Genomic DNA, 129,912 nt, shown 5'->3' with positions numbered 1-129,912 from the left:
GGCCAAACGGCCTGTTTCTGGGCTGTGATGCTCTATGAATCCATGTCTGCATGACCCTCTGATCTCAGTCTCCGAGGCTGACTTGTGAGCATCCTTCAGAAGGGTGAATCCACAGAAAGCATCCAGCCCCGATGGTATAACTGGTCAGGTACTGAAGATCTGTGCTTATCAACTGGCTGGAGTGTTTACCGACACTCGAATTGAACCTGAGTGACAGATTTTCCCCACTTTGTGGAAGAGTTGTCTCTGAGGTCTCCTTTAATTTTTTTCCCCTCACCTTTAATCTATGCCCTCTGGTTCAATACCCATTTTCCTGGGGAAAAATAAGATTCTATCTCTCCTATCTATGCTCACAATATTAGAAACTTCTAGAAGGTGATGCTTCAGCCTCCCTCGTTCCTATGTGAATGTAGTCAGTCTATCGGATCTCCCTTTATACGGTCAGCTTTCCATTCCAGATAACGTCCTGGGAAATCTCTCTATTGCGACCACATCCTTCCTGTGGCATGGTGACCAGAACTGTGCACAATACTCTAGCTGCGGTCCCACCAACATTTTGTACAGCAGCGAGATGATATCCCAACTCTTACTCTCAGTACGTCAGCCCATGAACCGCCTTCGGCAACGCACACACAAGACATTGGAGGAACTCAGCAGGTCACACAGCATCTATGGAGGGAAATGAACAGTTGACGTTTCAAGGCGAGACCCTTCATCGGGACTATCCGCTGCCCTTTTCACTACCCTATCCAACTGAGTCACCACAGTCAGGGAGATATCGACTTCCATCCCACAATTTAAACTATACATTTAACCTATATACCCTTGCCTCCCAAAGTGCATTACCTCGCACTTGTCTGGATTAATTTCCAATCCAGATCTTTCTACCCCATGCAAACATTAGTCATAGTCATAGTCATACTTTATTGATCCCGGGGGAAATTGGTTTTCGTTACAGTTGCACCATAAATAATAAATAGTAATAAAACCATAAGTAGTTAAATAGTAATATGTAAATTATGCCAGGAAATAAGTCCAGGACCAGCCTATTGGTTCAGGGTGTCTGACACTCCAAGGGAGGAGTTGTAAAGTTTGATGGCCACAGGCAGGAATGACTTCCTATGATGCTCTGTGTTGCATCTCGGTGGAATGAGTCTCTGGCTGAATGTACTCCTGTGCCCAACCAGTACATTATGTAGTGGATGGGAACATTGTCCAAGATGACAGCATCCTCTTTTCAGACACCACCGTCAGAGAGTCCAGTTCCATCCCCACAACATCACTGGCCTTACGAATGAGTTTGTTGATTCTGTTGGTGTCTGCTACCCTCAGCCTGCTACCCCAGCACAAAACAGCAAACATGATATCACTGGCCACCACAGACTCGTAGAACATCCTCAGCATCGTCCGGCAGATGTTAAAGGACCTCAGTCTCCTCAGGAAATAGAGATGGCTCTGACCCTTCTCGTAGACAGCCTCAGTGTTTTTTGACCAGTCCAGTTTATTGTCTATTCGTATCCCCAGGTATTTGTAATCCTCCACCATGTCCACACTGACCCCCTGGATGGAAACAGGGGTCACCGGTACCTTAGCTCTCCTCAGGTCTACCACCAGCTCCTTAGTCTTTTTCACATTAAGCTGCAGATAATTCTGCTCATACCATGTGACAAAGTTTCCTACTGTAGCCCTGTACTCAGCCTCATCTCCCTTGCTGATGCATCCAACTATGGCAGAGTCATCAGGAAACTTCTGAAGATGACAAGACTCTGTGCAGTAGTTGAAGTCTGAGGTGTAAATGGTGAAGAGAAAGTGAGACAAGACAGTCCCCTGTGGAGCCCCAGTGCTGCTGATCACTCTGTCGGACACACAGTGTTGCAAGCACACGTACTGTGGTCTGCCAGTCAGGTAATCAAGAATCCATGATACCAGGGAAGCATCCACCTGCATCGCTGTCAGCTTCTCCCCCAGCAGAGCAGGGCGGATGGTGTTGAACGCACTGGAGAAGTCAAAAAACATGATCAGTGGAGGATAGCAGAGTGGTACAGCAAGTACAATGGCAACCTCCCAGCTTCAGTGGCCCAGATCTCCAGTCCTATCAGTGCTAGAGAGCTTGTACCTTCTCCCTGTGGCTCCACATTTTCCCCGGCTGCTGCAGTTTCCTCCCACATCCCAAAGATGTGTAATGGAAAATAGTTTTCTTTTCTTGTTCTTTCCTCAACAACAAGAGATACCAACAATAAAAGACGCGCGATACACGAGTTACCAAAGGAATGAAATACTGAATGGAAGTATAGTAACTAATACCATAAAGAAAAGAATAAAATAATACAGATCAACCCATGAACTGAGTCATATAATGCCAGAGACCCTCAGGTGCTTGACATCCTTTCTAAAATCTCTCTCTCTTTCTCTTTCCCCGTCTACCTATCTCTTAGCACCAGTCTCCACCCAGCCTACGAGAAGATTTTGACTAGCCCCTTTTTGTACCCTTGAAAACCCTAGTATAATTCTTATACCAACACTTCTCCTTTCAATCATGGTACCACTCTGTATCCCTTTTCTCCTGTGATTCTTGGTATCGGCGCATATCCCAAAGAGAGTGACAGCGGGACTACAAAAGGACATTCATCACCCGTATCTAATCTCAAGAACGTGCTCCCAAGTGCATCTTCAAGGTATTGCCATATTCCAAGCTGACACCGTTTTGTCTTACGACCAGCATTTGTTGCACACTTTGCACATAACCAAAGAGGAATCAAATTTCCCTTTTGTAAAATTTTCTTCTGATTGTAGGTTAGCTGGTCGGAGTGGGGAGATGGGTTTAGAGTGCTCACTGTTCGGTGTGGATGTGGTGGTCTGGTGGTCTGGTTTCATGTTCTATGTCTCTCTGGCTCAATGTGTAGGTGAGTGGCTGGAAAGTGTGGGAGGGGATGGGAATGTGGGGAAATTAAAACAGGATTAGTGTGGACTGGGATGTATTTGCGCAGGATTGCTGGTGCTCCAATGGGCCTGTTTCCGTGCTGTATGACGCTATGAGCTGGAGATTAGATGAATGTTGTACTTCTTCAGGAATCTGGTGTTGGCCATGTGAATGAGGTGCACATGAGTGAGATAGACCATCTTGTTGAGTGGAGTCAAGAGAACACACACCAGTCCTCAGTGAGAGGCCAGTGATGGAAAGACTGAGCAGCTTCAGGTTCTCAGAGGATCTACCCTGGCTCAAAGCACTGAGGCGATCACAAAGAAGGCTCACCAATGGCTCCACATCATTAGGAAATTGAGGACGTTTGGTACGTCGCCAAAGATACGAGCAAATTTTTACAGCTAATGTTGCAGAGCATTCTGACAGGCTGTATGACCGCCTGGTGTGGAGCATCCTACGCACAGGATCTAAAGGACTTGAGAATGTTGTAGACTCATTCGGCTCCATCACAGAATGAGCCTCCCCACCAATGAGGATATCATCTAAATGTGATGCCTCAAAAAGGCAGCATCCATCATTAAAGTCCCTCACCTTCTGGGACTTGTCTTCTTCTCTTTACTACCATTAGGGAGGAGGTACAGGAGCCTGAAGACCCACACTCAATGTTTTAGGTATAGTTTCTTCTCCTCCACCATCAGGTTTCTGAATGGCCCATGACCGATGAATGCTGTCTTGCTAATTTCCCTATTGCACAATTTATTTATTTATGTCCTTGTTTGTTTCTTTGTTTATTCCCATTATTGTAGTTTTTTATGTCTTGCACCATACAGCTGCCACACATCAAAACATGGCGTTCGTCGGCGATGATAAACCTGATCTGTTGATGTGGCCTGTCCAATGTAGTTCAATGGGTGCAGCTCGGGCCTCATGCTGGGGATGCTGGGTTGGCAATGGACACTGAAGTTGGGTCATTTATTCTTCCTGTGGATATGCAGAGGCAGTGTTTTGGTGATAATGTCCTAATGCCTTGAGAAGCCTTCTGTCGTAAATCAGGGCTCAGAAACAACCAGGATGGTAACGATGCCGTCTGGTTCTCATGAGTTTGAGGCAAGTACGAGGTCCAGGTCTTCAAAGGCACAGTTCCTCGGTCAACTAAAGGCAATGTTTATACACTGAAGGCACCAGTGAATTCGCTCACTGATATTTGCCATTTCTGAGCTCAGATATGTTCCCTCAGCTCCCAGGAGATGCCCTCTTCTCACTGCTACATCAGGGAGGAGGTAAAGAGGTAATGGGGCTTGAAGATGAGCACTCAATGTGTAGAAACAGCTCCTTTCTCCTGCCATCAGATTGCTGAACAGCCCATGAACCCCTCAACACTACCTTGCTGTTCCTCATTTGCACTAATTATGTATTTGCATTTACGTATTTATTTATTGTAACTTGTAGCAATTTATTTTGAGTCTTGCACTGCAGCCTCAAAACAACAAATTTCACAACTTATGTCAATGATAATGAACCTGATTGTCATTCTGTTTTCCAGCATATGCTATGAACCTTATTAATTATTACATAAATCTGAAAAATCTCAACATTAGAGGATTATATATATTTCCAATTAATGCCCCAAACAAGGGATGGGGGGAATGCTTCTCTGTAATCAGGTGTTAGAGCTGACAGACTGAGTTCAGTGACCTGTACCCTGTGTTGACAGTGTTCGATTCACAGGTACATGTGGAATCCCATGGTAAGTCACTTAGTCTTTTCCCCAGAGTTGGAGAATTAGGAACTAGTGGGCATAGATTTAAGGTGAGAGGGGAAAGGTTTAAGAGGAACTTAAGGGGCAATCTTTTTACACAAGAGGTGGTATCTCTGTGGGGCTGACTCTGCTTAGGCAGCTACAATAATAACATTTAAATGCTCGTTGGACAGGTATATGAACTGTAAAGGTTTAGAAGGTTACGGACCAAATGCTGGCAAATGGAATGTGCTTGTATGGGGCAACATGGGCTGTATATCTCTCTGAATTTATGACTCCAGGTTTGAACATCAGAGTTAATAACGGTGAACAAATAGGTCAATTGGAATAAGATTAGATAAAGATTAACTTTATTGGTCACCATGCACATGGAAACACACTTTGAAATGCATTATTTGCGAAGCGCAGAATCAAATATCGCTGTGATGATTGTGCGTTCTAGTATCAACTGTTTGGCGATAATAAAGTAAAGTAAATCAAATCTTCGAGAATTATGCTGGGCAGCCCACAACTGTTGCCACACTTCAGGTGCCAACAATGTATGCCCACAGCTTACCAACCTTAACCCCTCCGACTTTGGAATGTGGGATGAAACTGGAGCACCAGGAGGAATCCCACACAGACACAGGGAGAACGTACAAACTCCTTACAGACAGCAGCGGGAATTGAAACCCAATTGGTGAACCCTGGACAAGATTTAGAAATTTATAGACTAATTTCATTAGCCCACGTGTCACTTGGTTGCATGATCAATAATTGTTGACAGATCAGTGAGAAACGTGCCCAACAGGAAGGAGGAAGTGGGGTGGCAGTGAAAGTGCAGCCTGGAGTGACAGTACAGTACACAAATTAATACATTCACAGGCAGTGAAAAATCTTTACATCACTATTTCTACTATTTTCAGAAGCAAATGAAATCCTGCTCAAAGTTCAAAGTAAATTTATTACCATAGTACACGCAGGGTATGTCACCACAAATAATCCTGAGGTTCCGTTTCTTTGAGCGTACTTACCCACAAAACCCACAATAGAATCAACGAAAGACAGCTCCCAACAGGGCAGACAAAGAACCAGTTGCAAAAGACAACAAACTGTGTAAATAGAGAAGAAACAATTAATTAATAAGCAAGCAATAAGTATTGAGAACATGGCATAAAAAGTCCTTAAAAGTGGGTTGATAGGTTGTGGTAACATTTCAGTGATGGGGCAAGTGAAGTTGAGTGAAGTTATCCCCTCTGGTTCAAGAGTCTCATGGCTGAGGGGTAATAACTGTTCCTGAACTTGGTAGTGCACGCCCTGAGGATTCTGTACCACCTTCCTGATGGCAGTAGTGAGACGAGAGCGTGACCTGGGTGATGGGGTCCCTGACGATTGATGCTGCTTTCCTGTGACAGCGCTCTGAGCAGCTGTGCTCAGTGGAGGGAAGGGCTTTACCCATGATGGACTGGGCCATGTCCACTACTTTTTGTCGAATTTTCCATTCAAGGGCATTAGTGTTTCCGTACCAGGCTGTGATGCAACCATTCCGTATACTTTCCACCGCATATCTATAGAAATTTGTTGAAGTTTTAGATGTCGTGCCAAAGTTTTACAAATGCTTATGTAAAGGTGCTGCCATGCTGTCTTCACCATCCCACTTACTTCGTCAAGGCAGCCGTCGATCCCAGGGCTTCATGGGTTTGCGCCTCTGGTTGACTGGGTTAAGCAGCGTCTGCTGCGACTGTGGGAGTGACAGTCCTTGCCACGCTGTGTACAACAGAACGCTGAGACAGCTCTGTCGTCTTGGGCAGCTTGGGCACGGAGATTTCGGCGGGCTCTCTTTTCCTCTGCTTGCTGCATCAGCGTGGTCTTGTACCTCAAGAGACGCTTTTCCACCCCCCACCCCGTTTCCAGGCACACCTGTCTGAGGCGAGTGACTGCTGTGTGCTGGTGCTAGTAAAGGGTCTTGAGGCCCTTGCAGGTGTCCTTGTCGTGCAGTTGGGGTCTTCCTGTTGGCCTCCTTCCAGACTCCAGCTCCCCAAAGAGAAGGTCCGTCGGTATGCGCCCATTTGCCATGCGCAAGACGTGGCCGAGCCAGCGCATACGCCTCTGTTTGAGGAAGGTGAAACATGGAGGCGATGCCTGCTCTCTCGAGCACTGTGTTGTTGGTAAACCTGTCTTCCCAGGTGTTACCACGTATGCGTCTGAGGCAGTGCATATGGAAAGCGTCGAATCACTGCTCTTGTTTTGTGCGCTGGGTCCAAGTTTACACCTGGGCTTTGGTGTTCATGGTGAGTCTGTTGTTGGCCCTCTCTCTTAGTCAACCTTGAGAAGGTTGTGGCTGCTTTTCCAATGCGCTCGTTGATCTTGCTTTCGACTGACTGGTTATCTGAGATCGTGGAGCCCATATATGTGAATTCGTGGACGACTTCCAGCTCATAGTTGAAAATGTTAATAGACGGCTTGTCCTCACCGTCATACCCCGTCACCTGTGTCTTCTTCAGGCTGATGGTCAGGCCGAACTCTCTGCGGGCTTCTGCCAAGTGGGTCATGAGATCATGAAGCTCCTGCTGTGAGTGAGTTGCGACAGCTGCGTCATCGGCAAACAGGAAGTCTCTGAGGAACCTTATCTGCACTTCAATCCTCGCTCCGAGTCTCGACAGTCTGAAGAGGTTTCTGTCTGATCTTGAATGGAGATAAATGCCTCAGTGGCCTCCCCAAAGGCAGACTTGAGCAGGACTGCAAAGAAGATGCCAAACAGCGCCAGACTGAGGACACACCCCTGTTTTACCCCGCTGAGGATGTTAAAGGACTCTGACATGGAGCCGTCGAACACTATGGTCCCCTTCATGTCATCATGAAATGACCTGATGATACAGAGTAGGATTCGGGCGGGGGGGGGGCAATCTTGGCAAGGATCTCAATCAGGCCCTCTCTGCTCACAAGGCCGAATGCCTTAGTAAGATTGATGAAGGTGATGTAGAGTGGGTTCTGCTGTTCTCTGCACTTTTGTTCCAGTTGCCTGAGGGAGAAGATGATACCGATGGTGGATTGCGCAGCTCTGAACCCACATTGAGACTCGGGATAGACCTTTTTTGTGAGCAGCAGGAGCCTCTTTAGGGCGACTCGAGCAAAAAGCTTCCCCACAATGCTGAGAAGAGAGATGCCGCGATAGTTGTTACAGTTGCTCCTGTCACCCTTGTTCTTGTAGAGAGTGGTGATGTTCGCATCCCACATGCCTTGGGGTGCGCTGCCTTCTCTCCAACACTGGCAGAGGATTTGGTGCAGCTCTGGGATGAGGGTTTCCTTGGCACACTTGAGAACCTCAGGAGGAATGCCATCTTTTCCTGGTGCTTTCCCAGAAGAAAGTGCTTCCAGTGCCTGCCTGAGTTTCTCAGGTGTGGGGTCTACATCAAGTTGGATCATGGTGGGCAGAGGTTCAATGGTGTTCAGGGCTTTTTCTGTAACAACAGTCTCTCTGGCATACAGCTCCGAGTAATATTCTAGCCAGCATTATATCTGTTGTGTTCTGTCCTTGATGACCTCTCCCGTTGATGACTTTAGTGGGGCAGTCTTGCTCTGTAATGGACCGATGGCTTGCTTGATTCCATCATACAGTCCTCTGATCTTGCCAATGTCAGCAGCCTTCGGGATCTTGGAGCAGAACTGGAGCCAATAGTCATTGCAACGCTGCCTGGCAACTTGTTGAACTTTGTTCTGGGTAGACCAGAACACTTGCAGGTTCTTCTCGCTGACAGAGGACTTGTACGCTGTCAGTGCTTTACCCTTCTCCTCAATCAGAGGCAACAGCACTTCAGAGCAGGCCTCAAACCAGCCAGCAGAGTTAACTGTCTTTTTTCTGAACGTGGATATTGCGGTGTTGTAGATGGTGTCCTGCAAGTATTCTCATCTCTTGTTGACATTGGTGTCGGGAGAGACAGGCAGAGCTTCCTTCAGGGCTTGCACAAACCTGGCTATCTTTATAGGGTCACGAATACTGCTGGTGTCAATGCGTGGCCCCCCCCTCTTCTGGAACGCTGGAGTCTTCTCAGCTGAAGTTTTACCGTGCCGCACACAAGGGAGTGGTTAGTGTCGCAATCTGCAACCTGGTAACTGCACGTCACCTAGACAGTCTGAAGACTGTTGCATCTTGCGAGGATGAGGTCAAGTTGGTGCCAATGTCTGGACCTCAGATGTCTCCATGACAATTTGTGCCGAGGCCTGGTGTTGAAGGAAGTGTTAGTGATACAGAGGTCATGAAGGCAGCAGAGTTCAAGGAGGCGCGGGCCATTTTCATCAGTTTTTCCGGTTCCGAACTGTTGCAAACAGGAGGGCCAGCTGTGGTGGTCGCTGCCAACTCTTGTGTTAAGGCCACTGAGAATGAATAGTGGCTCTTGAAAAGGGACTTCTTTGATGGCAGCTCTGAGTTCTTCATAGAACTTGTCCTTAGCTTCCTGGGTAGAGGTTAGTGTGATACATAAGCACTGACAATGCTAACCAGGCCCACAGATGTTTGAAGCTGAATCCTGAGCAGCCTTTCAGTTCCTTCAGTTGATGGTGTGATGGCACCTACCGGCTGTTTCTTATGGTGAAGCCAACACCATCCTCCCTGGGCTCTTCTGGTGGTTTTCCATGCCAGATGAAGATTAAGTCTTCCTCTCAAAGGCTTCCAGAGGAAGAGAGCTTTGTTCCTTGAAGGGTGATGATGTCCATCTGCAGTTTGCTCAATTCGTTGTTGATGACTTGCAGGCATCGCTCATATCTTGCAGGTCTTCTTGCAAGGTCAATACGTTCCAAGTACCTATCTTGAGGGCTGGATAGTTTTGACGATTCCTCTTTTTGCCGGGTGTAGGGTTATCGATCCACCATCGGGGGTTCCCTGAGCCCTGCGCACCCAGTGGAGCAAGTGGACCGTGGCGAGGCAGCACCTATCTGACCAGGGACTGCGGTAGCTGCCCAGTGAGGTCCTAGGACCTCTCTCACCATTAGAAGCAGCCCCTGGCGTCTCACACTACGCTAATCCAGTGCAGTGGCTTATCACCGGTAACTGCTGCTTCCCATGTTGCGTCAACGCTGAGTAGCGATGCAGGAGTGTCCTCTCCAGGATGCGAGCCTGGGCAGGAAGATTTGAAGAACTGGCTGTTGCCCATGCAGAAGGGCAAGCGCCGATACAGCTTGGCACAAGTGTCGTTGCAGAGGCTGCCAGAGTAAAGTTGTAAACCACATCAAACTGCCTTAGGGATTCCTCTTACAGGTCCTCCGATATGATAAAACCGATGAATTTAAAGTTGCTGACCCTCTCCACCTTTTATCCCCCGATAAGAACTGGCTCATGGACCTCTGGTTTTCTCCTGCAGGAGTCATAAATCAGCTCGCACTCAATCTTGCTGACACGGAGTGAGAGGTTGTGGCACCACTCAACCAGATTTTAATTTCTCTCACATATGCGGATTCATTGCCACCTGCGACGTGGCCAACAATAGCGGCGTTTTCGGCAATCCTCAATCTGACATGGGAGCTGTGCTTAGCCACTTAGTCATAAATGTAAAGTGAGTATAGCAGAAAGCTAAGCACACAGTGTTGTGATGGGCGTTGGGAATATGGAAACCAAGTGCAAATAAAAGACAGACTCTGATGTAGAGGCAGTTCCAACAGAACGCCATTGGCTCGGCCAAGCGACACTGAGAGAGGTTTCATTCTCAAAACTAGGACCCTGCGATCAACGCCAATCGGGCACCAACTAAAATAATACAAGTAACACAGAGTCCCTGAACACATCAAAATAAATTTCGCAAGCTTAAACAAAAGGCATCAGGAGATCACATTACAAACAGAAAAACTCCCAGGAACTCTAAATGATTAATGACTGTCCATAAACAACAATAAACCATTTCAGGTGCTCTAAAAACCTTGGTGTCTAATGCTCTCTGGCTTTCTGCACAGAGCTGCAGAACTCACTGCAGAACTCCCCTCCCCAATGATGGCAGAGGGAGACCCAGGCCATCTCGAGGAGAACCTTGAGTGGGGCCCTACGAGGGAGCCTTGGGAGTCCTAAAGCTGGAAAGAGCCTTGGAAAGCTGGAAGGAGCCTTGAGAAGCCAGAAAGGGCCTGGAGAACCTGGAAACAAGAAACTGAAATCCTGGGGAAGAATCCTGGAAGAATCCTGCTCTATTGCTTTGCTCTTCACTACTTTTCCAGAGGCAATTACAATACTGAAGGCTGTACTCTCACTTTTACAGATTGAGACAGCATAGACAAGCTCTTCTTATCACTGAACTAGCTGGCTGCCTGTAGGTCTGTTTTATTTATTACATGAATGTACAATTCTCCCAGTCTGCACCACGACTGTCATTGAGTGGTTATATATAAGGTACTCCAGCTTACTCTTGATAGGGTTATTTTATTTGTGTGTTGACACGCTCCAGCCAGGGATCAGCTTCTAAAAATTTACACTATTGACTTGAACGCTGATTAGCTGAATCGAACAAATTTTATCGATCAGCTTGCTTGAAGCTCCCAGTTGTTATGCAGACTGGAGTCATGGAACCACCATCAGACAGGAGGTACAGAGGCCTGAAGTCCCACACCACCAGGTACAAGAACAGTTACTTTCCTTAAACCAACCTACACAGCATGAATCACTCTAGATTAGCAACACTTTGATCCCTTTGATCAACTTGCACAAAAATGGATTTTGTTCTTCGTCTTCGTATTGTGTTCTTTACTGTAAATATTGCGCCCAATTTATGCTTGATTAGTTTCCCTTGTGAAAGCTGTTTTTGTGATGCCGTGTGCCTGTGATGCAGCTGCAGGTTTTTCATTGCACCTGTGCAGGTGACAATAAACTTGACTTTGACTTTGACAAAAGTAGACCTGATTCTGGGATTGCATTCCCAGTAGATTTCTTCACGCAAAGTGTACTGGATGTAAGGAACACTCTGAATAGTGCTGAGATCATCAATAAATGTTATGGACGTGTACAAACCCCCTTTAACTGACTTTCTGAGTCCCACCTGGGCTTCAAAGAGTGTTCTGCTGAACTGGACCAGCCCCTTTGCATTTTGAAGACATGACGGAAAGATATGTGATTGAGAACGTGTCACTCTCAGAAGTGGTCAGCAATCTCGCTGAAAACTGAGAGGGAACAGCTCCCCAGTTTTCTCTCCAGCACTGAACCTGAACCTTCATCTCCCATTTTGTTCCCACTCAGTTCACTGTTTCCCCAACTCAACCAGCTCAGACACACTGTGGGTTAACAGTTTACAAGAAATGAAATGCACACAGATTCAGACCGATTGCTCGGTAGAGGTATCACAATTTTGGAGAGCGTTCCACCATTCGAGTCCAACACCACGCGTGCCTGGTCTGCAGTTGGTTGGAGAGAGTGTGAGAGAGAGCTGGGAAGGAGACACTGAGTCAAATTTACAGATTAGACGTCAATGTAAGCTGACTGGCCTGCCAGTGGCAATGGCAGAGGATCAGTTCTCACATGGGTCTTTTGGACCTGAAATGTGAACTCTCCCCTTCTGTATTTTCTGTATTTATTTCAGCGAGTTAGGGCAGTGAGCTCTGTTCAAGCAGTGGGCTTGTCTCCACACCAAGGCCGAGACGGCAATGTCCCGCTATGTTAACGGAGTAGTGTGGGCCCCTCAGCCCATGGTGTTGTGCTGACCCATACAAACCTACTCCACAACCAGCCTAACCCTTCCTTCCGACACAGCCTACAGCCTTCCACTTGTTTTTTTTTTAACATCCAAGCACCTATTTTAACTCTTACTCTTAAACGTCCCTGTTGTATCAGGCTCTACCACCACCCCCGGTAGTGCAGCCCAATCACCCTCTACACTTTGTTTAAAAGACAGGCTCCCAAAACCTTCCTCCACTCACCTTCAATGGCTATTAGCCATTGTCACCCTGGGAAAAAGACACTGGCTGTCCACTCTATCTATTCTTCCCATACTCTTATACACCTGTATCAGGTCGCCTCTGATATTCCACAGTTCCAATGGGAAAGGAACCTTAGCTTTCTAACCCTTTCCTACAAGGTATGCTCTCTAACTCATAAAACATCCTGCCTGAAATAAATCTCCTCTGCACCCTAGCTAAAGCTTCAGCATTCTTCCTATAATAAGATCACCAGAAAGGAACACAATACTCCAAGAGTGGTCTAACCAGAGATGCAACGGCTCTTGGACTCAAGAACATAGAACATAGAATAGTACAGCACATTACAGGCCCTTCAGCCCACAATGTTGTGCAGACCCTCAAACCCTGCCTCCCATATAAGCCCCCACCTTAATTCCTCCATATACCTGTCTAGTAGTCTCTTAAACTTCACTAGTGTATCTGCCTCCACCACTGTCTCAGCACGCACCAACCACTCTCTGAGTAAAAAACCTTCCTCTAAAATCCCCCTTGAACTTCTCACCCCTTACCTTAAAGCCGTGTCCCCTTGTATTGAGCAGTGGTGCCCTGGGGAAGAGGTGCTGGCTGTCCACTCTATCTATTCCTCTAAATATCTTGAACACCTCTATCATGTCTCCTCTCATCCTCCTTCTCTCCAAAGAGTAAAGCCCTAGCTCCCTTAATTTCTGATCATAATCCACACTCTCTAAACCAGGCAGCATCCTGGTAAATCTCCTCTGTACTCTTTCTAATGCTTCCACATCCTTCTTATAGTGAGGCAACCAGAACTGGACAAGTGTGGCCTAACCAGAGTTTTATAGAGCTGCATCATTACCTCGCGACTCTTAAAGTCTATCCCTTGACTTATGAAAGCTAGCACCCCATAAGCTTTCTTAACTACCCTATCTACCTGTGAGGCAACGTTCAGGGATCTGTGGATATGTACCCCCAGATCCCTCTGCTCCTCCACACTACCAAGTATCCTGCCATTTACTTTGTACTCTGCCTTGGAGTTTGTCCTTCCAAAGTGTACCACCTCACACTTCTCCGGGTTGAACTCCATCTGCCACTTCTCAGCCCACTTCTGCATCCTATCAATGTCTCTCTGTAATCTTCGACAATTCTCTACACTATCTACAGTACCACCTATCTTTGTGTTGTCTGCAAACTTGCCAACCCACCCTTCTACCCCCACTAATTAGAAGCCAGCTAATGAAGGCCAAAACACCATATGCATTTTTTACCACCCAATCAATTTGCCCGGCAACCTTGAGGGATATACCAACAAGATCCCTCTGTTCCTCCACACTGCCAGGAATCCTGCTATTGTTCTGTCCTCAGGTTTGATTTTCCAAATGTATCACTTCACACTTTTCCCGCTAGAACTTCCTCTGCCATTTTTGCTGCCCAGCTGCGTACTCTGGCTATGCCCCCTTGTAATCTACAGTAACTTTCCACAAGACAAACTTTCATGTCATCTATAGACTTACTAACCCACTCTTTCACATTCTCATCTGTTATTTATAAAAATCGCAAATGGTGGTAATTCTAGAACTGATCCCTGCAGAAGGCCATATTCCTCCAGGCAGGGTACTCACCAGCTGCTACCACCCTCTGCCTTCCGTGGGCTCCTCTATTCTGAATCCACACACAGCCAAGGCCTCTCTGGATCGCATGCTGCCAGATTCTCCAGATCAGTCTGCCATGGGGAACCTTGTTAAGTGCATATACTGTACTGAGCATATATCTGTTGCTAGGGTGCTTAAGGCTTTTGCAAAGTACTATATTTTTCAACAGGGAGCGAGAGCGAGTTTATAAATATGGCAGGAGCGATGAATGTTGGGAATGGTGAAGGTGGAACTCCACTACAGGGGGTGTGAGACAGGAGGTAGAGAAAGAGTGCCAGGGTTAGGGGGTGGCACGGGTGCAGACACACCCAGCCCTGAAATACCAGGCAAGGTCACTTGATTCCAAACAATTGGTTCATTGATCTTTACAAAATGTCTCGCAGGTGCTACCCATCCCTCCCCTCCCCCTTCCCCTTTTCCCTCTCCCTGCCCCCCTCCCCACTCTCAGTCCACAATGGTGGCCCGTATCGGAATCCAGCTTGTCATTTTTTAAAATTTATTCCTTTACAGGATGTGGGCATCACCAGCTAAGCCAGCATTTATTGCCCATCCCTAGTTGCCCTTGAGAAGGAGCCATCTTGAACCGCAGCAATCCCTGAGGTGTAGGTGCACCCACAATGCTGTTAGGGAGGGAATTCCATGATTCTGACCCAGTGACATTAAAGGAACAGCGATATGTTTCCAAATCAGGATGGTGAGTGACCTGGAGGGGTGTTTCCAAGTGGTGGTGTTCCCAGGTCATGAAATTTGACTTTTTTTTACAGCAACAGTATTGTTCAATACCTAAAATTACTAATGTACTGTGCAAAATTCTTATGCACCCTATATATATGTGCCTAAGATTTTTGTACATGACTGTACGCCATCTCCTTAACTCTACCTTCTTTGGTTTGTTTTGTAAACTCATCAAAAATTGAGTCAGACTAGTGAGGCATAGACCTGCCCCACACAAAACCATGGTGACTATCCCGAATAAGAGTATGCTTCCGCAAATACTCATAAATCCTGTCCTTAAGAATCCTCTGCAATAGTGTGTCCACCACTGACCATCTCTAATTTACACCCCACGCCACTTATGGGGTGAGCAGTGTGAGTGGTTCGAAGTTATTGTCTGTTTCATGATCACAAGGACTAAAGATGGGATAGAGTTTCTCAGTAAAATTGACTATGGAAGGTAGAGATGACACAGACTATCAGCATTGTAAAATGACACGTGGCCCCAGTCATATTCTAGGTAAACTCCCATTTTTTGGGGTTTTGTTTCCAGATGGGAAATTATTTTTGGTATCTCCAATCCCGTGTAATCAGAAAGGAGCCCAATAACCCAATACCCTTCCGCAGGTGAACAGCTGATGGATTCTTTGATGTTTGCAGACTCTCTGCAGACACACACCCACAACCCACTCAGTCTCATATCCAACATACTCCTCCCAGTAGTGCCTCCCAGGTGCGAAACTCTGCGAACTCAAAACACACAATCCTTTTACAAATCTTCTCGGGTGATCCTGAAGATTTTGTTCAATAGTCGTGTACTTCACACTCATCAGATCTTGAGAGGGGTTGAGATTATTCTGAGTTGTATCTGGGTCCAGCGTCAGCCGCTCTGGTACTGAAACAAAACAGTTACATAAGAAAACCAAAGTTCAAAGTCAATGTTATTATCAAAGTACAAACTGTACGTGTCACCACATACAACTCTGAGATTCATTATCCTGGTGGCCTACTCAGCAAATCTGTAGAATAGTAACTACAACAGGATCAATGAAAGATCAACCAGAGTGCAGACGGCAACAAACTGTGCAAATGCAAATATCAATAAGTAGCACTAAATAACGAGAACATGAGATAACAAGGTAAACAGTCCTTAAAGTGAGATCATAGGTTGTGGGAACATCTCAATGGTTGGGCAAGTGAGCGTAACTATCCCCTTTTGTTTAAGACCCTGATGGTTGTGGGGTAGTAAATGTTCTTGCCCCTGCTGGTTCGAGTCCTGAGGCTCTTGTGCCTTCTACCTGATGGCAGTAGTGAGGAAAGAGCATGGCCTGGGTGGTGAGGAGCTCTGATGATGTATGCTGCTTTCCTATAACAGCATTTCATGTGCGCAATGGTGGAACTGACAGGACCTGAGCTGACAATGATGACCATCAACTCCTCCCTCAGTCCAGGAAGTGTGGAGCCCCCGGCGGAGATTTCAATCCCCACTGCTCCCTCCGTCCTACTTAACACCGTACAATGTCACAGCGATTTATTTGTTACAGGGCAGTTCAATCCCCTTCCTCTGCCCAGCTGACTGTATTCTATGGTGTTTTATGTGGCTGCAGCTGACTTTTTAAAAGCTAAACGTGACAAGCCATGACAGCTCCATTCCATTCAGCTCCAGATATCAGACGGTATCATTACTTGGAAATACAGATCAGTATCAGAATAAGGGGCAAGGCCTTTGGATTTGAGAGGAGGAGAAATTGTTTCCCTCAGAAGGTGGTGAACCTCAGGAATTCTCTTCAGCAGAAGACAACAGAGATCAAGTCACTGAATTTATGAAGGATGGAGGTAGATCAATCTCTAGATATGAAATGTATTGGGGGCAATGTAAAACATGACAGATGATGAAGCAGATCTGATGGGCTGAGTGGACTAATTCTGTTCCCATTTCTTATGGTCTATTAGGAGAGAGCAGGACCGAGGTATTGAGACTGAGGATCATCCATGATTGCGTGTGTGGATCACCCACGATGGTCGCCTGCTCCTATTGTATCATGCTGTAAGGTTTCATTGCTAATGTAATGGCCTCTCTATAGCAGCAATGTTTGGGTTATGACTAGAGATAACGGGGCTCTGGAATGTGGAGACTATCCAAAAATAGAGAAATGTTGTTCTTTCTTGTGAGTCTGGAAGAGAGAGTTTCGTGGTCTTTTGCCAGGAAGAGAGGAGGAGAGAAGACGCAAATGGAGAGAGTCGGTAGACCGCCGGACAGAGTTGGCTTGCAGTGGGGGTCCGAAGGTCAGCGACGATCGAAGGAGGTCGATGGTGGACGAACAGCCTTATCAGTGAGCTCCAACATTGCACGGTAGCCTGTTTCATGAGAATGGGCCCTTTTCCTTTTTTGTTTTGTTTACTAACAAAAATTAAAAAGCTCAATCATTTAATCGCATATTGTGTACTGTTTGTTATTTCGTGGTACTGATTTGTAACAGGGGACACATCGCACAGCATCCACCCAAACGAGATTTCTTAAGTTTGTCCGGGCCGGGGGCTATCACCCCCTATATTAAGCCACTAGCCGAAGCGAGAGTTACACGATGTTGGCTGATAAATGTGATGGGTATGCAGAATTGGGCTTCAAATGTCCTGAAGGTTTTCAGTGGGCTGCACAACAAGGGACAACCAGTGGATTATCTGAGGAAACACTACCTGGGAGTTACAGTGGGCTCAGGTGTAACCTGCCTCTGAGGGGGCAAACAGTGGAGCAACACAAAATGACAAAGGTGAGATGTCTCTAAAATGAGCGCTCCAGTCCGTGGATCAGCAATGGAGGGGAGGGATGCAGCCTCAACAAGGGGGGTGGGGTCAGCTAGGAGCCGGCAGGGGTGGAGGGGGGGGTTGGGGAGGTTCAGGAAGCATTTTAGGACATTGCTGATGTTAGCTTGCGGGTGTTAGAAGCTGAAATGTTGCACGCACTGAAAATGTTGCACACTGAACTAAGTACATGTGTATTTAGTAACGCATGGAACTAAATACTTTATTAGTAACACTTTGTGGAAAAGAAACACTACAAACAATGAAGAGTCGAGTGAAGCCTGGGCTGACTCAGGGTTCAGGCGTGTGGGAGCGAGGTTGCAGCATATTTGAGAAGTGTTCGGGCTGAGGTCGAGGCGTGGCTGAGATGGCGTTGGGGCGGGCAAAGCAGAGGAGTTTCGAAGCCTGTCCACCTTAGCCGAGAGAGAGGTAGGATAAAACTCAGCGCTGGGTCAATAAGGAAAGGACGTGTACGAGCCGGAACATGACGACAGGTTCCAGACCCAGAGCGCATCGAAGCTATAGGGCTCAGGTCCCATTGTGGGGAACGACCTGGTGTGGGGACAATTTAAATTTAGAATGAAAAGGCCGGGTTTGGGATCCTCAGAGGCGAGGGTCGGGCTGGTTCTGCTCACACCTCTGGGCACTGGAGCTGAGGATGCTCTGGGCTACGAGCTCCGTGATCATTTGCTCTGCTGTGATGAGCTGAGGCTGAGATGAGGGCCTAGCTATCCGACTGCTCCAGGCTTCGAGTCTACGGACTCACTTCCATTCCGATGGCTGCTGCTTGCTTGTATTGTTTGCACGAAGTGAGTTTTTTTCTCTCTCATCGCACTGGCTGTCCGGTGGTCTTTCTTGAAATGGGTTCTTTCTGGTTTCTTGTTTTGCGGCTGCCTGGATGCAGGTGAATCTGAAGGTTGCATCCAGCTGCAGCTCCCTGAAGGCCGGGTTAGGGACCTAGAGCAGCAGCTGGATGACCTTCAGCTTGTACGGGCGAGTGAGGAGATCATCGCTCAGATTTACGGTGAAGTGGTCGCCCCGAAGTTGCAGGAGGCGAGTTGCTAGGTGACTGTGAGGAAAAATGGAAATGCAAATAGGCAGTTACCGCAGAGAACCCCTGTGGCCATTCCCCTCAAAATAAAGAATACCGCTTTGGAAACTGTTGTGGGGATGCCACGGAAAGCAGGTTACTGGCCCTGAGCATGGGTCCATGGTGCAGAAGGGAAGGAGGGAGAAGAGGGGAACGGTAGCAATAGGGGACTCAATAGTCAGAGGAAAAGACGGGATGTGAACGGGAGGCCCGGATGTTGTGCTGCCTCCCAGGTGTGTGAACGGGGTAGGTTTATCTCAGATTGCATCCACAGCATTTTGCAGATGGAGGGAGAGCGAGCAGCCAGATGTCTTGGTGCATATTGGTACTGATGACACAGGAAGGAAAAGCAAAGAGGTCCTGAAGAGAAATTGTAGAGAGCTGGGCAGAAAGCAGAGATGCAGGACCTCCCGGGTAGTAATTTCTGGATTGCTGCCTGTGCCACATGCCAGTGACGTTAGAAACAGGATGATTTGGTAAATTAATGCGTGGCTGAGAAGCTGGTGCAGGGGGCAGGGCTTCAGAATCATGGATCCTTGGGATCTCTTCTGGGGGAGGCATGACCTGTTCAGAAGTGATGGGTTGAACGTGAACCTGAGAGGGACCGATATTCTCACGGGCAGGTTTGTCAGAGCTGTTGGGGAGGGTTTAAATTAATTAGACAGGGGGGTGGGAACCGGAGTGAAGGGACTCAGGTTAGGAAAGATGTTAAGAAAGCAAAGATAGCGTGCAGTCAGACTGTCAGGAAGGGCAGGCAGATGACAGAACAAAATTGCAGCCAGCAGGGTGAGTATCAGTGCATTAGCGATGCAGAATCAAAAAGGGTAGCAAATACAGTACTCGAAGTGTATTGTCTCAACGTATAAGAAATAAGGTGGATGTTCTTCATGCACTATCACGGATTGTTAGGTTTTATGTTGTGAACATCACTGAATTGTGGTGGAAGGATGGTTGTAGTTGGGAGCTGAATGTCCAAGGTTACACGTTGTATTGGAGGGATGGGAAGGTAGGCAGAGGGGGTGGGGTGGCTCTGCTGGTAAAAATTGCATCAAATCAGCAGAAAGATGTGACTTAGGATTGGAAGATATTGAATCCTTGTGGGTTGATTTAAGAAACTGCAAGGGTAAAAGACCCTGATACAGTTATATACAGGCCTCCCAACGATAGCTGGGATTTGGACCACGGATTACAATGAAAAATAGAAAAGGCGAGTCAAAGGGGTAATGTTATGATAGTCATGGGAGATTTTCACATGCAAGTCGATTGGGAAGATCAGGTTGGTAATGGATCTCAAGAGACTGAGTTTGTTGAATGCCTAAGAGATGGCTTTTTAGAGCAGTTTGTCATTGACCCTACTAGGGGATCAGCCATACAGGTTTGTGTATTGTGTTACGAACTGGAGGTGATTAGGGAGTTTAAGGTAAAAGAACTTTTAGGAGACAGTGATCTCAGTATGATTGAGTTCAACTGAGAGGGAGAAAGTAAAGTCTTGATGTAGCACTATTTCAGTGGAGTAAAGCAAATTACAGTGGTATGAGAAAGGAGCTGGCCAAAGTAGACTGGAAGGAGATGCTGGCAAGGATGACAGCAGAACTGAAATGTCGTGAATTTCTGGGAAAAGCAAGGAAGACCACTGTCAAGGTGCCACGTGAGGCTGCTTACCAAGTTAGAAGCCTATGGTGTTACAGGAAAGTTGCTGGCATGGTTAGAGCATTGGCTGATTGGTAGGAGGCAGTGAGTGGGAATTAAAGGATCCTTTTCTGGTTGGCTGCCAGTGACTAGTGGTGTTCCACAGGGATCAGTTTTGGGACCACTACTTTTTATGCTTTAGATGACGGAATAGATAGCTTTGTCGCCAAGCTGGCAGATGATACGAAGATTGGTGCAGGGACAGGTAGTGTTGAAGAAACAGGAAGGCTGAAGAAGGACAGACAGATTAGGAGAATGGGCAAGAAAGTGGCAAATGAAATACAATGTTGAAAAATGCATGGTCATGCACTTTGGTAGTAGAAATAAATGTGTGGACTATTTTCTACATGAGGAGAAAATCCAGAAAACTGAGATGTAAATGGACTTGGGAGTCCTTGTGCACGGCACAGTACGGGCTAACTTGCAGGGCGAGCTGGTGGTGAGGAAGGCAAATGCAATGTTGGTATTCATTAGCACTTATTTCAAGAGGCCTAGAATACAAGAGCAGGGATGTGATGTTGAGGCTTTATAAGGCACAGATGTGGCCTCACCTTGATTATTGTGAAGAGTCTTGGGCTCCTCATTGAAGAAAAGATGTGCTGGCATTGGAGAGGGTTCAGAGGAGGTTCACAAGGATGATTCCAGAAATAAAAGGGTTATCAAGTAAGAAACATTTGATGGCTCTGGGTCTGTACTTGCTGGAATTTAGAAGGATGGGAGGGGAATGTTGAAAGGCCTAGACAGAGTAGATGTGGAAAGGATGTTTCCCATGATGGAGTAGTCTGGGACAAAAGGGCACAGCCTCAGGATAGAGGGGCATCCATTTAAAACAGAGATGCAGAGAAATTTCTTTTGCCAGAGTGTGGTGAATTGTGGAAATTATTACCACAGGCAGCTGTGGAGGCCAGGACACTTGGTGTATTTAAGGTAGAGATTGATAGGTTCTTGATTGGACATGGCATCAGTGGTTACGGGGAGAAGACCAGGGGGTGGGGTTGAGGAGGGGAAAAAAGGATCAACCATGATTGAATGGCGGACCAGACTCAGTGGGGAAAATGGCTTAATTCTGCTCCTGTGTCTTATGGTTGTATAATTTATACATACTTTGAGAATAAATGTACCATGAACTTTGAACATGCCTGATGCGAGATGGTAGAGTGTGGCATCTGGAGCCTTGGACTATCTGAAATTACAGGGGAGATGGCACAGCAGTGGGGAGAAGGGGAATTACAGAGAAAGGTACCTGGTGAAACCATGGCTCTCATTTCCTTCCCCACTTTGAGATACCTCAACCTTCCTTCAGCCACATCCTCAGGAAGATCGACAGACACCACCCCAGGACTGGAAACCGGCAACTCACACCTACAAAGTCAGGGTGAGGTATTAAAGACTGTCTACATTTCTCACTGCCTCAGTAAGCCAGCTAATGTAATTAAAGATCACACCAACCCTGGACATTTTCTCTTCTCCCCACCCCTCCCATCAGACACCACCAGGTTCAACAGGAATTTCTATCCTGCTGTTATAAGACCATTGAACAGCCCCCTTGTATGATATAATGGACTGAAGACCTCTCCGTCCTTTTACCACGTCATGGCCTTGCAGCTTATTGTCTGTCTGCACTGCACTCTCGCTGAGACTGTAACACTTCATTCTGCATTCTGTTGCTGTTTTCCATTGTAATACAATACTGTGCAGGAGTTTTAGGCACATTTATATAGCCAGAGTGCCTTAGACTTTTACACAGTACGGTGGTAATTTTATGTACTGCATTGTACTGCTGCCGCAAAAGAAGAAGAACGAATTTCATGACACATGCCAGTGATGACAAACCTAAAACTGACACGGGTTTCTATTGTGGACTGAGAGTGGGAAGGGGGCAGGGAGAGGGGAATTGTGGTTGGGAAAAGAGGAAGGGAGCGGGAAGCACCAGAGAGACATTCTGTAATGTTTAATTTATTAATTATTTGGAATCAAATGACCTGCCTGTTGTCTCAGGGCTGGGTGTGTCTGCACCTGTCCCTTCCCCTGACCCTGGCACTCCTCTGCCACCTATCGCATACCATTCCCGCCGCACTCCACCCTCTCCAGTCCCAGCATCTTTTTCTCCCACCAGATATGCAAACTCTTTCTCCGCTCCACAGCAATGTGTAAAAGTCTTAGGCCCGTGTATATATATATATATATATATATATATATATAGCTAGGTTGCCTAAGACTTTTGCATAGTACTGTATCTCAATAATCTGTACAGGAGTCATGCAAAACAAGGTTTCATGTAACAATAATAAATCAATTGCCAACATACATTAGAGACACAACAGCAACCTAGTCTCAGAATTTCAGCCAAAATTTACTCACCACTTCAAATGGGCTTGAATATCCTGAGAGGGAAGAGAGAGAATAGAATTGAGAGACACAGTCACTGAAAATCTCTGGAAGGATTCAGTGAGGGCTGGAGTACGAAGGCTAAACATTCAACCAGAGAAAAACATTTGAATGTTTTCCAGTTTTCTGTCTTTTCCTGAATTGGCTTTTGTGGACTGAATTTAAATACTGTTCCACAGCCAGACCCTTCACTCTGGGGTTACTTCTCCAAATCCACAAAACCTCTCTTCTCTTCTCCTCAGGAAATGAACTGTTTGAACAGCTACTGCCCTTCAATCATTCAGTTCCTGAAACAATCAGCAAAACCCAAATCAGTTTAGCATCACTTTGATCTCTTGAACCAAGATGGACTTCGCTTTAATAATATTCTTCCAAATAAAAGTTGTGTATAATTTATGTTTAAATTACGTTGTGAGGAAGGGCCACTTTCTAGAATCAGAAAAAGCTGCAGAAGGTTGCAGACCCAGGCAGCTCTATCATGGCAATCCCCCTCTCTCAGCACTGAGGACATCGTCAAAAGGCAATGCATCAAAAAGATGGCATCCATTTTTAAGGACCCTCTCACCTAGGTCATAGTAAGTGGTACAGGCAGCAATTCAGAGATTACTATACTGGAGTTTTTCAGCTTGCTGTCTAACTCTCTATATTCTCTCTTCAGGACCTCCTCTCTTTTCCTGCCTATGCAGTCTGCACCAATAACCACCACAACGTCCAGCTGTCACCCTCCCCCTTTAGAATATTGTGGAACCGATTTGACACATCCCTGACCTGAGCACCTGGGAGGTGACATACCATCTGGGTGTCACTTTCATGTCCACAGATCCTGCTGTCTGCTCCTCTAACTATGGAATCCCCCATCACAACTGCAATCCTCTTTTCCTTCCTTCCCTTCTGAGCCACGGAGAGACGGACCCAATCACTGTGGCTTCCCCCGGTGGTCGTTTCCCCCAACAGTATGTAAAATGGTATACTTATTATCAAGGCGAACTGCCACTGCGGTACTTGGCACTGTCTGCCTATTCCCTTTATCTCCCCTGACAGTCACCCAGGTATCTACCTGCTGTACCTCCCTGTATCTTCTGTCTACCACCTCCTCGTTTTCCCCTACGAGATGAAGGTCATACAGCCGCAGTTACAGTTCCTTAGCACCCTCTCTAAGGAGCTGCAGCTCGATGCACATAGACCATAAGACCATAAGACAAAGGAGCAGAAGTAGGCCATTCGGCCCATCGAGTCTGCTCCGCCATTTTATCATCTGATCCATTTTATCCTATATAGTCCCACTCCCCCGCCTTCTCACCATAACCTTTGATGCCCTGGCTACTCAGATACCTATCAATCTCTGCCTTAATTACACCCAATGACTTGGCCTCCACTGCTGCCCGTGGCAACAAATTCCATAGATTCACCACCCTCTGACTAAAAAAATTTCTTCACATTTCTGTTCTGAAAGGGCGCCCTTCAATCCTGAAGTCATGCCCTCTCGTACTAGACTCCCCCATCATGGGAAACAACTTTGCCACATCCACTCTATCCATGCCTTTCAACATTCAAAATGTTTCTATGAGGTCTCCCCTCATTCTTCTAAACTCCAAGGAATACAGTCCAAGAGTGGACAAACGTTCCTCATATGCTAACCCTCTCATTCCCGGAATCATTCTCGTGAATCTTCTCTGTACCCTCTCCAACGTCAGCACATCCTTTCTTAAATAAGGAGACCAAAACTGCCCACAGTACTCCAAGTGAGGTCTTCATGCAGATGTAGTTATCAGGGAGACTGGAGGTCTCACAAATTTCCCACGTCTCACACAAGGAACATACCACTACCACCAGATTCATTCTCAGTGCACTAGCTCCAAGTACTAACAGAGAGAAAAGGTTACTGGCAACTTTCTTACTTACCTAGAACTTCTGTTTGTGCCTGCCCAAGCCCATTCTCACCCAAGCATGTTGAGCCAAATCCGAACCACTCTAACAACGCACCGCTCACACAATAGCCGCTCTGCTTACACCTTACTTTTTATTGGCCCCAGGCTGATTACCACTGTATCACCAATCAATGACCTCTTACGCTTATATCAGCCCAATGATATCTACTGCAAAATCTACTGCTGTGCGCCCAAAGACCCGGGATCTTTGAGATCTTTGGGAACACAGCTTGGAAAAAGCGGTGTAATGGACTTTTAACATCATAAACCAGCGGATTGTTGTTATGTCCCCTACTCGCTGGGGAAAAAATGGAGACACCTCCTCCTCCCTTATTAGGGAGAGAGAGTACCTGCGGTATTTCGAATGCCGGCTGGAATGCAAAGTCTTTGAGATAACTGCAAGGCTGCGTCTTTGCTATTGCTTTGCTCACGATTGAGTGCTCAGCGGTGGGTGCCAATGCTTTTTTTTGCTGGTGGGGGGAGGGAGGATCGTTGCTCGCTGCCGCTTACGTGCGGGAGGGAGGGGAGCTGGTGGGGGGCTTTGGGGGTCTTACATTTAACTGTCGTTCATTCTTTGGGGCACTTCTCTGTTTTCGTGGATGTTTGTGAGGAAAAAGCATTTCGGGATGTATATTGTATACATTTCTCTGACATTGAGTTGGACCTTTGAACCTTTGAACTTTGAAAAGTTTTGAGTGAAACAGTTCTTTCTGCAGTTTACGTGAAAGTGCTCCCCCTGCATTTTGTGTGAAAACATTCCTCCTGCATTTTGTGCGGAAAAGTCCCTGCCACAATTTGTGTGCAAGAAATCACCCTGCATTCTTGGATAAAATATTCCCCAAACATCTTGTGTGAAAGAGTTCCCTCTGCACTTGCGTGAAACACTTCCTCCAGTGATCCGTGTGAAAGAATTTCCTCCAGCATTTTGCGTGAGGTTCCCCAAGAACTTCATGTGACACTGTTTCACCAGCACTTTGTGTGAAACAGTTCCTCTTCCATTTTGTTGACCCTTCACCCGCTGTGTCCACACTGACCATCGAACACCCACTAACAACTAATGCCATTTCATTCCCTCCACATTACGATCAGCTCCCGTCTATCTACCCTCTGGGGACAGTTTACAGTGGCCAGTTAGGCTATTACCTGACATGCTTTTCAGATATTTGTGGGTGGGGTGAAGGAAACCAGGTGGGTATAACAAGAATGCAAAACTCCACGCAGACAGCACCAATAAAGGTCTCCATTCAACCTGGGTCACTCAAGCTGTGCTAAAGCCCCTCGACCCACTGTGTCACTGTGCTGCCCCACCCACACCAACCCTGCCCCGCGAAAGTGGCGTGACTTTGATGCATTGGAACCACCAGCTGGCTCCTCCCTCTCATCTCCACAGTCCAGCTGCCTCAGAGGAACATAGGTTACAAAAGCCCCAACACAGGTAGGAAAAGGGAAGAGGTCCTGCAGAGAGAATTTTGTCAGCTATGTTGAAAGCTGAAAAGCAGGACCTCCAGGGTAGTAATCTTTGGATTGCTGCCTTTGTCACACACCAGGGAGTGTAAGAATAGGATGCTTCAGCCAATTAACGTGTGGCTGAGGAACTGATGAAGAGGGCAGGGGTCCAGATTTCAAGATCATCGGGGCCTTTTCTGGGGAAGGTATGACAGAAGAGGGTGGGTTACACCTGAACGAGGGGGACCAATATCCGTGCAGGCATGTTTGCTGGAACTACTGGGCAGGGTTTTAAGTAATTTGGCAGGGGAAAGGGAAACTGAGTGATCGGGGGTGGGGTGAGGATGGGCATTTGGTACACAGAAAGAGGCAGTGTGTAGTGAGACTGTCAGGAAGGACAGGTGGACAATACAGAAAAATTGCAGTCAGTGGAATGAGTGCAGTGTAACAGGGACAAAATCATGAAGGGTGAACAATATTGATGGTGATATATTTGAATGCACACAGTAAACAGAATAAGGTAGATGATCTTGTAGCACAGTTACAGATTGGTCAGTTATAACAGTATAGGTATCACTGAGTCGTGGCTAAAAGGTCATAGTTGGGAGCTCAATATCCAAGGATACATATTGTATCGAAAGGACAGGCAGGTAGGCAGAGAGGAGGGGTTGGCTCAATTGGGAAAAAAAAATTCAAACAAAACCTTAGGAAGAGGTGACGTAGGATTGGAAGTTGTAGAATCCTTGTAGGTAGAGATAAGGAACTCCAAAGGCAAAAAGACCCTGATGGGAGTTACATACAGGCCTCTGAGCAGTAGTCAGGATGTGGGTACAAATTACATTGGGAGCTGAGAGAGGCAGGGGAGGGTGGGGAGAGGAAGGGAGATGAGATAAGAGGAGAGAAAGGTAGATTTCACGGTTGCTTTGTTGGAGATCTGATCAGAAGCAGCCAGAGGCAAAAGCAGAGTTGGACATTCCACAGGAATGTGGGACTGGTTTTGGGAGAGGGGTATTTGGAGAGGAAACACATTATCTGTGTCTGTGTGGAAGCAGGGCGGGTTTGCCAGCATGAATCGGGGCAGCCCATTCCTGGCCCCGCTTCCCCACTGGCTCACAAATTCTGGCAAGAGCCCAGAGGAAACCCATGTGCAGACAGGAATTATGTGCAAGCTTTCTTACAGAGGACACTGGAAGTGAACTCCGAACTTCAATGCAAGGCATCACATTCACTGCTACGCTACCCTGGTGCCCCCATGGTAATTATTTGGGCTGAAACAATCCTCACTCACCTGGTGCTGAGGGCGCCACCTGGTGCTACTTCAAGGAACTGCACTGGGATTTCCACACCTTACACAGGATTGGATTGTTATCAATGGCAGAGGACCATCGTAATTCCAGCAATCACACAGTGGTCAAACCCAGTGCCAAAGAGAAAAGGGAAGGGTGTGAAACACTACTGCCTAGTGCCTGAATGCTTTGGATTTTCTGCTGAACTGACTGTATTTAGGAAGGTGTTTTGATCTTATTTGCCAACATAATTAATTTCACTCACAGTTATTTAAGACAGTTTATATCCCCCAGACAAGAAAGTGACACTTCCAGTACCTCAAGGTGCCCTAGGGGATCTTGAAATTCCAATCTCACTTTTACATCTTGTATTGCTCCTTCAAGAGAAGAGATTTCGTGGACTGTTCTCTTTAAGTTGTTTTCCAGTTGTGTTAGGATTTTGTCCGCTTCTCTCTGCAGCTCTGCTTCCATCTACTGCTGCCTCTCATGCAGGAACTGGTGCATCTTCTCAAATTCAGTCCTGGTCTCACAGCTCCGTCCATCAACCTGGTCCTGGATCACATTTGTGTCCCATCTTGGATAGTGTTCCAGTGGGTCTAAGGATCAACATTGGATCACAACCAGAACCCACAAATAGATGGTTAAGGAAATTTGTGTCTCACAACACTGACAAATCTACGTAAGTGTTGCAACTGCTTGATCCCAGCGATCCTACACATAGTGAGGCATGGGTACTTAGGAAAATGATCAGAGCATGGGAGAAGGAAATGTGGGAGGTAGACTTTAACTTTAGGAATACTCTCGAGGCAGCTAAGGTGTTTTCCCTTTGAGAAAATACATGGAATATCACGGGGCATTATGCAGGCCAGGACAGAAGCCAGCAGAGAGACTGCAGAAGAGGAGTAACACAATGCTGGAGTGCACCTTCACCCCCTCAGGCAAGCTGTTGTCATGGGCAGTACAGCGCTGAAATCTGTTGTTTCCGATGTGGTCGAATGGGTCACTATGCCCAGAGCTGTAGAGCTGACAGTTCATGTAATATAAATTCTAACAAAAATCAGAGATTGGAGTCACAGAAGGGTCAGAATATGTTGGAAATTTGGTTGAATGTTATTTACTTGTACATGATGAATAACTTCCAACATTTGTTTGTTATAGGGGCTTAGGCCAGGGTCATGCATTTCCTCAATGTTAGCAGGTTCTTACTGTATATTCTGACAACGGTTTAACCCTTAGGAACAAGAGATTTTCTGGAATGGTTTAAAGTGTGAATGGTTTGTATGCTTTAATTGTGTAAAATGTGGCCACATGTGAGTTCAATTGAAAGAGAGAGTGGGTGTGTATTAAGAGAGAGAGAGAGAGAGAGAGAGAGAGAGGAAAGAGAGAGAGGGGAAAGAGAGAGGGACAGAGAGGGGGACAGAGAGGGAAGAAAGGGGGAGAGAGGGAGACAAAAAAACATGAACAGGAGCTGTTTTAAGAGACCGTGCCCTTAAGAGATTGTATCAATGTCCGCCCCCACCAGTCAGTTTTTTTCTTCTCCTTGTTTCCTGGAAAATGTATAAGAGTTTTTCATGGTGGGAATTAACTGCTTGTTCTAAGTTTTGCTGTTACTCTTGGAAGGTTCCGAAAGAAGAACGGTGCCAGTTTAGATTTTTGGAGAGGGGTAAGGAGATTAGAAAGCAATACCTAAGAACAGCAACAAGAAACAAAGAGAAAACACAAAGGAAAAAGTCCTGTTTCAATTGTTTTGTAGATGGTTCCTCATCAGTACAGATGAGAGAGAGAAGTGGGGGCAGTATATATGTAGAGGTTGAATATCACCAGGACAGGCATTGAATAACCTCAAGGTTCCTCAACTCCATAACTGCTCAGGCAGCAGAAGCGGCAGCTGTACCAGATGTGGTTAGCAACCAAAGATATTTTCTGCTCGAATCGGTCATACTTTCTGATAGTATGTACTTTTGTAATAGCCTTACAAAACATTTGCCCCTTTGGGAAGTAAGAGGGTTTGTTTCAGTTGACAGAAAGCCCCTTCCACCTGCTGCTCTGCTGTGACATGTACTTAAAGAAGCAAAGAGGAGACATAAAGGTGAAAGTCCACTCAAAATTATCCCCTGTGGGGAATAGGAAGGCTGATGAGTTAGCAAAGCAAGGTGCTTGCAGTGGGCAGGAATGGCAGCTGCACATTAGGGAGGTGGGAAGTCAGAAAGAACAACAGGTTGAGGTTATTGATTTAACTGAGGAGTAGAAGGATGATAAAAAATTTAGGAAAAACAGAAGGAGCGTGCTCGGAAACATACAAAGAGCACAAGGATGTACATGTTAACGATGGAGTAGTCCTGTGTGAGGAAAGTTTGTGGTCCCAGAGGGAGGGAGAAATCAGATGGTCCATTGGTACCATGATCTATGGGGACACCAAAAGCACCCTGGAAAAGAGAAGGAGATGTGTTGGTGGCCTAGGATGAAGGACAACATGGAACACCGTGTCAAGACTTGCTCAATTTGTCCACAATATAATCCTGATAGAAGTGTAAAGGAAGGAGCCCCCCAACATACCACACGAGAGGAGGGGCCTTGGACAATTTACAGATATATTATGTCGGAACTTTGCCACCAACCCCAGGATGGTGCAAGTATCTTGTCATGGTAGATTCTTTCACCAACTGGGTGGAAGCTTTCCCAATTAAGCCTAACACGGCCAAAGCCATGTCAAATACCTTATTGCAAAAGGGTTTTCACTCATCAGGGTTTACCTCAGAATCTAGAATCAGATCAAGGCACACATTTTACAGCCCAAATAATGCAAGGTGTCATGGCATTGTTAAGGATCAAGGAGAGATTTCATGTGCCCTATAGACCGCAGTCTAGCGAAATTGCGGAAAGGAGGAACCGAACATTAAAAAATATATGATGGCTAAAATGGCAACAACATGGAACAACAGGGTAGGTAGTTTTGCTTTATGTACTGATGATAATAAGGAATACAGTGGGCTTCATCGATAGGTTACACCCCCCGCAGACTCACGTCCGGAAAAGACATGAGAGGGTAGGAGGACTTGTTTGGATCAGACTTGTGGGAACCCGAATTAGATGGGATTTTGTTGAAAAAGTGGTTACAGTAATTGGTAGAGATAGTGAAAGAGGCCAATTATGTGGCAGCCCATGAACTATGAAAGACAAGGCAACGGAGTAAGCCTATTTTGACTCAAGAGTCAGTCCCATAGAATTAAGTCCAGGAGAAAGTGTTGATTAGAATACAATAACCTTTTTAAATCCAAGGTTTGCAGTACAGCACTGAAATCTGTTGTTTCCGATGTCGTCAAATGGGTCATTATGCCCAGAACTGTAGACAGTTCATGTAATTTAAATCCTAAAAAAAATCAGAGATTGGAGCCACAGAAGGGTCAGAATATGTTGGAAATTTGGTTAATGCTTTAAGCTTGTTGAATGTTATTTACTTGTGCATGATGAATAACTTCCGACATTTCTTTGTTTTAAGGGTCATGCATTTCCTCAATGTTATCGGATTGTTACTGTGTATTCTGACAATGGTTTAACCCTTAGGCACAAGAGACTTTCTGGAATGGTTTAAAGTGTGAATGGTTTGTATGCTTTAATTGTGCAAAGTGTGGCCACACGTGAGTTCAGTTGAAAGAGAAAGTGTGTGTGTATTAAGAGAGAGAGAGAGAGGAAAGAGAGAGAGGGGAAAGAGAGAGGGACAGAGAGGGAAGAAAGAGGGAGAGAGGGAGACAAAAAACATGAACAGGAGCTGTTTTAAGAGTCCGTGCCCTTAAGAAATTTTATCAATGTGTTAATGTGTCAGGGCCCCACCAAGCAGTTTTTTTTTTCTTCTCCTTGTTTCCTGGAAAATGTGTAAGAGTTTTTCATGGTGGGAATTAACTGCTTGTTCTAAGTTTTGCTGTTACTCCTGGAAGGTTCTGAAAGAAGAACAGTGCCAGCATAGATTTTTGGAGAGGGGTAAGGAGATTAGAAAGCAATACCCAAGAACAGCGACAAGAAACAAAGAGAAAACACAAAGGAAAAAGACCTGTTTTCATTGTTTTGTAGATGGCTCCTCATCACTACGGGTGGGAGAGAGGGGAACTGGGTGCAGTATATATGTAGGGGTTAAAGATCACCAGAACAGGCATTGTATAACCTCAAGGTTCCTCAACACCATAACTGCACAGGCAGCAGAAGTGGCAACTGTACTAGATGTGGTTAGCAACCAAAAATATTTTCTGCTCAAATCTGTCATACTTTCTAATAGATTAGATTAGTTTATGAGGACACACAGTTCTCTTTTATTGTCATTTAGTAATGCATGCATTGAGAAGTGATACAATGTTCCTCCAGAGTGATATCACAGAAACACAAGACAAACCAAGACTAAAAAAACTGATAAAAACCACATAATTATAACATATAGTTACAACAGTGCAAAGCAATAGCGTAATTTAATAAAGAACAGACCATGGGCACGGTAAAAAAAAGTCTCAAAGTCTCTCGAAAGTCCCATCATCTCACACAGACGGTAGAAGGAAGAGAAACTCTCTTCCTGCCATGAACTTCCAGCGCTGCAAACTTGTCAATGCAGCACCCTGGAAGCACCCGACCACAGCCGACGCTTGAGTCCGTCCGAAAATTTCGAGCCACCGACCAGCCCTCCGACACCGAGCACCGAGCACCATCTCTGCTGAGCGCTTTGACCCTGGCCCCGGCAACAGGCAATAGGCAAAGCCAAGGACTTGGGGCCTTCCCCTCCGGAGATTCTCGATCGCACAGCAGCAATGGCAGCGAAGTAGGCATTTCAGAAGTTTCGCCAGGTGTTCCTGCATGCTTCTCACGTCTGTCTCCATCAAATCAGGATTGTGCATGGTACCTTCTTACAAATACGATATCATTTCGGAGCTGCCGTGCACGCTGCGTCGCGCCACCATCTTCTCTTCCCCTCCAATTAATAGTATGTACGTTCGTAATAGCCTAACAAAAGGGAGGAGGAGAGATAGCAGTGCGCCACGCGTGTGCAGCCGTCCAGTGAAAATGATATCGTATCCGTTAAATAGGGGCCATGGACAATTCTGATCTGATAGAGACAGACTTGAAAACACAGAGCAACATCTGGAGAAATTTCTGAAACACAGGATCGCTGCTGTTGTTACAGCGCGATCCAGAACCTTCCGAAGGGAAGGCCTCAAAATCCCTGGCTTTGCCTGCTGTTGGCGACCGAGATTGAGGTCGAAGCGTTTGGATAGTGTCAGTGAGCTGATCAGAGGCTCGAAGTTTTCGGATGACTCAGAGTAGGACCGGGTCGGGCATGGCAGGGAGAGTCTTTCTTCCTTCTCCCGTCTGTGTGAGATGTGGGACATTTGAGAGACTTTGAAATTTTTACTATGCTCATAGACAGTTCTTCATCAAGTTATGGTATTGTTGCACTGTTGTAACTATATGTTATAATTATGTGGTTTTGTTAGTTTTTTCAGTCTTGGTCTGTCCTGTGTTTTGTGATATCACACCGGAGGAAATATTGTATCATTTCTTAAAGCACACATTACTAAATGACAATAAAAGAGGACTGCGTGTCTTCATAATCTAAACTTTTGCCTCTTTGGGAAGTAAGAGGGTTTGTTTCAGTTGACAGAAAGCCCCTTCCACCTGCTGCTCTGCTGTGACATGTACTTAAAGAAGCAAAGAGGAGACATAAAGGTGAAAGTCCACTCAAAATTATCCCCTGTGGGGAATAGGAAGGCTGATGAGTTAGCAAAGCAAGGTGCTTGCAGTGGGCAGGAATGGCAGCTGCACATTAGGGAGGTGGGAAGTCAGAAAGAACAACAGGTTGAGGTTATTGATTTAACTGAGGAGTAGAAGGATGATAAAAAATTTAGGAAAAACAGAAGGAGCGTGCTCGGAAACATACAAAGAGCACAAGGATGTACATGTTAACGATGGAGTAGTCCTGTGTGAGGAAAGTTTGTGGTCCCAGAGGGAGGGAGAAATCAGATGGTCCATTGGTACCATGATCTATGGGGACACCAAAAGCACCCTGGAAAAGAGAAGGAGATGTGTTGGTGGCCTAGGATGAAGGACAACATGGAACACCGTGTCAAGACTTGCTCAATTTGTCCACAATATAATCCTGATAGAAGTGTAAAGGAAGGAGCCCCCCAACATACCACACGAGAGGAGGGGCCTTGGACAATTTACAGATATATTATGTCGGAACTTTGCCACCAACCCCAGGATGGTGCAAGTATCTTGTCATGGTAGATTCTTTCACCAACTGGGTGGAAGCTTTCCCAATTAAGCCTAACACGGCCAAAGCCATGTCAAATACCTTATTGCAAAAGGGTTTTCACTCATCAGGGTTTACCTCAGAATCTAGAATCAGATCAAGGCACACATTTTACAGCCCAAATAATGCAAGATGTCATGGTATTGTTAAGGATCAAGGAGAGATTTCATTTACCCTGTAGACCACAATCTAGTGCAATCGTGGAAAGGAGGAACCGAACATTAAAAAAATATGGTGGCTAAAATAGTGCAACAACATGGAACAACAGGGTCAGTAGTTTTGCTTTATGTACTGATGATAATAAGGAATACAGTGGGCTTCATCGATAGGTTACACTCATGTCCAGAAAAGACATGATAGGTTTGGAGGGCTTGTTTGGATCAGACTTGTGGGAACCTGAATTAGATGGGAATTTGTTGAAAAAGTGGTTACAGTAATTGGTAGAGATAGTGAAAGAGGCCAATTATGTGGCAGCCCATGAACTATGAAAGACAAGGCAGCAGAGTAAGCCTATTTTGACTCAAGAGTCAGTCCCATAGAATTAAGTCCAGGACAAAGTAATGATTGGAATACAATAACCTTCTTAAATCCAAGGTTTGCAGGGCCCTAAGAAATTATAAACGAAGTCCATCAGTATACAGGGTACTGATTTCTCCAGATGAAAATGGATGGTACCACATCACCCAGTTGAAATTGGTGGGGGAGAAGCAGGAATGTTATCATCATTGGCACATATGCCTTTGACTTTTACACAGTACAGCATTTGTAAAACTGGAGTGGAGAGCGAGTTTGCAAAGCTGGTGGGAGCAAAGGATGTTGGGAACGGAGAGGGTGGAGCACTGTGGGAAGGGTGTGGGACAGGGGGCAGAGAAAGAGTGCCAGGGTGAGAATTGGCACGGGGTGCAGACACACCCAGCCCTGAGACACCAGGCAAGGTCATTTGATTCCAAACAAGTGGCTGACTGATCATTCCAGAATGTCTCTCTGGTGCTGCCCGCTCCCTCCCCTCTCCCTTCCCCTGTTCCCAACCAGGATCCTCCTCTCCCTGCCCTCTTCCCACCCTCGGTCCACAATTGAAAACCATATCAGATTCAGGTTTATCATCTCTCACATAGATCATGAAATGTGTTTTTTCTTTTGCGGTAGTAGTACAACCCAATACCTAAAATTACTACAGTACTGTGGAAACATCTGAGGCACTCCAGCTATATAAGTGTGCCAGAAACATTTGCAGAGTACTGTACTACAATGGAAAACAGCCTTAGAGTGCAGAATAAAGTGTTACAGTTACAGAGAGAGTGCAGTGCAGACAGACAATAAGCTGCAAGGCCATGACGTGGTAGATGGACGGAGAGGTCTTCAGTCCATTATATCATACAAGGGCGCTGTTCTATAGTCTTATAACAGCAGGATAGAAACTCTCCCTGAGCCTGGTGGTGAGCTTTGATGATTTTGTACCTTCTCCCAGATGGGAGGGGTGGGGAGAAGAGAGAGTGTACAGGGTGGGTGGGGTTTTTGATGATGTTGGCTGCTTTACTGAGGCAGTGAGAAGTGCAGACAGAGTCTTTGGAAATGTGTGTCACTAATTCCTGTCCCTGACCTTGTAGGTGTGAGTTGCCGGTTTCCAGTCCTAGAGTGGTGTCTGTCGATCTTCCTGAGGATGTGGCTGAAGGAAGATTGAGGTATCTCAAAGTGTGGAAGGAAATGAGAGCCGTGGTTTCACCAGGTACCTTTCTCTTTCTCTGTAATTCCCCTTCTCCCCACTGCCCCGCCGCCTTCTCCCCTGTAATTCCTGATACTCCAAGGCTCCAGATCCACACTCTACATTTATCAATTACCATCCCTCATCAGGCATTTGTTCAGAGTGTGCAACATTTCTGCTTCAAACACACACAACCTGACAAAACAATGCTCTGGAATGCTTCTGGAATCTCCACAACAGGCCCCACCTCCTGCCCCTTGTTGTCATAGAGTCCTACTGTACAGTAGGCCCTTCAGCCCACTCTGGCCATCTACTGTACACTATCCCCACGTCCCACATTCAGCTCATATCCCTCTGTGCCTGGCCTATTCACATGTCTGTCTAAATGTCTCTTAAACCTGGCAATTGTATCTGATCCCACCACTTCCTCTGGGAGAATGTTCCAGATAGCAAGAACTCCCTCTGTGTAAAAAGCTTAGTCCACAGATCACTTTTAAATTTCCTTCCTCTCCCCTTAAGCCTCCACCCTCTTGTTTTTGATCGCACCACCATGGGAAACGCTGCCTGTTCTGATACATTTCCGTTTTGGGTACACATCTCCAGCATCTGCAGCTTAAATAATAAATGTCCACTCGGCCCTGGCCCCTCACGGGCTGCTGTGTCACTGGGAATGGAGCTATCATGGCTTGTCCCGTTTAGCTTTTAAACAGAGAACTGCAGCCACATAAAACATCATAGAATACAGTCAGCTGGGCAGAGGAAGGGGATTGAACTACCCTGTAACAAATAAATCGCTGTGACGTTGTACGGTGTTAAATAGGATGGAGGGAGCAGTGGGAATTGAAATCTCCTCCAGGGGCTCCACACTTTCCGGGCTGAGGGAGGAGACGATGGTCATCACTGTCAGCTCGGACCCTGGCAGTTCCACCTGCTTTTCTTATCATAACTGTTCTCTTTCAGTGCCAGAGCGGCTGACGCTGGACCCGGATACAGCTCACAATAAGCTCATCTTCTCTCAGGATCTGATGAGTGCGAAGTTTGTGACTGTCGGACAAAATCGTCAGGGTCACCCGAAAAGATTTGTAATAAAATTAAATGTTTTGAGTTCACAGGGTTTTCGATGTGGGAGTTACTACTGGGAGGTGTATGTTGGATATAAGTCTGAGTGGGTTGTGGGTGTCTGCAGAGAGTCTGTAGACAGGGATGGACGGCACACCTGCACACCAGCAAAGGAATACTGGGTCATTTATGTCTTTTCTAATTTAATGAAGATGGGAAATGTCATCTCCCATCTGGAAATTAAACCCCGAAAACTGGGGGTTTACCTAGATTACGAGCGGGGCCAAGTGTCATTTTACAATGCTGACAACATGTGTCACATCCACACTTACACAGACAGTTTCACTGAGAAACTTTATCTCATCTTAAATCCATCTGATTACAAAACAGGTGACAACACTGAACCACTCACACTGCTCACCACTTAACACAGTGGGACACGTTCTCCGAGGTCTCAGACGTCTCTGGACCCACTGAGCAGATCTCACTGCACCGATTCTCTGAAATACAACCAGAAAAAGCCAGAGCACTCAGCAGTGGGGGAAACATCGTTAATGTTTCAGGTCCAGACCACCACGTGAGAATTGCTTCTCTACCATTGCTACTGACAGGTGAGGCTGTTTATATTGACGTCTAATCTGTAAATTTGACTCAGTGTCTCCTTCTCAGCTCTCTCTCACACTCTCTCCCACCGACCGCAGTTCAGGCGCACGTGGTGTTGGAATAAAATGAAGTGAACTGTTCTCTAGAATTGTGATATCTGCATCAAGCAATCAGTGTAAAAATGTGCAGATATTCTCCATGTAATAAACATTTGACTTGCAGAGTGAACTGACAGTGTGTCTGTGCTGGTTGAGCTGGGGAAACAGTGAACTGAATGGGAACAAAATGGGAGAAGGAGGTTTGGGTTCAGCTCTGCAGATGGACAGGGAAGCTGTCACCCAGCCTTTTGGGAGATTGCAGCCCAGGTTTCAGCAGAGACATGTTCTTGATCATGTACTTCTCTTGGTGGAATTTGTGAAAGGCAGAGGCTGATCGAATTAAAGAGTGCTCTTTAAAGCCCAGAGAAGCCAAGGTGGAGCTAAGAAAGTCAGTTGATTGGGGTTTGATGATAGACGTTGCCTACTTGAGGCAGTACCTCACGTAAATACTACCAGTGTCGGGGAGGGGAGTGTTAGTGATGCATTGGGCAGAGTCCACTACTCTGCAGCTTCTTACATTCCTGAATGTTCGAATAGCTGTGTCAGACCATAATGCAACCACAGGATACTGTCAACAGGACATTTGTAGATGTTTGTTAAAATGTTTGGTGACAGTCTAACCCTCCTAGTAATGTAAAGTCACTGACTCACCTTCCTTGTGATTGGATTCATGTGCTGAGCTTAGGATCAGTCATCTCGTATGTTACTTGAGGAATTTGAAGTTGCTGACCCTCTCCACTTTGGTGTTCTCACTTGCTGTCTATTTCCCCACCAATGAGGACACCCTTCCACTATCACTTCTGTTGGATCATTTTCTCATTCTCCGTTGAATTATTCAGCCCACCCCTGCCCTGTTGTACCCAAATATTCACCAATAACTGTTTTGCAGTCTGTGTTTCTAATACCCTCACCAGGCTGACTTACCCCTCCACAGTACGGGTAACTTTCCTAATGTAACATGTTAGAGTTGAGGATGGGGAGTGTTCACTGTGTACAGATCTGAAGATGGGCAATTGGACAATAGAAATTGAGAAGATACTCCCCAATTCCCGTAATCAAAGAAACCCCTTACATCAAGATCAACATTAGGTACAATACTGCCACCTGGTGACTGTAGGGAAAATGACCAACCAACCCTCGGCAGCACACACACAAAATGCTAGCAGAATCAGCGGGCCAGACAGCATCTATGGAAAAGAGTAAAGAAACGATGTTTCTGGCCGTGACCTTTCATGAGGGCACAAAGCCCGTCACCACAAGCTCAAAATAATAAGCCGAGGAGTCAAGAGAAACAGCATTACCCAGAGACCGGAGGGTGTCTTTACATGGAGGGTGCAAGCCAGACCCGCTGATAACATCATTGTGGATTAAGAACAGGTGTAGACCATCTGGCCTCTCAGTCCTGTATTGCCGTATTGGCATGTGTCGAGAACAAAGAAGCGGGCAGGAAAGATCATTGTGGACATTGTAAACAGAAACTGGTATTTATGCACACTTTCTTATATGTATTTAACTTCTAACTTTACTGTTTACATAATTCTATATTCTTAACAACAGGAATTCTGCAGATGCTGGAAATTCAAGCAACATACATCAAACGCAGCAGGCCAAGCAGCATCTATAGGAAGAGGCGCAGTCGACGTTTCAGGCCGAGTCCTGACGAAGGGTCTCGGCCTGAAACGTCGACTGCGCCTCTTCCTATAGATGCTGCTTGGCCTGCTGCGTTCACCAGCAACTTTGATGTATGTTGATTCTATATTGTTGCTGTTTTTCTGTTGCGTGTCACGTCCTGACCAACACATCACAGTAAATTCCGAATATATGTAAATGTATCTGGTGAATAAAGTTGTTCCTTGATCAACAGGGTCGTAGTTGATCAGCCAAATTTTCTTGCTACCCAAACATCAGTCTAACTGTGTCTTAAATATTTACATAATGATGTAGCCCCTGTTGCTTCCGTGACTTCCACCGACACAACACTCTCTGGGTTTATAAGACACTGGTGAGGCCTCACCTTGGGTATTGTGAACAGTTTTGCACCCCTCATCTTAGAAAAGATGTGCTGGCATTGGAGAGGGTCCAGAGGAGGTTCTCAAGGATGATTCCAGGAATGAAAGGACTATCATATGAGGAACGTTTGATAGTTCTGGGTCTGTACTCACCGGAATTCAGAAGGATGAGAGGAGGATCTCATTGAAACCTTTCAAATGTTGAAAGGCTTACACAGAGTAGAAGTGGAAAGGATGTTTCCCATGGTGGAAGAGTCTAGGACAAGAGGGCACAGCCTCAGGATAGAGGGGCACCCTTTTAAAACAGAGATGCAGAGAAATATCTTTCGCCAAAGGGTGCTGAATTTGTGGAATTTGTTGCCACAGGCAGCTGTGGAGGCCAGGTCGTTGGGTGCATTTAAGGTAGAGATTGATAGGTTCTTGATTGGACATGGCATCAAAGGTTGCAGGGAGAAGACCGGAAACTGGGGTTGAGGAGGAAAAGAAAAAAGAATCAGCCATGATTGAATGGTGGAGCAGACTCGATGAGCCAGATGGCCTAATTCTGCTCCTATGGCTTATGGTCTAAATACAAGACTGCATTTTCCTAGCCCCTTTCCCCTTCTCAGCTTGCCTCTCAGTGAAGCTAGTTTTAAGATCCAGGTGATTATGGAAGAAATAGATAAAAAGATTATGAAGACACACAGTCCTCTTTTATTGTCATTCAGTAATGCATGCATCCGTTAGTCTTGCGAGACCATGGATGTGTGCCTGGAAAGTCTTCACTCTCCAGGGCACAGGCCTGGGCAAGGTTGTATGGAAGACCATCAGTTGCCCATGCTGCAAGTCTCCCCTCTCCACGACACCAATGTTGTCCAAGGGAAGGGCATTAGGACCCATACAGCTTGGCACCAGTGTCATCACAGAACAATGTGTGATTAAATGCCTTGCTCAAGGACCCAACACTTTGCCTCGGCTGGGGCTCAAACTCACGACCTTCAGGTACCTTAACCACTTGGCCATGTGCTAACTTAGGAAGAAATAGAACAGAACACAGAACAGTATAGTACACTATGGGCCCTTCAGCCCATCATGTTGTACCAACCTAGACAAACCTAGTACACAAATAATCTAACCCCTCCCTCTAATTTTCCCACATCAATGGATTTATTGAAGTGTTTTGTGAATCCCCTTATTGTATCAGCCTCTTCTGGCAAAGTATTCCAGCCACCAACCATTCTCTGTGTCCAGACAGACAGCAGACATCTCCCCTAGACTTTCCACTATTCACCATAAATGGATCTCCTCAGATATTTATCATTGCTGCCCCTGGGGAAAAGGACTGGGATTTGCTGTGCAGAAGATGGGCAGCCTCTGGGCAGCAAGACCCCACAGAATGCAGTGTGGGTATGACCAGGTCTGACAGTAAATAAGTAAATGTTTTGGGGTCAATGCCTGAATTTCCACTGACAGGGAGTCCAGTACTTTGTATCTACTCAGATTAGTAAATCAGCCATTTGCAGGTGATTCTTGGGAATGCAAGGATCTTTGCCGGAGACCAGAATTGAACTAACAACCTGCTTACTGCGATAGTGCCACTGGTCAACCAGCCACACGCCAAACCTTCTCTCTTCATTCTGCACTGTATTTCAATCAGACAATAAAAAGACTGACAGTGACAGGTCCTTTCCAGCTGTACGATGCTGTCCCACAGCAAAATGTAAGCAGCTGACTGTAAATAATAACCACAATGAAAGAAATGTGTGGTAAACCATGTACATAGGTTGTAACTGGGTTACCTGTCTGGACACGCCCCTGTGCTGACTGCCCCTGTGGCTCCTCCCACAGACCCCTGAATAAAGGCAATTGTGCCACTGCTCCTCCCTCAGTCCAGGACAGACATACAGCATGGACGAGGACCCATTTTACTGTTAATAAAAGCCTTTCAGTATTTACACTACTTCCAGTCTTTTGGAGTAATTGATAGTGCATAGAAGGTTGGACTGTTTTCATCACCTGACCTCATTGTTTGACATGAGAAGTTGGAGACTGGGTTCTGTATGTTGTAAAATGTCCAGTGTCACTTGGTTCAAACCTCCATCCAAGCCACCATACATACATACCTTACTGCTCACCCAACCTCTGGGTATTCTTTGGACATGCAAGAGAGTGTATATGCTGGAATCTGTAGTATCTGGATATCTTGTATTCTATATATAAACCATCTGAATCTCTAATATTTATTAGACTCCAGTTGTGTTACTCGCACCCAGATATCCAGCCTTTTATGTAATGAGCTCCTCCGGCCTGTCTGATGAGCCGGAGAGCACTGTGCTCTGAAGGTTACAAACGGCAGCTGAATTTGTAAATTATTCTCTTAACGAGAGTGGTTAATCCCTGGTGTTTTCTGTTTAATCATGTTAAGTTGATTTTGACCAGTATGGACTTGCTGCATCCTGTGATTATTTAAGGAATCCTCGTTTAGAGATTGTTTCGTCTTGTGGGGTCATTCAGTCAAGCCACCGATATTCTGCTGGAATTCCCATGTATGATCTCTTGTTTCCGTCTCTACATTGGACTCTGTCATTGCTTCGGACTTGGGTTCAGTTAATGCCAGACTTCACTATGACAGATTTATATGGATGCCAGCTGAACCCCTTGATTACTTCCCAGTCTGTAGCTCAATCCTGGATATCCATTATCTTATATAGAAAACACCCTGAACCCTGAGATTAGATCCCAGCCTGCAGCCTATGCCAAGGGTCCACTATTCTATATATAACCCACCCTGAACCCATTGATAAGATTCCAGTCTGTAACTCACCCCTGGATATCACAGTTCTGATAAAGTGACTCAGCTGGAAACCTTGACAATTCATTTGCCTGCATAGACGCTGCCTGACCTGATGTGTTGCTCCATCATTTTGAGTGTGTCTTTCTAAAGCAGGGTTCCCATCCAATTTTATGCCTTGAAGCCTCACCATTGACTGAGGGGACCATTGCTGAAGGGAAGCAGCTGTTCTTGTACCTGTTGGTGTGGGATTTCAGACCTCTGTAGCTCCTGTCTGATGGTGACTGTGAGAAGATGACTTGGCCTGGACGATACGGATCATTGACGATAGATGTTGTCTTCTTGAGGCAGTGTCTCATGTAAATACTACCAAAGGTGGAGAGTGATGTGTCCTTGACGCATTGGACAGAGTCACTACTCTGCAGCTTCATACATTCCTGCATGTTCAAATACCTGTATCAGACCATAATGCAACCACAGAAACTGTCAACAGGACATTCGTAGAAGTTTCTTAAAATGCTTGGTGACGGTCTGACCCTCCTAATAAAGTAAAGTCACTGACCCACCTTCATTGTGATTGTATTTAACATGCTGAGCCTAGAATAAGTCATCTCATACATTAACACACAGGAATTTAAAGTTGCTGACCCTCTCCACCCAGAGGGATTTCTCCCTTGTTCTTGATTTTCCCCCCAATGAAGACACCTTTCCAGTATCACTTTTCTAGATCATTTTCTCTTTCACATTTGAATTATTCACCACTACCCCTTCCCCCGCTTCATTGTACCCAAAGATTTCTCAATTACTTTTTTGCAGTCTGTGTTTCTAAAACCCTCACCAGGCTGCCTTATCCCTCCACAGTACAGGTATCTTTCCCAAATTACCTATTGTGTTGGAGCGGAGGATGGGGAGTGTTCACTGTGTACAGATCAGAAGGTGGGCAATTGGACAGTGGATGTTGAGAATATACTTCCCAATTCCCAGTATCTCCAGAATTCCAAATCCCAATATGAAACAGCAGTTATAATGGGTGACTTCAATCTACATGTAGACTGGGTGAACCAAATTGGTAAGGGTGCTGAGGAAGAGGATTTCTTGGAATGTATGCGGGATGGTTTTTTGAACCAACATGTCGAGGAACCGACTAGAGAGCAGGCTATTCTGGACTGGGTTTTGAGCAATGAGGAAGGGTTAATTAGCGATCTTGTCGTGAGAGGCCCCTTGGGTAAGAGTGACCATAATATGGTGGAATTCTTCATTAACATGGAGAGTGACGTAGTTAATTCAGAAACAAAGGTTCTGAACTTAAAGAGGGGTAACTTTGAAGGTATGAGACATGAATTAGCTAAGATAGACTGGCAAATGACACTTCAAGGATTGACGGTGGATATGCAATGGCAGGCATTTAAAGGTTGCATGGATGAACTACAACAATTGTTCATCCCAGTTTGGCAGAAGAATAAATCAAGGAAGGTAGTGCACCCGTGGCTGACAAGAGAAATTAGGGATAGTATCAATTCCAAAGAAGTAGCATACAAATTAGCCAGAGAAAGTGGCTCACCTGAGGACTGGGAGAAATTCAGAGTTCAGCAGAGGAGGACAAAGGGCTTAATTAGGAAGGGGAAAAAAGATTATGAGAGAAAACTGGCAGAGAACATAAAAACGGACTGTAAAAGCTTTTATAGATATGTAAAAAGGAAAAGACTGATAAAGACAAATGTAGGTCCCCTGCAAACAGAAACAGGTGAATTGATTATGGGGAGCAAGGACATGGCAGACCAATTGAATAATTACTTTGGTTCTGTCTTCACTAAGGAGGACATAAATAATCTTCCAGAAATAGTAAGGGACAGAGGGTCCAGTGAGATGGAGGAACTGAGCGTAATACATGTTAGTAGGGAAGTGGTGTTAGGTAAATTGAAGGGATTGAAGGCAGATAAATCCCCAGGGCCAGATGGTCTGCATCCCAGAGTGCTTAAGGAAGTGGCCCAAGAAATAGTGGATGCATTAGTGATAATTTTTCAAAACTCGTTAGATTCTGGACTAGTTCCTGAGGATTGGAGGGTGGCTAATGTAACCCCACTTTTTAAAAAAGGAGGGAGAGAGAAACCGGGGAATTATAGGCCGGTTAGCCTAACGTCGGTGGTGGGGAAACTGCTGGAGTCAGTTATCAAGGATGTGATAACAGCACATTTGGAAAGCGGTGAAATGATCGGACAAAGTCAGCATGGATTTGTGAAAGGAAAATAATGTCTGACGAATCTCATAGAATTTTTTGAGGATGTAACTAGTAGAGTGGATAGGGGAGAACCAGTGGATGTGGTATATTTGGATTTTCAAAAGGCTTTTGACAAGGTCCCACATAGGAGATTAGTGTGCAAACTTAAAGCACACGGTATTGGGGGTAAGGTATTGGTGTGGGTGGAGAATTGGTTAGCAGACAGGAAGCAAAGAGTGGGAATAAACGGGACCTTTTCAGAATGGCAGGCGGTGACTAGTGGGGTACCGCAAGGCTCAGTGCTGGGACCCCAGTTGTTTACAATATATATTAATGACTTGGATGAGGGAATTAAATGCAGCATCTCCAAGTTTGCGGATGACACGAAGCTGGGTGGCAGTGTTAGCAGTGAGGAGGATGCTAAGAGGATGCAGGGTGACTTGGATAGGTTGGGTGAGTGGGCAAACTCATGGCAGATGCAATTTAATGTGGATAAATGTGAAGTTATCCACTTTGGTGGCAAAAATAGGAAAACAGATTATTATCTGAATGGTGGCCGATTAGGAAAAGGGGAGGTGCAACGAGACCTGGGTGTCATTATACACCAGTCATTGAAAGTGGGCATGCAGGTACAGCAGGCGGTGAAAAAGGCGAACGGTATGCTGGCATTTATAGCGAGAGGATTCGAGTACAGGAGCAGGGAGGTACTACTGCAGTTGTACAAGGCCTTGGTGAGACCACACCTGGAGTATTGTGTGCAGTTTTGGTCCCCTAATCTGAGGAAAGACATCTTTGCCATAGAGGGAGTACAAAGAAGGTTCACCAGATTGATTCCTGGGATGGCAGGTCTTTCATATGAAGAAAGACTGGATGAACTGGGCTTGTACTCGTTGGAATTTAGAAGATTGAGGGGGGATCTGATTGAAACGTATAAGATCCTAAAGGGATTGGACAGGCTAGATGCGGGAAGATTGTTCCCGATGTTGGGGAGGTCTAGAACGAGGGGTCACAGTTTGAGGATAGAGGGGAAGCCTTTTAGGACCGAGGTTAGGAAAAACTTCTTCACACAGAGAGTGGTGAATCTGTGGAATTCTCTGCCACAGCAAACTGTTGAGGCCAGTTCATTAGCTATGTTTAAAAGGAAGTTAGATATGGCCCTTGTGGCTACAGGGGTCAGGGGGTATGGAGGGAAGGCTGGGTTCTGAGTTGGATGATCAGCCATGATCATAATAAATGGCGGTGCAGGCTCGAAGGGCCGAATGGCCTACTCCTGCACCTATTTTCTATGTTTCTATGTTTCTAAACACTTCAGATGTCAGCGGATAATGAGCTGATGAACATTGTATTGCACAGATAATGTACCTGTGTGGAGCCTGTAAAACAGGTGGGGTGGGTGTCTGAACACTTCTAAAGGTGAGTCTAAAACTACAGAGATCAATGTCTTCTTACCCCAACCCCCACCACATACACCCCTTGTCTCTGATACCCCTGCCAAGACCCCCCCCCACCCCCGTGTCTCATCTACTCAGTGACAACACCTGCAAACACAACATCTGTCTCCAAAGTTACTGGACGATCATGTCCACAACAACAGTGTTGTCATCTCCACTCTCACCAAGCTACACTGCCCCCCTAGGTTGGAAGTGTTTCATCAAACTCTTATTTTCAAATTCCTCCCACAACATCGCCCCATCACTATCTTGTAATCTCCTCCAGTTCAACAACTCACCGATATCTTCAGACACCCGCACTCTAAGCTCTGGGTTTCCTTCCCACCATCTCTATGCTTCCAACCTCCCTTTCTTCCGACAAGAGGGGAACCTCAATGCCAGTCCCCAACCCCACGCAGGTCTGCGAGCACTGATCTCTGGGCACCACCAACAACCACCTACCCACAGACTTCTCTCCACTCCAGTGACAATCCTGTCTGCGTGGCCTGGGAGTCACTTAGAATTCTTTTGGTTGTTCCACATGGCACAAAGGGCAGACAGAAACACCAGCATATGACGGCGGGGCTGGGGTGAGGTGTCCTGTCATGGAGCTTGGTTTGTGACAGTCAGTCCATGCCTGGGATAGCTGTTATGATCTTGTACTTTATTTTCTACCTGCATTGCATATTCCTTGTAGTTGTATCTGTTTTACGTTGTTCTACCTCGATGCACTCTGTGATGATTTAATCTGTTTGAACAGTATGCAGGTCACACTTTTCACTGCACCTCAATACATGTGAGAAAAATAAGCCAATTCCAACCCAATCCCTCTCCCTCGCAGTGGAGTGTCCATACCGTTCATACCAACATGTTCGAATAATCTCTACCGAGCATCTGCAGAGAGACGTGAGAACAACCCCTTGAGTTCACGATCTACCTCGTTATGACCCTGCACCTTATTGCTGACCTGCTCTGCACTTTCTCTGTAGCTGTTACACTTCATTCTGCATTCTGTTATTCTCTACCTCTATACACAGTGTAATGGTCTGATCTGTGTGAAGAGTCTGCAAGACAGGCTCGGGACTTGTGACAGAATAAACCAACAGCAATTCCACGACTGCAGCCTCTCAGAGGTCACACGGGGTCAAAAACAGGAAGTGCAACACTTACTCAGAATTGAAACTGAAAGTTCCTAGTAGGGAAGAGAGGAGTAAGATGGCTTCTGCAGACCTGGTCCAGGATTTAACGTGTCCCATTTGTCTGGAGGTGTTCACCGATCCGGTCTCTCTGGAGTGCGGACATCACTTCTGCGCAACGTGCATCTCTCAGGTTTGGGAGAGGGTCTCGGGGAATGTCTCCTGCCCTCAATGCCGGCAGGTGTTCGCCCAGAGGAACACCAGGCCCGCTCGCATCCTGAGCAACGTCGCGGAGAAGGTCAGGCAGCTGAGGGTGGGGGCGGCCGAGCGGAAGGAGGAGTTTGTCTGCCGGGAGCACGACGAGAAGCTGAAACTGTTCTGTCAGGAGGAACAGGAGATCATCTGCCTGGTGTGTGGCCTGTCTGCGAAGCACAAGATGCACAATGTCATCCCGATAAAGGAGGCAGCCCAGGGGCACAAGGTGCGAGATCGCCCGCCTGAACTCACCGCCGTGCGGTCAGGGAGAGGGGCGGGTGGGTAAGTGCTGAAAGTACAGGGAGACGGAGAAGGGAAACTTTCAGAGGGTTGAGGGCGATGAAGGTCGGGGAGGAAGAAAGACGATAGGCACAGAGCAAGAGATAAGGGAATGCTCGGTTCAGAAATGCCGCAGCCAGGGTGTGAAAGAAAGGGACTGACAACATTGGGACGTGGGTGAGGGGAGGGCGGGGAAGGCAAGGTTAATAGAGATGTTTGAGAACGAAGAAAGGTTTTTTGGAACGGGAAGAAAATCGGAGAATATGGCAAGAGAAAGGGAAGGAATAAAAGGTCAAGTGTAAAGGAAGGAATGGGGAGAGGCGGGAAGAGGAGTGTAGATGAGGGATGTCTGACAGCTAAGAGGCTGCAATGGAGGGGAGGTGGGTTCTCACCCAGACCATGCTCTCTGGCTGCTGCCATTGGGAAGGAGGTACGAGAGGTACTGGTCACCAGGTATGTCAGGCTCCTGAAGCACTGTGGATAACTTCACTCACCTCAACACTGAACTGATTCCACATCCAATGGACTCGTATAGGTTTTCATAAACTCTATTTATATATTTATTTTCCTGTAAATGCTTCTGAGAAAATCAATCTCAAGCTAACATAAGATGTACAAACACTTGGATAATATATTTGCTTTGAACTTTATCGGGCAGAATTGGGAGGTGTGGAGGGGAGAGGTCGAGGTGAGGCAGCGGTAGAAAGAAGACAAATAGAATCAGATTGGAGACGATCGAACAGGAGGGAGGTGGGGGAGAATGGGGGAAATGCAGGATGGTGGGGGAGGGGCAGAGTGGGGTAAGGACAATATTGAGGAAGGGAATGAGAGAGAGGGACTGGGAGATGAAGGGTGAAGGGGAGGTGAACATCACTGGTGGGAAGGTTTGAGAGAATGATTCTATTTCCCCCACGGGATTACCCCCCCCCCCAGTTCTCTCCCCCCACCACTTTGGTCAGCAGATTCGGAAGGGTGCTTTCTCAGATCTTCCTCTGCGTCTTCTGACTTTCAGGAAAAGTTGGAAGAGTCACTGAAGCTTTTGCAAGAGCGAATGAATCAGAGTGTTCGGAGTCAGCAGGAAGGGGAGACTGCAATCCGGCAGCTGAAGGTGAGGAATCATTCGGTGATCGTGGATGGTTCCCTGGGCAGTGTGTCAAGTTTCCTCCCACAGTCCAAAGACAAGACGTTTCAATTAGTAGTTTAATTGGTCATTGTAAATTGTCTGCTGATTAGGTTAGGGTTAATCGGGGTTGCTGGGCGTCATGGCTCGAAGGACCTTTCCGATGCTGTATTTCAATAAATAAATAAAGAGACTGACAGTGACAGGTCCCTTCCAGCTGTACGATGCTGTCCCACAGCAAAATGTAAGCAGCTGACTGTAAATAATAACTGCAATGAAAGGAATGTGTGGACTGTTTTCATCATCTGACCTTATCATTTGACCTAAGAAGTTGTGAAATGTCCACTGTTACTTGATCCCTGCCTCCATCCAAACATACCTTACTGCTCACCCAACCCCTGGCTACACTTTGGAGATGCGAGAGACTATAGATGCTGGAATCGGGAGCATCTGGGTATCCAGTATTTTACACATAAACCACGTAACCGTAACCTCTTTATCAGACTCCAGCCTGTTTCTTGCTCCCAGATATTGAGCATTGTATGTAATGAGCTCCTCCAGCCTGTGGGGGGAGACAGAGGGCACTGTGCTCCGAAGGTTACAAAGAGCAGCTGAAATTGTGAATAGTTGTCATGACGTGAGTCATTAATCCCTGGTATTTTCAGTTTAATCTTCACAAATTGATTTTGACTGGCAAGGGCTTTCTGCATTCTGTGATCATTTAAGTGGGTCTGAGTTTGAGAACATCTCATCTCAGTGTGTCACTTGGTTGAGCCACTGAAGTACTTTTGGAATTCCAATGTATTAACTCTGTATTCAGTCTCTACATGGGACTCTGTCGTTCCTCCGGACCTGGGTTCAGTCTTTACCAGCGCTCCCCATGACAGATTGGTATGGATACCAGCTGAATCCCTTGATTATATCCTAGCTTGTAACTCACTCCTGGGTATCCATTATTCAATATAAAAAACACCATGAACCCATTGATTAGATCCCAGCCTGCAACATAATTCAGGGATCTACTATTCTATATATAGACCACCCTGAACCTATTGATTAGATTCCAGTCTGTAACTCACCCCTGGATATCCCAGTCATGATAAAGAGACTCAACCTGAAACCTTGACTATTCTTTTGCCTCTATAGATGCTGACTGAGTTCCTCCATCATTTCAAATGTGTCTCTCTAAGACATTGCCTTTTATTGTCTATATCCAACTCTTATTAGTTCACCCCACGTGCATCACCTCACACTTCCGAAGATTAAATTCCATTGCCACTGCTTTGCCTCATTTCCCAACAGATCAATGTCATCCTGTAGGCTATGACTGTTCTCCACTCCATCAACACAAGTATTTTCATGTTAACTGAAAACTTACTAATCATACTTTGTACACTCCCATCCAAAATGATCTGCAGAACAAAACAGTAGGAGTCCCATCAAAAATATATGTGACACAATCTGCTTCCTACTGCCAAGCTAAATTTATAGATACAATTGGACACCTCACCCCAGATCCCATGGTGTAACCTTTCCAACGATCCTCCCATGTGGAATCTTGTCACTTTACTGAATACCCAAAAGACAACTTCAACTGTCCTCATCAGTGCATGTTGTTCTCTCTTTGATTCCAGAATCGAGTTCAATCCCAGAGATCCAGTCAGATTCTCAGGATTGGACTCTGGTCGATTATTCTGTCTATGATTGTTTACTCTGACCCCATTCCCACTGAAACTCCAATCAGCACCCATTTTATAATTTAAAAAATAAAGCATCCCTGACCCCATTGTCCATAACCACTCCAAGCAGCATTGAATTTGTTATTTGGAAAATCAAACATTCAAATATATGAGCAACACACATCAAAGTTGCTGGTGAACGCAGCAGGCCAGGCAGCATCTCTAGGAAGAGGTGCAGTCGACGTTTCAGGCCGAGACCCTTCATCAGGACTAACTGAAGGAAGAGTGAGTAAAGGATTTGAAAGTTGGAGGGGGAGGGGGAGATCCAAAATGATAGGAGAAGACAGGAGGGGGAGGGATAGAGCCAGGAGCTGGACAGGTGATTGGCAAAAGGGATATGAGAGGATCACGGGACAGGAGGTCCGGGAAGAAAGACCGGGGGGGGGGACCCAGAGGATGGGCAAGGGGTATATTCAGAGTGACAGAGGGAGAAAAGGAGAGTGAGAGAAAGAATGTGTGTATAAAAATAAATAACAGATGGGGTACGAGGGGGAAGTGGGGCATTAGCGGAAGTTAGAGAAGTCAATGTTCATGCCATCAGGTTGGAGGCTACCCAGACGGAACATAAGGTGTTGTTCCTCCAACCTGAGTGTGGCTTCATCTTTACAGTAGAGGAGGCCATGGATAGACATGTCAGAATGGGAATGGGATGTGGAATTAAAATGTGCGGCCACTGGGATATCCTGCTTTCTCTGGCAGACAGAGCGTAGGTGTTCAGCAAATTCAAATAGCTGAATTATGTTTGGCCAGTGACTCTCTGCTAACCTCACTCTGATCCAGGACCAGGTTGATGGACGGAGCTGTGAGGTCAGGGCTGAATTTGAGAAGATGCACCAGTTCCTGCGTGAGAGGCAACAGCAGATGGAAGCAGAACTGCAGAGAGAAGCGGACAAAATCCTAACACAACTGGAAACCAACTTAAAGAGAACCGTCGATGAAATCTCTTCTCTTGAACAAGTGATACAAGGTGTAAAAGTGAGATTGCAAATTGACGATCCCTATGGGCTCCTCAAGGTACAGGATGTGTCACTTTCTTGTCTGGGGGATCCAAACTGTCTTAAATACCTGTGAGTGAATTTAATTATATGGGCAACTAGGGTTAAAACTGGTTTCCTGAGTGCCGTCAGTTCAATAGAAACTGAGAAACGTTCAGAAACTAACCAGTGGTGGGTTCACACCCTGCCCTTGCCTTCCTGGCCCTGGGTTTGACCCCTGTGTGATTGCTGGAATGGAGATCATTCTCTGAGTGTGGAAATCCCAGAGCAATTGCTTGAATCATCACCAGGTGGCGCCGTCAGCACCATGGGGGTGAGGATTGATTGAGCCCAGATAAATACCGTGGGGGGGTGGATTGATTGAGCCCAGATAAATACCATGGGGGTGAGGATTGATTGAGCCCAGATAAATACTGTGGGGGGGTGGATTGATTGAGCCCAGATAAATACCATGGGGGGGGGTTTATTGATTTAGCACAGGTAAATACCATGGGGGGGGTGGATTGATTTAGCCTGGATAAATACCATGGGGCGGTGGGCGGTGGCATGGTAACGTAGCGGTGAGGATGACATGATTACATCTCGGGGTGTCGGAGTTCAGGGTTGAATTCCAGGGTCCTCTTGAAAGTTTATAATCCTTCCCATCTGCATGTGGGTTTCCTCCCATAGTCCAAAGACATACCAATTAGTCATTGTAAATCAGGCTGTGTTTAGGCTGGGTTAAAGTTGTTGGGTTGCTCAGTGGGATGGCCCATCAGGCTGGAACGGCCTGTTCCGCACTGTATGCCTAAATAAATAAGTGTGGAAATGGGTCTGGGAATGGGCTGTCCTGAATCACAATGGCAACCCCGTGTTTCCCGTGTCTGCACAGACACAGATGATGTCATTCCTCTACAAAAAATCCTTTCCCAAAACCAGTCCCACCTACCCCTCCCTTGTGTAACAACCAACTCTGTATTTCCCATGGCTGCTTCTGATCATATCACCGCCAATGCAGTCTCACATCATCCACCTTTCTCCCCAATCCCTCATCTCCTTCCCCTCCCCATCCTCCCCTGCCCCTTTCTCTTCCCCCTCTCTGTGCTTCGCTCTTCCCTAACACACCCTCTGCCCCTTCTTTCCCCTCCATTGCATCCCACTACCCTGCCTTTCATCCTCCCACATTTGTTCCCAATTGTCCCATTCCAGGCCTGGTCCCAGTCCCTCCCCACTCTGCACTCCCACCCAACCACAGACCCTGTGCTAGTCCCCATTCCCCAGTGTGGTGCATCACTGCATCAGGACCACGAGAGAGAGAGCTGGAGTGACGCCTCACTGACAGAGACACTCCACCCTCCAGTATTTTGTTTTGTTTTAATGATGGATGCCGTCTTTTTGATACATTGCCTTTCAAAGAACTCCTCAGTACTGGAGAGATGAGTGCCCGTGATAGAGCTGACTGAGTTTGCAACCTTCTGCAGCCTTTTCTGATCGTAGAAAGTGGCCCTTCCTCACAACATAATTGAAACATAAATCATACACAATTTTTATAAGGAAGATTATAATTAAAACAAAGTCCATTTTATTGCAAGAGATCAAAGTGGTCACAGTGATGATAAACTGTAATGATTTGGGTTTTGCTGATTTCACCTGAATGGTTGAAGGGAAGTAACTGTTCAAACAGTTCAGTTTTTGATAAGAGAAGGAAGTATTAGAGGATGTAGAGAAGCGAAGTGTTTTGCTGTGGAAAACGATCAGATTAGTTCCTCAGTCTTTCCTCTGGTTGAGTGTTTAGCCTTCACTCTCCAACCCTTCCGGAGAGTTTCAACCACAGTTTCACTCAATCCTATTCTCTCTCTTCCTCCTCAGGATATTCAAGCCCTTTTGAGAAGGTGAGTAAATTTTAGCTGAAATTCTCATGCCAGGTGCTGTTGTATCTTTAATGCACAGTTTCTCAACCGGGATTTGCCAGGGGCTCTGCGAGAGATCATGTGAAAAGAAACATTGATCTTTGAACTAAGTGCAACACGTGATGCTAGCACTCGCAGTGGTGGGCAGTGACCGAGCAGACACGTTAGCTATCTCGTTAGGGGTCTCTCAGTCCAGTATGGCAAGGCGCTGTAGGGCTATTTTTATTTGCTTGCATCCATTCTCAGTTTTTAATGCAAGATAGGGCAGGTCGTTGATAACTGGTGAGCACTGTATTGCATGGAGGGGAGGACGGTAGGTTGATAATTAGTGAGTGTTGTATTACACAGAGGGAAGGACGATAGGCTGGTAAATGGTGAGCGCAACATTGCACAGAGGGGAGGATGGTAGGCCGATAATTGGTTTGCGCTGTATTGCATGGGAGGAGCATGGTAGGCTGATAATTGTTGAGTACTGTATTCCACAGAGGAGAGGACGGTAGTCCGTTGAGTGTAAAGTGCATTTTCCAAGCATTGAATAGACTCGCCCAACTTGGGCTGTGGCGTCAGCCTCTCCCTCCTGAATTACCTCCCTCAACTTCCCCTGACACGCTGCCAACTGACTGATGGGAGTAATACCAGTGTAGTAGAAAATTGGAGGGAAATTTTCATTCTAAAGACGGTCCAGTGTGGCGATTTTTGAAAAGGAGGTGTGAGATGGAAGTGGAGGATTCTAGGCCTAAGTCTACGAACAATTCTGATAAGGTTAATGGTGAAGAATTACAATCTTTTGAGTCATTTCACTGCACTAGTGCAACAATGAACACAAAAAAGGTCCGTCTTTACATTAAAACTACCTGTCAATGGGTTTTACATGGGCTGGTGATCCAAGTTGTGCTATTCCATTGTGCCTAGTCTGTGGCAAACGACTTACAAATGTAGCAATGGTTGCAGCAAAATTGAAAAGACAGCTAACAACAGATCACAACCATATGACACGTAAAAGTGCTGATTATTTTAAAAGACTATTGGAATCAAAGAGATTAAAGCTTTTGGATATAAAGTCACAGACAGTAAAATGATACAGGAAGCAAGTTATTTAGTAGCTTTAAGACCAGTTCACTCCAGAATGTTTGAAAAACTGTCTGAAAACCTCGACAAAGAGCAAACCAGTCTCCTGTTACATGTGGAAATCCAGTGTCTTAGCAGACAAAGAGTTTTCAAAAGAGTGTTTTAGCTGAATGTTGAATTGCAGGAGTACGTTCAAGAAAATAGTAGGCCAGATCTTGCTAAGTGCCTTGAAGGTGAAGAATAGCTGCAGAAACTAGCCCAATTAACAGACATTTTGCATCATATGAACCAGTTAAATAAGTCTCTGCAAGGCACTGGAGAAAATGTTTTGACTTCAAGTGACAAGAATCTTCGATTTAAAAGGATACTGAGTCTTTGGAGAGTACTGTCCAAAGGTCTTAGGCACACAGATAAATATATATATATATTGCCTAAGACTTTTACATAGTACTATGTCAACATGGAGTGGAGAGCGAGTTTGTAAATGTGGTGGGAGCAAAGGATGTTGGGAGTGGAGAGAGTGGAGAGTCATGGGAAGTGTGTGGCATAGGTGGGACAGAAGGAGTGCTGAGGGTGGAGGGGGAATGGTGGGATGGGTGCAGACGTACCCAGCCCTGAGCCACCAAGCAAGGTCATTTGATTTCAAACAATTGCTTTATTGATCATTACAAAATGTCTCTTTGGTGTGTCCCGCTCCCTTTCCCTTGTCCCAACCAGGATTCCCCTCTCCCTGCCCCCTTCCCACTCTCAGTCCACAATAGAAACCCGTATCAGATTCAGGATTACCATTAGTCACATATGGCATGAAATGTGTTTTTTTTTTCTTTTGCGACAGCAATATAGTGCAATACATAAAATTACTACCGTACTGTGAAAACGTCTTAGGCAAGCACTCTTTATATGTGCCCAAAACGTTTGCACAATATTTTATTAGAATAGAAAACAACAAAAGAGTGCAGAATAAACTGCTATGTTTACAGAGAGAGTGCAGTGCAGCCAGAGAATAAGGTGTAAGGCCATGACGTGGTAGATGGATGGTGAGATTTTCAGTCCATTATACTATACATGGGTCAATAGTCTTACAACAGCAGGACAGAAACTCTCCCTGAGCCTGGTGGTGTGCTTTGATGATTTTGTACCTTCTCTCTGACGGGAGGGGTGGGGAGAAGAGAGAGTGTACAGGGTGGGTGGGGTTTTTGACGATGTTGGCTGCTTTACTGAGGCAGTGAGAAGTGCAGATAGAGTCTTTAGTAATGTGTGTCACTAATTCCTGTCCCTGACTTTGTAGGTGTGAGTTGCCGGTTTCCATTCCTGGAGTGGTGTCTGTCGATCTTCCTGAGGTTGCGGGTGAAGGAAGATTGAGATATCTCAAAGTGTGGAAGGAAATGAGAGCCATGGTTTCACCAGGTACCTTTCTCCTTCTCTATAATTCTCCTTCAACCCACTGCCCCACCGCCTTTTCCCCTGTAATTCCTGAACTCCAAGGCTCCAGATCCACACACTACATTTATCAGTTTCCATCTCTCATCAGCCATGTGTTCAGTGTGTGGAACATTTCTGCTTCTGACACACACAACCTGACATATGCACTGTCTTATAATGCATCTGGAACCTCCCCAACACCCTTCCCTACCTCATACCCTAGTTGAGGCACCTTCAATTCCATCCATCACTGATCCATGGACTGGAACACTCACCTGAGTGATAACTCACCTTTAGCAATATATATTGCTCAAAGTTTTGCCTCCAAAGAGGCAGCTGACAGGTGAACCCATTGCATCTCCCTGGCAGTGTTTCCTAGGATAATCCCCAGGTTGTCCCTTGTTGTGCAGCCCAGTAGAAACCTTCAGGATATTTGAAGCCCAACTCAGCACATCCATCACATTTATCAGCCAACATAGGAGCATGCAAACATCATCGCTGATCCACACACACAATCATGGATGATCATCAGTCTCAATATCTTGGTCCTGCTCTCTCATAATAGACCATAAAAAATGGGAACAGAATTAGGCCACTTGGCCGATCAGATCTGCTTCGTCGTCTGAAGTGTCTCATATTACCACCAATATATTTCATATCTAGAGATTGATCTACTTCTATCCTGCATAAATTCTGTGACTTAACCAGCATTGCTTTCTGAGAAAAGAGAATTCCTGAGGTTCATCACCCTCCGAAGGAAGAAATTTCTCCTCCTCTCAAACTCGACGGTTTTGCCCCTTATTCTGACACTGACCTGTAGTTTCAAGTAGTGATACCCTCTGATATCTGGTGCTGAATTTGCCACAAATCAACTTGTAAGTATAAATCTTTGTTACAACCTGAAACATTAATTCAATCTCTCTTTCCACATTTCCAACCTGATCTGATGATTGTAGAGTTTTCTGTTCTCATTTCAAATTTCCAGTATCTGCAGTTTTTGATTTTTATTTGAGCACAGATTTTGTCACCCAGTCCTGTTTATTCACAGAGTCACAGAGTTCTACTGTACAGAAGCAGGCCTTCAGTCCTCTCTGACCATCTACTGTACACTAATCCCACGTGCCCATATTCAGCTCATATCCCTCTGTGCCTGGCCTTTTCACATGTCTGTCTATATGTCCCTCATACCTGGCAATTGTATCTGATCCCACCACTTCCTCTGGGAGAATGTTCCAGATAGCAAGCACTCTCTGTGTAAAGCACTTACCCCACATATCACCTTTAAATCTCCTTCCTCTCCCCTTAAACCTCCACCCTCTTGTCTTTGGTCACTCTACCATGGGAAATGCTGCCTGTACTGATACATTTCTGTTTTGGGTTCACATCTCCAACATCTGCAGTTTAAATAATAAATGTTCACTCAGCCCTGGCCCCTCACGGGCTGCTGTGTCACTGGGAATGGAGCTGTCATGGTTTGACCTGTTTAGCTTTTAAAAAGAGCCCTGCAACCACATAAAACATCATAGAATACAGTCAGCTGGGCAGAAGAAAGGGATTGAACTACCCTGTAGGAAATAAATTGCTGTGACATTGTACGGTGTTAAATAGGACGGAGGGAGCAGTGGGGATTGAAATCTCCTCCAGGGCTCCACACTTCCTGGGCTGAGGGAGGAGATGATGGTCATCACTGTCAGCTCAGATCCTGTCAGTTCCACCTGGATTTCTTATCGTAACTGTTGTCTTTCAGTGCCAGAGCGGCTGACGCTGGACCCGGATACAGCTCAGAATAATCTCGTCCTCTCTCAGAATCCAATGAGTGTGAAGTACGTGATCAGGAATCAAAATTTTCAGGATCACCCAAGAAGATTTCGAAGAGAATTTTGTGTTTTGAGTTCTCAGAGTTTCATGTCTGGGAGGCACTACTGGGAGGTGTGTGTTGGAAATAAGACTAGCTGGATTGTGGGTGTCTGCAAAGGGTCTGTAAACAGGGATAGAGGCATTTCCTACACACCAGCAGAGGGATACTGGGTTATTCATGTCTGTTCTAATTCAGTGATGATACCAAAGGTCATTTCCCATCTTGAAATTAAACTCCGAAAACTGGGGGTTTACCTGGATTACGAGCGGGGCCAAGTGTCATTTTACAATGCCGACAATATGTGTCACATCCACACTTACACAGACAGTTTCACTGAAAAACTTTGTCTCATCTTAAATCCATGTAATAACAACACAGGTGACAACACTGAACCACTCACACTGCTCACCACTTAACACAGTGGGACACGTTCTCTGAGGTCTCAGACTTCTCTGGACCCACTGAGCAGATCTCACTGCACTGATTCTCTGAAATACAACCAGAAAAAACCAGAGCACTCAGCAGTAGGGGAAACATAGTTAATGTTTCAGGTCCAGACCAGCATGTGAGAACTGATTCTGTGCCATTGCTACTGACAGGTGAGGCTGTTTATATTGACGTCTAATCTGTAAATTTGACTCTTTGTCTCCTTCCCAGCTCTCTCTCACACTCTCTCCTACTGACCGCAGTTCAGGTGCACATTGTGTTAGAATACAGTGAAGTGGACTGTTCTCTGGAATTGTGATATCTGCATCTAGCAATCAGTGTGAATATGTGCAGATATTCTCTGTGTCATTATCATTTAACCTGCAGAGTGAACTGACAATGTGTCTGAGCTGGTTACGTTGGGGAAACAGTGAATGGAATGGGAACAAAATGAGAGACGGAGGTTTGGGTTCAGTGCTGGAGGGAGACCGGGGAGTGGTTGCCTCTCAGTTTTTAGGGAGATTGCAGTCTCGTTCTGGAAGAGACATGCACTTCCCTCTGTCGTGTCTATGAAAGGCAGAGAGGCTGGTCCAATTAAACAGAGCACTCTTTAATGCCCAGAGAAGGCAACGTGGAACTCAGAAAGTCAGTTTAAATTGGGTTTAATGATTATTGATTACCTCAGCATGATTTACAGCATGCTGTGCATGAAGAAATGTAATGGGAATGCAATCCCAGTGTATGAAGACTTCATTTGTCAAAGTCAAGGTGGAGTTTCTCGTCACATGCACAAGTACATGTCTGCACAGGTGCAACGAAAACCCTGCAGCTGCATCACAGGCACACGGCATGATAGAAACAGCTTTCACAAGAAAAGAACATTTACAGGAAAGAATACAATATGAAGACAAGAAAAACAAAGTCCATTTTAGTGTCAATTGATTAAAGGAGTCAGGTTTTGCTAATCTGGAGTGATTAGTGTTTTGCAGGTTGGTTTAGCCACTGATTTGTTAAAGGGAAGTAACTGTTCTTGTACCTGGTGGTGTGGGACTTTAGGTCTCTGTACCTCCTGTCTGATGGTAGCTGCAAGAAGATGACTTGGACAGTTGGTATCGTCCGTGGCAGATGTTGCCTTCTTGAGGCGGTGTTTCATGTAAATACCGCCAAAGGTGGGTGGGGTGGAGTATGCTAGCAATGCATCTTCTTACACTCCTGCATGTTCGCATATTTCTACCAGACCATAATGCTACCTGTCAGGATGCTTTCAAAATAAAATGTTTGATGACACTGAAGCTCTTAATAAAGTAAAGACAATGACACAACTTCCCTGTGATTGTGTTCATGTGCTGAACCTAGGATAAGTCATCTCATATGAATTTGAATTTGCTGACCATCTCCATCGAGAAGGAATTCTCCCTTGTTCTCAACTTCTCCAGTGATGGGGACATTTTTCCCAGTATCAATACTATTGGATCATTTTCTCATTCTCAGTTGAATTATTCACTTGCCCACCCAATTGCACCCAAATATTTACCAATATCTGTTTAGCAGCATGTGTTTCTAAGACCCTCACCATGCTGACTTACCCCCCCACAGTACGTGTATCTTTCCCAATGTACCTATAGTGTTGGAGCTGAGGATGAGGAGTGTTCGCTGTGTGCAGATCAGAAGGTGGGCAATTGGACAATGGACGTTGAGAAGATACTCCCCAATTCCCAGTATCTCCAGAATTTCAATCCCAATATCAAATATCTCCAGATGTCAGTGGAGGTATGAACAGCATGAGCCGATGAATGGAGACACATTTTCTTCCATTGCACAGGTAATACACCTGAAGGTGTGGAGCTTGTAAAACAGATGCAAGTGAGGGTCTGCAGCCTTCCAAAGGTGGGTCTGAGCCATCCATCCTTTCTGATGCCCGACACAAAACCCCTCTCCTTGCCTCCCGACTCCATTTCTTCTGACAGGACAACCACCTGAGACTGAACCAGGTACCCTGGTCCTGCAGCCCATGTCCAATCTCACTCTGAGATAGACTTTTGAGCTCAGACCCCACTAAAGCCACCTTTAGTACCTCCACCTGACCAGCCGTCCCCTTCCACACTCTGGTTCAGACCATCTGTTCAGATTCCATCCAATTCTTCCCTGCCAGATTCCAACTTTTTGAGCCCGTCTCCACCTCCCACTCACTATTTACTGGATCTGGTCAAGATTCCATAGCTTAGAAAGTAACACCCACCAAATCCTCCTCACCCATCACCTCTCCTCTCACCGGGATGCACTGCTCCCTAGATTAGAAGTGTTTCATCAGACTCTTATTTTCAAATCCCTTCCACAACATCACTCTCTCACTTTCTTGTAATCTCCTCTAGTTCAACAACTCGCCAATATCTTCAGACAGCTACACTCTAAGCTCTCGGTTTCCTTCCCACAGTCTCTCTGCTTCCAATCTCCCATTCCTGCTACGAGAAGAGAACATCAATGCCAGTCCCCAACCTCATGCAGCTATGCAAGTGCCTGTCATAAGGGGGCCGCTGGGAGCAGACCCGAATGCAAGACACAGACACTGAAGTACTAGGAACAGGACTAGCTGTGTCAAGAAAGGAAGGGAAGTGGGGCAGAAATGACGCTGGACAAGACACAGGCCCTGGACGAGACTAGGATACAGGGCCTGGGCTAGGACTAGACTAGGAAAGCGGGACCTGGACGAGGAACTAGAAACTTGGAACCTGAGCAAAGACTCCGAGCCAGAGACTGGACAGGGATCCAGAACCTGGGTCTTGACTCGGGCTCGGACTCTGGATCTAGGCAAGGACAAGACGTGGCAAGGCAACAGGACTGAAACACTTCTAACCTAGATGGCAGGACGCAAAGCTCAGACTTGGTCTTGGGAGACAAGAACGCAGAACAGAGAGCCTTGGTCTTGGGAGACAGGAACGCAGAACACAGAGCCGGGATCCCTCCTTGGGAACAGGACATAGGGCCAGGGCTCATACACAGAACACTGAGAGACAGATCTCCACTCAAGGTAGCGGCAACTGGCCGGATCTACGCAGCGGAGGCGAGAGCACAAAGACACTGTTCCCAACACAAGGTAGCAGCAAATGGCCGGACTTACCTAGCAAAGGCATGGACGCAGAGACAGTTCTCAACTCAAGGTAGTGGCAAACTGCCGGACCTACCTAGTGAAGGCATGGACACAGAGACAGTTCCCAACTCAAGGTAGCGGCAAATGGCCGGACCTACCTAGCAATGGCGAAGACACAAAGAGACAGTTCCCAACTCAAGGTAGCGGCAAACAGCCAGACCTACCTAGCAAAGGCGTGGACACCGAGACCGTTCCCAACTCAAAGTAGCGGCAAATGGCCGGACCTACCTAGTGAAGGCAAGGACACAAAGAGACAGTTCCTAACAACAAAAGACAGTTCCTTATCCAGACATAGCAAGGCTCTGGTCTTGCTCCGGCAGTAGAACTTGACAGCGAGAATAGGCGAGAACGCAGGCAACAGTAGCAGGCGAGGCTTCAGGAGAAGGTTGCAGGCAGAAGAGGAAGGAAAGGGAGCAGTCCAGCAAATGAAGCTGAACCCAGGAGCTATCTATGTAGCCAGCCCAAAATGAGAATCATGTGCCTCAATTAAGGCACAAACAGAACAAGGGAAAACCGGAAAACCTGCAATATGGATTGATGGACCGGACCGTGAACCGGAATGCGGACTTCACAGACAGAAGCGTGACAGTGCCAATCTTTGGGCACGACCAACAGTCACCTAACCACAGACTTTTCTCTACTTCAGTGACAATCCTGACTGGATGGCCTGGGACTCGCTTGGAATTCCTTTGGTTGTTCCACATGGCACAAAAGGCAGACAGAAGCACCAGCATTTGATGCCAGAGGGTCTCCTATCTTGGACTTTACTCTGTGACAGTCAATCCATGTGGACCCTATTGTCTACCTGCATTGGATTTTCTTTGTAGTTCTTCTCGTTCTACCTTGTTCTACCTCAATGCACCGTGTAATGATTTAATCTGTATAGACAGTATGCAGGTCACACTTTTCACTGCACCTCAGTACATGTGAGAAAAATAAACCAATTCCAATCCAATCACTCAACTCTCCCTCCTCTACACGAAAGCCTGGAGTGTCCAAGATAAATGAAAAAAATGCTACAGACACTCAAGCTGATCAGAAATATTCAACCAGTTTTTCTCTCCACAGATGTCACCTGACCTGCATTTTCCATTTTTATTTCAGAATTCCAGAAACTGCTGTGTTTATTTTTGAAATTCTGAGCTTACCAAACTGGTCCTCCTGTGACAACCCACTTCCTCCTGGCATCAGTCATGTAAACTACTAGGATGCTGGAGGGAAAGGTACAGGGTTCAGGAAGAGACAGATGATTCACCTTTACATTGAGAATCTTTTTAGTTACTAATGTTTCGAGTCCAGTTTTTTCCCATTTGAGAAGATGTATAAAATCTGAAGTAGAGTTTCCTTTTGGTTTAGGTAGGCTGGTGGTGCAGCGGTATCAGCAGTGGACTTCGAGGTAGATGGTCCCGAGTTTGAGTCCAGCCGGGACCAACCTGGGCAGCAGCAGTATCGGTGCAGAAAAGGGAACTGACAATCTACTTCCGTATCTTGCCACGAGAACCCTATGTCATGGTCCGGATCGGGGTCTCTTTAAATTTACTTTGTTTATGTTACGATCCGGACAGTTGACTCCCTGTTTCCCTTTGGTTCCCAGTTTTCCCGTGTCCCTCGGCCTTGGTGATTAGAGGCAATTTACTCTCGGCTGAACCGGTAGTTTATAGTCTCCGGCTTTCAGCTGTTCGGCGTGAGACTGTCTGCAAAGTAACCAAAGCTATGGCATGCCAATGTCATCTGGCTGGAGCAAGCCTAGTCTCTGCTCGAAGCGAATGCTGGTAATTTGCCTTTCCTCACCGGAGCAATCCTGTCAAGTTACCTCACCAAAGCAAGCCTGCAAAGTTTCCTCACCGAGGTGGGTCTGTCAGTTAACCCGCCGGAGGGAATCAAGAACTGCTGTCTACTGTTCCCGGGCTGAGTCGAGAGCTCGCCGCTACCCAGAGGCTCCAAGTCAAGTCCTGGCTCCGGGGGAATCCAAGTTCCGAGTCGAGTCCTGGCCCTGGCGGCATCCAAGGTCCAAGTCGAGTCCTGGCCCTGGCAGCATCCAAGTTCCGAGTCAAGTCCTGGCCTGGCGGTCTATGATTCCTGTCCTACCCCCCATCTGAATCCCTTCTCTGCCCCTCTCGCCTCTAGCCCTCGTCTGCAGCCTTCGCCTGCACTTCAGTCTAGTTCTATCGCCGGAGCTAGATAGGTACTGTCTGGTGTTCTTTCGTGTTGGTCTTGTCTTGTCCTCACCTCCGTGGGGTAAGTCAGGCCGTCTTGCCATTGCCACGCGGGGGGGTCATGTTTTGTCTTGTCTTGTCCTCGCCTCCGTGGGGTAAGTCAGGCCGTTGCCCCGCGTGGGGTCATGAGTCCTGTACCCAAGGAGGGGTCCTGACTCTCTGTTCTGCGTATCTGTTCATGGTTCCATGTACCTGCTCTCCCGAAACTGAGGCTCTGTGTTTCCATGTTCCTCCTCTCCCTAGCCCATGTCATGTCCATGCCTGGTTCTGGGGTCCGAGCCCGAGGCAAGACCCAGGCACTGGGTCCTTGCCCAGTCCCTGGCTCGGAGTCCCTACTATTGCCTCTTCATGTCTCCTCTAGTTCTGGGAGCCGATTCTGAGTCCAAGCCCAGACCCTTGGTCCCAGCCTAGTCGTAGTCCTGAGTACTTGTCCAGTTCGTTATTTCCTGCTCCTGCCTTGCTCTCCTGGAATCGAACAATAAACTCAATTTAATTAACCTCACAAGGTGTGTCTTGCATTTGGGTCCACCCTTGCTCCCAATGCCCCACCATTGTGACAGAATGCTCTCACCAAACATGGACCCAGCAGACACAAACACTGTTTTTCCAAACTCTTGTCAGCCTAAAGTCAAGGTGTTATTGTTCTGTTTTGCCTGCCGGCCAAAGCCCCCTCCACCCACCCGGGTCATCTATAATACAGGCAAATCTGTTGGTCACCTGGAGACTCCCATTGGGTGGAGGGGATACTGTCTTGGTCCGGATTGGGGTCTCTTTAAATTTACTTTGTTTATGTTACGATCCAGACAGTTGACTCACTGTTTCCCTTTGGTTCCCTGTTTTGCCGTGTCCCTCGGCCTTGGTGATTAGAGGCAATTTACTCTCGGTTGAACCAGTAGTTTATAGTCTCCGGTTTTCAGCTGTTCGGCGCGAGAGCGTCTGCAAAGTCACCAAAGGTATGGCGTGCCAATGTCATCTGGCCGGAGCAAGCCTAGTCTCTGCCTGAAGCGAGCGCCGGTAATTCGCCTTTCCTCACCGGAGCAACCCTGTCAAGTTACCTCACCAAAGCGAGCCTGCAAAGTTTCCTCACCGAGGTGGGTCCGTCAGTTAACCCGCCGGAGGGAATCAAGAACCGCTGTCTACTGTTCCCGGGCCGAGTCGAGAGCTCACCGCTACCCGGAGGCTCCAAGTCAAGTCCTGGATCCGGGGGCATCCAAGTACCGAGTCAAGTCCTGGTCCTGGCGGCATCCAAGTTCTGATTCAAGTCCTGGCCCTGGCAGCATCCAAGTTCTGATTCAAGTCCTGGCCTGGCGGTCTATGATTCCTGTCCTACCCCCCATCTGAATCCCTTCTCTGCCCCTCTCGCCTCTAGCCCTCGTCTGCAGCCTTCGCCTGCACTTCAGTCTAGTTCTATCGCCGGAGCTAGATAGGTACTGTCTGGTGTTCTTTCGTGTTGGTCTTGTCTTGTCCTCACCTCCGTGGGGTAAGTCAGGCCGTCTTGCCATTGCCACGCGGGGGGGTCATGTTTTGTCTTGTCTTGTCCTCGCCTCCGTGGGGTAAGTCAGGCCGTTGCCCCGCGTGGGGTCATGAGTCCTGTACCCAAGGAGGGGTCCTGACTCTCTGTTCTGCGTATCTGTTCATGGTTCCATGTACCTGCTCTCCCGAAACTGAGGCTCTGTGTTTCCATGTTCCTCCTCTCCCTAGCCCATGTCATGTCCATGCCTGGTTCTGGGGTCCGAGCCCGAGGCAAGACCCAGGCACTGGGTCCTTGCCCAGTCCCTGGCTCGGAGTCCCTACTATTGCCTCTTCATGTCTCCTCTAGTTCTGGGAGCCGATTCTGAGTCCAAGCCCAGACCCTTGGTCCCAGCCTAGTCGTAGTCCTGAGTACTTGTCCAGTTCGTTATTTCCTGCTCCTGCCTTGCTCTCCTGGAATCGAACAATAAACTCAATTTAATTAACCTCACAAGGTGTGTCTTGCATTTGGGTCCACCCTTGCTCCCAATGCCCCACCATTGTGACAGAATGCTCTCACCAAACATGGACCCAGCAGACACAAACACTGTTTTTCCAAACTCTTGTCAGCCTAAAGTCAAGGTGTTATTGTTCTGTTTTGCCTGCCGGCCAAAGCCCCCTCCACCCACCCGGGTCATCTATAATACAGGCAAATCTGTTGGTCACCTGGAGACTCCCATTGGGTGGAGGGGATACTGTCTTGGTCCGGATTGGGGTCTCTTTAAATTTACTTTGTTTATGTTACGATCCAGACAGTTGACTCACTGTTTCCCTTTGGTTCCCTGTTTTGCCGTGTCCCTCGGCCTTGGTGATTAGAGGCAATTTACTCTCGGTTGAACCAGTAGTTTATAGTCTCCGGTTTTCAGCTGTTCGGCGCGAGAGCGTCTGCAAAGTCACCAAAGGTATGGCGTGCCAATGTCATCTGGCCGGAGCAAGCCTAGTCTCTGCCTGAAGCGAGCGCCGGTAATTCGCCTTTCCTCACCGGAGCAACCCTGTCAAGTTACCTCACCAAAGCGAGCCTGCAAAGTTTCCTCACCGAGGTGGGTCCGTCAGTTAACCCGCCGGAGGGAATCAAGAACCGCTGTCTACTGTTCCCGGGCCGAGTCGAGAGCTCACCGCTACCCGGAGGCTCCAAGTCAAGTCCTGGATCCGGGGGCATCCAAGTACCGAGTCAAGTCCTGGTCCTGGCGGCATCCAAGTTCTGATTCAAGTCCTGGCCCTGGCAGCATCCAAGTTCTGATTCAAGTCCTGGCCCTGGCGGTCTGTGATTCCTGTCCTACACCCCTGTCTGAATCCCTTCTCCGCCCCTCTCACCTCTAGCCCTCGTCTGCAGCCCTCGCCTGCACTTTGGTCTAGTTCTATTGCCGGAGCTAAATAGGTACTGTCTGGTGTCCTTTCGTGTTGGTCTTGTCTTGTCCTCGCCTCCGTGGGGTAAGTCAGGCCGTCTTGCCATTGCCCCACCGGATGTCATGAGTCCCGACTCTGTTTTCTGTGTATGTGTTCATGGTTCCATGTACCTGCTCTCCCGAGACCGAGACTCTGTGTTCCCACGTTCCTCCTCTCCCTAGCCCATGTCATGCCCATGCCTGGTTCAGGGGTCCGAGCCCGAGGCAAGACCCAAGTACTGGGTCCTTGCCCAGTCCCTGGCTCGGAGTCCATACCATAGCCTCTTCATGTCTCCTCTAGTTCTGGGAGCCGGTTCCGAGTCCAAGCCCAGACCCTTGGTCCCAGCCTAGTCGTAGTCCTGAGTCGTTGTCCAGTTCGCTATTCCTGCTCCTGCCTTGCTCTCCTGGTATCGAACAATAAACTAAATTTAATTAACCTCACAAGGTGTGTCTTGCATTTGGGTTCACCCTTGCTCCCAATGCCTCCCATTGTGACACACTATGGACAACTAGGGTCGCCATGAATCGATGACGACTTGACAGCACTCAACAATAACAAGGATAAATACAAGGAAAAAGAAAATTGTATTTCCATAGCCCCTTTCTCCTCCTCAGTTTGCACCTCAGTGTTTCACACACAGTGAAGCCACTTTTAAAGTCCAGGTGATTATGGAAGAAATAGAACAGAACACAGAACAGTATAGTACACTATGGGCCCTTTAGCCCAGCATGTTTTGCCAACCTATATAAGACCAGTCAACAAACAATCTAACCCCTTCCTCTAATTTTCTCACATAATGGACTTAGAGAGGTGTTTTATAAATATGCCTGTTGTATCAGCCTCTCCTGGCAATGCATTCCTGCCACTGACCACTCTCTGTGTCCAGACAGACAACAGACATCTCCCCTAGACTTTCCACCATTCACCATAAACGGATGTCCTCAGATATTGGTCATTGTTGCCCCGGGGGATAAGGACTGGGATGTTGCTGTGCAGAAGGCTGCCCCTGGGAAAAAGGACTGGGATGTTGCTGTTCTCTGGGCCGCAGGTCCCCACAGAATGTAGTGTGGGTATCACAAGGTCTAACAGTGGTAATAACTGTTGACTAGGACACTGGAGTCAATATTGGCATTTGCTCCGAGATGGAGTTCAGTATTTGTACTCACTCACAATGCAGACAGGTCTCAGATGAGTAAATCAGCAGTTTGTCGGAGATTCCTTAGGAACGCGGGGAACTTAGCCAGATCCCAGACTTGAACTAACAACTTGCTTTCTGCAATAATGCCACTGGTCAACCAGCCACACACCAGACATTCTCTCTTCTTATAAGACATCAGAGCAGAAGTAGGTCATCTGATCCTTTGAGGCTGCTCCACCATTCAATAAGATCAGGACTGATCTGGCTGTAGATTCACAGCAGCCTATCTACCTTTTTCCCATGATAATTAATTCTCCTGACATGCAATAATCAAATCTAACTGTGACTAAAATACATTAATGAGGTAGCCCCTGCTGCTTCCCTGGGCAGAGAATTCCACAGATTCACGACTCTCTTAGAAAAGTAGTTTCTCCTCATCTCCATTGTGGATCCCCCTCGCCCCCACCAAAGTTAAGGTTTTATCCATTGTGTCTAGTCTCGCCCACCAGTGAAAACAACTTTCCTGCCTCTATTATCTACCCTAATTATAATTGTATTTGTTTCTTTAATCTCTCTCATTTTTCTAAATTCCAGACTGTTTCGGAGGACTCCTCCCTCCCGTGGGACAGAAGTTACAGAAGCCTGAAAGAATCTACCACCAGGCTCAGAGAGAGCTTTTATGCCACTGTTATAAAACTATTGACTGGTCCATATGATATCATGGATACCATGGACTCTTGAACTCATAATCTACCTCGTTATGACCCTGCACCCTATTGATTACCTGCACTGCAGTTTCTCTGTAATTGTGACACTTTATTCTACATTCTGTCAGTGTTCTACCTCTATGGACGGTGTAATGATCTGATCAGTATGAACAGTATGCAATACAGGTAAATTTTCACTGCATGAGGGTACATGTAGCAATAACTATTCAATTTTATTTCCACGTCTGCAGCTTCTCAGAGGTCACACAGGGTCAAAACAGGAAGTGCAACACTTACTCAGAATTGCAAGTGAAAGTTCCGAGTAGGGAAGAGAGGACCAAGATGGCTTCTGCACTCTTCGACCAGGAACTAATGTGTCCCGTCTGTCTGGAGGTGTTCACCAATCCGGTCTCTCTGGAGTGCGGACATCACTTTTGCGCAGCGTGCATCTCTCAGGTTTGGGAGAGGGTCTCGGGGAATGTCTCCTGCCCTCAGTGCCGGCAGGTGTTCGCCCAGAGGAACACCAGGCCCGCTCACATCCTGAGCAACGTCGCAGAGAAGGTCAGGCAGCTGAGGGTGGGGGCGGCCGAGCAGAAGGAGGAGTTTGTCTGCCAGGAGCACGACGAGAAGCTGAAACTGTTCTGTCAGGAGGAGCAGGAGATGATCTGCCTGGTGTGTGGCCTGTCTGCGCAGCACAAGATGCACAATGTCATCCCGATAAAGGAGGCAGCCCAGGGGCACAAGGTGCGAGATCACCCGCCTGAACTCACCGCCGTGTGGACAGGGAGAGGGGCAGGTGGGTAAGTGTTGAAAGTACAGGGAGACGGAGAAGGGAAACTTTAAGTGGGGTGAAGGGCCGGGAGGAAGGAGACAGAGCAGGAGATAAAGGAATGCCTGGTTTGTAAACAGGCAGGGTTGGAAGGAAAGGGACTAACAATGTTCAAGGTGGTAGGGATGTCCGAGGGTTCGAGGGTCTGGTCCATACTGCACCACTGGGTTATAAACGTGCAGGAGCAATGTGTGGTTAAGTGCCTTGCTCAGGGACACACCACGCTGCCTCATCTGAGGCTCGAACTTGTGACCTTCAGATCACTAGTCCAAAGCCTTAACCACTTGGCCATGAACCAACACAGTTGTTGGAGAAGGAAGCAAAAGACATTTCAAATGGGAAGAAATTCAGAGAACTTGGTAGTAGAAACTCAAGGGAAGGAAGAAGTCGTCACGGGTAAGGCCAGGGGAGGGGGCGCGGTGTGTCGGGGAGAGCAGGGTGCATGAGGGGGTGACGGGAAGGTTAGAGGCTGCAAGGGAGGGGAGATGGAATACAGCCAGGCATTGCTCTCCTCTCATTGTTGCCATTAGGAAGGAGGTACAAGAGCTTTAGTTCCCATCCATGTTAAGGATGAAAAAGTGTCGATAGCTTCATTCACCTTAACACTGAAATGATTCCACAACAATGAACTCATTTCCAAGGGCTCGACAATTCATGTATTCAATATTATTTACTTTTTTGTTATTTGCATGATTTGTCTTCTTTTACACATTGGTTGTTTGTCAGTCTTTGTTTTTTATAGCTTTTCATAAATTCATTTATGTCTTTATTTTCCTGTAAATGTAAGAAAATCAATCTCAAGGTAACAAATGATGATGTACAAACACTTTGATAATAAATTTACTTTGAACTTTATCGGGTAGAATTGGGAGGTGTGGAGGGGAGAGATCGAGGTGAGGCAGCCTACGATGGAGGACAGTTGCAGTAGAAGGAAGACAAGTAGGAGCAAACTGGAAACGACGAAACTGGAGGGAGGTGGGGGAGAAGGAGAATAAAGGAAGGGGAAGAATGGGGTTAAGACGAGGTTGAGGTGAAGAAGGGAACATTATAAATTGTTGTTTGAACTCGAGTCATAAATCCATGTAAATCTGTCACGGTGAACACCGGCAACAACTGAACCCAGGTGCGGAGGAACGACAGATTCCCATGCAGAGACAGAAACAGGAGTAAATACATCGGATTTCCAACAGGACACCAGTGACTTTACCAAGTGACGCCTCACTCGATAAACTAATTTTGACTGGCAAGGGTTTGCTGCATTCTGTGATTATTTAAAAAGGTCTGGGTTTTGAGAATGTCTCATCTTGTAGTCTATTGAGTTTTCACAGAGCTATAATGAACCACCAGCAGTTGTGCAGCACTTATGTTATACAAAGATAAAGTTACGATATTCTTCCTGAATTCATACACCCTGTATACAGAGAATCGTCTTCACTCTATTACAAAACTATCTTCCTTTTCTATTTGCACAACTTCAGCCTTTCAATGTACAATAATTATACAATGCAATTATTAGCATACATAAAATTAATATTACAGTAGCATGTGATATTATCCTCACCCATGGATGTATTTAAACATTTGATCCCCAATTCCAAAACTTATTCCAAGAGTCTGAGTCACGCAATGTCATTTGCTTCATCAACAACTCATCAGCATGTCTTAATAACTTGTATGATTAGTCCATTGATGGATTATCTCCTTTGCCTCCTGCACAACCTGTGTCCAATCTACATTCAAATAAGAAATCAGTGGCAATTCGGTAACAAAATAGACCCATGAGTATTGATTCATATCAGTGCATTAGATCTTGAAGTTTTCCTTCATTACTATGGCTCCTGCTAACTGAGGCAAATCTTGTCCTCCAGTAGTCAAATCCAAAGTCATGTTCCTAGGTGTAACATTATGACGTTCTAAGGACACTATTTCTATCCCTTGGTTTAACTCATTGTTGCTGGTGCTTTATAATATGTCTGTCCCTCCAATGTATATTGTAAGAAGAACTAATTAGTTTCAGGCAGGACATACAATACACAATCCTCATAAGTACTGAAACCACAATTCAGAAGTTTCTGTTTTGTCATTTCTTCTGGGCAAGCCCAGTGCTCTCCCCTCGAATTTATACAATTGTGTTTGAATTTATTTAAATCTTACATCCATCCCACGATGCGAAGGAGTAAAAATCTTTGCGTTATGACTCCATCGCGATATATAAACATATGAATTTATGTCTAATGACTTGTAGAAAGAAGCTGTCCTGGGAGTCTATTGGTCCTGGCTTTAATGTTGTGGTACTAGTTGCCAGACAGAAGCAGCTGAAACAGTTTATGGTTGGGGTGACTGGTGTCCCTGATGATCTAACAAGCCTTCTTTCTGCATCTGCTGCCGTAAATGCCCTCAGTGGAGTGAGGCTCACGTCCACAGATGCGCTGGGCTGTCCGTACCACTCTCTGCAGATTCCTGTAATCAAGTGCAGTTCCCGTACTAGGTGGTGATACAGCCTGTCAGGATGCTCTCACTGGTGCCACTGTAGAAGGTCTTGAGGATTTGGGGGTTCATAACGAACTTCTTCAGTCGCCTGAGACGGAAGGGATGCTATTTTGCTTTCTTTGCCACAAAGCCAGTGTATACAGTTCAGGTGAGATCTTCGGTGATGTGTACACCAAGGAACTTGAAACTACTCACCCTCTCAACGGCAGTCCCATTGACGTTAATCCTGTCTCCATTCCCCCTGTAATCCATGATCAGCTCTTTATTTTTGGACATTGAAGGAGAGCTTGTTATCTTGGCACCACTGTGTCAAGGCAGCTTTGTAGGCTCTTTCGTCACCGCTAGAAACAAGGCTGATCAAAGTCGTGTCATCTGTGAATTTGATCGGCAGTTGGAGTTTTGTGTGGCAGCACAGTAAGGAGAGTAGAGGAGGGGACTCAGGACTCAAGTCTGGGGGCACCTGCATTGAGGGTCAGAGGTGAGGGAGCCCATCCTTACCACCTATCGGTGATCCAATAGAAGTCTAGGATTCAGCTGCACAAGGTGGGGTGTAGGCCGAGGCCTCTGAGCTTCCTGTCAAGTCTGGAGGGAATTTTGATGTTGAATGACGAACGGCATTCCAGGATATCCAGGAATGGCATTCTAACGTATGCATTCCTCTTCTCCAGGTGAGTGAGGATGGTGTGTAGTGCTGTGGTTATGGTATCATTGATAGACTGGTTCCATCAGCAGGCGAATTGTCGGGACCTTTGATGACATCTTGGTAAACCTATCCCTATCCTGGGACCGTTCATAACAATAACATATGTTGGTGCGTTACTTAAGAATATCCAAGTACTCTCATGATATTTGCCCACATTGTGAACTCTTTTCAAAGAGTAAGTTAAATCATTCCCGTGTCAGAAAATTAAATACCACACCGACATAGAACTGTCCGTTACCATCATCACACATACTCTATTGGTTAGTGTAAGACTTCTAATATGACACAAGGGCACTTTTCCCCAACCCCTTGTTTTAGTTGCTGATCCGATACCCAATTTTGTACTTGATGTGCATTAAGTGGTACCACTGAAGGCAAGCAACCAACTAGTATACATTGCACAGATCTCAGCTTTATGCGTTCCCTTCGATATGAGGTCTATGTGGTCAATTCTCAGATTTGTGGCATCTTGAAGGGGCTTCAGGAATTCAAGTGAATCCGGGGTTACCTGTGATGTACTCCAAACTAATCTGATTAGTTTATTACTGATCCCGATAATTTTCTTCAGTAATATCCCACATTTTCTGCCGAAGGGGCAATATCTGGTTTCCTAACTCTGCTATAGCTGAAGTATTGACCATTGCAAACCTTGATGCATAACGTATTTCCACTAATTCCAATAATCCTCTCTTTTTCTATTTTTGACTGACTTAATCTCACTCCTCCTTAGTTGTCTCCCAAGAAAATCAGTAAATAGCTATCTTGTTGTAGACAAGCACCATTCAAACACCATTATTTCCTTTGATTAAAAATTACCTGCATATGCTGGTACCCTGACACCAAAGTGACAACTTCCCCTGTATCTTCTAACACTAACCCTCCCCCTTAGTGTTACACTGGATCTCACTAGATTTGGACTCTGGTGTAATTCCAGCTACTTGAAGTTGCAGGTAGTCAATTTTACATTATTCTCATCATATTGAATTAAACCTGTAACACACTAGGTAGTTTCTGCTCTTATTTGGAGTTTCAAGTTTCAATCATAAATCATTTTAAGGCCATATTTTCTGTCTGTCTTCTATCCCATCCAATCCAGGCTCCTAATTGTCTTTGGACTCAATCCATCCATCTTTTCTCCTCCACCTAATTTTGTTTCCAGACAGGGAGGCAGGAACCAACAGGTTTTTATTTTCCTTTTCTTTACAAAACTCCCCTGATTCTCAGAATGTGAGAACGAAAGATTATTCCTCCTTGGTCAACTCTGCTGCAATTTACTTGGAACAGCTGTTCCAATCTCAAATCTTCCAAATCAGGATTACCATGTACATTGATTGTCAGGTTTCCAATATTGGGACCATCGTGTACATCAGTTCTTACTTTTTCATCCTTAACATGGATGGGACCTAAAGCTCTTGTACCTCCTTCCTAATGGCAACAATGAGAGGAGAGCAATGCCTGGCTGTATTCCATCTCCCCTCCCTTGCAGCCTCTAACCTGCCCGTCACCCCCTCATGCACCCTGCTCTTCCCGCCACACTGCGCCCCCTCCCCTGGCCTTACCCGTGACGTCTTCTTCCTTCCCTTGAGTTTCTACTACCAAGTTCTCTGAATTTCTTCCCTTTCAAAATGTCTTTTGCTTTCTTCTCCAACAACTGTGTTGGCGCCTGGCCAAGTGGTTAAGGCAACACATATAAAAATTGCTGGTGAACGCAGCAGGCCATGCAGCATCTCTAGGAAGAGGCACAATTGACGTTTCAGGCCGAGACCCTTCGTCAGGACTAAGTGGTTAAGGCTTTGGACTAGTGATCTGAAGGTTGCGAGTTCGAGCCTCAGCTACGGCAGCGTGGTGTGTCCCTGAGCAAGGCATTTAACCACACATCGCTCCTGCATGTTTATAGCCCAGTGGTGCAGTATGGACCAGACCCTTGAACCCTTAGACACCCCTCCCACCTCGAATGTTGTTATTCCATTTCCTTCCAACCCTGGCTGCGTTTACAAACCAGGCATTCCTTTATCGCCTGCTCTGTCTCCTTCCTCCTGGCCCTCCTCCACCCCGTTTAAAGTTTCCCTTCTCCGTCTCCCTGTACTTTCAGCACTTACCCACCCGCCCCTCTCCCCGACCGCACGGCGGTGAGTTCAGGCGGGCGATCACGCACCTTGTGCCCCTGGGCTGCCTCCTTTATCGGGATGACATTGTGCATCTTGTGCTGCGCAGACAGGCCACACACCAGGCAGATCATCTCCTGCTCCTCCTGACAGAACAGTTTCAGCTTCTTGTCGTGCTCCCGGCAGACAAACTCCTCCTTCTGCTCGGCCGCCCCCACCCTCAGCTGCCTGACCTGCTCCGCGACATTGCTCAGGATGTGAGCGGGCCTGGTGTTCCTCTGGGCGAACACCTGCCGGCACTGAGGGCAGGAGACATCCCCCGAGACCCTCTCCCAAACCTGAGAGATGCACGTTGCGCAGAAGTGACGGGTATAGATGAGATCCCTCTTAAGAAAGATAGAGAGGCAGGAAAGTTGTTTTCACTGGTGGGTGAGACAAGAATCAGGGGATATAGCCATAAGATTGGTGGGGGGACAGATTCAGGATGCAGATGAGGAGAAGCTACTTTTCTAAGAATCTGTGGAATTCTCTGCTCAGGAAAGCAATAGGGACCACTTCATTAAATGTATTTTAGTCACAGTTAGATTCGATAACTCCATGTCTGGAGAATTAATCGTCATGAGGAAAAGGTAGATAGGTGGGTCTGAGTCTACGGCCAGATCAGCCCTGATTTTATTTAATGGTGGAGCGGCCTCAAAGGGCCAGATGGCCTACTTCTGCTCTGATGTTTTATGAGAAGAGAGAATGTCTGGCGTGTGGCTGGTTGACCAGTGGTATTATCGCAGAAAGCAAGTTGTTAGTTCAATTCTGGTCTCCGGCAAAGATCCTTGCATTCCCAAGAATCACCTACAAATGGCTGATTTACTAATATGGGTGGGTACAAAGTACTGGACTCCCTGTCGGTGGAAATTCAGGCATTGACCCCTGTGACCTGGCTGAAACATTTACTTATTTACTGTCAGACCTGGTCATACCCACACTGCATTCTGTGGGATCTTGCTGCCCGGTGGCTGCCCGTCTTCTGCACAACAAATCTCAGTCCTTTATCCCAGGGTCAGCAATGACAAGTATCAGAGGCCATCCATTTATGGTGAATGGTGGAAAGTCTAGGGGAGATGTCTGTTGTCTATACACAGCGAGTGGTTGGTGGCTGGAATGCATTGCCAGAAGAGGCTGATACAATAAGGGGATTCATAAAACACTTCAATAAATCCATTGATGTGAGAAAATTAGAGGGAGGGGTTAGATTATTTGTGTACTCGGTTTGTCTAGGTTAGCACAACATGGCGGGCTGAAAGGCCAATGCTGTACAATACTGTTCTGTGTTCTGTTCTATTTCTTCCTTAAACATCTGGATCTTAAAACTAGCTTCACTGAGAGGCAAGCTGAGGAGGGGAAAGGGCCTATGAAAATGCAGTCTTGTATTTAGACCATAAGACAGGAGCAGAAATAGGCCGTCTGGCTCATCGAGTCTGCTCCACCATTCAATCATGGCTGATCCTTTTTTCTTTTCCTCCTCAACCCCAGTTCCCGGTCTTCTCCCTGTAACCTTTGATGCCATGTCCAATCAAGAACCTAGCAATCTCTGCCTTAAGTACACCCAATGACCTGGCCTCCACAGTTGCATGTGGCAACAAATCCCACAAATTCAGCACTCTTTCACTGAAGAAATCTTTCTGCATCTCTGTTTTGAAAGGATGACCCTCTCTCTTGAGTCTGTGACCTCTCATCCTAGACTCTTCCACCATGGGTAATACCCTTTCCACTTCTACTCTGTGTAGGCCTTTCAACATTCGAAAGGTTTCAATGAGATTGCCCCTCATCCTTCTGAATTCCAGCGAGTACAGACCCAGAACCATCAAACGTTCCTCATATAACCCTTTCATTCCTGGAATCATCCTTGTGAACCTCCTCTGGACCCTCTCCAATGCCAGCACATCTTTTCTAAGATGAGGGGCCCAAAACTGTTCTCAATACTCAAGGTGAGGCCTCACCAGTGCCTTATAAACCCAGAGAGTGTTGAGTCGGTGGAATTCTCTGCCCATGGAAGCAGCACGGGCTACCTTATTAAATAAATATTTAAGACAGCCAGACTAATGTTTGCGTAGCGAGAAAATTCAGCTGATCAGCTACGACTCCGTCGATCAAGAAAACAACTTTATTCACCAGATACATTTACGTATATTAGGAATTTGCTGTGATGTGTTGGTCAGGATGTGACATGCAACAGAAAAGCAGCAACAATATAGAATTATGTAAACAGTAAAGTTATAAGTTAAATACATATAAGAAAGTGTGCATTAAATGCATAAATGCCAGCTTGTTAAAATTTAAACAAGATGTTAAAAAGCGCTTGAACTCTTTACAGTGCAGTGCATTTATGGGGGTAATATAGTAGTCATAGGAGGCGTGGTGGATCACTAGGATGGTTGATCAGATTAACTGGACGAGTTGGGGGGAGGAACTTTTAACATGGTGTGAACGGTGTATGCATGGTGGGCGGTGTCCAGAATGATTTTTCTTTTTTCTCGACACGTGCAAATACAGCAGTACAGGACTGAGAGGCCAAATGGTCTATACTTGTTCTTAATCAACAATAATGGTATCAGCAGGTTTGGATTGTGGCCTCCATGTAAAAATACCCTCCCGTTTCTCTTGAATTCCTCGGCTGGTTTATTATTTTGAGCCTGCGGTGACGGGCTTTGTGTCCTCATGTAAGGTCACGGCTGGAAACGTCGTCTCTTTGCTCTTTTCCATAGATGCTGTCTGGCCCGCTGAGTTCCTCCAGCATTTTGTGTGTGTGCTGCCGAGGGCTTGGTTGGTCATATTCCATACAGTCACCGGGTGGCAGTATTGTACCTACTGTTGATCCTGAGAAGGCTGCACACGTGGAACTGATATTGTCACATGTACTGAGATAGAGAGAAAAGGTTGCCTTGAATATTGTTCAGACAGGTGAAATATTACACCGTGTATAGAGGTAAAACAATAATAGAATACAGATTAAAGTTACAGAGTTAACATTTAGAGAGAAAGTGCAGTGCGGGTAAACAATAAGGTGCAAGGTCCTAGCGAGTTAGATTGTGATTTATAACCGTGGTATAGAAGCTGTCCGTGATCCTGGCGGTAGGTACTTTCAGGCTTTTGTATCTTCTGTCCCTTGGGAGGGAGGAGTCCTGTGGAACTCGCTGTAAGTTAGAAGAATGGCAGAGGTCTTATAAATACATACTATTTTGAGTAGGATAGAGGCAGGAAGGTTGCTTTCACAGGTAGGTGAGACGAAGTGGGATATAGCCATAAGATTGGGGGTGGGGGAGGGACGGATTCAGGATCTTGAGGAGAAACTTGAGAGAGTGAATCTGTGCAAGTCTCTGCCCAGGGAAGCAGTAGGGGCCACCTCATTAAATGTATTTGAGACACAGTTAGATTTGATTATTGCGTGTCTGGAGAATTGATGGTCATGGGGAAAAGTAGATAGGTGGATCTGAGTTTATGGTCAGGTCAGCCCTGATCTTATTGAATGGTGGAGCAGCCTCAAAGGGCCAGGTGGCCTACTTCTGCTCTGATGTTTTATGAGAAGAGAGAATGCCCGGCGTGGTTGACCAGTGACATTACCACAGAAAGAAGGTTGTTGGTTCAAGTCTGGACTCCAGCAAAGTTCCCCACATTCTCAAGGAATCGCCTATAAATTTCTGATTCATTAACCATCTATCTGTACTATGAGTAGGCTCCAAGTACTGAACCGCATGTTGTAGGAAATTCGGACATTGTCCCCGGTGTCCTGGCCAAATCATATATTTATCTCTACCGCCAGACCTGGTTATACCCACACTGCATTCTGTGGGGTCTGTCTGCCCAGAGGCTGCCCGTCTTCTGCACGGCAAATCCCAGTCCTTTTCCCAGGGGCAGCAATGACCAAAATCACAGGACATTTGATTATGGTGAGTGGAGGGAAGTCCAGGGGAGATGTCAGATGTCTGTTTCTCAGCAGGTGCCTGGAATATCAGAACACATTTCATTATATCCTAACCCAGTATCAGGACACCTTTGATTATGGGAATTGGGGAGTATCTTCTCAACATCTATTGTCCAATTGCCCACCTTCGGATCTGTACACAGTGAACACCCCCCATCCTCACTCCAACACTCTACATTGGGAAAGATACCTGTACTGTGGAGGGGTAAGGAAGCCTGGTGAGGGTATTAGAAACATAGACTGCAAAACAAATCTTGGTGAATATTTGGGTACAATGGGGCAGGGTTGGGGTGAATAATTCAACTGAGAATGAGAAAATGATCCAATAGAAGTGATAATGGAAAGGTGTCCTCTTTGGTGGGGAAATATACAGCAAGGCAGAACACTGAAGTGGTGTTCCTCGGCAGTAACATACGAAATGACTTACCCTAGGCTCTGCACATGAATCCAATCACAAGGAAGGTGAGTCAGTGACTTTACTTTATTAGGAGGGTCAGACTGTCGCCAAACATTTTAACAAACATCTACAAATATCCTGTTGACAGTATCCTGTGGTTGCATTATGGTCTGACACAGCTATTCGAACATTCAGGAATGTAAGAAGCTGCAGAGTAGCAGACTCTGCCCAATGCATTACTCCCCTCCCCGACACTGGTAGTATTTACGTGAGGTACTGCCTCAAGTAGGCAACGTCTATCATCAAACCCCAATCAACTGACCTGACACACCTTGGCTTCTCTGGGCTTTAAAGAGCACTCTTTAATTCGATCAGCCTCTGCCTTTCACAGATTACATGGAGAGAAGTAGATGATCAAAATGGGAGATGGAGGTTCGTGCTTAGTGCTGGAGTCAGGACAGGAAAGCTGTTGCCTCTCTGCTTCTGGGGAGATTGCAGCCCAGTTCTGTCATAGATGAGAAGCACAGCTTCCCTGTTCTCCCTCCACCGCTGGGCCCGAACCTCCATCTCCCATTTTGTTCCCATTCCATTCACTGTTTCCCCAACATAACCAGCTCAGACACACTGTCAGTTCACTCTGCAGGTCAATTGTTTATTACACAGAGAATATCTGCACATATTCACACTGATTGTGAGATGAAGATATCACAATTCCAGAGAACAGTTCACTTCATTTTATTCCAACACAATGTGAGCGTGGACTGCAGTAGGAGAGAGTGTGAGAGAGAGCTGGGAAGGAGACACTGAGTCAAATTTACAGATTAGCCGTCAATATAAACAGCCTCACCTGTCAGTAGCAATGGCAGAGAATCAGTTTTCGCATGCTGGTCTGGAACTGAAACATTAACTACGTTTCCCCCACTGCTGAGTGCTTTGGCTTTTTCTGGTTGTATTTCAGAGAATCGGTGCAGTGAGATCTGCTCAGTGGGTCCAGAGAAGTCTGAGACCTCGGAGAACGTGTCCCACTGTGTTAAGTGGTGAGCAGTGTGAGTGGTTCAGTGTTGTCATCTGTTTCGTAATCACATGGATTTAAGATAAGAAAAAGTTTCTCAGTGAAACTGTCTGTGTAAGTGTGGATGTGACACATGTCGTCAGCATTGTAAAATGACACTTGGCCCTGCTCGTAATCCAGGTAAACCCCCAGTTTTCGAAGATTTATTTCCAGATGGGAGATGACATTTGGTATCTTCACTGAATTAGAAAATACATAAATGACCCAATATCCCTCTGCCGGTGTGGAGGTGTGCAGTCCATCCCTGTCTACAGACTCTCTGCAGACACCCACAACCCACTCAGTCTTATATCCAACATACACCTCCCAGTAGTGCCTCCCACATGTAAAACCTTGTGAACTCAAAACATTTAATTTTGTTACAAATCTTTTCGGGTGATCCTGAAGATTTTGTTCAATAGTCGTGTACTTCACACTCATCAGATCTTGAGAGAGGACGAGATTATTCTGAGCTGTATCTGGGTCCAGCGTCAGCCGCTCTGGCACTGAAACAACAGTTACAGTAAGAAAACCAGGTGGAACTGCCAGGATCTGAGCTGACAGTGACGACCATCATCTCCTCCCTCAGCCCAGGAAGTGTGGAGCCCTGGTGGAGATTGCTTGCAGTTAGTCTTTACAATGTCTCCTGAGACAGTGATGTGCCTCTCATGTGAGATGTGGCAGTCTTGGGGGAATGCCCCTCTCCCGCAGAGTCACATCTGCCAGAAGTGCATACGGCTGGGTGATCTGGAAGACCATGTAAGGAATCTGGAGCAGCACCTGGATGACCTTCAACTCATTAGGGAGAATGAGGCAGTCATAGGTGAGAGCTACAGGGAGGTAGTCACACCTAGGCTGTCGGAAGCAGGTCGTTGGGTGACAGTCAGAGGGGGGGAAGCGAAGGTGAGCAGACAGGTAGTGCAGAGCACCCCTGTAGCCATTCCCCTGAATAATAAGATTACCGTCCTGGATACTGTTGGCGGGGACGACCAAACAGGTGTGAACCACGGTGGCAGGGCCTCCGGCACTGAGTCTGACCCGGTGGTGCAGAAGGGTGGGACGGAGAAGAGGAGAGCTGTTGTCATTGGAGACTCTATAGTCAGGGGAGCAGACAGGAGATTTTTTGGACATGAGAAGGACACCCGCATGGTTTGTTGCCTCCCGGGTGCCAGGGTCCAGGATGTCTCTGACCAGGTCCATGACATCCTAGTACGAGAGGGAAAGCTACCAGAAGTTGTGATACATGTTGGGACTAATGACATAGGCAGGAAGAGGGATGAGGTCCTGAATTGTGAGTTTCGGGAACTAGGCAGAAGGCTGAAGAACAGGACCTCAAGGGTGGTGTTCTCAGGATTGCTGCCAGTGCTACGTGACAGAGATGGTAAGAATTGGAGGAGATGGCAGTTGAATGCGTGGCTGAGGAGTTGGTGCAGGGAGCAGGGTTTTGGATTTTTGGAACATTGGGATCTCTTCTGGGGAAGGTGTGACCTGTACAGATTGAATGGTTTGCACCTGAACTCGAGGGGGAGAAATATCCTTGCAGGTAGATTTGCTGGCATGGTTCGGGAGGGTTTAAACTAATTTGCAAGGGGGATGGCACCCAGAGCGATAGAGCAGTGAAAGAAGTGCATGGAGTAAAGCCAGATCTAACATATAGAGAGGCTTTGAGGAAAGAGAAGCAGAATAAACGGTGTAAAGACAGTAAGGTAGAAGGGCTGAAATGTGTGTACCTCAATGCAAGAAGCATCAGAAACAAAGGTGATGAACTGAGAGCTTGGATACATACATGGAATTATGATGTAGTGGCCATTACAGAGACTTGGCTGGCACCAGGGCAGGAATGGATTCTCAATATTCCTGGATTTCAGTGCTTTAAAAGGGATAGAGAGGGCGGAAAAGGGGGAGGAGGGGTGGCATTACTAGTCAGAGATACTATTACAGCTACAGAAAGGGTGGGTTATGTAGCAGGATCATCTTTTGAGTCAGTATGGGTGGAAGTCAGGAACAGGAAGGGAGCAGTTACTCTATTGAGGGTATTCTATAGGCCCCCTGGTAGCAGCAGAGATACAGAGGAGCAGATTGGGAGGCAGATTTTGGAAAGGTGCAAAAATAACAGGGTTGTTATCATGGATGACTTTAACTTCCCTAATATTAATTGGCACCTGATTAGTTCCAAGGGTTTAGATGGGGCAGAATTTGTTAAGGACGGATTCCTGTCACAGTATGTGGACAGGCCGACTTGGGGGAATGCCATACTAGATCTAGTACTAGGTAATGAACCGGGTCAGGTCACAGATCTCTCAGTGGGTGAGCATCTGGGGGACAGTGACCACCACTCCCTGGCCTTTAGCATTATCATGGAAAAGGATAGAATCAGAGAGGACAGGAAAATTTTTAATTGGGGAAAGGCAAATTATGAGGCTATAGGGCTAGAACTTGCGGGTGTGAATTGGGATGATGTTTTTGCAGGGAAATGTACTATGGACGTGTGGTCGATGTTCAGAGATCTCTTGCAGGATGTTAGGGATAAATTTGTCCCGGTGAGGAAGATAAAGAATGGTAGGGTGAAGGAACCATGGGTGACAAGTGAGGTGGAAAATCTACTCAGGAGGAAGAAGGCAGCATACATGAGGTTCAGGAAGCAAGGATCAGATGGGTCTATTGAGGAATATAGGGAAGCAAGAAAGGAGCTTAAGAAGGGGCTGAGAAGAGCAAGAAGGGGGCATGAGAAGGCCTTGGCGAGTAGGGTAAAGGAAAACCCCAAGGCATTCTTCAATTATGTGAAGAAAAAAAGGATGGCAGGAGTGAAGGTAGGACCGATTAGAGATAAAGGTGGAAAGATGTACCTGGAGGCTGTGGAAGTGAGTGAGGTCCTCAATGAATACTTCAATTTGGTATTCACCAATGAGAGGGAATGATGATGGTGAGGACAATATGAGTGAGGTTGATGTTCTGGAGCATGTTGATATTAAGGGAGATATGGTGTTGGAGTTGTTAAAATACATTAGGACGGATATGACCCCAAGGCCTGAAGGAATATTCCCCAGGCTGCTCCACGAGGTGAGGGAAGAGATTGCTGAGCCTCTGGCTAGGATCTTTATGTCCTCGTTGTCCACGAGAATGGTACCGGAGGATTGGAGGGAGGCCAATGTTGTCCCCTTGTTCAAAAAAGGTAGTAGGGATAGTCCGGGTAATTATAGACCAGTGAGCCTTACGTCTGTGGTGGGAAAGCTGTTGGAAAAGATTCTTAGAGATAGGATCTATGGGTATTTAGAGAACCATGGTCTGATTAGGGACAGTCAGCATGGCTTTGTGAAGGGCAGATTGTGTCTAACAAGCCTGATAGAGTTCTTTGAGGAGGTGACCAGGCATATAGATGAGGGTAGTGCAGTGGATGTGATCTATATGGATTTTAGTAAGGCATTTGACAAGGTTCCACAGGGTAGGCTTATTCAGAAAGTCAGAAGGCATGGGATCCACGGAAGTTTGGCCAGGTGGATTCAGAATTGGCTTGCCTGCAGAAGGCAGAGGGTCGTGGTGGAGGGAGTACATTCAGATTGGAGGATTGTGACTAGTGGTGTCCCACAAGGATCTGTTCTGGGACCTCTACTTTTTGTGATTTTTATTAATGACCTGGATTTGGGGTAGAAGGGTGGGTTGGCAAGTTTGCAGACGACACAAAGGTTGGTAGTGTTGTAGATAGTGTAGAGGATTGTCAAAGATTACAGAGAGACATTGATAGGATGCAGAAGTGGGCTGAGAAGTGGCAGATGGAGTTCAACCCAGAGAAGTGTGAGGTGGTACACTTTGGAAGGACAAACTCCAAGGCAGAGTACAAAGTAAATGGCAGGATACTTGGTAGTGTGGAGGAGGAGAGGGATCTGGGGGTACATGTCCACAGATCCCTGAAAGTTGCCTCACAGGTGGATAGGGTAGTTAAGAAAGCTTATGGAGTGTTAGCTTTCATAAGTCAGGGATAGAGTTTAAGAGTCCCGATGTAATGATGCAGCTCTATAAAACTCTGGTTAGGCCACAATTGGAATACAGTGTCCGGTTCTGGTTGCCTCACTATAGGAAGGATGTGGAAGCATTAGAGGAGATTTACCAGGATGCTGCCTGGTTTAGAGAGTATGCATTATGATCAGAGATTAAGGGAGCTAGGGCTTTACTCTTTGGAGAGAAGGAGGATGAGAGGAGACATGATAGAGGTGTACAAAATAATAAGAGGAATAGATAGAGTGGATAGCCAGCGCCTCTTCCCCAGGGCACCACTGCTTAATACAAGAGGACATGCCTTTAAGGTAATGGGTGGGAAGTTCAAGGGGGATATTAGAGGAAGGTTTTTTACTCAGAGAGTGGTTGGTGCGTGGAATGCACTGCCTGAGTCAGTGGTGGATGCAGATACACTAGTGATGTTTAAGAGACGACTAGAGAGGTGTATGGAGGAATTTAAGGTGGGGGCTTATATGGGAGGCAGGGTTTGAGGGTCGGCACAACATTGTGGGCTGTGCTGTACTGTTCTATGTTCTATCCCCATTGCTACCTCCGTCCGTTTTAATACCGTACAACATCACAGCGATTTATTTGTTACAGGGCAGATGAATCCCCCTCCTCTGCCCAGCTGACTGTACTCTATGATGTTTTATGTGGCTGTAGTTCTCTGTTTAAAAGCTAAAGAGGACAAGCCATAACAGCTCCATTCCCAGTGACACAGCAGCCCGTGAGGGGCCAGGGCCAAGTGGAATTTTATTATTTAAACTGCAGATGCTGGAGATGTGAACCCAAAACAGAAATGTATCAGTACAGGCAGCATTTCCCATGGTGGAGCAATCAAAAACAAGAGGGTGGAGGCTTAAGGGGAGAGGAAGGAGATTTGAAGGTGATCTATCGGGTAAATGCTTTATAAAGAGAGTGCTTGCTATCTGGCAACACACATCAAAGTTGCTGGTGAACGCAGCAGGTCAGGCAGCATCTCTAGGAAAAGGTGCAGTCGACGTTTCAGGCAGAGACCCTTCGTTCACCAGCAACTTTGATGTGTGTTGCTTGAATTTCCAGCATCTGCAGAATTCCTGTTGCTTGCTGTCTGGAACGTTTTCCCAGAGGAAGTGGTGGGATCAGATACAATTGCCAGGTTTAAGATCCATTTAGACAGACGTGTGAATGGGCCAGGCTCAGAGGGATATGAGCTGAATGTGGGACGTGGGATTAGTGTACAGTAGATGGCCAGAGTGGGCTGAAGGGCCTACTGTACAGTAGAACTCTATGACAACAAGGGGCAGGAGGTGGGGGCTGTTGTGGAGATTCCAGAAGCATTTCAGAGCATTGTTTTGTCAGGTTGTGTGTGTTTGAAGCAGAAATGTTGCACACTCTGAACAAATGCCTGATGAGGGATGGTAACTGATAAATGCAGAGTGTGGATCTGGAGCCTTGGAGAATCAGGAATTACAGGGGAGAAGGCGGCGGGGCAGTGGGGAGAAGGGGAATTACAGAGAAAGAGAAAGGTACCTGGGGAGACCACGGCTCTCATTTCCTTCCACACTTTGAGATACCTCAACCTCCCTTCAGCCACATCCTCAGGAAGATCGACAGACACCACTCCAGGACTGGAAACCAGCAACTCACACCTACAAAGTCAGGGACAGGAATTAGTGACACACATTACCAAAGACTCTGTCTGCACTTCTCACTGCCTCAGTAAAGCTTCTAACATCATCAGAAACCCCACCCACCCTGTACACTCTCTCTTCTCCCCACCCCTCCCATCTGGGAGAAGGTACAAAATCATCAAAGCACACCACCAGATTCAGGGAGAGTTTCTATCCTGCTGTTATAAGACTATTGAACAGTCGCTTGTATGATATAATGGACTGAAGACCTCTCCGTCCATCTACCACGTCATGGCCTTGCAGCTTATTGTCTGCCTGCACTGCACTCTCTCTGTAACTGTAACACTTTATTCTGCACTCTGAGGCTGTTTTCCACTCTCACCATTCCCAACATCCTTTGCTCCCACTAGATTTACACACTCTCTTTCCACTCCAGTTTAACAAATACAGTTGGGTGCAAAAGCCTTAGGCAAATATATATAGCTATGTTCCCTAATACTTTTGGACAGTACTGTATCTCAAAACGCAGTTGTAAAGAAATAACCTGTACAGAAGACATGCATGACAAAGTTTAATGTAACAATAATAAATGAATTGCCAATATATGTTAGAGACGCAACAGCAACCTGGTCTCAGAACTTCAGTTAAAATTTACTCACCTTTTCAAAAGGGCTTGAATATCCTGAGGAGAAAAAGAAAGAATAGAATTGAGTGAAACTGCAGTTGAAAATCTCTAGAAAGATTCGTGGCTGGAGTATGAAGGCTAAACACTCAACTAGAGGAAAGACTCAGAAACATTTGATTGTTTTCCATTTTTCCATCTTTGCCTGAATTAGCTTTTGAGGACTAAATTTAAATACCGTTCCACAGCAAGACCCTTCACTCTGAGGGTAACTTCTCTAAATCCTCCAAAACTCTCTTCTCTCCCCCTCAAGAACTGAACTGTTTGAACAGTTACTTCCCTTCAACCGTTCAGTTCCTGAAACAATCAGCAAAACCCAAATGAGTTCAGCATCACCATCACCACTTTGATCTCTTGCACTAAAGCAAACTTTGTTGTAATTATATTTTCTGAAGAAGTTTGTGTATAATTTACATTTAAATATTTTCTAAGGGGAGACAGCTTTCTCGGTTCAGAAAAAGCTGCAGAAGGTTTCAGACTCAGGCAGATCTGCCGTGGGCACACATCTCCCCAGCATTGAGAACATCTTCAAAAGGCAGAGCATCAAAAAGACAGCATCCGTCATTTGAGAACCTCTCACGCAGGACGTGCTATGTGGCACAGGTATCAATCCAGAGATTACTGCCCTGGAGGTCCTGCTTTTCAGATTTCCACCTAACTCTCTATATTCTCACTTCAGAACCTCCGCTCGTTTCCTACCTTTGTGGTTTGTACCAACATGCGCCACGACTTCCGGCTGTCACTCTTACGCTTCAGAATATTGAAGGTATCTGAGACATCCCTGACCCGAGCACCTGGGAGGCAATATGCCACCCGGGTGTTGCTTTCATGCCCGCAAAATCTGGTTTCTGCACCTCTAACTGTGGAATCCCCTATCACAACTGCACTCCTCTTCTCCCCACTTCCCTTCCGAGCTACAGAGCCAGACCCAGTACTGTACTAGGGTCCTGGTTGCTGCAGCTCCCCGGTGCTCGTTCCTCCCAATACAGGTGTCCCCCGCTTTTCGAATGTTCGCTTTACGAAACCTCACTGTTACAAAAGACCTACATTAGTACCTGTTTTTGCTAACAGAAGGTGTTTTCACTGTTATGAAGAAGGGCAGCGCGTGGGGAAAGCAGCGCACGATAAAAAAAATCAGCGCGCGCCCCGAGCAGCCGCTCTCCCCCGGATTCGGAACAGCATTCTCGCCGGCATTGCTTAAACACGTGTCTGTGAGCAGCCGTTTGCAAGATGTTGGAAAAGCCTAAAAGAGCTCGTAAGGGTGTTACACCTGGCGTAAAACTAGACATAATTATGCGTTTCGATCGTGGTGAACGAAGTAAGGACAGAGTGAGTTTGGCTTGTGGAAGTTGACGAAGATGATGTTGAAGAGGTTTTGGCATCCCATGACCAAGAACTGATAGATGAAGAGCTGATGCAATTGGAAGAGGAAAGGATAACAATCGAAACCGAATTCAGTGGCGAAAGTAAAGTCATCCAGGAACTGAACGTGAGGCGACTGCGTGAGATTTTCGCTGCAATGATAAAGTACGACTTTAATTTTGAAAGGGTACTTCGGTTTAGGGCATATTTGTAAGATGGTTTGAGTCCTTACAAAGAACTGTATGATCTAAAAATGCACGAGGCTCAGCAGTCAAGCAAGCCTTCCACATCAGCCACAGCAGACGACGAACCTCAACCTTCGACATCAAGGCAGGCAGACATAGGAGAAGATGACCTGCCTGCCCTAATGGAAACAGACGACGAGATGACACCCCAGTGTCCCACCACCCCAATCCTCAGGCCGCGGACAGATACCGATTCGCGGAGAATGCAATGGTAGCCGGGAGGCACACAGCACATCTTTAAGCAAAAAGCTGAAATAAACATGCTAATTAATTAGGTGCCGCCCGGCACGTAAATGTCGGCCCAGATCAGAGGTGATTGTCAATTGTGTCGCTTCTGATCTGGGCCAAAAATTACATGCTGGGTGGCACCTAATTAATTAGTTTGTTTATTTTGGCTTTTTTCTTAAAGATGTGCTGTCTGCCTGCCGGTTACCGCTGTACCCCTGCATTCTGCACGAATCAGTATCAGTCGGCAGCCTGGAGGGTGGGGGCCACTGCACCACCCAAATTCCAACGACTCAGTCTAACACACCATCGTCAGTGTGCTCCTCAAGCTCTCTTCCCGATTCCCGTAAGTGATACTACACTGTACAAACATTATTTCTCCTTTATATAGGCTGTGTATTTGTATGTGTTATTTGGTATGATTTGTCAGCTTCATAGCTTAAAGGTTACTGAAGAGAGTGTTTTTGCCAAAAGCGCTTGTGTGAGATTTTCGCTATGGAGATCAGTGCCGGCAATGATTGTGGAAAAGAATTTCTACTTTATATAGGCTGTGTATTTATCATATCATTCCTGCTTTTACTACATGTTACTGTTATTTTAGGTTTTTTGTTTTATTTGGCATGATTTGGTAGGTTATTTTTGGGTCTGTGAATGCTCACAAAATTTTCCCATATAAATAAATGGTAATTGCTTCTTCGCTTTATGACATTCCGGCTTACGAACCGTTTCATAGGAACGCTCTACCTTCGGATGGCGGGGGAAACCTGTAGTATCCAAAGTGGTATACATATTATCGAGGGGAATGGCCACTGTGGTACTCTGCGTTGTCTGCCTATTCTCTTTACCCCTGATGACACTGTCCTAGGTACCTGCCTGCTGCAACACAGAGGTGAGTACCTCCCTCTAAATCCTATCCATCACCTCTTCATTTTCCCATATACAACTAAGGTCATTGAACTGTAGCACGAGTTCCTTAACAGTCTCCAAGAAGCTGCAGCTCGATGCATTTCATCCAGATGTAGTTAACAGGGAGATTGGAGGTCTACCAAGTTTCCCACACCGCACACAATAGGGCACATACCATTACCTCCAGACCCATTCTCAGCACACTAGCTATGTACTAACAGAGAGTAAAAAACTTACGAGAAACTTTCTTACTGACCTAGAACATCCATCTGTGCTTGCCCAAGCCTTTTGAGCCAAAGCTGAACCACTCACACAATGGCCGCTCTGCATACACCTCCTTACTTTTTATTGTTGCCCGCTGAAAGCTCCCAAGCTCCTTTTAAGCCTCGCTCTGCATTACCAACAGACGTCCTCTCACACTGATATCAGCTCACCGAAAAGTTTTGTGTGAAACAGTTCCTTCCGCATTTTGTGCGAGACAGTTTCCCCTGCATTTTGTTTGTGTTGATCCTTCACATTCCGATCAGCTGCCACAGATTGATCTATCTCTGGGACAGTTTACATTGGCCAACTCGGCAGCTTTTCAGATGTAGGAGGAACCCAGGATGATCGGGGCTGGGGTGGGGAAAACCAGCACCAGTAAAGGTCTCTATTGAACGTGGGTCAGTTGAGCTGTGGTGCAGCAGCACTGCCCATTGTGTCACTGTGCTGATTTGGCAGATAAATGTATGTTTGAGGAACTGATGCAGGGGCAGAGTTTCGGATCTCTGGATCATTGGGATCGCTTCTGGTGAAGATACAACCTGTACAAAAGGGGTGGGTATCACCAAACCCATGGATGACTAACAACCTTCCAGGCAAGTTTGCTAGAACTGCTGGCAAGGGTTTCAACCTGGGGTGGTAATGCCCCCCAAGGGGGTGATTACATATCGTCAGGGGGCATTAGGGGAAATAGAAGTGTTTAGAGGGTGTTCAAGATTCTTTGGGGGGCAGTAAGCATCACCCTAAGTTGAGACTGATCATTAGTAGAGCAGGCCCATCCAAAAAACAAAGGATTAGGGACTAGAACATCCAGTGAGCACTCCTTGTCACAGCGCATCTAAAACTTGGCAATCTCATCCGACCTTACCAACCAAACAGACATTATTGAGGAGGCATAAATTAGTAACCAGGGTGCACAGGAATTCCCCTTGAATCACGGCATGGAATGAGTTCATGCAAGTTAACAGTTGGTAAGTCAAGTACATCGTCTCAACTTTCTCTACAAACCTACAGAAAACAGGTTGCACAATGATACAGCGCTGGCCAGAACCAAACTTTGGAATAGAGCCAATCAGTGAACCTGATGACCCTGAGCGTTCCTGTTTGGGTGTTCAAGGTGGTCAAGAACCATCTTTATGAAACGTTATGTGATTGGTCAATCACGCTAACTGGAATCGCATAAAGATATCTTACTGAACACCAACTCTATTCCCACTAACATTCAGGTTCCAATCTGAATCCTTGTCAATGTAGCTTTCACTTTTGTGATTGCTTTCAGCTGCTCATCGCCATTCCTTTACATGCCATTACCATTGTTCCATCCATGTCATCTTGTTACCGTCGTCAACACCTGATAGGCATTCCCACTTTGTGTTAATACTTTGTTTTAAGTTAGTCTAATTCCTGATGGACAAATGTGTAAGGTGCACTCTCTAAGAAGGTGGTGAAGCCTTGAATCCTAACTCTGCTGAGAAATAGAAACTACAGAAAGTGCGTCCATACAATGTTACATATCTGAAGTATAGTTTTATTCCATTCCTATCAGATCAGCGATGTCCCAAGTTTCTTATTTGTAATACTGTACTGTCTAAGGAAGCCATGAAACCATCAAGATTGCAGGAACACTTCCGTAAATGACACCCCGAAAAGGTCACTTATGATATTACTCAGTTCCAGAAGATGAAAGAAACATAAGAAAACCATTGCGCACTTGAGTCATTTGCCAAGAAAGCAAAAAATGGCCTCACTGCTTCTTATAGCACTTCCAAAATGTTAGCAAAGTGTGGAAAATCACATATAATTGGTGAAAGATTAAAAATGCCTCCGGTATTAGAAGTGCTCACTACTCTTATCAAAATGGATACCAGTATACCTCTGAGTAATAACGCTGCAGCTCAACGTACTGACGAAATGAGAGAAGACATTGAGTATCAACTATGCACATAGCTACAAAAACCTGAATTTGGGATACAACTGGATGAATCAACTGTGTAAGACAAAGTGGCATTACTAATGGTATATGTACGGTTTATGGCATAGGTACAGTTTATCAAAAATGGAAAAATTTATGAAGAGATTCTCCTTTGTAAAAAAGTTAAAAGCAAATATCAACGGAGAATCAATCTACAATGAGCTCAAAATGTAGGTCAAAGTATTCCGATTAGGAACACGATTTATTCTGCAACCATATGTGACAGCTCACTGTGCTGATTTAGTGGCATTTATGAAGAAAGGAATTCCAAGTCTGTTTGCAATCCATTGTGTAATTCATCACCAACATCTCATAGCCAAAAACCTCAGCCGAGAATGACTCATATCTGGTATCAACAAAATTTAAACTCATCCATTAAATAGCAGAATATTTTGCCAGTTATGCCAAGATAACAATGAAGAGATTGAATGCTTGCTTCTTCACACTGAGGTGTGTTGCTGTCAAAAGACAACGGCTTAAAATGTTTCTTGGATCTTTTTGACACTATGGGTGAACTTTTTCTCAGTCGACAAGAGCTTGGGAAACAAGATTGAACTTCTCCATGGAGATGTGGTATACCTAGTCAACCTTTTGACAAAATGAACATTCTAAACATGAAACTGCAGGCAAAAAGTGCAGTGTCTACTTTTAATGGAAAATTGGAAATATATGGTAAAATGGTAAGACTCTTGGCAGGACAGGTTGACTCTGTGGTTAAGAAGGCATACAGTGCAATCATTGGGATTGAGTTTAGAAGCAGAGAGGTAATGTTGCAGCCATATAAGGCACTGGTCAGACCCCACTTGGTGTACTGTGCTCAGTTCTGGTCGCCTCACTACAGGAAGGATGTGGAAATCATAGAAAGGGTGCAGAGGAGATTTACAAGGATGTTGGCTGGATTGGGAAGCATGCCTTATGAGAATAGGTTGAGTTAACTCGGCTTTTTCTCCTTTGAGAAATGGAATATGAGAGGTGACCTAATAGTGGTGTATAAGATGATGAGAGGCATTGATCGTGTGGATAGTCAGAGGCTTTTTCCCAGGGCTGAAATGACTAGCATGAGAGGGCACAGTTTTAAGGTGCTTAGAAGTAGGTACAGAGGAGATGTCAGGGGTAAGTTTTTTTACGCAAAGAGTGGTGAGTGAGTGGAACAGGCTGCCGGCGACGCTGGTGCAGGCGGATATGATTGAGTCTTTTAAGAGACTCCTGGATAGGTACATGGAGCTTAGAAAAATAGAGGGCTATGGATACCCTAGGTAATTTCTAAGGTAAGGACACGTTCGACACAGCTTTATTGTGCTGTAGGTTTTCTATTCTTCTATATAAGAAAACATTGGGAGAAGAATGTTCTCACAGTTTCCCTGCATGGAAAGTATGGCACTCTCTTGCACAGATGGTGATTTTCAAGAGTACTGCTTATACCTGCAGTCAATGAAGAAGGATTTTCAGAATTGATTCATGGATTTGAACCATCTGGAAATTCCGGACTGGGTAATTAACCCCTTTCTTTTCAAGGTGGAAGAACAGGAAGAGAGCGTGTGAGAAGAGGTTATCGAAATTCGGAATGATGAAGTAGAAGTACTTTTCAAAAATGCAAACACCAGGAAATCTGCAGATGCTGGAATTTCAAGCAACACACATAAAAGTTGCTGGTGAACGCAGCAGGCCAGGCAGTATCTCAAGGAAGTGGAACAGTACCTCTTCCTAGAGATGCTGCCTGGCCTGCTGCGTTCACCAGCAACTTTTATGTGTGTTATTTTTCAAAAATGTCAGCTTTTGTGGTGTGGCCACACTCTCATATGAAGTTTCCTGCCAAACTGCATTTTTATCCTCCTACCTTGTTCAAAGAGGCTTTACTGTAGTGAACCACATACTCAAAAAAAAAGATACTGCTTTGGTGTTGTTATGCTTCAGGACTTGGATTTTTGCTGTCACAACTTGAGCCAGATATTTTAATTCCTGCTAAAAGCTATCAAGCTCAAGGATCACATTGGTGCCAATACTGCTGCACAGCACACAGGTACTGTATAAGCGAGGTTTAAACACAAATAGAAAAGTTAAGGCAGAATCATTTTTCTGAAGACAGCATATGGTAGACATTTTTATACTGTGGGGGTGCTGGAAAGTATATTGTGCATCAGAGGGGCATTGGCAAGTCTGAAGGTGCTTTGGGGGGTGCTGGGGTAAAAAAGGTTGGGAAACACTGAGGTTGAAGCAGTTGGCATACAAGCAGAGGCAGTGTGTAGTGAGACTGTCTGGAAGGACAAGCAGATAACAGGGCAAAACTTCAGTCAGTGGAATGAGTGCAGTGTAACAAGGGGCTAAAATCAAAAAGGATGATGGACAGTTTACAGGACAGTTGGTGTTATATTTGAATGCACATAGTATGCAGAATATGGAGGATGATGTTGATGTGTGGTTAGAGATTGGCAGGTATAACATTATGGGCATCACTGAAATATGACCTGAGTAGGGAGCTTAACATCCAAGGAGCTTATATCGAAAGAACAGGCAAGTGGACAGAAGGGGTGGTGTGGCACGATTCGGAAAAATGCAATCAAATCCTTAGGGAGAGAGGGCATAGGACCAGAGGTGTAGTATCCTCGTGGGTAGAGTTAAGGAACTGCAAGGGTAAAAAAGACCCGAAAAGGAGTTATATACAGGCCTCCAAACAGTAGCCAAGAATTGGGCTACAAATTACAATTGGAGATGTCAAAATTTCAATGTTACAATAGACATGGGAGATCTCAATATACAGATAAATTGTGAAAATCAGGTTGGTGCCCCATCCCAAGAGAAAGAATTATAGAACGCCTCTGAGATGGCTTTTTGGGGCAGCTTGTGGTTGATCCCAGTCAGGAATCAGCTATCCTGGATTGGGTGTTGTGTATGAACCAGAGTTTCTTAGAGAGAGATTAAGGTAAAGGAATCCTTTGGAGACAGTGATCATAATATCATAGAAGTCACCATGCAATTTGAGAGGGAGAAGCTAAAGTCAAATGTATCAGTATTATAGTAGAGTAACAGGAATTACAGAGGCATGAAAGAGGAGCTGGCCTATGCTGATTGGAAGGGGACACAAGCAGGGATAGTGGCAGAACTGCAATGACTGGAATCTCTTGAAGCAATTCAGAAGGCGCTGGATAGATACTATACATCCCAAAGAATAAGCAGTACTCTTAAAGGCAGAATGAGACAACCATGGCTGACAAGGAAAGTCAAAGCACAAGTGAGGACATATAATAGAGCAAAAAATAGTGGGAAGTTAAAGGATTACAGAGCTTTTATAAACTGCAGGCAACTAAAAAGCCATGAAGAGAGAAAAAGTGAAATATGTAGAGAAACTACTATCAATGAGGATACAAAGAGTAAAAGAGGGACATGAGTGGATATCAGACCAGTGGGAATGACACAGGAGAGGTGTTAATGCAGGGCAAAGAATTTACATATTACTGTTTAACTATTTATGGTTTTATTACTATTTAATTATTTATGGTGCAACTGTAACGAAAACCAATTTCCCCCGGGATCAGTAAAGTATGACTATGACTAAACTTAATAAGTACTTTGTGTCAATCTTCATTGTGGAAGACACTAGCAGAATGCTGGAAATGTGATAGTGTCAGGGATCAAAAGGGAGTGTCATCACTATTACTAAGGAAAAGGTGTTTGGGAAGCTAAAAAGCTTGAAGATAGATAAGTCACCTGGACCAGATGGATTACACCCCAGGGTTCTGAAAAACGTAGCTGAAGATTGTGGAGCCATTACTAATGATCTTTGAAGAATCACTAAATTCTGAACTGGATCCTGAGGACTCAGTCAGTCAGTCAGTGGGAGCCATCCTGAATCCGGGGTTGGCAGCTATGCACCTCTACCCTCTTTGATCTTGTGACAGCACCGAGTACAGCCTCTCCTCCAGCTTGTTCTCGCCTGCCGCCCCACGCCGAACTCAAGCCCGAGGCCGTATCGGCCTCCAGCCATGGCTGCTTCATCGAGCTTGCTCCTTCCTTAGACGGAGGCCTTGGGCAGGTCTAGGCACACGGTGCAGTGCCCAAGTTCATAATGTCTCTTCTAACTAGGTGCATAGCATATGATTTGTAGATACGTGGTGGGGCTTTAATCTCTTCCATGGAAGATGGCCGTTAGCTCACAAGGAGCTCATCCACCCTTTGTCAGGTCTTGGTTTTTCAGTCCTGCTGAGTGTCTTCACACCCTCCTCACCAGGCTAGTCTGGTGGGGGGAGCCGGCCCAGTCGCCAACCACTCGCCCGCGCCCCCGCCAAATCTCTCCGAGTGCCCGGTACTTGGCTGGGGGCCGTGGTCGGATGGTTGGCGACTGAGCTGGCTCCGACCTGAGGACTGGAAAATTGCAAATGTCACTCCACTCTTTAAAAAGTCAGAGAGCCAGAAGGAAGCAAATAAAGGCCAGTCAGCCTGTCTTTGGTGGTTGGAAAGAGGTACGAGTCTGTTATTAAGGATGAGGTTTAGGCCAAAGTCAGCATGGCTTTCTGAAGGGGAAATCTTGCCTGACAAATCTTTTCTGAATTCATTGAGGAAATAATAAGCACCACAGAAAAAGGAGATGTCATTTATTTGGATTTTCAGAAGTTCTTTTTAAAAGTGCTGCACATGAGACTCCTTAACAAAGTAATAGCCCATGGTATTACAGTAAAGGTACCAGCATGGATAGAAGATTGGCTGATTGGCAGGAGGCAAAGAATGGAAATAAACTGAACCTTTTCTGATTGGCTGCCAGTGACTTATGGTTTTCCACAAGGGTCGGGGGTGGGACTGATTCTTTTTATGTCGTATGTCAATAATTTGGATTAAGTAATTGATGACTTTGTGACCAAGTTTGCAGACGATATGAAGGTCGATGGAGGGGTGGGCGGTTTTGAGGAAGCAGGGCGTTGCAGAATACACCCCTACGAAAGGATTGGGAGAATGGGTCAAGAACTGGCAGATGGAATATAATGTAGGAAAGTGCATGGTCATGCACTTTGGCAGAAAGAATAAAGGCATAGGCCACTTTCTGCATGGGGATAGTAAAATTCAAACATCAGTGGTGCAGAATTCTCTCATGCAGGATTCCCTAAAGGTGAACTTGCGGGTTGAGTCAATGGTGAGGAAGGCAAATGCAATGTTAACATTCATTTCCGTAGGACAAGAACACAAATACGAGGATGTAATGCTGAGGCTTTATAAGGAATTGGCCAGACTACACCTGGAATATTGAGAGTGGTTTTGGGCCCCTTGTCTAAGAAAAAATGTGCTGATATTGGAGTGTGCCCAGAGGATGTTTCTGAGAATGAGTTCAGGAATGAAATGGTTAGTATATGAGGAGCGTTTGAGTGTTTGGGCCTGTACTCGCTGGTTTAGAAGAATGAGGGCGGGATCTCAGTGAAACCTGTCAAATATTAAAAGGTTTGTATAGCATGGATGTGAAGAGGATGTTTCCTGTAGTGGGGGAGTTTCAGACCTGAGGGCACAGCCTCAGAATTGAGAAAATTTCATTTCAAACAGAGATGAGGAATAATTCTTCAGCCAGAGAGTGGTGAATCTATGGAATTCATTGGCATAGATGACACTGCAGGCCAAGTACTGGGTATATTAAAGACAGAGGTTGATAGGTTCTAGATTAATCAGATTTTCAAAGGTTAGGGGAAGAAGGCAATAGAATGGGGTTGTGAGGGATGATGGATCAGAGTGATGGAACAGACTTGTTGGGCAAATGGCCTAATTCTGCTCCTATGTCTTATGGTCTTAAAAAGCAAGAAGAACTGTTTCACTTAAAATGCAGGGGGAACCTTAACATTTGAAACAATTGATGATGTGTTTCGTACAAAATGCTGGAGGATGGAGAGTCTGTGTCAGTGATGCATGACTCCAGCTCTCTCTAGTGGTCCTGATGCTGTGGCACACAATGCTGGGGAATGGGAACCAGCACAGAGTCTGCTGTAGGGTGGGAGTGCAGAGCAAGGAGGGTCTGAGGCCAGGCCTGAAATAGGACAACTGGGAACAAATGTGGGTGGGTGAAAGTCAGGGCAGTGGGATGCAGTGGAGGGGAAAGACGAAGCTGACAAAGTGTTATGGAAGAGCAAAGCACAGAGAGGGGGAAGAGAAAGGGACAGGGGAGGATGGGGAGGGGAAGGGAGATGAGGGAAGGGAGAGAAGGGTGGGGGATGTGGGGGCTGCACTGGTGGAGATCTGATCACAAACAGCCACAGGGAAAAGCAGAGTTGGTTGTTACACAAGGGGAGGGTAGGTGGGACCGGGTTTGGGAAAGGATATTTGGAGAGGAATGACATCATCTGTGTCTATGTGGGCACTTGAAACACGGAGTTTCCGTTGTGACTCAGGGCAGCTCATTCCCAGCTCCATTTCCCCACTTAAAGATTTACACATACAGTGTGGAACAGGACATTCCAGCCCGATGAGCCGTCCCACCCGGCAGCTCACCAACTTTAACCCGGCCTAAAGACAGCACAATTTACAGTGACCAACCAGCCTACTGACCGATAGGTCTTTGGACTGTGAGAGGAAACCGGAGATCCTGGAGGAAACCCAATGCACATGGGCAGAACGTACAAAGGACACTGGAAGTCAGCTCCAAATTCCGACGCCCTGAGCTGTAATACCGTTGCACTCACTGCTACGCTACTATGGTGCCCTCACAATATTTCTTTCTGCTAAACCATTCTTCACTCACATGGTGCTGATGACTCCACCTGGTGCTGTGCAAGCAACTGCACTGGGATTTCTACACCTTTTGCAGCATTGAATCATTACCAATGGCAGAGGATGACCTCCACTCCAGCAATCACACAGGGGTCAAACCAACGGCCAGAAAGAGGAAAGGGCAGGGTGTGAACCCACCATGGCTAATCTATGAATGTTTGAGTTTCTATTGAACTAACTGCACTCAGGAAATTGGTTTTAACCCTATTTGCCAACATAATTAATTTCATTCACAAATATTTAACAGACATTTTGGATCTCCCAGACAAGAAATTGACACTTCCAGTACCTTGAGGAGCCCTTGAGGATCTTGAATTCCCAATCTCACTTTTACATCTTGCATCACTACTTCAAGGGAAGAGATTTCATCGACGGTTCTCTTTAAGTTGTTTTCCAGTTGTGTTAGGATTTTGTCCGCTTCTCTCTGCAGCTCCGCTTCCATCTGCTGTTGCCTCTCACGCAGGAACTGGTGCATCTTCTCAAATTCAGCCCTGATCTCACAGCTCCGTCCATCAACCTGGTCCTGGATCAGAGTGAGCAGAGTGAGGTTAGCAGAGAGTCACCGGCCAAACATAATTCATTGATTTGAATGACGTATTTTCTAAATAACAAATTTGTTGCTGCTTGGAGTGGTCATGGACACTGGGATTAGGGATGCTTCATTTTTAAATCAAAAAATAGGAGCAGATTGGAGTTATTGAGGGGGTGGGGGTGGGGTCATAGTAAACGTTCACATTATCGATAGACAGAGTAATCAGTCGGAATCCAATCTCATGGATCTGACTGGATCTCTGGGATTGATCCCCATTCTGCTGCCTCGTTTAGAAAGTATGCATTATGATCAGAGATTAATGGAGCTAGGGCTTTACTCTTTGGAGAGAAGGGGGATGAGAGGAGACATGATAGAGGTGTACAAGATAATAAGAGGAATAGATAGAGTGGATAGCCAGCGCCTCTTCTCCAGGGCACCACTGCTCAATACAAGAGGACATGGCTTTAAGGTAAGGGGTGGGAAGTTCAAGGGGGATATTAGAGGAAGGTTTTTTACTCAGAGAGTGGTTGGTGCGTGGAATGCACTGCCTGAGTCAGTGGTGGAGGCAGATACACTAGTGAAGTTTAAGAGACTACTAGACAGGTATATGGAGGAATCTAAGGTGGGGGCTTATATGGGAGGCAGGGTTTGAGGGTCGGCACAACATTGTGGGCCGAAGGGCCTGTACTGTGCTGTACTATTCTATGTTCTATATATTCTGGAATCGAAAAGAGAACAATGTGAAGTGATGAGGACAGTTGAAGTTCTCTTTTGGGACTTCAGTAAATTATTTGACAAGATTCCACATGGGAGGATGGTTGGAAAAGGTTTCACCATGGGATCTGGGGTGAGTTGTCCAATTGTATCTATAAACGTAGCTTGGTAATAGGAAGTAGGTTGTGTTGTTTTTGTGATTCGAGATCTGTGACTCCCAATGTGTCACAAATATCATTGATGGAACTCCTACTGTTTTGTTCTGCACATCATTTGCGGTAGGAGTGTACGACATGTGATTTGTAAGTTTGCAGATGACACAAAAATACTTCTGTTGATAGTGGACAGAGGAGTCATAGCCTACAGGATGACATTGGACTGTTGGTAAATCAGGCAAAGCTGTGGAAATGGAATTAATTTTCATGAATGTGAGGTGTTGCACATGGGATAGACTGATAAGAGTTAGATATCAATAATCAAAGGGAGTGCCTTAGGGAGACACATTCAAAATAATGCAGTAATTCGTCAGGTTAGGCAGCGTCAATGGATACAAATGAATATTCAACGTTTTAGGCTGAATCTCCATATCTTGACTGGGGTATCCAGGGGTGAGCTACAGACTGGAATCTTATCAATGGGTTCAGGATGAATTATATATCGAATTGTGGATCCCTGGAGTAGGTTGCAGGCTGGGATCTAAAAAACTGGTCCTGAATTTTCTTTTAGATTGAATATTGGATACCTAGGAGTGAGCTACAGGCTGGAATGTAATCAAGGGGTTCAGCTGTTATCCATATTAATCTGTCATGGTGAACTCTGGCAATAACTGAAGCCCAGTGCGGAGCAATGACATAAAGTGGCATGCAAAAGTTTGGGCACCCCTGGTCAAAGTTTCTGTTACTGTGAATAGTTAAGTGAGTAGAAGATGAACTGATCTCCAAAGGGCAAAAAGTTAAAGATGAAACATTCTTTTCAACATTTTAAGCAAGCTTAGTATATTATTTTTGTTTTGTACAATTTTAAAGTGGGGAAAAAAGGAAAAGAGCACCATGCAAAAGTTTGGGCACCCCAAGAGATTTGAGCTCTCAGATAACTTTTACCAAGGTCTCAGACCTTAATTAGCTTGTTAGGGCTATGGCTTGTTCACAATCATCATTAGGAAAGGCCCGGTGATGCAAATTTCAAAGCTTTATAAATACCCTGACTCCTCAATCCTTGTCCCAACAATCAGCAACCATGGGCTGCTCTAAGCAGCTGCCTAGCACTCTGAAAATTTAAATAATTGATGCCCACAAAACAGGAGAAGGCTATAAGAAGATAGCAAAGCATTTTCAGGTGGCCGTTTCCTCAGTTCGTAATGCAATTAAGAAATGGCAGTTAACAGGAACGGTGGAGGTCAAGTTGAGGTCTGGAAGACCAAGAAAACTTTCCAAGAGAACTGCTTGTAGGATTGCTAGAAAGGAAAATCAAAACCCCTGTTTGACTGCAAAGGACCTTGAGGAAGATTTAGCATACTCTGGAGTGGTGGTGCACTGTTCTACTGTGCAGCGACACCTGCACAAATATGACCTTCATGGAAGAGTCATCAGAAAAAAAATCTTTCCTGTGTCCTCACCAGAAAATTCAGCACCAGAATTTGCAAAGGAACACCTAAACAAGCCTGATGCATTTTGGAAACAAGTCCTGTGGACTGATGAAGTTAAAATAGAACATTTTGGCTGCAATGAGCAAAGGTATGTTTGGAGAAAAAAGGCTGCAGAATTTCATGAAAAGAACACCTCTCCAACTGTTAAGCACAGGGGTGGATCGATCATGCTTTGGGCTTGTGTTGCAGCCAGTGGCACGAGGAACATTTCACTGGTAGAGGGGAGAATGAATTCAATTAAATACCAGCAAATTCTGGAAGCAAACATCACACTATCTGTAAAAAAGCTGAAGATGAAAAGAGGATGGCTTCTACAACAGGATAATGATCCTAAACACACCTCAAAATCCACAATGGACTACCTCAAGAGGCGCAAGCTGAAGGTTTTGCCATGGCCCTCACAGTCCCCTGACCTAAACATCATCGAGAATCTGTGGATAGACCTCAAAAGCGCAGTGCATGCAAGACGGCCCAAGAATCTCACAGAACTAGAAGCCTTTTGCAAGGAAGAATGGGAGAAAATCCCCAAACAAGAAATGAAAGACTCTTAGCTGGCTATAGAAAGCATTTACAAGCTGTGATACTTGCCAAAGGGGGTGTTACTAAGTACTGACCATACAGGTTGCCCAAACTTTTGCTTTGGGCCCTTTTCCTTTTTTGTTATTTTGAAACTGTAAAAGATGGAAATAAAAAAGTAATCTTGCTTAAAATATTAAAGAAATGTGACATCTTTAACTTTATGCCTTTTGGAAATCAGGTCATCTTTTACTCGCTTAGCTATTCACTGTAACAGAAATTTTAACCAGGGGTGCCCAAACTTTTGCATGCCACTGCAGTCCAACGTAGAGACGGAATCAGGAGTTAATACATATGAATTCCAATAGAGAACCAGTGGTTCAACCGAGTGACACCGCGAGACAATACGTTCTCAAAAACTAGGACCCACTTAAATAATCACAGAATGTGGTAAACCCATGCCAGTGAAAATCAATTTAACAATATTAAACAGGAAACACCAGTGAATAATGACTCACATTAAGACAACTATTTATAAATACAGGTGCTCTTAGTAACCTTCAGAGCCCAGTGCTCGCCAGCTCCTCACATAGGCCGGAGGAGCTCATTACATAACACAATCAATGTCTGGGAGCAAGTAACAAGCTGGAGTCTAATAAATATTAGAGATTCAGATGGTTTATATCTTTGCAGCTCCAAAGGATACCTGACGTTTGGGTGAGCAGTAAGGTAAGTAGGGTGTGTGGATGGAGGACGGGACCAAGTGACACTGGACATTTTGCAACATATGGAACCCCGTATTTGAACTTACCATATCAAACGATAACGTCATATGATGAAAATCGACTACACTCTCCTTTCATTGTAGGGATTATTTACAGTCAGCTACTTACATTTTGCTGAGGGACAGAATCATACAGCTGGAAAGGACCTGTCACTGTCAATCTTGTTTGTTTATTTATTTATTGATGTACAGAGTGGAAAAGGCCCTTTGAGCCACACCAGGAAACGCTCATTTATCAACCAGACAACTTACAATGACCAATTAACCTACCAGCTGAAACGGTTTTAGCCTGTGGGAGGAAACTGGACAGGTAACCCAGGGAACCATCCACAAACACCGAATGATTCCTTACCTTCAGCCGCCGGATCACAGTCTCCCCTTCCTGCTGACTCCGAACACCCTGATTCATTCGCTCTTGCAGAAGCTTCAGTGACTCTTCCAACTTTTCCTGAAAGTCAAAAGATGCAGAAGAAGATCTGAGAAAGGAACCTTCCCAGGTCACTGAAATTTATTAACCTTGAAGTGGGAGGTAGGGGCGGGGGGATAATCCCAGAACCCATGGGGGAAATAGAATCATTCTCTCTTGTCTTCTCACCTCTCATATTCATCTCCCCTTCTCCTTTCATCTTCTAGTCTCTCGATCATCCTCAATATTGTCCTTATGCTACCCTTCCCCTCCCCCATCACCCTGCCTTTTTTTTCCTTCTCCACCTCCCTTCCTATCATCTCCAATGGATTCTATTTGCCTTCATCTACCAGAACCGTCTCCATCATCCGCTGCCTCACCTCAACCTCTCCCCTCCACGCCTCCCAATTCTACCATATAAGGTTCAAAGTTAATTTATTATCAAAGTGTTTGTACATCATCATATGTTACCTTGAGATTGATTGAAAAACTAGAATATAAAAAAGTCTGACAAACAACCAATGCCAATGTGTAAAAGACAAAGCATACAAATAATAAAATAATAAAGAAGTAACATTGAGAACGTGAGTTGTCGTGCCCTTGAAGGTGGGTCCATTGGATGCAGAATCAGTTTAGTGTTGAGGTGAGTGAAGTTATCCACACTGGTTCAGGTTATACTGTTTCCTTCCTGGTGACGCGTGACCTTCTACCTCCTTCCCAATGGCAACAGGGAGAGAGAGCATGGCCTGGATGATAGATAGCCCATCTCCCCTCCCTTGCAAACTCTCACCCGTCAGTCGTTCCCTCATCTACCCACCTCCTTTCGCACTGCTCCACCACTCCTTCTTCCCTTCGACCTTTTCTTCCTTCCCTTTTCTCCTGCCATATTTTCTCTGATTTTCTCCCAATTCAAAACGTCTTTTCCTTCATTCTTTAACGTCACTCTTACCCTCGCTTTCTCCTCACCTAACTCCAAGAGTATTAGTTCCTGTCCCTCCAACCCGGGCTACGGATTGTTTCCAAACCGGGCATTCCCTAATCTGCTCCTCTGTCTTTACCGTCTTCCTTCCTTCCCCTCCTTCATCGCCCTCTCTCTGCGTCCTGCTCTACCTCTCTCAATGTTTCCCTTCTCCGTCTCCCTGTACTTTCGGCATTTACCCACCCGCCCCTCTCCCCGACCGCATGGCGGTGAGTTCAGGCGGGCGATCTCGCACCTTGTTCGCCTGGGCTGCCTCCTTTATCGGGATAACATTGTGCATCTTGTGCTGCGCAGACAGGCCACACACCAGGCAGATCATCGCCTGCTCCTCCTGACAGAACAGTTTCAGTTTCTCGTCGTGCTCCCGGCAGACAAACTCCTCCTTCTGCTCGGCCGCCCCCACCCTCAGCTGCCTGACCTGCTCCGCGACGTTGCTCAGGATGTGAGCAGGCCTGGTGTTCCTCTGGGTGAACACCTGCCGGCATTGAGGGCAGGAGACATCCCCCGAGACCCTCTCCCAAACCTGAGAGATGCACGTTGCGCAGAAGTGATGTCCACACTCGAGGGAGACCGGATCGGTGAACACCTCCAGACAAATGGGACACGTTAAATCCTGGACCAAGTTTGCAGAAGCCATCTTGGTCCTCTCTCCCCTACTTGGAACTTTCACATTCAATTCTGAGTAAGTGTTGCACTTCCTGTTTTTGACCCCATGTGACCTCTGAGAGGCTGCTGACGTGGATTGCTGTTGGTTTATTCTGCCACAAGTCCCGAGCCTGTCTTGCAGACTCTTCACACAGATCAGACTATTTCACCGCGTGTGGAGGTAGAGAATAGCAGAATAAAGTGTAACAGCTACAGAGAAAGTGCAGAGCGGGTGAACAATAAGGTGCAAGGTCATAACGAGGTAGATCGTAAATTCAACTGTCTGTACTCACGTCCTTCCGCAGATGCGCAGCAGAGAGCGTTCTAACATGTTGTTATCACTGAAAGGTATCGACACTCCACTGCGGCGGGTAGAGGATTATATAACGGTTTGTGGAAACTATACGTCGGCAACAGCCTACTCGCCATCAAGGAAGGTGCAGAAAACTCATATGCAGGAAGGTGCCACAAATAATACCAAAGATCCCACCCACCCTGCTCTCGGACTGCTTGTCCCACTCCCATCAGGGAGGAGGATTCGGAGTATCCTTACCAAGGCTACCTGTCGCGACCACAGATTCGGCAGCACAGTAGACACGGCAATTGCGCAATATGCACGTGTCCCCTAATTATTATCTAATTGTGATAGCATTTACTCATACTTGTCGTCGTAGTGCTTGTCGAGACTTGGACAGGGCACAGCAACGCTTCGCTATCTGTCTGTATTTGGCTTTACCTGAGAAATTGGACTGTTGAGCCAACTGACTCTGATGACTGGCGGTGTTCGTTTAATGTTTAGATGTTCTTTTCAGCCGCAGTGTAGGCTTCGTTTTTCCCTTTGAGAGTTTTAGTTAACTGCTCTGTTTGGCCTAGCGTCTATTGTTTTATTTTCCCTTGAACACTGTTCGCATTCAAGTTCGTGAACTATTGACCCGCGTCGGTGTCTCTCATTCCGCCCTTGGGCCATATTCGAACCTGGTGACAGCAAGTCTCAAACACACAAAGTTGGACCCAGCAGGGAGAGAGCAGCTGACCTTGGCCGTGAGATTTATTGGTCAGGTAGGAGACAAGCTATAGGCAATGGAATCTGTTCTCAGTGAAGTTACGGAGGCAATAAAGCAGATAATCTCGTGTCGACAAGCCCAGTCTCACTTGAAGGAACAGGTATCATCCCTAGCCGCAACTGTTCAAAAGCTCACCACAGACAATCGGACTCAGGTGTCTGTGATCTCCGCACTCACGGCCGCCGTCCACGAACTTACTGTGAACAGCCAGCATCAACTGACAGCTATTAACGTTCTCGCCAGCTCAATTCAGCAGCCTCTCAGGCCGCTTCAGTCCCACTCCCATAATCTCGCAGGTCCTCCTTTTCTGCTGCCCCGACAACTCTGCTACTAATGCTCCCGCTCCAGAGCGGACTCCAGCATTCGGACCTCTACAGACACCCGCGTCCATACAAGAACTGAGTATTCCACCACCAGGCAGATATTCTGGTGATCCCAATGGTTGTACGACATTCTAAGCCCAGTCTTGTCGTTTTGGTGATGATATGCAAAAACTGGCGTACATGGTCAATCTTCTTGATGGACCTCCACTCAGCCTGTTTAACGCTTTAGGATACCCCGCAGTTCAGTCGTTCCAACATTTTATGTCGGCGTTAAGGACAGTTTTTGATCTTCCATTAAGGAGTCAGGAGGCTGCCTACCACTCTTGGACCTGCACCAAGGCAGAGGAACGCTGAGAGCCTATGCAGTTAAATTCCGTACCCTTGCTGTAGAGACGGGTTGGAATGAGTGATCTCTCATCACTGCCTTCCAGCGTGGCCTGAACGTAGCGGTCCGGCATGAGGTCGCCGTCCGGGACGAGCAGGATAGTCTGAATGACCTGATTAATCTGGCTATTCGAGTTGACGACCGGGTAACTGAGTGGCGCAGGGAAAGAATGTTTCAAACTTCCTACGCGTCGCCAGATCACCACCTTTCCTCGCCCCCTCCCCCTCCCCCTCCCTCACCACCCAGAACCCAGCCCACAGATACGGAGCCTGTGCAAGTGGGGCGCATGTGCCTGTCTTAAGGAGGAACGAGAGCGGCGCCAGAAAACGGGTTTCTGCCTCTATTGCGATGAGCCAGGACACTTCCGGGCGGCATGTTCCAAGGGTCCAGTAAAAGAGAACACCCGTCTGCAGGGAGGGGAATCCTGACGGGTTGGTTCTCTCGTCAGTCAGCTCCCCCTAATTCTATAATGCTCGCAGCTTCCTTGTCGTGGAGGTCTCAGACCCATGAACTTGAAGCGTTTATCGACTCTGGTGCAGCCGGGAATCTTATGGACATCTCTCTCGCTCAAAGATGGGGAACTGAGAGTCAAGATCAACGTCAAGGCACTGGACGGTCGACCACTAGGAACCGGCCAGGTCCACCTTTCCACCCACCACTGGTGCTCGAAGGCATCCATCATCTTTCTGTCTGGTTAATTCACCTGAACTGCTACAGGTACCTGGTCTCCCTGGTTATCCCAACATAACCCACGGATCGATTGGTCTCTGAAGGTACTCCAAGAGTGGGAACCGGCATGCCTGTCTATCTCTCTGAGTCCAGCTCAAGCTCCGTTCCATGAATCCCCTCCTGTGTCTGCTAAAGATGTCGACCTGTCTGGGAGTCCGGCTGAATATGCGGTAACAGCTACAGAGAAAGTGCAGAGCAGGTAAGCAATAAGATGGAAGGTCATAACGAGGTAGATCGGGAATTGAAGAGTCTGTCCTTACTTCGTTCTGCTGATGCGCGACAGAGAGCGTTCTCACCTGTATCACTGAATGGTGTGGAAGCTGTACTGCGGCGGGCCGAAGACTCTGTCACGGTTTGTCAAAAGTACCCATCGGCACAAGGATAGTCATCAAGGATGTATACGCAGAAAGGTCCCAGAGAAGGGCCTGAACTATGAAGGATTATACCCACCCTGTTTGCCCCACTCCCATGAGGGAGGGGGCTGCGTAGCTTCCACACCGGGACTACCAGGCTCAGAAACAGTTACTTTCCGCAAGCAGTGAGGCTGATCAAGACCTCCACCCATTTACCCACACCACATCTTCCCCCACCCCAACACCACTACTTTATCATTTCCTGTCGGTCACCTCATGTGAAGATACTCCTGTGCCGAGCGTCACTTTCAATCTGTGTGTGAGAGCTATCGTTAGTATTTATATTTATTATTTTTTTGAAAAAAATCTGTCTTATTGGAGGTGTCGGTGGTGTAGTGGTATCAGCAAAAGGACTTCGGAACGAGAGGTCCCGGGCTCCAATCCGGCCGGTGCCTGGCACGCTTTCCATCGGTGCCGGGTTGAGCGTCGAGCTGGTAACTCGATCTCGAAACACAGCCAAACGCTGAAGAAACGGCGAGGTCACTGTCCGATGCGCCAAGCAGGACGCAGGGAGGAACCCGACCATTGTTTACCTTATTATTTTCAGTGATACATCAAACCCAGAGTAACAATTATTTTGTTCCCTTTTACATCTATGTACTGGAAACAACATAAATACCTTGAATCTTATCATACCTGCGAGCCCGTTAATAATCTTATAACTGGCCTTAAGCCTGGTGGTACAGTACATGCGTTCAGACTTTCGTACATTCTGCTCGATGAGAGCGAGGAGTTCGCGAGACCATGCTGAAATTCAGAAGAATGAAAGAACACCTTACACAGTAGCAGCATTTTTTCATTTTTTTTTTAATTTTGTAGAATCATATCAACGAAATAAACTTTATTCATGATAAAAATATTTATAAGTATAAACCATGCGATGACCTTTCATTGAATGATATGATTCGCATTCACACTCACCAACAGCCCTGCTGCCAGTCCTGTGGCTCTCCAGCACGGTATACTGCTACGATAATTGAGGGGCTTCCTTGACCCACGCTGCCCCTCCCTCTCCGGTACAAGAAGACCCCGACACCGTGTTCCTGTCCCACCGAGCCCTCCGGGTGGTTGCAATGAGCGTCAGTGCGTCCCTCAGCACGTACTCCTGCGGCCTGGAATGTGCCAGTCGACAGCATCCCTCACGGACATCTCGATGTACCGGCCGGTAAAACCAGTTAAAATTATGTAGAGGAGAGATAACACAGAGGAATGGAGGTTGTTTCTGCTGGTGGGTAAGGTTGCTTTTCCCAGACAGTGGTGAATTTGTGCAATTATTTGCCCGGTGAAGCAGTGGAGACTACCACATTAAGTAAATATTTAAGACCCAGTAAGATACATGTTTGCATAGCGGGGGGATTTGGGTGATGGGGGAAAGGCAGGTTGGTGGAGGTGGAGCACCTTTTTGAGCACCTTCTCCCTTGTAATAGTAACTGCACTCACTTCTCTTCCTTCATGCTCTTCCACACCCGGAACACTGCTCGTGTCTTCCACAGTGAAAACAGATTGCCTCATTTAGTTCATCTGCCATCTCTTTGTCCACATCTTTACTTCTCCAGCCAACAGTTAGCAACTGTTTGCATCAGCAATCAACAGTGTGAGGATTGCTGGGGCCAGCCTGCAAATGTTGCCATGCTTCCAGCATCAAAATCGTATGCCCACAACTTATTAATCCTCACTGGTATATCTTTGGAATGTGGAACGAAACCAGAGCACCCAGAGGAAATCCACACAGTCATGGAGAGAATATACAAATGCCTTACAGACAGTGGTGGGAATTGAACACTGATCACTCGCGCTGTAATAGCGTTACATTAACCACTACACTGTTGTAGAGCACTGCAACTAGAATTTACTTGCATCTTTAAAGGACCGCAGTTTTCAACAAAAATATTAACCAATAAATGACATTATTTGCTTAATTTTAACAAGTTCCCGTGTAGCTTCAGTTTGCACACATCACAAATAACCAGTCACTGGAGGTTTTCTGTAAACCTCATGGACCCAGGGCTTCTTCGAAGAAAACTTCTGTCTCATCTATTGGAGTAGGAAAATGCCACATTGCCCTTGAGCCTGCTGCACTGTTCAGTGAGATGACCACTGACTTAATTTTGGCCTTCAATCCACTTTCCTGCCTGTTCCCATTAACTAGGGATTCCCTGTACTGCAAAATTGATCTGTCTCAGTCATGAATCTAGCTGCAGGGTAGTGAATCTATTGAATTCATCGCCACAGACGGCTGTGGAGGCCAAGTCACTGGGCACATCCAAAGCGGAGGCGGACAGGTTTCGATTAGTAAGACTGTCAAAGCCTATGGGGAGAAGGCTGGAGACTGGGCCATGATGGAACAGCAGAGGAGACTCGATGAGCCGAATGGCTTAATTCTGCTCCTATGCCTTGTATACTCCTTGGTTTGGTCTGAACATGTCTCTAGGATAAAGAAATACAAAATGTCACGAGCTGGACTGTTCAGCAGTTTCTGATGTGTTCCGTATGTTTGTTTCAGATTACAGAGATTACTTTCACTGCTTCAAAATAATGAAATAAATTGCAAATAATGCAATTTTCTAGATCTGCTATGGATAGTACTGACAAGAACAAGGGTGTCGGTGCTCTCTTCCTCAAAGTTGGTGGAAGTGGAGTCTTTGAAGCGTTGTTAAGACGGAGGGAAAAGGTTGTCATGATCAGGTGGGACCTCAGAGTTGAGGTGATCAGCTACGACCCCGTTGATCAAGGAACAAATTTATTCACCAGATACATTTCCATGTATTAGGAATTTGCTGTGGTGTGTTGATCAGGACTTGACATGCAACAGAAAACCAGCAGCATTCAACAACTATAATCAATTATGTAAACAGTAAAGTTAGAGGTGAAATACGAATATGAAATTAAATGTGTGTAAATACATAAATGCCAGCTTGTATTTACAATGTAAACAGGATGATAAAAAGTGCCTGGGGGCTTTACAGTGCAGTGCAGTGACGGGGGTAATAGACAGAGGAGGTGTGGAGGATCAGATTAACTGTATAATGGCAGAAACATTTTTTACATGGAGTGAAGTTTTGTTTGAATAGCCCTTTGGAGCGCAATAGATTTTTCTGCCTCTTTCTTTGTTCTCGACGCGTGCAAACATGGGAATATAGGACTGAGCGGACAAATGGTATTATTTTGAGCCCGTGGTGATGGGGCTTGGTGTCCTGATGAAGGATCTCGTCTCGAAAATTCATCTGTACACTCTATTCCATAGATGCTACCTGATCTGCTGAGTTCTTCCAGCATTTTGTGTGTCTGTTGCCGAGGCTCGCTGTGGTCATAGTCCATACAGTAGCGGTCCCCAACCACCGGGCCACAGACCGGTACCGGGCCACCAAGCATGCGCTACCGGGCCGCGAGGAGACGATATGATTTGGCAATATGAGTCAGCTGCACCTTTCCTCATTCCCTGTCACGGCCATGTTGAACTTGAACGCACGTGAGGTCATGACCCCCGCATCATCCATGTGCGCGCAGGAAGGAGATCAACTCCTCGAGCTTGCAAATGACGGCGGGCTGAAAAGTATGTTCGACATAACATCTCTGCTGGTATTCTGGATCAAAGTCAAGGCTGAATATCCTGAGACAGCCATGAAAGCACTGAAAACGTTGCTTCCATTTCCAACATATCTCTGCAATGAATGCAACGAAAACTAAATTGCGGAATAAACTGGACATTAGGAACCCCCTTTGAGTATCGCTGTCTCCCATCACCCCTCGATGGGACCGTCTTGTTGCAGGGAAACAAGCCCAGGGCTCCCACTGATTCAGCGATATTGGTGTGTTGCAATGATCTTATATGTTCATACGGAGAAAATACATGCTGTGTTTTTAATATCCAAACGTTACTTAAAATGTTTTGATGCTATTGACTTATAAAACCATATAACAATTACAGCATGTAAACAGGCCATCTCGGCCCTTCTAGTCCATGCCGAAAGCTACTCTTACCTAATCCCACCGACCTGCACTCAGCCCATAACCCTCCATTCCTTTCCTCTCCATATACCTATCCAATTTTTCTTTAAATGATAATATCGAACCTGCCTCTACCACTTCTACCAGAAGTTCGTTCAACACTCACTTCAAGCTCCCCTGTCCTCCCCTGATAATTGACTTATCACTATATTCATGCGAGGAAAATATGCACTGTATGTTTAATATTAAATTCGTTAGATAAACACTTTTAGGAACAAAATTGATAAATTGAGTGTATTAGCCATTTATCACCTATATTCTGGTCGTGATTAACACTCCACCCCGCACCCTGGACAGAATCTCCAGAATCGCCAAAAAAGATTTGTAGTAAAAAAATCGACACGTGCACACATGCGCAATGATGCTCACGCAAGGCTTCATGGTCATTGTAGCTTTACTTGGGTAAACACAATGTATTTGACTGCTACTCTTCTCACCCTGTCTCTTGCAAAAACGCCATCCCCTTCTCGCAATTTCTCTGTCTCCGCCGCATCTGCTCTCAGGATGAGGCTTTTCATTCTAGGACGAGGGAGATGTCTTCCTTTTTTAAAGAAAGGGGCTTCCCTTCCTCCACTATCAACTCTGCTCTTAAACGCATCTCCCCCATTTCACGTACATCTGCTCTCACTCCATCCTCCCACCACCCCACTAGGAATAGGGTTCCCCTGGTCCTCACCTACCACTCCACCAGCCTCCGGGTCCAACATATTATTCTCCGTAACTTCCGCCACCTCCAACGGGATCCCACCACTAAGCACATCTTTCCCTCTCCCCCTCTCTCTGCATTCCGCAGGGATCGCTACCTACGCAACTCCCTTGTCCATTTGTCCCTCCCATCCCTCCCCACTGATCTCCCTCCTGGCACTTATCCGTGTAAGCGGAACAGGTGCTACACATGCCCTTACACTTCCTCCCTTACCACCATTCAGGGCCCCAAACAGTCCTTCCAGGTGAGGCAACACTTCACCTGTGACTCGACTGGGGTGATATACTGCGTCCGGTGCTCCCGATGTGGCCTTTTATATATTGGCGAGACCCGACGCAGACTGGGAGACCGCTTTGCTGAACATCTACGCTCTGTCCGCCAGAGAAAGCAGGATCTCCCAGTGGCCACACATTTTAATTCCACATCCCATTCCCATTCTGACATGTCTATCCACGGCCTCCTCTACTGTAAAGAGGAAGCCACACTCAGGTTGGAGGAACAACACCTTATATTCCGTCTGGGTCGCCTCCAACCTGATGGCATGAACATCGACTTCTCTAACTTCCGCTAAGGCCCCACCTCCCCCTCGTACCCCATCTGTTACTCATTTTTATGCACACATTCTTTCTCTCACTCTCCTTTTTCTCCCTCTGTCCCTCTGAATATACCTCTTGCCCATCCTCTGGGTCACCCCCCGCCCTTGTCTTTCTTCCCGGACCTCCTGTCCCATGATCCTCTCGTATTCCCTTTTGCCTATCACCTGTCCAGCTCTCAGCTCTATCCCTCCCCCTCCTGTCTTCTCCTATCATTTTGGATCTCCCCCTCCCCCTCCAACTTTCAAATCCCTTACTCACTCTTCCTTCAGTTAGTCCTGACGAAGGGTCTCGGCCTGAAATGTCGACTGCACCTCTTCCTACAGATACTGCCTGGCCTGCTGCGTTCACCAGCAACTTTGATGTGTGTTGCTTGAACTTCCAGCATCTGCAGAATTCCTGTTGACTGCTACTCTTGTCCGTTGGCAACCCTACCCACCCCGCCCCCCCACCCCCTCCCCCCGATCTGCCGGTCCGCAAGAATATTGTCAATTTTAAACCGATCCGCACTGCAAAAAAGCTTGGGGACCCCTGCCATACAGTCACCAGGTGGCAGTATTCCACTTACTGTTCTGATCCTGTGTGACCCGTGAGAAGGCTGAACACATGGAAATGATAATGCCACATGTACGGGGACACAGAGAAAAAGGTTGCCATGCATACTGTTCAGACAGAGGAAATATTACAGCATATATAGAGCTAGAACAATCACAGAACACAGATTAAAGTTACAAAGTTAACAGTTGCAGAGAAACACACACAAAATGCTGGAGAAAATCAGCAGACCAGGCAGCATCTGTGGTGAAGAGTGCAGTCGACATTTCGGGCCGAGACCCTTGCTTGTGTAACATGCTGTAAGGTTTCTCTGTAGCAGCAATGTTTGGGTTATGACTATTTACTATTTAACTATTTAACTATTTATGGTCTTAGTGCTATTTATTATCTATGGTGCAACTGTAACGAAAACCAATTTCCCCTGGGATCAATAAAGTATGACTATGACTATGACTATGACTAGATAAAGGGGTTTGGAATACTGGGGCTAGCGAATGAGAGAAATGTTGTTCTTTCTCGTGAGTCTGGAAGAGAGATTTTCTCAGTCTTTTGCCAAGGAGAGATGAGGAGAGAAAAGATGCGAATGGGGAGAGTTGGTAGACCGCCGGACAGAGTGATCTTGGAGCGAGGGTCCGAAGGTCAGCGACGATCCGAGGAGGTCGAAGGTGGACAACTGGCTTATCAGTGAGCTCCAATATTGTTTCATGAGAATGGGCCCTTTTTCTTTTATTTGTTTTTTTTTTACTAACTATATAGTCAAAGTAAGAATTATAAAGCTCAATTGTTTAATTGCATGTTGTGTACTGTTTTTGTTATTTCAGGGTACTGATTTGTAATGGGGACACATTGTGCAGCATCCATCCAGACAAGATTTCATAAGTTTGGCCAGCCAGGGGGTTATCACCCCCTATATTAAGCCATGAGCCGAAACAAGAGTTACTCTTGGATTTGCAGCACTTGCAAATTTTCTCTTGTTTTATAATCATGACATAGAAGCTGTCTTGATCCTGGCTGTAGGTGCTATAAGACTTTTGTATCTGCTATCCCGTGGGAGGGAGGAGTCCTCTGGAACTCGCTGAAGAATGGGAGAGATCCTATCGAGACAGCGACAATTACGAAAAGGATAGATGATAGAGGCAATAAAGTTATTTTCATGGGTATATGAGACAAGAAACAGGGGACAGAGTCCCTGAAGGTGGGGGTGGGGGAGCAAATTCAGGATTATGAGGAGATAATACTTTTCTCAGAGAGAGTGAATCTGTGCAATTCTCTTCCCGGGGAAGCAGCAGGGGCCACCTCATTAGATATTGTTTAGACACAGTTACAGTAGATTTGATTATTGCATTGCAGAGAATTAATGGTCATGGGGAAACGGTAGATAGGTGGATCTGAGTCTATGGTCAGGTCAGCCCTGATCTTATTGAATGGTAAGCAGATACAAAGGCCAGATTGCCTACATCTGCTCTGATTTTCTAATGAGAAGAGAGAATGTCCAGTGTGTGGCTGGCTGCCTAGTGGCATTACCCTGGAACAGAAGGTTGTTGGTTCAACTCTGGGCTCCAGCAAAGTTCCCTGCATTCCCAAGGAATCACACACAAATTTCTGATTCGTTAACCTCAAACCTGTTTGCACTGTGAGTGGGTACAAAGTACTGAAGTCCATTTTGGTGGAAATTCTGACATTGACTTTGGTGTCCTGGGCATCATTTACTTACCACTAGTGCCAGACCTGGTCAAACCCACACTACGTTCTGTGGGGTCTTGCGGCCCAGAGGCTGCTTATCTACTGTGCAGCAAAATCCCAGTCCTTTATCCCAGGGGCAGCAATAACCAATATTAGAGAACACCTGTTTATGGTGAGTGGTTGAAAGTCTCGGGGAGATGTCAGATGTCTGTTTCTCAGCAGGTGTCTGGAATACATTGCTGGAAGAGGCTGATACAAGAGGGACATTTATAAAGGACTTCAGTAAGTCCACTGATGTGAGAAAATTGGAGGGGTTAGATTATTTCTGGACTGGGTTTATATAGGTTAGCATAATGTGGTGGGCCGAAGGGCCCATACTGTACGATACTGTTCTGTGTTCTGTTCTATTTCTTCCATAAATATCTGGATCTTAAAACTACCTTCACTGGGTTTGAAGCACTGAGAGGCAAGCTGAGGGGGGGAAGGGGGTTATGGAAATCCAATTTTTTCTCTTCCTGTTTTATCCTGAAAAAAAAGACTTGAATTCAAATTTCATGGATCTTCTGAAAAGGAGAGAAACTGGACAAAGCATTAGTAACTAAAAAGTTTAATCACCCGTTTTCTCCCTGTCTCCTGTACCTTTCCCTCCAGCATCTCAGTGGTTTACTTTACAGATGAAGTGGGATGCCTAAAGAGGAAAGGTTTGGTCAGCTCAGAAGTTGTTGGAGATGTGAAATAAGAATGGAACATGCAGGAAACACTCAGCAGGTCGCACATCAGCTGTGGAGAAGAAAACTGATTTGATATTTCTGATCTGCCTATGTGTTTGCAACATATTTTCATTTATCTTGGACACTCTAGACTTTAGTGTAGAAGAGGGAGAGGTGAGTGATTGGATTGGAATTGGCTTATTTTTCTCACATGTACTGAGGTGCAGCGAAAAGTGTGACCTGCATACTGTTCATACAGATTAAATCATTACACAGTGCATCGAGGTAGAACTACAATGAAAATCCAGTACAGGTAGACAATAACGTACAAGATCATGACAATTGTCTCAGGGTAGACAGACTGTCACAAACCAGGCTCCACAACAGGAGGACACCACCCCCCCCCCCCCGACCCCAACCTGGCATCAGATGTTGGTGTTTCTGTCTGCCCTTTGGCACGTGTGGAACAATCAAAGGAATTCTGTCTCCCAGGCCACGCAGACCGGATGGTCACTGGAGTGAAGTCTGTCGGTGGGTGGTTGCTGGTGGTGCCCAGAGATCGGTGCTCACAGACCTGTGTGGAATTGGGCATTGACGTTGATGTTCCCCTCTCATTGGATTAATGGGAGGTTGGGAAAGCATAGAGACGGTGGGAAGGAAAACCAGAGTGCGGGTGTCTGAAGATATCGATGAGTTGTTGGACTGGAGGAGATTACAAACTAGTGGGGAAGTGATATTGTGAGAGGGATTTGAAAACAAGAGGTTGGTGAAACATTTCCAATCTTGAGGGGCAGTGTAGCTTGGTGAGACTGGAGAAGACAATATTGTTGCTGTGGAGATGGTCGTCCCGTAACTTTAGAGCCAGAGGTGTTGTCACTGAGCAGATGAGACACAGGATGGGTCTTGGCAGGGATATCAGAGACAAGGGGTGTATGTGGTGGGGGTTGGGGTAAGAAGACATTGATCTCTGTAGTTTTAGACTCACCTTTAGAAGTGTTCAGACCCCCACCCCACTTGTTTTACGGGTTTCTCACCTTCAGGTACATTATCTGTGCAATACAATGTTCATCAGCTCATTACCTTCTCCATACATCCACTGACATCTGGAGACATTTGATATTGGGATTTGGAATTCTGGAGATACTGGGAGTTGGGGAGTATCTTCCCAACATCCACTGTTCAATTGCCCAATTTCTGATCTGTACACAGTGAACACTCCCCATCCTCAGCTCCAACACGATAGGTACATTGGGAAAGATACATGTACTGTGGAGGGGTAAGGCAGCCTGGTGAGGGTATTAGAAACACAGACAGCAAAACAGATATTGGTAAATCTTTGGGTGCAGTGAGGCGGGGGAAGGGGTGTGGTGAATAATTCAAATGTGAAAGAGAAAATTATCTGGAAAACTGATACATTGGAGGGGAGATCAAGAAAAAGGGAGATTCGGTGGAGAGGGTCAGCAACTTCAAATTCCTGTGTGTTAACGTATGAGATGACTTATTCTAGGCTCAGCGCATAAATACGATCACAAGGAAGGTGTGTCAGTGACTTTACTTTATTAGCAGGTTCAGATTGTCATGAAACAGTTTAACAAACTTCTACAAATGTCCTGCTGAGAGTATCCTGTGGTTGCATTATGGTCTGGTACAGCAATTCAAACATGCAGGAATGTGGGAAGTTGCAGAGTACTGGACCCTGTCCAATACATCACTGACACACCCCACCCCACTTTGGTCGTATTTACATGAGACACTGCCTCAAGAAGGCAAAATCTGTCACTGACGATCCCGACCGTCCAAGTCATCTGCTTGCACCTACCATCAGACAGGAGGTACAGAGACCTGAATTCCCACACCACCAGGTACAAGAACAGTTACTTTCCTTCAACCAGTCAGTTGTTAAACCAACCTGCACAACACTAATCACTCCAGATTAGCAAAACCTCACCCCTTCGATCAATTTGCACCAAAATGGACTTTGTTTTTCTTGTCTTCATATTGTGTTCCATCCTGTAAATATTATACACAATTTATGCTTGATTAGTTTCCCTTGTGAAAGCTGTTTCTATGATACCGTGTGCCTGTGATGCTGCTGCAGGTTTATCATTGCACCTGTGCAGACATGTACTTGTGTATGTGACAATAAACTACCTTGACTTTGACAAAACTAAACCTCATCCTGGGACTGCATTCCTGATACATTTCACCACACACAATGTCCTGGATGTGTGGGACACTCTGAATACTGCTGAGGTCATCAATAAAGATTATGGACATGTTCAAACCCTTTTCACTGGGCTTTAAAGATCTGTTTAATTGGACCAGACTCTCTGCCTTTCAGAGACACTATGGAGTCAAGTTAACGATCGAGGGCTTGTCTCTTTCAGAACCAGGCAGCAATCTCCCCAAAAGCTGCGAGGCAACAGCTTCCCTGTCCTTCCTCTAGCAGTGAGCCCGAACCTCCACCTCCCATTTTGTTCCCATTCCGTTCACTGTTTCTCCAATGTAACCAGCTCAGACACACTGTCAGTTCACTCTTCAGGTCAAGTGTTTATTACACAGAGAATATCTGCACATATTCACACTGATTGCTAGAATCAGATATCACAATTCCAGAGAACAGCCCACTTCATTCTAACACAATGTGCACCTGAACTGCAGTCAGTAGGAGAGAGTGTGAGAGAGCTGGGAAGGAGACACCGAGACTAATTTACAGATTAGACGTCAATATAAACAGCCTCACCTGTCAGTAGCAAAGGCAGAGAATCAGTTCTCACATGCTGGTCTGGACCTGAAGTATTAACTATGTTTCCCCCACTGCTGAGTGCTCCGATTTTTCTGGTTGTATTTCGGAGAATCGGTGCAGTGAGATCTGCTCAGTGGGTCCAGAGAAGTCTGAGACCTCGGAGAACGTGTCCCACTGTGTTAAGTGATGAGCAGTGTGAGTGGTTCAGAGTTGTCTGGCTTGTCAGTACATGGATTTAAGATGAGACAAAGTTTCTCAGTGAAACTGCCTGTGTATGTGTGGAGGTGACACATATTGTCAGCATTGTAAAATGACACTTGGCCCCGCTCGTAATCCAGGTAAACCCCCAGTTTTCGGGGTTTAATATCCAGATTGGAGATGACATTTGGTACCTCCACTGAATTAAAAGAGAAATGAATAACCCAGTATCCCCGTTCCGGTGTGTAGGAGATGTCTCCATTCCTCTTTACAGACTCTCTGCAGACGCCCACAACCCAGCTAATCTTATATCCAACATACACCTCCCAGTAGTGCCTCCCAGACATGAAACTCTGTGAACTCAAAACACACAAATCTTCTACAAATCTTCTCGGGTGATCCTGATGATTTTGTTTGGTGGTCACGTACTGCACACTCATCAGATCCTGAGAGAGGACGAGCTCATTGTGAGCTGTATCCAGGTCCAGTGTTAGCCGCTCTGGCACTGAAACAAAACAGTTACAGTGAGAAAACCAGATGGAACCTTCCAGCTGAGATGACACTTCACCTGTGAGTCTGTTGGGTTTATACACCGTGTCCAGTGCTCCCGGTGTGGCCTCCTGTATATCAGTGAGACCTGACGTAGATTGGGAGACCATTACACTGCGCACATGGGCTCCATCCGCTAGAAGAAGTGGGATCACCCAGTGGTTCTCCCTCGACTGTCTCGATGAGACCACACTCTGGCTGGAGGAACAACACCTTATATTCAGTCTGGGTAACTCCAACCTGATGGCATGAACACTGATTTCTCAAACTTCCAGTAATGCACCCCAACCCTCTCCTTCACCATTCCCCATCCCCTTTTCCCCCTCTCAACTTATCTCCTTGCCTGCCCATCACCGCCCCCCCCCCCGCCCCCCCGGTGCTCTTCCCACTATTGTTTCTTCCATGGCCTTCTGTCCTCTCTCATCGTTCATCCTTCCCCAGCCCGGTATCTCTTTCACCAATCAACTTCCCAGCTATTTAACTCATCCCTCCCTCTCTCGGTTTCACCTATCACCTTGTGTTTCTCTCTCCCCTCCCCCACCTTTTAAATATACTCCTCATCTATTTTTTCTCCAGTCCTGCCGAAGGGTCTCAGCCCGAAATGTCAACTGTACTTTTTTTTCCATAGATGCTGCCTGGCCTGTTGAGTTCCTCCAGCATTTTGTGTGTGTTGCTTGGAACTGCCAGGATCTGAGCTGACAGTGATGACCATCGTCTCCTCCCTCAGCCCAGGAAGTGTGGAGACCCTGGAGGAGATTTCAATCCCCACTGCTCCCTCTGTCCTATTTAACACCGTACAACGTCACAGTGAGTTATTTGTTACAGGGTAGTTCAATCCCCTTCCTCTGCCCAGCTGACTGTATTCTATGATGTTTTATGTCGCTGCAGTTCTCTGTTTAAAAGCTAAACGGGACAAGCCATGACAGCTCCATTCCCAGTGACACAGCAGCCCGTGAGGGGCCAGGGCCGAGTGGAATTTTATTATTTAAACTGCAGATGCTGGAGATGTGAACCAAAACAGAAATGTATCAGTACAGGCAGCATTTCCCATGGTAGAGTGATCAAAAACAAGAGGGTGGAGGTTTAAGGGGAGGGGGGGAGATTTAAAGGTGATATGTGGGGTAAGTGCTTTACACAGAGAGTGCTTGCTATCTGGAACATTCTCCCAGAGGAAGTGGTGGGATCAGATACAATTGCCAGGTTTAAGAGACATTTACACAGACATGTGAAAAGGCCAGGCACAGAGGGATATGAGCCAAATATGGACACGTGGGATTAGAGTACAGTAGATGGCCAGAGTGGTCTGAAGGCTTGCTTCTATACAGTAGAACTGTACGACTCTGTGAATAACCAGGACTGGGTGACAAAATCTGTGCTCAAATAAAAAAATCGAAAAATGCAGATGCTGGAAATTTGAAATAAGAACAGAGAATTCTGGAATCATCAGTTCAGGTTGGAACTGTGGAAAGAGTGTGGAAAAACTGTGAATCGATGATTTAGGTTGTAACAACGATCTGAACTTACAAGTTGATTTGTGGCAAATTCAGCACCAGATATCAAGGGTATCACTACTTGAAACTACAGGTCAGTGTCAGAATAAGGGGCAAAGCCTTTGGATTTGAGAGGAGGAGAAATTTCTTCCCTCAGAGGGAGTTGAACCTCAGGAATTCTCTTCTCATAGAGCCAATTCTGTTTAAGTCACAGAATGTATGAAGGATGGAGGTGGATCAATCTCTAGATATGAAATGTATCGGGGGTAATCTGAGAGATGAGGGATGGTGGAACAGACCTGATGGGCCGAGTGGCCTTATTCTGCTCCTATGTCTTATGGTCTATTAGGAGAGAGCAGGACCAAGGTATTGAGACTGATGATCATCCATGATTGTGTGTTTGGATCAGTGACGATGTTTGCATGCTCCAGTGTTGGCTGATAAATGTGATGGATCAGCTGAGTTGGGCTTCAAATGTCCTGAAGGCTTCCACGGGGCTGCACAACAAGGGACAACCTGGGGATTATCCTAGGAAACACTGACTGGGAGATGCAATGGGTTCACCTGTAAGCTGCCTCTTTGGAGGCAAAACTTTGAGCAATATGTATTGCCAAAGGTGAGATATCCCTAAGCTGAGTGTTCCAATCCATCAATCAGTGATGGAGGGAATTGAAGCTGCCTCAACTAGGGATGAGGTAGGGAAGGGTGTTGGGGAGGTTCTGGATGCATTACAAGACAGTGCATATGTCAGGCTGTGTGTGCCAGAAGCAGAAATGTTGCACACAATAAACACATGGCTGATAATCAGAATCAGAATCCTTTATTATCGCCAAATATGTGGACACATACAGCGAATTTGATGCCTGTTTCCCTGAGCTCTCGCTGTAGAGAATTAAAAAACAAACAAAACAATAATGCAAATAGTCATGAACTATATACAATGAGGTATACCTGTGTATGTACAGGTGGACTTAGTTTATAATAGACTAAAATTCAAGCGTTCATAAGACTGACGGCATACGGAAAGAAACTGTTCTTGTACCTATTTGTCCTGGCATACAGTGATCCAAAGCGCCTACCAGAAGGAAGGAGTTGGAACAGGTGATGTCCAGGGTGTGATGAGTCTACAATGATGCTGCTTGCTCGCTTCCTGACTCGAGATGCACATAAGTCCTGGATCGAGGGCAGCTTCACACCAATAATCCTTTCCTCAGCCCTGACGGTTCTTTGGAGTCTATTCTTGTCTTGTTTGGTAGCTGATCCAAACCAGACAGTGATGGACGAACAGTGAACAGACTGGATTATTCCTGAATAGAATTGAATCAGCAGCTCCTGAGGCAGGTTGTACTTCCTGAGTTGACGTAGGAAATACAACCTCTGCTGAGCCTTTTTGATAAGAGTGTCCCTGTTGGGTGTCCACTTCAGGTCCTGGGAGATTGTGACACCCAGAAACCTGAAGGTCTCCACAGCAGACACAATACTGTTGAGTATAGTGAGTGGGGGGAGTATTGGGGGGCTCCTCCTGAAGTCATAAGGAATGGTAACTAATAAATGTCGAGGCTGGCATCTGGAGTTTCTGGAATTACAGGGGAAAAGGCGGCAGGGCAGTGGGGAGAAGGGGAATTACAGAGAAAGAGAAAGGTACCTGGTGAAACCACAGCTCTCATTTCCTTCCACACTTTGAGATATCTCAACCTTCCTTCAGCCACATCCTCAGGAAGATCGACAGACACCACTCCAGGACTGGAAACCGGCAACTCACACCTTCAAAGTCAGGGACAGGAATTAGTGACACACATTACCAAAGACTCTGTCTGCACTTCTCACAGCCTCAGTAAACAGCCAACATCATCAAAAACCCCACCCACCATGAACACTCTCTCTTCTCCCCACCCCTCCCATCAGAGAGAAGGTACAAAATCATCAAAGCTCACAACCAGGCTCACGGAGAGTTTCTATCCTGCTGTTGTAAGACTATTGAACAGCCCCCTTGTATGATATAATGGATTGAAGACCTCTCCATCCATCTACCACGTCATGGCCTTGCAGCTTATTGTCTGTCTGCACTGCACTCTCTCTGTAACTGTAACACTTCATTCTGCACTCTTTTGCTGTTTTCCACTATAATACAATACTGTGCAAAATTTTAAGGCACATTTATACAGCTAGAGTCCCTAAGACATTTGCACAGTACTGTAGTAATTTTCTGTATTGCACTGTACTGCAGCCGCAAAGGAAAAAAATAACAAATTTCAGGGCATATCTGAGTGATGATAAACCCGATTCAGATATGGGTTTCTATTGTGGACTGAGAGTGGGAGGGGGGAATCTTGGTTGGGACAAGGGGAAGGGAGAGGGGATGGAGCAGGACGCACCAGAGAGACATTCTGTAACGATCAATACAGGAATTGTTTGAAATCAAATGACCTTGCTTGGTGTCTCAGGGCTGGGTACATCTGCACCCGTGTCACCATCCCTCAGCACTCCTCCTGTCTCACCTGTGCCACACACTTCCCATGACTCTCCACTCTCCACTCCCAACATTATTTGCTCCCACCACACTTACAAACTCGCTCTCCACTCCATGTTAACATAGTACTGTATACAATGCTCTTTTGAGTAGAAAATAAATTTTTAGTTGACCTTTCTTGGGGGAGAAAAAATACAGACAGTTAAGCTTAGCTTACCTTTCTTGAGATTACTCTTTCTTTCTCTTGCATAAATTTTAAACAACTCATAAGGCAAACATAATAAATGTCTCAGTTCTGGGTCAAACTTGAGATCAGCACACACAGATTTCACCTTCAACTAAAATGAGACAAACTCTATCCTTACTCGTGATGCTTTTTAAACAAGAAAAAGCTTGCTGACACATGTAAGAAGTTGAAAACTGCAACAAAATGTTCATTGCTTTCCAATGAATGGCTTGAAACTTTTCTTTCACAGAAGTCCAGAACTTGTCCCGGGGCAGGTCAGTAAATCTCATCTTGAGTGCACGATCAGACTGCATCTCACAAAGTTCTTCCTCTTCTCTCAAAGTCAAGTTCTCAGGCTGAGCAGAAGATTCAGAGAAACGGTCTCTCATCTAGTCATGCACTTGTGTTGAAAGGGAGGAAAAATACTGTTCAATTTTGTTCTGCAGTTATTCCAGGTGGTTTTCAAAAAGACTCGTGACTTTCTGATATCCTTCCTCACACTCAAGCACAAGCAGCAGTGGAAAGATTTCGAGGTTTTTGCAACATGATTTTACCAAAGATTCAGTTTCCTTTTAAGTCTAAGATTCTTGTCACTTGAAGTCAAAACATTTTCTCCAGTGCCTTGCAGAGACTTGTTTAACTGGTTCATATGATGAAGAATTTCTGTTAAGTTGGCTAGTTTATGCAGCAGTTCTTCATCTTCAAAGCACTCAGCAAAATCTGGCCTACTATTTTCTTGAAAGCACTCCTGCAATTCAGCTTTCAGCTTAAACACCCTGTTGAGAACTTCCTCTGTGAAGCCACTGGATTTCCACATGTATCAGGAGACTGGTTTGCTCTTTGTTGAGGTTTTCACACAGTTTTTCAAACATTCTTGAGTGCACTGGTCTTAAGGCTACTAAATAAGTTGCTTCCTGTATTATTTTACTGACTGTGACTTTATATTCAAAAACTGGAATCTCTTTGATTCCAATAGTCATTTAAAATAATCAGCACTTTTATGTTTCATACAGTTGTGATTTGTCGTTAACTGTCTTTTCAATTTTGCTGGAGCCATTGCTACATTTGTAAGTTGTTTGCCACAGACAAGGCACAATGGAATCGGACAACTAGGATCACCAGTCCGTGAAAAACCCATTGATAGGTAGTTTGAATGTAAAGATGGACCTTTATTTGTGTCCGTTGTTGCACTAGTGCAGTGAAATGACTCAGAAGATTGAAATTCTTCACCATTAACCGTATCAGAATTGTCCATAGGCCTAGGCCTAGAATCCTCCTCTTCAAAAATCGCCACACTGGGCCGTATTTAGAATGAAAATTTCTCTTATTTTCTATACACTGTTACATTGTTTGCTCCTGTCAGTCAGTCGGTGGTGTGTCAGGGGAAGGTGTGGGAGGTAATTCAGGAGGGAGAGGCTGACGTCACAGCCCAAGTTGGGCGAGTCTATTCAATGCTTGGAAAATGCACTTCACACTCAACAAACTACCAGCCTCCCCTCTGAAATACAACATTCACCAGTTATCAGCCTACCATACTACCATCCATGCACTGCAATGCTCACCAATTATCTGCCTACCGTCCTCCCCTCCGTGTAATACAGTGCTCACTAATTATCAAACTAACATCTTCCCCTCCGTGTAATGCAGTGCTCACCAGTTACAAATGACCTCCCCTACCTCACGGTAAAAACTGAGAATGCACTCAAGCAAATAAAAATGGCCCTGCAGTGCATTCCCATACTGGGCTGAGAGACCTCTAACGAGATTGTGAACGGGTCTGCTCAGTCACTGCCCACCACTGCGAGTGCTCGCATCACACGTTGTACTTAGTTCAAAAAACAAAGTTTTTTTTTTACATGATCTCTTGTGGAACCCCTAGCAACCTTTCACGGAACCCCGGTCAAGAAACTGAGCATTAGAGACACAACAGCACCCGGTGTCAGAACTTCAGCTAAAATTTACTCACCTCTTCAAAAGGGCTTGAATATCCTGAGGGGAAAGAGAGAGAATAGGATTGAGTGAAACTGTACTTGAAACTCTCTGGAAGGGTTGGAGTATGAAGGCTAGACACTCAACCAGAGGAAAGACTTAGGAACTAATTTGATTGTTTTCCACAACAAAACTCTTCACTCTGAGGTTACCTCTCTATGTCCTCCAATACTTTCTGCTCTTCTCAAAAACCGAACTGTTTGAACAGCTACTTCCCTTCAACCATTCAGTAGAAATCAGCAAAACCCGAATCACTACAGTTTATCATCACTGTGACCACTTTGATCTCTTGCACTATAATGAACTTGGTTTTAATTATATTCTTCCTTATAAAAGTTGTGTATAATTTATGTTTCAATTATGTTGTGAGGAGGGGCCACTTTCAAGGATCAGAAAAGGCTGCAGAAGGTTGCAAACTCAGTCAGTTCTATCACGGGAACTTGCCTCCCCAGTATTGAGAACTTCTTTAAAAGGCAATGTATCAACAAAATGGCATCCATTATTAAAACAAAACAAAACACTGGAGGGTGGAGTGTCTCTGTCAGTGAGGCATCTCTCCAGCTCTCTCTCTCTCGTGGTCCTGATGCAGTGATGAACCACACTGGGGAATGGGGATGAGCAGAGGGTCTGTGGTTGGGCGGGAGTGCAGAGTGGGGAGGGACTGGGACCTGGCCTAGAATGGGACAATTGGGGACAAATGCGGGAGGATGAAAGGCAGGGTAGTGGGATGCAATGGAGGGGAAAGAAGGGGCAGAGGGTGTGTTAGGGAAGAGCGAAGCACAGAGAGGGGGAAGAGAAAGGGACAGGGGAGGATGGGGAGGGGAAGGAGATGAGGGAAGGGAGAGAAAGGTGGATGATGTGAGACTGCATTGGCGGTGATACGATCAGAAGTAGCCGGGGCAAATACAGAGTTGGTTGTTACACAAGGGAGAGGTAGGTGGGACCGGTTTTGGGAAAGGAGTGTTTGGAGGAATGACATCGTCTGTGTCTGTGCAGACACAGGAAACACGGGGTTGCCATTGTGATTCAGGACAGCCCATTCCTGGCTCCATTTCCACACTTATTTATTCAGACATACAGTGTGGAACAGGCCATTCCAGCCCGATGAGCCGTCCCACCCAGCAATCTAACAATATTAACCCAGCCTAAACTAGCCCACTAACTGGTGTGTCTTTGGACTGTCAGAGGAAACCCACATGCACATGGGAAGGATTACAAACTTTCTTTCTTACAGAGGACACTGGAACTCAACTCTGAACTCCAACACCGTGAGATGTAATCACGTCACAGTCATCGCTATGCTACCATGCCACCCCACCCCCCCATGGTATTTATCAGGGCTAAATCAATCCACCCCCCCCATGGTATTTATCTGGGCTTAATCAATCCTCACTCACATGGTGCTGACGGCGCCACCTGGTGATGATTCAAGCAATTGCTCTGGGATTTCCACACTCAGAGAATGATCTCCATTCCAGCAATCACACAGGGGTCAAATCCAGGGCCAGGATGGCAAGGGCAGGGTGTGAACCCGCTGCTGGTTAGTCTCTGAACGTTTCTCAGTTTCTGTTGAACTGATGACACTCGGGAAACCAGTTTTAACCCTAGTTGCCCATATAATTAAATTCACTCACAGGTATTTATGACAGTTTGGATACCCAGACAAGAAAGTGACTCATCCTGTACCTTGAGGAGCCCATGGGGATCGTCAATTTTCAGTCTCACTTTTACATCTTGTATCACTGCTTCAAGCGAAGAGATTTCGTCGACTCTTCTCTTTAAGTTGGTTTCCAGTTGTGTTAGGATTTTGTCCGCTTCTCTCTGCAGTTCTGCTTCCATCTGCTGTTGCCTCTCACGCAGGAACTGGTGCATCTTCTCAAATTCAGCCCTGATCTCATAGCTCCGTCCATCAACCTGGTCCTGGATCAGAGTGAGGTTAGCAGAGAGTCACTGGCCAAACATAATTCATTATTTGAATGATTTATTTTCTAAATAACATATTTGGTGCTGCTTGGACTATGTTGCAGGCCGGCATCTAATCAATGGGTTCAGGGTGTTTTTTAAAATTTTAAATAATAGATACCCAGGAGTGAGTTACAGGCTAGGATATAATCAAGGGATTCAGCTAGTATCCATTCCAACCTGTCATGGTGAGCACTGGTAATGACTGAACCCAGGTCCGGAGGAACGACAGAGTCCCATGTAGAGACTGAATACAGAGTTAATACATTGGAATTCCAAAAGTACTTCAGTGGCTCAAACGAATGACACCCTGAGACGAAATGTTCTCAAAACTCGACCCACTTAAATAATCACAGAACACAGAAAGCCCTTGCCAGTCAAAATCAATTTGTGAAGATTAAACCGAAAATACCAGGGATTATTGACTCACGTCAAGACAACAATTCACAAGGGGTCTCGGCTTGAAACGTCGACTGTACTTCTTCCTATAAATGTTACCTGGCCTGCTGCATTCCACAAGCATTTTACATATGTTGCTTGAGTTTCCAGCATCTGTAGATTTCCTCGTGTTTGCATTTTTAAATTCACAAGTTCAGTGCTCTTTGTAACCTTTGGTGTACAGTGCCCTCCGGCTCCCCCCACAGGCCGGAGGAGCTCATTACATACAATGCTCAATATCTGGGAGCAAGACACAGGTTGGAGTCTGATAAAGAGGTTACGAGGTTTATATTTAAAATACTGGATACCCAGATGCTTCAGATTCCAGCATCTATAGTCCCTCGCGTCTCCAAAGTGTACCCAGGGGTTGGGTGAGCAGTAAGGTATGTTTGGATGGAGGCAGGGATCAAGTAACAGTGGACATTTCACAACATATAGAACCCAGTCTCTAACATCTCATGTCAAATGATAAGGTCAGATGATGAAAACAGTTCCCACATTCCTTTCATTGTAGTTATTATTTACAGTCAGCTGCTTACATTTTGCTGTGGGACAGCATCGTACAGCTGGAAGGGGCCTGTCACTGTCAGTCTCTTTATTTATTTATTGAAATACAGCATCGGAAAGGTCCTTCGAGCCATGACGCTCAGCAACCCCCGATTAACCCTAACCTAATCAGCAATTTACAATCACCAATTAGACTACCAATTGAAACGTCTTGTCTTTGGACTGTCGGATGAAACTGGACACACAGCCCAGGGAATCTTCAATGATCACCGAATGATTCCTCACCTTCAGCTGTCGGATCGCAGTCTCCCCTTCCTGCTGACTCCGAACACTCTGATTCATTCGCTCTTGCAAAAGCTTCAGTGATTCTTCCAACTTTTCCTGAAAATCAGAAGATGCAGAAGATCTGAGAAATGAACCTGCCGAATCTGCTGACCGAAATGGGGTGGGGGGTGGCAGAGGACTGGGGGGTAATCCCTGAACCCGTGGGGGAAAATAGAATAATTCTTTCAAACCTTCCTACCAGTCATGTTCACCTCCCCTTCACCCTTCATCTCCCAGTCCCTCTTTCATTCCCTTCCTCAATATTGTCCTTACCCCATTCTGCCCCTCCCCACCACGCTACATTTCCCCCATTCTCCCCACCTCCCTCCTGTTCGATCGTCTCCAATCTGATTCTATTTGTCTTCTTTCTACCGCTGCCTCACCTCGACCTCTCCCCTCCACACCTCCCAATTCTGCCCGATAAAGTTCAAAGTAAATTTATTATCAACGTGTTTGTACATCGTCACATGTACAGGAAAATAAAGATATAAATAGAATTTATGAAAAACCACATGAGTCCATTGGAACAACATACATCAAAGTTGCTGGTGAACGCAGCAGGCCAAGCAGCATCTATAGGAAGAGGTGCAGTCGACGTTTCAGGCCGAGACCCTTCGTCAGGACTAACTGAAGGAAGAGTGAGTAAGGGATTTGAAAGCTGGAGGGGGAGGGGGAGATGCAAAATGGATGTGGAATCAGTTCAGTGTTGAGGTGAGTGAAGTTATCCACAGTGCTTCAGGAGCCTGACTGACCTGGTGACTAGTACCTCTCGTACCTCCTTCCCACTGGCAGCAGCCAGAGAGCATGGTCTGGGTGAGAACCCATCTCGCCTCCCTTGCAGCCTCTCAGCTGTCAGACGTCCCTCAGCTACATTCCTCTTTCCGCCTCTCCCCATTCCTTCCTTTACCCTTGACCTTTTCTTCCTTCCCTTTCTCTTGTCATATTCTCCGATTTTCTTCCCGTTCAAAACGTCTTTTCCTTCGTTCTCAAACATCTCTCTTACCCACCTCCTAACGTTGTTAGTCCAACTGCTCTGTTTCTGAACGGGGCAATCCCGTATCTCCTGCTCGGCCCCTAGCGTTTTCCTTCCTCCACGACCTTCATCGCCCTCTTTCTGCGCTCTCCACCCCTCAAAGTTTCCCTTCTCCGTCTCCCTGTACTTTCAGCACTTACCCACCCGCCCCTCTCCCCAACCGCATGGCGGTGAGTTCAGGCGGGCGATCTCGCACCTTGTTCCCCTGGGCTGCCTCCTTTATCGGGATGACATTGTGCATCTTGTGCTGCGTAGACAGGCCACACACCAAGCAGATCATCTCCTGCTCCTCCTGACAGAACAGTTTCAGCTTCTCGTCGTGGTCCCGGCAGACAAACTCCTCCTTCAGCTCGACCGCCCCCAACCTTAGCTGCCTGACCTTCTCTGCGACATTGCTCAGGATGTGAGCGGGCCTGGTGTTCCTCTGGGCGAACACCTGCCGGCACTGAGGACAGGAGACATTCCCCGAGACCCTCTCCCAAACCTGAGAGATGCACGTTGCGCAAAAGTGATGTCCGCACTCCAGAGATACCGGATCGGTGAACACATCCAGACAAACTGGACACGTTAATTCCTGGACCAGGTTTGCAGAAGCCATCTTGCTCCTCTCTCCCCTACTGGGAACTTTCAGTTTCAATTCTGAGGAAGTGTTGCACTTCCTGTTTTTGACCCCATGTGACCACTGAGAGGCTGCAGCCTTGGAATTGCTACTTGTTTATTTTACCACAAGTATCGAGCCTGTCTTGCAGACTCTTCACACAGACCAGACCATTTCACCGTGTTGTCACAATGGGGGGCGCTGGGAACCGATCTAAATGCGAGACGCATTAAGTACAAGAAACAGGACTTGTCTGTATCCAGTCAGGTCCCTATTCTAGTCAAAGAGCAGTGACAAGAACACAGACTTGGGCTAGGGCATGGACAAGACAGGGAACCCGGACAAGGAACTATGCACTAGGAGCCTGGGCTTGGGCTCTGAGCCAGAGACTAGACCCAGAACCTGGGTCTTGCCTTGGGCTCAGGCCCCAGAACC

At 46.1% G+C, this 129,912-nt stretch overlaps 3 protein-coding genes and 1 pseudogene across 3 annotated transcripts; 1 reads left to right on the top strand and 3 right to left on the bottom strand.

Moving 5' to 3' along the window:
- Positions 1 to 14,650: 14,650 nt before the first annotated feature.
- Positions 14,651 to 76,850, bottom strand: LOC134347286 (zinc finger protein RFP-like; annotated as a pseudogene).
- Positions 46,911 to 59,221, top strand: LOC134346676 (zinc-binding protein A33-like). Its single transcript, XM_063048171.1, has 6 exons — positions 46,911 to 47,335; positions 48,401 to 48,496; positions 51,028 to 51,261; positions 53,091 to 53,113; positions 55,488 to 55,606; positions 57,369 to 59,221. Exons 1-6 carry the CDS (start codon positions 46,934 to 46,936, stop codon positions 57,893 to 57,895), a joined length of 1,401 nt encoding a protein of 466 aa, XP_062904241.1. The 5' UTR covers positions 46,911 to 46,933; the 3' UTR covers positions 57,896 to 59,221.
- A 1,488-nt stretch (positions 76,851 to 78,338) lies between the features above and the next one.
- On the bottom strand, positions 78,339 to 103,938 carry LOC134346148 (zinc-binding protein A33-like). Its single transcript, XM_063047453.1, has 6 exons — positions 103,369 to 103,938; positions 102,101 to 102,196; positions 97,847 to 98,080; positions 85,826 to 85,848; positions 85,066 to 85,184; positions 78,339 to 80,066 (listed from the first exon to the last, which is right to left on the bottom strand). The coding sequence occupies exons 1-6, from the start codon at positions 103,768 to 103,770 to the stop codon at positions 79,540 to 79,542; spliced, it is 1,401 nt and encodes a 466-aa protein (XP_062903523.1). The 5' UTR covers positions 103,771 to 103,938; the 3' UTR covers positions 78,339 to 79,539.
- A 12,596-nt stretch (positions 103,939 to 116,534) lies between these two features.
- Positions 116,535 to 129,477, bottom strand: LOC134346147 (zinc-binding protein A33-like). Its single transcript, XM_063047452.1, has 6 exons — positions 129,076 to 129,477; positions 127,808 to 127,903; positions 126,302 to 126,535; positions 124,593 to 124,615; positions 121,576 to 121,694; positions 116,535 to 118,396 (listed from the first exon to the last, which is right to left on the bottom strand). Exons 1-6 carry the CDS (start codon positions 129,475 to 129,477, stop codon positions 117,873 to 117,875), a joined length of 1,398 nt encoding a protein of 465 aa, XP_062903522.1. The 3' UTR covers positions 116,535 to 117,872.
- Positions 129,478 to 129,912: the final 435 nt, after the last annotated feature.

The sequence above is a fragment of the Mobula hypostoma genome, chromosome 5 (assembly GCF_963921235.1).
Source record: "Mobula hypostoma chromosome 5, sMobHyp1.1, whole genome shotgun sequence".
In the NCBI taxonomy this organism is placed as follows: domain Eukaryota; kingdom Metazoa; phylum Chordata; class Chondrichthyes; order Myliobatiformes; family Myliobatidae; genus Mobula; species Mobula hypostoma.
Note: the sequence above shows the minus strand (reverse complement) of the source record. Positions and strands in the feature narration are given on the sequence as shown.

Excerpts from the sequence above, each read along its gene's own strand:
- LOC134346147 (XM_063047452.1), bottom strand. The coding sequence starts at position 129,477 with ATGGCTTCTGCAAACCTGGTCCAGGAATTAACGTGTCCAGTTTGTCTG. Across the intron at positions 124,616-126,301 it reads ATCCCCATGGGCTCCTCAAG|GATATTCAAGCCCTTTTGAA; the intron begins GTACAGGATGAG and ends CTTTCCCCTCAG. Across the intron at positions 118,397-121,575 it reads GAGAGCTGTGGTTTCACCAG|TGCCAGAGCGGCTAACACTG; the intron begins GTACCTTTCTCT and ends GTTTTGTTTCAG.
- LOC134346148 (XM_063047453.1), bottom strand. The coding sequence starts at position 103,770 with ATGGCTTCTGCAAACTTGGTCCAGGATTTAACGTGTCCCATTTGTCTG. Across the intron at positions 85,849-97,846 it reads ATCCTCAAGGGCTCCTCAAG|GATATTCAAGCCCTTTTGAA; the intron begins GTACTGGAAGTG and ends TTTTCTCCTCAG. Across the intron at positions 85,185-85,825 it reads ATTCAAGCCCTTTTGAAAAG|GTGTGAGTTGCTGGTTTCCA; the intron begins GTGAGTAAATTT and ends CTGACTTTGTAG.
- LOC134346676 (XM_063048171.1), top strand. The coding sequence starts at position 46,934 with ATGGCTTCTGCAGACCTGGTCCAGGATTTAACGTGTCCCATTTGTCTG. Across the intron at positions 53,114-55,487 it reads ATTCAAGCCCTTTTGAGAAG|GTGTGAGTTGCCGGTTTCCA; the intron begins GTGAGTAAATTT and ends CTGACTTTGTAG. Across the intron at positions 55,607-57,368 it reads GAGAGCCATGGTTTCACCAG|TGCCAGAGCGGCTGACGCTG; the intron begins GTACCTTTCTCC and ends GTTGTCTTTCAG.